Genomic DNA, 144,179 nt, shown 5'->3' on the forward strand with positions numbered 1-144,179 from the left:
CATCGCACTGACACCGATTGTGACGAAGTGTTTTGAACGGCTCGTCAAACCACACATCACAGCCAGCCTTCCTGCATCGCTTGACCCCCTTCAGTTCGCTTACCATCCCAACTGCTCCACAGAGGACGCAAAAACCACCACCTTGCCCTCAGTCATCACCCACCTGGAAAATAAAGACACCTACGCTAGAATCCTGTACACTGATTTCAGCTCAGCGTTTAATAACATCATCTCCCAGAGCATAATAGCAAAACTCCCCCTACTCAGCCTGGATACCACCTCATGTCTCTGGGTTCTGCACTTTCTAATCGAAAGACCCCAGTCTGTCCNAAAAAAAAAAAAAAAAAAAAAGAAACTTCTAAATATGTAACTCATTTAAACACAAAGATTAAGTTTTAGCAGTGGCGGCTGGTTAATACGGGGCGCAGGAGCACCGCCCCACTACAAATGACCAGATGAAAAGTAGTTCTCAAACGTAAAATTAAATTTGAATTAATTATAACAAAATAATAATAACGTTCATATCTTTTGCTATATTAACAATATTTGTATTATTAACAGATTCAATATTAGTCTTTACTGCGTGTTTCCTAATTTTACACTTCCTGGATGCGGGGCGCCGCTCACATGAGTGTGTATGTAGCTCGAAAAACTTTTCATGATCATGTGACCTCGGCCCGGGCTCTGATTGGTAGCTGCAGATTTTCTCACAGGACGCAGCTCGGTGCGTCCCGGACCCGTCCACTTTTGCTGTAAGCCAATTAATTTTGTCTTTATTTGCTTTTGTCTTCTGTGGTTGGATATCAAAACTGTCCTTCGGCGTTCTTATGACTGTGCTTTCTGACACCGTCACACGGCCTTTCCCCTCCTCTGCTACTAGATCACAGCTACTGTCGTGACGGCTTAATGCATTTGCCGTGCTGTCAATAGAGAAAAGACGTCTCGTAGAAAAGACCGTGTAGAATACATGTAACTGGGTTTAATTTCGGACAAATCTGACATGAGAACGCCCTAGTTTATTATTTTTAAAGTCATTTTTGGTCACACACCAGTCAGAGCACCACAGCCACCAACATGTACCACAACCTGCAATGTGGGGCGTTCAGGGATCATCAATAAATCGTCTATCGATAAGAAAATGTTCAGAGAGTCATATGTTTTGCCTTTGACCAGGTGGGGGGTGCAACAAAATGAGAAAGTGGGTCGTACTGGTGCTACCAGTGGAAAAGTTAGTCTGGAGCCCTGAATAGTGTTTTTGTCATTATTTATATTGTGTGTTTTGGGTTTGTACAGATCCTGTAAATATTAATGAAAACTTGATGAATGGTTTTGAAATTTAGTTCTGGTAATTGTTGATAATGTTAAAGTAGATTATGATTAGAATATCTTCCAAAGGTAGACAATTTGCACTCCTGTAAATAGTTGTACCTGATGTTACTCATATTTTAATTTCAGATTTTAATAAAAGATCTTTTGCAGACTGAGTTTTAGTGGTTAAATCAATGATTGAATTTTTGTCAAGTCCCTTTAAAAAAATAGTTCACAGAGATGGCAAAATTTGAAGNGACTCCAGCCCACCAACAAAAACGTTGACACTCTTGGATCTAAAACTGAGTTTCTCCCTTATATAACTATCACAGAACAACTATTATGCAACAAATGTCACAAATTCTTTGTATCATCTCACTTTCAGCCAACTTTATTTAAACGAGCAGGGCACTACTTTGGAACGGTCGATTCCGTTCAGACATTATGGTTTTAACAAGTAAGACGAGCTGTGATAACGCAAGTGTGGATGGACTCACATTAAGTATTTTTAGACGCACTTCATGCGAAAGTATGTTTGTCTCGCTCAGCCCGTATGTGCCTTCTGCTACACAAACTATGTGTGCATACCACACAGTGTTTGGAAACATGATTGCATGTAAAATCGTGTGCACATCATCACCACCATATGTTTAGTTCATGCACAAATGTAATTGTACGTACAGCATTTTCAGGTATGTCTGTGTAATTATATGTGTCTGTGTTTTGTACTCATGTTTTTGCATAATGTGTGTGATCGCACAACAGCGTAATATTCCATTACTTCTGCCTGACATTCTTACTTAAGAGTGTGTCTGTCTGCGCGCGTGTGTGTGTGTTTAGTGTTTAAGTATGTATAAGTACTTGGTGGGAAGCTTGTGTTGGTATATAAGTGTGCTTGTGCATGTCGGTGCATAATATCCTGTTTGAATATATGAATGTATGTATATGCCTCTGCTCTGTGTGTGTGTACATGATAAATTCCATGTTTTTCCAGCATCAAAGTCACACATGCATGTACTCTGTGTGATAATAAAACCTCGCCTTTGTAGATGCTTTATTTCAGCTGTTTTAGTGATTTTCACACCTCTCTCCCCCGTTTAGAGACACTGGAGTGTTTTTTGACCTCCATCCATCTCATCCCATCAACGCTGCCCCCATCCCAGAGATAAAAAGTCTACCCAGCAGCCAAACTTCTTAACCTGCACCACTTCACAACACTCTTCTCCTGCTATTACCAACCACTTACCACACCTCACACACTGGCTAGAAAATCAATACTTTTACTGTGTGTGTGTGTGTGTGTGAGCGAGCACGTGTGTTGTGATGGTGGTAAAGGGTCTCGCCGTTCTCTTCCTCCTCCCCCCCCCCAGTTTGCTTTCAAAGCAAAACACCCTATCATTGAACCCCCCCCCCTCCACTCCCGATTCCACACACATTCAAAGCACTCGACTACCAACACCCCCACGCTCTCTTCCGCCCATGCAACTGTTCAAACACTCGCGCACACTCACCCGCATCTTTGAAACAAAGCACGGCGAACACCTTTGTCTGCAGCCAGCTGCGCGGTGTGCAGTCTGAAAATGTGAGGAGTTTGAATGCAGGGCACGCACACATGATGACACACTCGCAGAGATAAACTTAATGAGGCCTCGGTGAATGTAAGGCGCTAACCATACTGATGTCATTGGTACAGTGAGGAGGAGGAGGAGGAGGAAGAGGAGGCCCCCCCCCTCCCTTTGGTATGCTGGCCACACACACTCCCAACACACACACACACATGTCCCGATACTGGGCCTTGTGTTCTGTTTCCTTTGGCAACGGAAGTTCAGTATTTAAGACAAAACAAATACCCTTCTCCTCTCTTCTGTCCCATCATTCCCCCCTCGCATTCCCTCCCGCCCGGCCTTCTGTATGTCTTTATCACATCATCTTCCCCTCTCCTCATTAGCTGTCTCATCTAATTTTCAATCTCCATCATTTGTCCGTCTCTCTCCCTCTCTCTCTCTCTCTCTCTTTTTTTTTATCTCCTTCTTTCTTATGCCCTCTTTCTGCCCAGTTCGCACACAAACACGGCTCAGTGCCTCTCTGGACACACACCATTCTCCATGCTTATTGTTCCCCCTGACAGCTTTTGTAGTAGTAGAGAAAAAGCGACTTCTCCCCTCCTCCTCCGCCTCCTCCTCCTCCCTCCATCTCCCCCAAAATCCCCCTCCCTCTTCACCGTCGGCCCTCACAACCACTGGTCCACACGCACGCATTCCTCAAGCGTAAAAGGTCAAAGGGTGCAGCTGCGTCGATAAAGAGATTGGGGGAGGGAGAAAGAAGGGGAGAGAGAGGGATGGAGAGGGAGGCGGGTGACTCATTCACTTTCCTCCCTATTCTGCAGAAAGAGAGTTAGAAGCATTGGGGTTTTGGGGGGGAGTGTTTTGAGGGGTGAGTTTTGAGGAAGAAAAGGGGGGAGATTGGCTCGTTCCTTGGCTCGTTGTGCAGCGTTTGGAATAGCAGTTGTTGTACCTCTTTCTCACACTCTGTTTACTCTCTTTGGCTGCAGCAGATGTAAACACAAACGGTCGGTTACAGCCATTTACTAGACAGGATCCTCCGCCGCGCCTTCTTTGTACTTATGACGACCAACATGGTAGATCCGTTGTTGGCTAATGGACAGAATCCTCCACTGCTGCCCGTGTTTTTGAGCGACATGTGGGGCTCGTACTGGCCTTTTGAGGGAATCTCAGCTGCCAGTTAAGGCCAGTTACAGCCACGATGATGAAGATTTCTACCTGATCACATGAACTGTAAAGCCACAAAAACATTCTATGCAATGACAAAACATTGGAGAGTAACTCGGATATTTACCTTTCCTCTAAAGTGCATCATTAGAGTTTCAACAGTGTCAGCACAGTTTCAGATTAGCACTAAATACATGGTTAAGGGCGCAGCAGGTTTCCTCAAAGACTTTAATAGAGGCTCTGATGACCACTGGAACATGATCTGGAGCTTCATGGAAACCCAACACACAACTTATCCTTTATGACCATACACTATATATATATAGATGGATAAATCCTCTGTGACGTCATCCACTGGTTTCCGGAAGATGTGGTTTTGAATCTCAGTGGCTCCAGCCTTTGGCGAGTCCAGGCTAATCCAAAGATGGACAAAAAGTTGGAGTGGGAGTGGGCCTGAGGCGGCCATGGACTGTCCTCTGGCATCACCCACCTGTCACTCAAAGCAGCTTTCCCCTAACAATGCATAACTTTAGGCCTCAATAAAATTTAAATGGATTAATTATGTAGACCTTTACCCCCTTTACAGTCATCCTAAATGAGACAATCAGCTATAAAGACCAAAACCATTTCTGTATGAAGATGTAAACATGTTTATTTATGCTATAAAGTTGAGCATTTTGACATAACGGTCCACGGGGATGGACTCACCTTTAGAGGTAGCCTCAAGTCGTCTTTTGAGAAATTGCAGTTTTTGGCTCTTTGCTGCTTGTTTATGACATTGTGGCATATTAAAACAGCCAAAGCATAGGTGTAACTAGTAAAATCAATCCTGAGTGAATTCCAGTTCACTTCATTTGTAGGTTCCTGGTGTTGCATGCTGGCTCACTGTAACACAATCACAGCTTCCTGGAACAGTTGAAAAGAACAGAGGCATTGCGATGCTGTTAGTTTGACAGGTCAGAATGTCCTGTGGCACTGTGTCTTTTTTTCTCTCTCTCTCTCTTTTCTTTTTGTATTTTAGGCCTTAAGTGAAAAGTTTGCTGTATAGAAACACCTGGAGTCTGGTTCTCGTGTTAAAAGGGAGTTTTTCCTCCCCACTGTTACCAAGTCCTTGCTCAACGGGGAAACTGTTGGGCTTCTCTCTAGAATATTACCAGGGTTTGACCTGACAATGTTAAATGCCCTGAGACGACATATGTTAAGACTTGGTGCTACATAAATACAATTGAACTGAATCAAAGGTTTGCTGCAGGGGTCAAATTGGGGCCTTTGTTCTTGTATGGTAAGACTGTCTGTGATCAAAATCCTCCATATTGCCATGGTGTTGGTGGCGCGAATGGACACAGCGGCCCCTTCAGGAGACAATGAAAGTGAACATTTTGAGTGTCTATCCCAGATGTTCATTCCGCAAAACTTACAGCCAAGAAACTTTGCTGAACATCAGAACAATAAGCAGCGCTAAAATTGCGGCGATTAGTTGTGATTTGGACATACTACGCCAACACAGAATCCTATAGGAGACTACGCCAGCAGTTACCCAAGAGAGAAGGAAGTGCAAACGGTGTGAACATAAACCAAAAAGAGGAAAAAGAGCTGGGATCCATGCTAGGCTAAAGGCTAACCCCTCCAGACCAGCAGGATCCATGCTAGGCTAAAGGCTAACCCCTCCAGACCAGCAGTACCATCGCCAGTGACATGCCAGAGGGTGCAAAGTCAGCACTCCAAACTGTTTTGTTGACACTGACTGGGAGGTATTTAAAACAGCAGCCTCCCAGGGTGATCACATCGAGGAGTGTGCTGAGGCGGCAACCAGCTACATCACAAAGTGTACAGAGGATGTCACTGTAATTAAGACCTTTACAGCACGTAGAAATCAAAAACCCTGGATGACTACAGAGGTGCACTCACTGCTAACGGCCTGTGATGCAGCATTCGGAGTGGAGGACAGGACTGCTCTTCGCTCAGCCAGATCTGAGCTCTCAAAAGGGAAACGCACCTATGCAGAGAAAATCCAGGAACACCTCTGTGACACAGGAAACATCAGACAGGTGTGGCAAAGTGTCCAGGCACTAACGGACAACAAGACCAGGCAGGACGTCGACAACGATAACGCTTCTCTTCCAGACAGGCTCAACAGCTTTGAAGCATCGAACCCGACAATCAGAGAGAGAGCTTGTCCTTCTCCTTCATCTGTCAGGCCAGCTTTCACCATCAACGCAGCAGACACATGGAGGACCCTAGCCAGGGTCAACCCACGAAAAGCAACAGGACCGGACAACATCCCGGGACGTGTGCTCAGAGTCTGCACTGACGAGCTGGCAGATGTGCTGACTAACATTTTCAACATCTCCGTCAGTCAGGCCATTGTCCCCAGATGCTTCAAGACATCCACCATAGTTCCAGTGGCAAAGTCAGTTGTAGCCTGTCTGAATGACTATCACCCCATCGCACTGACACCGATTGTGACGAAGTGTTTTGAACGGCTCGTCAAACCACACATCACAGCCAGCCTTCCTGCATCGCTTGACCCCTTTCAGTTCGCTTACCATCCCAACTGCTCCACAGAGGACGCAAAAACCACCACCTTGCCCTCAGTCATCACCCACCTGGAAAATAAAGACACCTACGCTAGAATCCTGTACACTGATTTCAGCTCAGCGTTTAATAACATCATCTCCCAGAGCATAATAGTAAAACTCCCCCTACTCAGCCTGGATACCACCTCATGTCTCTGGGTTCTGCACTTTCTAATCGAAAGACCCCAGTCTGTCCGAGTTGGAAAGAACATCTCCAACTCCATCACGCTGAGCAGTGGATCTCCTCAAGGCTGTGTACTCAGTCTACTGTTGTTTACACTGCTAACACACAACTATGCAGCCACACATGAGGGGATTCAGATCATCAAGTTTGCTGATGATACCACAGTAGTGGGACTCACTCACAAAAACAAAGAATCAATGTACAGAGATGAAGTGAAACACCTAGAGGGCTGGTGCAGCAAGAACAACCTGCTGCTCAACGTGGACAAAACGAAGGAGATGATCGTCGACATTCGAAGGTCACTTCCTGAGCATGCTCCCCTCAGCATCAGCGGCTGCACAGTGGAGAGAGTGGAGAACATCAGGTTCCTCGGAGTGCAGATCTCACAGGACCTGAGCTGGAATGAAAACACTGCAGCGATCATCAGACGGTCCCAGCAGAGACTGCATTTCCTGAGAAAGCTGAAACAAGCCTGGCAGCATCTGCAGGACTTTTTACAGAGTTGTGGTGGAGAGCGTTCAGACATACTGCATCTCAACATGGTACTCCAGCTGCAGTATGTCAGGCAGAAAAGCCCTGCAGAGGATCGTTAGAGAAGCTGAGAGGGTCATCAGAGTTTCCCTCGCCTCAGTCCAAGAACTTTTCCAGAGCCGCTGCAGGAGCAGGGCACTGAACATTGTCAGGGACTCCTCACATCCTCTCCATAAACTGTTTGAACCGCTACCATCAGGCAAACGTTTCTGATGCAATGAAGGAAGAACCTCCAGAATGATCAACAGCTTCATTCCACAAGCTGTCAGAATGCTGAACTGCTGATCTAGATATGCAAACACTTGTTTATTGAATCCTGAAGAAACACTCTTTCATCTTGCCTGTACTACTATGTATGTACAGCAAAATGACAATAAACTTGATTTGATTTAATTTGATTTGATACAGTGTTATTTTATATTCTGAAAAGACATATGAGGAAAATGAGCAGTGAACACCACGGCTGAGTATTTCTACCAATCCTGTCAGTTTGCAAGGTGGGACTTTGCATTTCACTATTCTTTTTAAGAATCGGGTTAAGTTCTGAACACGTCTGTCAGAATTACTCCAATATCAACCATTGTGTAGTGTAGGATAGTATTACAGTGTTTAAGCAGAGTTGTAGGTGAGGTGGTGAGCTTGAGCTGCAAGGAATAAAATTGACTTTAAATTCTTAACCTAAATACGCAGAGATGTGTTTGTAGGAACTGAGACAGCAGCCAGAGAGGGACTTTCACCATTCTTTTATCACCCATGTTGTGTCATTTGCAATGTTTTCTTTCTTTAGTAACAGTTTTTTACATAAATAAAACCCGAGTAGTAAGAAAAAGCAGTTTTAAATTCAACGTGAACTAGTTTAATGTGCCTGTAAAGAGAGCAACAAGAAGAAACCCACGACTGAAAAAAGCTCTTATTAAATCTCGACTAGAATTCACCAGAAAGCATGTGGGTAGTGTGAAATCAACTGCAATGAAGATTGTTTGGTTTGATGACCTTTCTCAGCAGTGGCTTTCTCTTCACCACACTCTTGTAAAAGTTGGCTGATTGGTGAGGAACAGGCACCAGTTGGTGTATGCAAAGTTTCTCCTTCAGAGGATTCATAGGTGTCTTGGTGGCCTCCCTCACTGGTCTCTTTCTTGTATGGTCGCTCAGTTTTTGAGGCTCTAGGCATATTTACACGTGTGCCATATTCCTTCCACTTCATAATGATGGATTTAACTGTAGCAACTCCAGCAAATAATCAGTATACTGAAAATGTTCTTGTATTCATTCCCCTGACTTATGCTTTTCACTAACCTTTTCACACAGGTGCTTGAAGTGTTTTTTTGTCTTCACGGTGGAGTTACGAGTGATGATTCTGCAGGGACTGGACGCTCCAGATAAACCTCGGTCACAACCAGCTGTACAGGCTCCTATGGCCTGTCTGCGTCCAAAATATGTGCAAAATGGTACATGCCACCCAAGTTTGTCTTGCGAAATGTCGAGGTCGCAGACAGCCCGGATGCACGTAGGGAGGATCTTTGACATGTCAAAAAGATTCTACGAATTCTCTGCAAACAGTGGCACAGCAAGTGTAACTTGTTCCCCCCGCAAGGAGTTTGCGAGTGAGATGTGCAAATTTTTAAGGCACCGTGGGAAGAAAATCCACGGTCTAAGACGCATGTCGCATGCAATGAGGGAGCAAGTGCCCCTTGTGTGTTAAGCATGGGGCACACACTCACATCTCACGAACAAAATCGAACGCACGGCGGGCGCGCATCACCCCATGCCAGGGAGAGTATAACGTTTCGCCAGTGATCGTCGATTGCATCACTGCTTCAAACAAATAGTGGATATACCATAATCTAATCAGATGTACAGGTCAGGATCCTGGACAGCACAGTGCTACCTGGCGTGGCTGCACGTCTCAGTGCAAGGGCCGATTCTTCTGTCACTGCCTCAGTATGAATGGATGAAAACACTGCATCTGATCACACTCATTATTCATCATCAATGGCACAGCGGCCAAATGTTTTCACACACACAGAATACAAGCAGCGTTTTCTTACATTAGAGACGTGAAAACTCAGTTAGCAAATCACTGATCCCAATGCGTAATAAACACTGACCTGTACTCACCCACTAAAAGTTCATCCTTGCACGCCTTCCACACAGCAAAGTCGCTGACAACATCGCTCAAGTCCAAATTGCTGTCTCTGTTGTTCTCTGTTGAGAGCATTGCCAACCCACTGAGTCTTTCCTGTCCCATACTGACCAAATATGTTTTAATGAGTTTGAGCTTAGAAAAAGAGTGCTCCGCAGTCGCAGCAGTGACGGGTATGGTAAGATACAAAGCAATGCTGTGCAAACATCGCTGAAGGAGGCTGCCTAAGAGCTGTGCTGCCAGGAGACGGGTGAGCAGGCCCACTGTACTGGCATCACATGGGTCCAAGAGAGGGCCCACTACAGCACCGGGGCCCTGGTGCATTGCACTGCCTGCACCGGCGGTAGTTACGCCATTGGGACACACGGACACACACACGTAACGCAACTCTTGGCTTTATCACTGATGCGCAGATCTCACACTATATTGGGACATTAATATTTTTAAGAGGTAATCATTAGAGAATATGTGTAAATGAATATATGAAAATCAGTGTTACAGCTCGTACATCTCTCCGTTAAAGGAGTGGGTCGGTCACTGGAGATGCTGATGGCCGGTATCAGCTGGAAGTCAGTAATGGGGCTGACAGTGACCCTGTAGGCGAGCTGTCACCGCCAAGTGGTCAGGATCTTTGTGTGTGCTACACAAAACATGAAATCACATTTATTTTCATCACCATTTGTTATAAAGTTTTAACTTTTGTCCTGAAATCAATTTGTATTGTCCCAGATCTTTTTTTTTTTAATCACCTCGAAGGGACGTCCTGAAGCTCAAACCATGTCAGTATGTAAACAAACTTTACAAGACAGCATATCACATGATCACCAAATTATCTCTGTTTAGTTTTTTGCTTTTGGTTTGTTTTGTTTTTTTGAAAATCATGCCAAATTGATGTATGCTGTCAGTACATCATCAGGAGCCCTGAGGCAAGTTTGACTGACTTTCTCCGTGCGTTTCATTCTCTTGACAAGTGGTGAGTGTGTGCCACGTACGCAGGTGGCAAGACAACCTCTGGAAGTGATTTCCATGGCAATCACACGTTTCAATTCGCGTCCCTGCTTGAACGGACATCTCATGTCGCCCCTGCAACTCGCAAGGCAGGCTTGCTCCTCTCGTCTGCATTTCTGACGGAGCCCTTGCAACCTTTCCTCTACCTCTACAACCTCCACGGTCTCCACGGGACCCAAAATTCGCAGAGGACGTACAATCCCAAAAGTCTTGCGTCCGGTTGTGACCGAGGCCATACAGGTGTCTTTATACTACAGCTACTTGAGACACATTCACTGCACTCAGACAATCTCCATTTCACTAATTATGTCACTTCTAGCACCAGTAGGAAGCACACGTGTTGAATTAGGTGAGTCACTTTAAACGGGGTTAATACTTCTTCCAGTCGCTTATTTACATTTTATATTTTTTGTTAATTGACATTATTTTGTCGAAATCTGTTCTCACTTTGACATGAAAGAAGCTTTTGGGGAGGTAAACTGAACATTCTAAAAGTGTAAAAGGGGGGTTAATTATTTTTGAAGCAAAAATGGCTAAAATTTATATTATTCATAATATTACAAAAGCATTTACAATGGCCACCAACAATCTCTAAGCTAGTGTGTTATCAAGAAGCCAAATAATCTTTCTTGTCAGTTGTGCAGAAAAAAACCTGACAAACATGAGGATTCAGTTTTTCTAGCCTGGGGACACTAAGTTTGACTCACATGTAGCCGTAGGACAACACTACAAGCCCGGGAGTGATTGTAGCTTTTTCAGGTTGTTGGCCTTTCCTGACTTTTGTCAAGTCTTTTCTTCTCTCAGCGTGAGCGGTTCGGAATTTGTTACGGGTGAGAGGGTGAATGGCACAGTCCCTCGAATGGTTCCAAATTTTTAAACAACAAATCAAACTATTCATTCCTTCGGGATTCTCTTGATGTGGGCTCAGCATCCTGACTGGTGAATCGCTCTGATGTGACATGCCTGGTCTCTCCCAGGCATGTCACATCAATGCTTTATTATGAGTCAGAGCCACAACTATGTGTGACATCACTTTAGACCCTTGGATCTCTTTATACGCATGCTGTCAACTAAGCCAAAGGACTCTGTGCGACATTCAAGTAATATTAAAGAGGAAGAAGGCAAGAAATCTCTCGGTAATGTTCAGGTTGTGTCATTTGGGAACAGTTTTTGTCCTAAAATTTGTATTCACTGTTGTATTCCTACAGGGACAGACAGTGCCTCTGGTCATTTTAAAATGACGCATTAGCCTTTTTAATACTGCCGCAAACTGTCACAAAATGATTGATATCTTTAATATCAAAAACACAGTGGGATGCTACTGAAGATTAAATATATTAAATTTAATATCTTTGAAAACACCTGTCACTGGTTTACAGTAGGTGTCCAAAGACTGTAAGTTCCAAAATCAGGGAATGAGCCAGAGAACTGTGAAGAGAGAGAGAGGCTAGCATTTTGAATCAAATTCTCACTGACTGCTGCTACCTGCAAAAGCTAATGGGAGGCTGCCACAGCACAAGTGGTGTGAAATCCTTCTTGATGGATTGAAAAGTGTCTTTAGGGATCCAAAAGCTTGCCTTCTTGAGCATCTCAAAGGGTGTGGTGCTAACCAGGATGACTTTGGCATGATCACATTTAGACTTGACTGAGTGAAAATGAAATCAGATTTCCTTTGAACAGGATTCGCTTTGAACTCTGCCCAGGCATCATTTAGAGAAAGGTCTCATGACACAATTTGATCGTGGAAATGTGTGCAGGTAGAAATCCGCCTCCCTGTGGTTAGTCCTAAACTTTGAACTTAACATGAAAAACTTCCCAGCTCTTCATGCAACCTCTCATCTTGTTATGCACACACTTCCTCGCGGGCAATGATGATGCATTAAAGACTTGAAATAGGTGTGACATGCACAAATTGGTATGATGAAAACCCGTCTGTATCTTGCGTGTTGCACACTCTTTTGCAAAAAAAAGAAAAGAACAAGTCTATCGTTGTTAATTAGCCTGCTTTTACAGTACGTACATTTCCAGCACATTTCTATCAAATTCTAGACATATTTGAACCGAAGTACAGCAGCAGCAAATAAAGCAGAGAATTCTGGTGGAAAAAAAAATTCCGTCTTTTCTTCCTCCTCTGCAGGAAGGTCAGAAGTCAGGTTCTGGTGCAGACTCACATGCAGAATCACCAACAATGCTTTGTGAGGGGGGTATCTGCATATTTTTTGCGCTTCAGTTGCTCGAAATATACGTGTGAAGGGTTGTTTTTTTTTTTTTTTTCATCTCAGTCAAATTATGCAAATCAAGTTGTGGCACAAACAAGCCCTAGAAGACGAGCACTGCTCATCCAAAAAGCCTCCTTCATCACCAATCGCGGGAGCAAATTGCGTGCTTCAGCTGTTAAGACTAATCCAGCAAGTCTGGCACCCGTACACCCTAAAGCCCCCACGTAACTAGAGCTTTTTCTGATCTGATTTAGGATTCTAAGAAGGAAAACCTTTTTTTTTTTTTTCTATTGCTTCTCTGGCTGTCACCGATGTAGGTTTTACAATGATGAGAACAATTCTGGATGGTTCAAGTTGCCTTTTTTTTGGCAATTTGGGGAAGAAACACAGAAAGATGAGGAAGTGTAACCTTGATTCTCGATTGTCCCTTGAGTTTATATTTGAATCCACCACTTTGCAGATAGAAGTATTTTTAATCCTTTGCATTACCCTGGCTGCCAATCCATCAGACTGAATATGGTTTAAATAAGTAAAACATGCAGTAAGTGTAGATTATCAGTGTAATCACAGGCAGAATTGTGTTAGCTGTAAAGACTTTTCATTTCCCAGTTTTATAGTAATATGCGGCTAGTAATACAAATGTTTATTTTTGTACATTACATCTTTAACTGTGCTCAATATGCAGTGATTGTTTCATCATTACTTGACTGGCAGCGCCTTGGGCTTTGTGTCCCTTCATATAAATTTCCTGCTTTTAAAGAGCACAACAGCGGCATTGTGTGGAGCAGTTAGACCGACTAGAACTCTTCTCACAGGTTTGTGCAATAGTCATGTAACACCGTGAAAGAAAAACCAGCCTTCGCAGTTGATACATGCTTCTATACTTTCAGATTTGGCCACTTTGTGTATTCTCCCTCCTTGTACAAAACTGTACGTCACTGCAGGCTCCGGCGTCTTGCTCAAGGACACTTCAGCAGGGTAGATGTTTGTGAACAAAGAACCCACAATCCTTCAGTGAAACCACAAGACCACCCCGATGCCAGGAACACGGCTTCTTTGTCAGAAAGCGAGAGCATTCCTTCAGCTTCACAATGAACTTGAAATCCAAGTAGGGCTTTTTTTTGTTGTTTTTAATGTATAAATGAGGTTCCTGGTGAACGGACAGATGAAACAATAGAAGGGTGTTTTGGAAATAAACTTCAATCATGACACACCAGTGTGTGCAGGGTTTGTTTTGCTGGGTTAGATTGGAATTTCTCTGAGAATGCGGTTTATGTAAAGTCTACTCGGGTTTGTTTATCTGCTCGGAGCGTCTCTATGCGAATGTGGAATGCATTTGTGTACGATATCATGTCGTGCTCGGATGGTATATTGTTGTTGTGTGTGAGCGGAGTGGAGTGTGTAAGTGACACCTACAGTACGATCACTGAGTCGTCTGTTGAATGAAAATGTAATCAGTGATATAATCGACCTTTTTTTTTTTTTAGATATTAAAATTCATGTGAAGACAACGCTGTGAAGTGCTGTCATGTGCAAACAGCAATTTTATGTAAATTTAATAAGTTTCAGTACAGTTTACAATGATGAGGGCAGATTTAAAATTCCTATTATTTTCCAAACAGCGGGTCTCTGACTTCATAAAGAAACAGACAGAAGGAAGCTTTTATTTCGTAGCCATTGGTTAAACTGTTGATTTTGTTGAAGCGACATCTGTTGCTCGCAGATTTTATCAGCTGTAGATAGCTAGCTATCTTTGGCAATAAAAAGAAAACCATTTAAAAGGGTCTTAAATGTGCAAGTGATGTACTTGACATGATGTAAAAGACTGAGGCAAAAGCATCAGCATCCATACCCGCTGATGATTCACAAAGAAGATGTGGAAATAATTAAGAGTGAGGGTTTTTTTTTTCTTGTATTATGCAATAGATTTAGGACGAACAAGTATTACAGTGCAGGGTGCCAAGGAATACAAAGATCAGATTAGTTATTTTGAGGTTTAATTTGATGTTTTCCTTTGATGAGGGAAAGGCTTTGATGGTGAGGGTAGACTGGTATGTTATTTGGCGACGAGTTTGGCAGTGGTTGCTGGAGTGTAAACTTGAGGGCAGAGCAGCGAACGTCATCAGAAACTCAGATGTAATCCCATCGACTTTCACAAGAGAGACCTCACAACAGAAATGCAACCAATCGACTACGACATTGGAACCACTGAGAGGTGAAGTGTGAAACATTGTTCATCTTGTAATGCAGACTGACTTCTCTTATTCCCCTGATAATACAAAAATGACGAAAAAAGGTGAAGCGTGAGTGGAGCTGAGGCGGGCCATGCAAACGTCTCTGGGCCATGGACTGTGCTATGATGATATTAAAGGGCACACACTTAATTATATATGACTTTAAACTTTAATATAATTTAGGCAGGGGAGTTATATAAAAATTCATCCACTGTACAGTTGTCATGAATGGGGAAATGTAGCTATTGAGACTACAACTGTTTCTATGCCAGGCTGAAAACAGTGGCATATCTGCTGTGAAGTTGGGCATTTTAAGATGGGAGTCTGTGGGGAGTGACTCACTTCAGTAGCCAGCCTCAAGTGGCCATTCAAGGAACTGCAGGTTTTGATTGCCATCTTTTCCTGACATTCATATCCCATTTACGCACAACCCCGCAATGCAAAAGACCCATAGACTGTATAAAAGATGGACGTAGCTACCGTGACGTCACCCGTAGGTTTCTGCACTGAGAACATGAAGCCAGGGTTTTGCTACTTCCTGGTTGACATCTTGGATTTTCGGAGCCAGTGACGCAAAATCGTCGGAGGGGGGCGGAGCCATAGGAGCAGCGATTGGTCAGATGGATTGAGAGGCAGGCCCTCTCTGCCCGCCCACATTTACCGCCTTCTGCTCGCTTCGTCTGCATCGTCGCTGCCGACTGTCAATCAAGCCAGCCACGCCCCTTTCCCCGCAACATGTTGACAATTTTTTAAAAATTCTGTATTGATTTATTTTCAGATTGGTCACCTGATCTCTGGATTTGACCATGAAAACTAATTAAGCTGAGCTGCAGGAATGCAGTATTTCGTGATCTCTGATCACTTCTTTTCCAATTCATTTCTATGGGAGCCAGGGCTTTTTGGAGCCAGGACTAGCAGACGTAGTGATATTGCAGAGTTGGCTTCATTTTTCAGGGCCGGTTGCTACGTCCATCTTTTATAGAGTCTATGAAAAGACCTTAAGGATTCCACCGCCAATGTCTTAATGTTGTGGCTCATCTCTGTATAGCACATTATTTATCCACAATACAACACTTTTTTAGATGCAGTGGCCTCTCCAAGAAAAGAACTACATACGTTTATGGTGCCCTTCACTTAATTTAATTTTTGATTTTTTGATATATTTTTTTTGTGAGCTGAAACAGTAGTATTACTAAAGGGTTTTTGTCGTTTGAAACACCACAATAAACATCTTGTTTGACACCGAGCAGCTCTGTTACCATGGCCCCATGCACACCAGAGGAAGCTTGACGAGGCTGCCATGCCTAGTTGCTGTAAATTATGATTGGACAATTGCTGCTCATGTGAGGGGTTTACCAAACTGTCAATTTGATGTAATTACTCTGCAGAACTGAATATTATGCTTGTCTTAATTTATTTTTTTTAACTATTTGCAAGCAAAGACAAACAACGAAAAGTAGTCGGAAAATAATGACGACGTCTTTTCTAAAGCGGCTGACGATCACATTTGGAGGCAAAGCTCTTTTAATTGAACACAACCCACTTTATTTATTTCCTGCGGCCTCGGCTGTGTGAATGCGTAATGGTGTGTGGAGGAGGAGGAGGTCGGGGGAGGTTGGGGGGGGAGGGGGGAGGCTGTTTGCGTGACAAGCAGAGGCACGACAAAACTTTAGCGACGAGTGCTGCAGTGGCTCCATCCACTCAGGAATATTAACAAGTTAATCATCTGAAATTAACACTGTTATATCCTGCAGCCAAACACATAATGTACAACATGTCCCCCCTCTCACCCCCTCCCACCCCTACCGTCACCTACTGTGCAACCAAGCTATTTTCTAACCGTTTTCCCATCCCTCCCTCCCTCGTTCCCTCCATCAGCTCTGCATTTGCAGATCGCAGCTGCACTTGTCATCACGCCTGTTATTAAGTGTAACGTTTTTCTCGCTCTCAGATGGAGAGGAAGGTACGGGAGAAGATTCGGAGAAGCAGGGAGAGAAAGAGAGCATGAGGGGGGGGGAAGAAAAAAAAAAAGACAAAAGACGAGAGAGAGTCAGGTGGTGAAAGAGGAGAGAGTCAGACAGAAGGAGGGAGAGGGGTAATGAGAGCAAATCTTGAGGCGCAGAGAAATAGCTGCCAGCATCAGGACTGTAAATTCATGGATTTTCTACTGATAATTCCTCCTCTGCTGAGGTTTAATTACTCTCTGCCGGAGCTATCTGTCCGCCTCCAGATCTGGCCACACGCACAGAAAAGGCCTTTGCATCCAATCAAACAGTTTGACCTTTTAACCCTCCATCTCTTCTCCAATCATGACGTGACATTTCAGGTCTGTCAGGTGCAAGCCATCCCTGCTCTCTGCGTCGCTCTCCTCCTCCGGGTGTTAAGGCCCCTACACTACATTAATCACAGTGACATTGTAATCACAGCAATTTCACCCTGATTCCGTATGCAGATTCCTGGGTACATTTCTTTGATTTAGAGCATCTCTCTCTCTCTCTCTCTCTCTCCCCACTTCTCCCAGACTCTCCTCTTATCCTTGACCTTCGCTCATTCCCATGGTAAATGCGTCTTACTCAAGGATTGTTTCGTTGGTAAGTCAAGTGGGCCAATCCTTGGGTTTTAAGTTGCGCATCGGCAGCGAAGCTTTTCAAAATCTAATTTAGGGGATTATCTCTCTATTGATTTCACTTAAAACTGATTCTTTTCTCTTTCCTTCCTTCTGCCGCTGTGATAAAGTATCAGGGAAAAAGGAGGCTGGTGTGCTGCTGTGTGTGCGACGTATCAAGCTTTTCCTTCCTCCACGGAGTTGAAGAGGAGGCTCAGCCGTCTCACTTGGCAACACACGGAGAGCACGCCGGAGTGTGCGCGTCTCGTCTTAGTGTACTGCGCCGTCGCAACTTTCGCTGCCTATCTGCATCTGTCGGTGTGTGTTCATGCGGCACACGCGCGCGCGGCTATCATCCTCCGTGGCATTAATATTCATCTGTGTGTGCATTGAGCAGAACAGATTAGCAGGAGTAATGATGAGCATGTAATGATAAGGGGACCACAGCAGTCCCGATAGTCTAAACAGGCCTCTTTTAAACCCGACTGGAAAGAAGCAAGCAAACTCATTACGGCTTAACAGCCATTAGATTAGCATTAGTTCCTCTTTGAGGCGAATATTGCTGCTGGTTTCCATGGATTAGCAACAGTAGTGAGACATTCAGGAGACATTATAACTACTGGTTTGGTATTGAGTTAGTGATTTGTTGGCAGCCGCTATTTGCTTTATTGTTAGCAACTATCCAGTGATGGTTGGTTGCGCTTAGATGAGCCTCTAGGTAGACTACAAGCAGAACTAATCGAATGCTGAACCACTGGCATATTTTCAGATTTTAGCGCCAACATCACAGTACAAAAACATGCCAAAACAACTACACACTCTATATATTTAAGTCATATAAGCTCTAAGTTATAGCCCTGCTGTGAAGCACCACACACAGCAGTGTTTCCCTAGAGGATGTTACCGCTACTTCTTGACTTCTCAACATGGTTCACTCACGTAGCATAAAGATGGATTTCTTTAGTGGAAAATACAAGCTTTGGTCACCTGTTGTAAAATGAAAAAAGGTATTACAAACAAAGGATTTGAAAAAATATTAGGAATTTCAGTCCTACTGTCCAGTTTTTACATCCATGTGTAAACGATTTTAAGTACGTATTGGTTCATTAGTGGAATCTCTACCTGTGTTATGTCGTGCCCAGACTACAGGGGTTTTAGGCCGATTTACCCCTGTTTCATCCCTTCCAACAATCGGAGAAGAAATCTGGTCTGGGATCTCAGTCTGAGCTGATGCTCGGAACAGATTATTTGGCGATGTGAGGGATTTACAGATCCAGTCTTAACCTCCTGAATTGCTCCCAAACTCAATGGGCACCGCACCGATAACATCAAGCATGTTTGACATTTAGGAGTGAAAATGTGTCTGGAGCAGTGGACACTGTTGCCAAGCAATGCTAGCTGTTCAAACCTTTGAGGCTAACTTTAGCTAAGGATGTTAAAGCTGATAGTTAAAATCTTCCCTCCAGTTCGTGCTGAAAAACTCTTTCTCACTGCAAAGTATTATTACAACAAATCGTTGCACAACAGTCTCGATTTCATGTACATCTGCTTTACCATGAGATCACAATAATCTTATTAATATCCTTAAGTCTGTGATGCACCATTATTTTCCAATCTTGTAGTGTGTGCATGCTTGAGATTTGAGAGAAGAATATCAGTGAATTGTATCGTTATGTGCATGCAACCCAATTTCAAAATCTGAAAGGATTTTAAAACTCCACCAGTCTGAGTCCAGCATTAAAACTCCCACACAAATGTTTTTCACTTACCCTGACTGATTAGTTAACTCTGAGCTGAGGCTACATGCACACAAATATGTTTTCATATTAAAACGGCGATTAACTGAGAACGGTTTCCATCCAGACAAGTGTTTTAGCTCAGTTTCCGAAAAAAAATAAAAATCTCTGTGCAAAATAGCCTAAAAACACATCACATGACCAATCAAACATACTGGGAGGACCAACAACAATGGCAAAGAGTAAGATCAGAGATTTGCTTGACTGCGCAACAGCTGCTAGCGGAGACAACACAAGAAAGGATGAAATTCGTTAGTCATGCTGATTAACCACCGGTAGTCAGAGCTGATGTTTTCGTTTGAAAAATGGTGACATGATTAATCAGGAAACAACACAGTGAAAATGAAAACCTGATCAGAAAGCGACATAGGTGTCCAAGTCATAGTACCCACAAAATCTGCCCATCTAGACCAAAAGTGCAATCATGTAGGTTTCAATATGTTCAGGAAAGTTTCCAAAAGTCTCGCTTTTAGGGCTCCTACAACTTGACGTGTAGACGGAGAAGGAGTGTTTAAAATGAAAACATATTGGTGTGGATGTAGCAGTTGGGTTTAGCTATGCAAGTTATTATGAGATGTCATCAAAGTCTGTGTGAACTATGTGTACAATAGGCATCTATTTGTAAGGATATCATCCAACAATCAATATATGTCACAGTAAGCAAAAGACAGATGTATGTTATAGAATTAACGCTGGCTGAATTCCATTTAGCTGCTTCAGTTTCAGCATCCCTCCCGGCACGTTGGCTCACTGCGACACCATCATGATTTACTATTAAACTGTCTGCTGTGAAAAAAGGGTCTGTGATACCAGGAGTGGTTAGTCAGATAAATAGAGACTGCTGGACTGGGCCTAATTAGAAATCTGTTTTCAATTACAATTCTTCGACCGAGTAAATAACCTTTTTTTAACAAGCAAGATATACTTAAGGTTTATAAGATGATGGCTGGATATACTACCTGCTGGATTGTAAACACGAAGGGAAGGGAAAGGGAAGGAAAATGACAAGACGGCTGCAGAAGGAAGTGGTGACAGCGACTGCAGGTGTTTGGTAGATTAGCAGCCTTAGCAGGGTGCTGCTGAATGGATGTTTACTGTTTGCCAACCTTCATTGTACTTGGCCTCAGTTACAGTGACAGGTTGTCATGGCAGAGGCAATGACAAGTGTCTCCCCGGATCAATGCCGGTGTGTGGCAGTGCGTAAGATTGCATTCGTGTGCGGACATGTGGTGGTGTTTTTGTGTGTGTGTGTGTGTGTAGGTGGGGTCAGTGAATGTGTGTGTGTGTGTGATGACTTGTAATCTACTCTCACACATCACAGATCAAAGGGCAAAGGCAGCTGCCTGGTCATCTCACCCTAGGCCACCCTGGTGGCACAGCACTCTCTGGAAGGGCCTTCAAAACACACACACAGATACACATCCACAACCGGATGAAGCAAATTTTGGAAGGGTGCAAAAGACGCTAACAGTTGCCATAGAAATTTTTCCACAAAGCTAGAGGGAGAGAGGGGTGGGGGGGTTGGGAGGGGGTGGAAATCGAGGAGGAAAAGGGGTGTAGAGAGGGAGACGGAGAATGAAATCAGCTCTGTCAATACGTTGCCAAGCAACACTCAACACTAACGAAGCTGGGGCTTGATAACTTGTTGATAACACCAGTGGGAGAGTGTGTGTGTGTGTGTGTGTGCGTGTGTGTGTGTCTGAAATGGCAGTGTTATTAGCAGAGGCAGTGAAAGAGCCCCTGCTGAGACAAGCCCAAAGCAGAGATAAGGGGAGAGACCTTCTATTAAAGGCAGGGTTAGCGGGCCTCAGGAACTCTCTCACTCACACACACACACAGGCAGAACAAAAGACCTCAGCAGACCCTTCCACAATAATGAATCACACAACAGGACCAAAAGAGTGGTGCTTAAACATTTTTGTTTGTTTTTTATTCAACCTTTTTTTTTTTCCAAACCAGGAATGTACTAGTTTTTTCCTCTCTTTAGAGGTGTGTTGGAGGGGAAGGGCCGGGGGGATAGGGAAATGAGGAAAGAAAGGTCGGGGTGGGGGGGGATCGGGGGTCGCCGTGATGAGTAGACAAGAGAGGAGGGGGGGGAGGTAAGGAGGCGAGAGGAAGAGGAGGAGAGGACACAAAAAAACCCTTCTCACACAGAGGTGTCCCAAATACAAAGTCTCAACACGTCACATATGAGAGCCACCTTCGCTCCGCGGCCTCCGCTCGCCGGCTATTGGCACAAAGAAACACACACTCACACACATTAACACACACACACACACTTTCACCAATGGAGAGGTGAGGGAGCTCGGCAGGAGCTGCTTTTCTCTCTCTCTCTCTCTCTCTCTCCCCGGTTCCATAGAAACAGCACTTTCTTCTTTCTCTTTTCAACATGACAACCAGTGGCCGTGTCCGTGGTTTTTAGAAAACGTTGAGTCGACCAGTCAAACACAAACAGTGAAGGCCAGAGACACAACTTTGAAATAACATCGACATGAAAATCAAACAATCAAAAAAAAAACAAAAAAAACTGAGTCCAAGAGATACTTGACATTCTGCTGAGAGGGAGTGGGGGGAGAGAGGGGGGAGTGGGGGGAGAGTGAGAGGGGGAAGCGGGAGCGAAATGGACTGAAAACGGGGCTTTTTAAGTCGATGCCGTAAAAGTCCGAGAAGTTTTGTTGTCCCCCTCGCGGCAGCAGCCATTTCTGAATAAAACACTGTCATTTTTGGATTTTGAGTGCTCCAAAGGGTCGCAGAAGTTGTTGAAGAGAGAGTAACAGACACTTCATTTGGCTTGGAGGATATTTTAGGTACTCTGAGCATGTTTAAATAGACATAGACTTAACAGCATACATAAAAAACACAAGTCGGTAGTTACAAAAAAGAAGAACTGGAGGCGTTTCTCCTCTTGTTTCATCAATGAAATCAATTTTGATACAGTCAAATACAATCCAAAACTCCTCCATGGTATATATATCAAAACAAAACAAAACAAAAAAAAACATCTGAACATCATCATCATGTGTTGAACAAAGTCAGACGGTTGTGACACTTTAGTATGAAAGATATCTCATTATATGATGTTAGATACAAAACACAGCTGAGAAATGTTGTAAGGTCCAGATTCAACACTGGTTTCACACAGAAAAACATGGCGACAACACTGGAGGCTTTGTGTGTGTGTGTGTGTGTATGTGTGTGTGTCTGCATCGGGAAAAAGTATAAGCTCGCCATTGCCACCCAGTTTACACATAAGCCATAAACATGTTTGAGCAACACAAAACAGCTTTATTAGTATGCACATGTGAACATATTGCACCTCTGAACACAGCGATGTGTTATTGCCCTCCGAGGTTGAGGTGCTGGGCACTAGTGTGTTTGTGCGAGAGAGAGAGAGATTGTGTATGTGTGTGTGTGTGAGGGCGTGGGGAGTATGGGAAAGAGAGGAGAAAACACATCGCACACAGTCACTCTTTTCATCCCTCCCATGTCCATCGGGTTAGTCTTAATCACAGAAATACAGAGTCATATGAAAGTAATCAGCGTGTGAGCGAATGTGTTTGTGGGAGCGCGAGTGAGAGAGAATGTATGTCATTTAATGCAATCAGTAGGCATTTGTGACAGTCATTAAAAGGTGTGAAATTTGTGTTAGGATATGTGGGAGAGGTGTGTGTCGAACAGAGAGAAAGTACTGACTGCCGAGGGGATTTCTCTCATGTGTGTCCGTAGCTAGCAGCGTACCATGTGCGCTTTCATAATAAATGAGTGTGTGTGTGTGTGATACACAGAGATGCGTTTCAACACAAATTTTGGCGGAAAAGAGGAACAAATCTGAAATGTGCCACCTCACGTCAACGTAAAGTGTGACCGAGTCACAGTAGATGCGTGTGAGAGAGTGTGTGATGAAATCTCTCCTTTCCACGGTTAGAGTTCAGCTCCTCTGAAATCCGTTTAGGCTGTCGGTCCATCACCTCCGTTCAGGAGGCTCTCCGGTCAAAGAAGAGGTTTCTCCTCTTCGCCAGCCACTCTTTCATCTGCTCTCTCTCCATCCATCCTTCCTTTCTCGGGGATCCTTCATCTCTCGCTCCTGCCGCTCCCATCCTCCCCTCCCCTCAGCTTCTTTTCTTTAGTGTGCAATTCCTTCACAGTCTTTTCTTTCCTTCGTCTCCCTCCCTCTCCCTCTCTCCTGTTTTTTTTTTTTAAAGTTCTGCATTCAGACGCTGCTTTATTCCTCCTCCCCAGACAGCACTCTCTCTCTTGCCCTTTTCCCTTTATTCTTCTTTTTCCATTTCATCCCCTCTCGCCTCCCCTACCCCACCATCACCACCTCTCCCCCACCCCTAACTTCTTTTCACTTCTGCGTTTCAAAAAAAAAAAAAAGCGTTTGAAAAAAAAAACAAAACAAAACAAAAAAACTTTCATAGATGGTTCTACCTCAACACTTCCACAAACGAGGTCTAAACTTCAAAACTACGGCATAGTACAAGGAGCTATAAAAATATACACAGAGTTCAGAGACCCTAGAGGGGGGGAGGGAGGGAGGGAAGGAGGGAGAGAGGGAGGGAAGGAGGGAGTGAATGAGAGAGAGGGAAGAGAGGAGAGAAACAACCTCTGTTCGCCGGGATTTCTTGTTTTTTTTTTTTTAAAAAAAAGGGATTAAATTAATATACAACGCAAAGGGAACCGGAAGGAAACAAGGTCATTCTAAGTTGTGAAAACCAAAAAACAGCAGATAAAAAATGTCTAGCAACAGAAGTGTAGTTTAACAGAGTGGGTAAAAATAATCAAACAATAGAAAACAGAAAAAAAAACATCTAGAAATTATTTACTGGATATTCATATATATAATCTATAAGTGTTGATAGCGATAAAAAATCTCACTTTTTTTGATATTCGCTCACTATTTTGTGTTTTGGTATTTAAGACAAGTCTAAAGAACGCACGCACAATCACTCACACACAAAGCGCACACTCAGACACACACACACACACAGACTAAACTCCACGCACGCTTATGCAAACTTGCTGTACTGAAGCACACTAACTGCACACACATCTCTAATGTGGAGCAGCAGCGCCATAATTATTATCCAAGTCGTATGCGCACTCGCACGGTCACACACGCACACACATACGCATTATTAAAATATACAAGATTCTGAGTGTCACCGATTGGTCAGACCTCCTCAGGCCTGGGCTTGGTCATGTGACCGCCGCTCAGACGTGCTGATTGGGTGAGTCCAAGGCCCCTGTTTTGCTCAGGAGAAACAAACACAAACAAACTAGAATCCTATTGTTGAGTTAGTGGCAGGGGCCGGTCTCTGGTTGGCTGATGGTGCTCTGAGGGGGGGTGGGGGTGGTAGGCTAGGCGGGTATGGCCTCTGCAAATCAGAGTTCTCCGGTGCTAAGTGGGGTCGGGAGTGTAGGTTCCGTTTTTTTTTGTTGTTGTTTTTTTGTTTTTTTTAATAAGTTGTAGTCCTTTTCTTTCATTTTTTTTTCTTTACTTTTTTAAAACAATTACAATTCCCAATGCCAGGTCCATACTCCTACGAAAAGAGCGTGTGCTGCACACACACACACACTGGCGTTTAGGGGATGACTCTTCAATTCAGCACAAGTTGGGCTCATTTAGCTCTGAGTTAACAAGAAGGGGGCACTCAGAGGCTCTTGCCCATTCGTGAGGGCCTTGTTAGGAAGGGCTATGTACGGTTACGACATTGCCCTTAACACACACTTAGTGGCCCAGTTGTGTGAGGATGGGGTGGGGTGGTTTATTCAGCTAGAAACATGACTGTGGCCGAGGGTGTGGGCTCACAGGGCGGTAAGTGGGGGTCTATGGGGACAATACTGGTAGTATTGAGGGGGTCGGGGTTGGAGCTGTGATGGCAAGCTTTGCTGTGGCTTCATTTGGAGCAGGGGATCGGTTGGCAATGGGTGGAGGGAGGTGGGTGTGTCCAGTCGGCCGGAGCAGTGGCCGTCTCATACTTTGTAGTAGATGTTGGCCGGGCTCTGAGGAGGCATCTCCTGGACAATGTAGACAGGGTGTCCGTAGTCCCCGCTCACCTTCTCGTAGTGCGGGCAGTAGGCTGAGTCTGAGGTCCGCAGAGGGATGATGATGTCGCTGGGCTCGGAGCCATTGTTGTTGGAGCTGGTGATGCCCCCGCCGCCGCCCCGCTTGGGGCTGGTGAGGGAGGACAGCGACAGCGGAGGGTGGTGGGTGTCCGAGTGCTTCGCGTGCCGCCGCCGGTAGCACACGACGCAGATCACGGCGGTGACCAGCAGGAGGAAGGCGGAACCTCCCGCGGCGCCGGCAATGAGGGCGATGTTGGAGGGTTGGAGAGGCCCGTTCTCACCTCTGCCTTCATCTCCAAAGGGTCCTCGAGGCTGGGTGGAGTTTCCAGAGCCACCTGAAACAAACCAAAGAACAGTCTTACTCCGATATCCACAGCATAACAAACTGCTTTCACTGCTTCCCTTTCACAGCATACAACAGAAGTGAGTACATCTCTTTGCAAAATCCCTTCAATGTGAAATGATTCAGACTTGTATCATGTTACTCCTCAGAATGAAGGATACCAGTGTTGCAATTTCTACAGAGATGTTCTCCCATTTAGAAACTGTTTTTTTTTTACAGCTGTTTTCCTTTTCAAATATCCCCAAGGTGTTCTATTGGATTCGAGTTAGAAGACATGCTTGTCCCGTCATAATTGTCACTTTTTTATTCTTCAGAAACTCTTGTGTGATTTTGGCAGAGTGCTTTCCATCATTATCATTCTGGAATATTCCTCTTCTTCTTAAGTTTTCAGACTGGGAGTCATGTTGTCAGCCAGTATTTTTTGTATTTCTACAGGTATTTATGGTGCCGTCTATGAATGTCACCAGCACAATACATTTTGCACTCACGCTTCCCCATATCCCACCTCTGTGCATTCACTGTGGTTGTGTTGGTAACGATTTCAGACAAACAAATTTATCGATGTCCCATCTGATCAGAGACTGTGCTTGCAGCATTCATCAGGCTTCTTTTCATGTTTTTAGCAAAGTTAAATCTTGCAATGTTGTGCCAATGAGAACGCATAGGTTTTCTCTAGGACCCTGTCCATAGATGTTACATTATGTCTTTTACGCTGTCTGAGAATTTTCACTCATAGGCAGAATGCCAAGTCTGAGGGTCACCTGTTTTTCAGAGCTACATTGTACAAGTAGAACACTGTCTGAGGCATCGTTTCAGAAGGATGACCACTGCAGCACTGATCATGCGTAATGTGGCTCGTTCTGTACCTCATGATAATGGCTGCAACTATGTTTAGATAAATATTTAGGTGGCCACCTGTCTCCCTTTATCCTTTTCTATCTTTGTAAAGTCTCACAATCTGAGTTTTAAAAAATCATCTGGCAATTTTTATCCACATAGAGCCATGATGCAGATAGATACAGTTCAGATTTTTTTTTTACGTGTGTCAGTGACCATTTTTGTTATGAGTTTCTACGTTGATGACTGTGCTTTCAACGTAGTCTTTCGAAAGTATTGTTTGATTATTCATTAGAGCAAATATTCCACTTGTCAACCTGGAAATACAGCAATTTTTGAGAGGTGGTACACTTCTGAATCATTTGAAACTTAAGTGATACTGCACAGGGGTGTCCTCAGTTCTGTTGTGAGCTGGATAATGTATGCATATTAATTATGACAAATACGCCCAAGCAATAACAAAGCTTGCTTACACAATTTGTGTTTTCATAAGCTTTTACATACCATTCCTTATGGCTCTGCACCACAATAACATGAGTAATAGTGTTGGTTTAGTTCAGCTAGAGGAGGCTGCTTAGACTTAACCCAGTGGAACGCGGCAAGTATGCAGCAAGTCTCACAGAAGCTTATATGTGGTCTCTTTATTGATGTGATGAAGTGGACAGCAGTGCATATAAAAACGGGGAGGAATGTCCGTAGTGAATATGAGTGCGCTGTACAGTATATACTCTTGTGGACAGCCTGGCTAAGCCACAGTGGGTATCAAGGTAACACACTCTATTTCCCTAACCTTAACAACTGTATTTACTTAGTATTATAGCCAGCCACATGAAGAAAGTCTCCCCACTCTGCTTCTACCGCCAGACCACACACTCCGCCTGACTGCCGGCCTTTCTGCCTTCCTGCTTGCCTGTCTGTCTTTTTATCTGTCTGTCTGTTTATCAAACTGTCTGTCACGCTATCTATCTGTTTGTCAGCCGATTGCTCCCTCTGTCTGTTGTGTGTCTGCCTGAAACCTAAGATCTTCACAGCCTCGGTTTTTCTGTGCAGGGGGTCGGGTCAGAACTCAGCAGGTGAGTGATGGTCCTGAGGTGTGTCGCTGTGCATCTGTGTGCATATTTATAGAATGAGGGCGGTGGGGATGGCTCTGACGCCGGACCGTGTGAGTGTGAGTTGCAAACTGGTTAAGGCCGGTAATGTGAGTCCCTGCTATATAGAGCCGTTGGATTGGTCCATCATTATTCTTGGCACACATCCCTTTCTTTTCTCCCTGTCTGTCTCTCTCCTGCGTCTCTGCTGTTTCCTCGCCCTCCCTTGCTCCGTGGTTCTCTCTATCTTTGGGTTATTGTAGCTGTAATGACCTACCTTGCTCGGAGCTCAGCGCCTAGCAACACAAACACATATGCAGAGACACACACACACAAAGACATGGACATACACATCCATGTAAGAAAATACACACAAATACACCTCATCTCGCCCCCCCTGCAGCTCGGCCCCCTGTTGCGCTGGACTGACTGGGAGCTAAACGCTAATGCCGGACGTCGATTACTCTCCCTACTCCTCCTCCAGCTTTCTTCCTCCCTCCATTAACCCAACATCCCTCATTCTCCATCTCCATTATGACTGCCGCCTTTCACCGGCTCTCATTATTACACCCTGGTTCTTCACCTCTCCTCCTCCACCTATCACTCCCCCGATTTTGCACTTTTCCTACCCGTCTGCGTCCCGGCTTTTCATCACACAAGTTCATACTTTGAGGCCTTATTTCCCCTTTGCTTCCATCCATTTCATGTCATTAGTGGATTTCAACTCAGAGAGAAACATGCGACGGGTCAGAAATGAAAGAACAGGTGAAGGTGATAACACAGTCTCGTCCTTGTTTCTGAGGCAGCTGTCCTCTCCTCTCCACTGTTATTTCTTGAGTATCATTCACATTTCAGAAAGACAAAATTGGCCTCACATTCATTTTTTGAAATATTTCTCGGGACTGTTTTATAATGCTAGGCACACATGCTTCCGCTAAGCTGTTGCATGTATGCAAATTTCGGAAATTTTGTCAAAATAAAGTGTGAATCAATGCGTGTTTTCATCAACAACCTTTATATGAATACATTCAAGAGGATGTGACAAAATTACATAATTACTGGAGCAGCAGTAACTCATGCATTATGGCATCTCATTGCTGCTTCCCACATAACATAGATTTTTGCGGAATTAATTTGTCTCTTCCCACCCATGTGTACGAGGTGGTGATACAAGAAGGGCTTGGTGTGCACAAAACCCCCTCGTCAGGAATCACACCAGGAACTGACACCCTCGCTGCTTCGGTTCTTTGTGGGGTTTTTTTTTTTTGCTGCCATTTCTGATGAAGTGATGGCATGACACTTCTTTTACATTAGGGGGTTCACAGGCAACATATTAGAAAAATCTGTATACATTTTTATCAATATCCCTGGATTTTTTGGTTGCACAAACTGAACTGAAAAGGAGGTAAACAAAAACTTTCTTAGATTATTAACACAAATAAAAGGAGTTCAAATTCAAATCTTGACCTTGTCTTGACCAATGAGTGCACACTGTTAGCCTGCATGGCAAATCAAATGACACAATTCAGTTCCGATGTACATAAATGATTCAAATTTGGTTGCATTAAGATTATGTTCCACAACTTTTTAAACATATCTGAATTTGAAGTTCAATGGCCTAAATCAATACGTTTTATTCCTGACCACTTCATCTGATGGAAGCCGATGTCTGACAAACTGAAGATACATAATATGTCTTTATAATAAAAAAGCTTTTCATAATTATGACTTTATTTTATAATGATTGAATACTGTGTCTTTATGTTGTGACTTCATTCAGCATTTTCATAATTATCACTAAAGTGCTCAAAATTAGTACTTACCATCTAATAATGGCGACACACTGAGTCCGGATTTGTGGAAAATATTCTAAGTAGTTACTCTAAGAACTTTAGAAACCTCATTATAGTGAAATTGTATTATCCTGTTTTTTTTCTTCCTCCCCTTTGCCCTCAACCGAACCGCTCGAGGCAGACGGCAGCCATCCTTGAACTGGTTCTGCTGCTTCCTCGATAAACTCACATTATTTTGTGAAGTGCCCTTAGATGTCTTATGATGTGAATTACCGTTGCATACATGAAGTTGAATTGAATAATTATGACATAGAACCTCATACAAAGTCCTAATTATAATATACCTTACACTACATTATTACACATATAATTACACATACATTGTTATAACATAATATGCAACAACTTTTTTTTATTTTAAGTGGCAGAAATACAGATCCATATGTCATGGCATCATCTTTAAAAAATGTATTTTCTTTTCAGGAAAATAATGTTTTGTCTGTTGATGCTATGTGTCCAGCGACACCAAATACTCAGCACCCATAACCAGCTTTCTTATGGATGTGATGTGGTACATATATTATTATACTATGTAACATCATTTTGTTTTCCAAGTGGCTGAAGCAGGCTTCTGTACATTATGGCCATCGCTTTAAAATATATCAATTGCCCTTTTGAGAAATTATGTTTTTCTGTTAAATTGGTGTGAGCAATGGCACCAAATACCCATGAGCCTACCAACCGTTGGCCCTTTCTGAAGTAAAGATTAGGGGCGTAACTCAAAGCTACTACTTGTTTCACACATTTCGATATATTCTGGAGGCAACCCTGCATTCCCCTGGTCTGCACAACAACTCTGGTGAAAAACGATGAAAAGATATTGAGAACGAATCCAGCTGAATGTCAGAGTATTGAACTTAAATCTATCTACACCTCCATGCATTAGGCCTGCAGACTGTAAGTGTACATTCTGGCTAATTTGCATCTTAAAAAATCCTGCTGATTTCGGTAATGGCAGTTCGTCTTCACACTATGGGGACAACAATCATCGGGAGCGCCTTTTTCTATGATTTGAAACAAATTTATGGATATCTATCCTCAGCGGACATCTGCAAAGAGTGAATTAGCAGCAAGTGTATGATTGTGTGTTTTGATTTGGCTGAGTTAAGTTTGTGGCAAATTGGGTGATAGAGAGGAAAAAAAAATAAAAAAATTCAGACGCTGTTCACATATTCAGAGAGCATTACTTCTTCATACCCCAATAATGTATTTCTATTTGTTTACATCCCAAGTGAGGATCAGACGAGACAAACAAACACAATGAGAAACCAGCAGTATTCCAGTTATTAGCTGAGATGATCTCACATGAGGATTAGAAATTCTGCCATAACTGTCGTGTCAGGAGTCAAAGCAATCATTTCAGATATGTTGTTAAGTGTGTGTTAATACATCCTTGTCTGACAGTCAAAAATGTGTAAAACCCCTTGTTATATATGTGATTAAATCATTTTGGTAGTGCGAGTTATCTCTCTCATTCGAGTAAAAACAATGCATACTATTGTTGCTTACTTCTCACATACAATTCTCACCTACATGAGGTATGGACAAGTGATTGGAAAATGTGCGAATGGCCCAATTCACACATTTGGCATAGTACACAAAATCATCAGAAAAAAAAAAGGAGAGGAATTAACAGAACTGAGAGTGAATCATGTTCGTTCTCCTCCGCTGCATAACTTTGAGGTGCTGCATGAATCTAGCCTCTCTCCATTTACATCTCCTTGTTCTATTCCCCTCTCCTCTTTGCTTTTCAATTATTGGTTTCTTTCTCCTTCTTATGTGCCTCCCACTTCTACCCACTCTGCTGCATCACTCCCCAATGCTTCTTCTTCTTCTTCTTCTTCTTCTCTCTACTCATCTTTCTATAATTCTCATTTCTTTCTTTCTCTCTTTTTCGACTAAACTACAGAATCCAGGCCGCCCAAAACTAATGACAATAATAACTCTCTGAAATGTCGCCGCCGCTTCTTGCCCTCTCTCTTCCTTTCTCCTCCTGCCTCTTTCTTCATCCCTCTCTTTTTCTTGTCCTTCTCCCAAGGTAGCTATTAGCCATCCATTCCCCGCCTGCAGCACTTAGCTCGAAGGGCCGGGTGCAGAGATGAGGAGGAGAGGGATCGAGAGCAGGGGGGAGCGCGAGAGAGAGAGAAATATGGAATTAAACAGAGAGATCCGCAGATGTCACCGCTGCACATTCTCCATCTGTCGCTACCTCCCTCCCTTTTCCCACTGCTTTTCTTTTTTATCTACCAGTCTTTGCTCATTCCCTCCATCCATTTTGTGGATGATCTGCCGTGGATTATCTCCATTTGGTTTCCTGCTTACCTGGGTTTCTGCTGGTGGTGCGTCCCGCTGGCGGCTCCTTCTTTGGAGGCAGTCCATATTGACCTAGGGATAAGAAATAAGAGGGGAATATGAGCGGAATTACCGAGACAGCCTCCATCTTCTGCAACAACCAAAGCTCTTGGAATTGGAACCAATAAGTGACATTAGCAAAGAGAAGAGCACGCCAGAGAGAGAAATAGAGACAGAAGAGGTTTAATAAAGCTTCCCTCCCTTCCCTTCCCATTATCGGAGAGCACATATTGATTGGGCTCCGATGTGCAGCGTATGAGCACTTTTCCATTTGTTTGAATGGGAAACTAAAGAGAGGCCGTTTGTTGTTTTGGCCTGACTGAATTTACACAAGGCCATAACGGCTTGTAATCTGTAGTCGCTAAATCAGGCCATCTGTCTAGCAAGCCCTCAGTAATGGTGATGGCATTAAAGTGCGTTTATGTGACACATGCAAACGCATACACACACACACACTCACGCAAATCCAGCAATTGTAAAAGTGCTACTCCTCAGAGCTGAAAGAGAGGGTTCAGAAAATACTAATTTGGTTTGCTTCTGAGCCATCTGGCCTACAGTAGCCTGCAAGGATAGTTATGTTGGGCTGTGACAATGCAACACTGCAGTTCATGCAACATTTTAAAAAGAAAATCTGTTGTTGGTCATTGCAGCAGCAGGGAAGAAGAAAATAGATATGACCATGGAGTGCTTCTGGATGAAACTGTACAGTAAACCCACAAATATTCGTGTGTGTGTGCGCGCGTGTGTGTTTGTGTGTTAGCGCACAGGCATCAACCTATATATACTGACATTTAGAAAAGTATAAGGCTATTGGCTGGCGGCTCCCTCTTGACAGTCAACCAAACAGAAGTTAGGGGCGGTGCAGGCTGGATCAATAGGAACTGCTGGGTGGTCAGCAGGGGCGACCAGAGGGAGGTTCGGGCTGTACGTGTGTGTGTGTGTGTGTGTGTGCATGTGACAGATCCAGAGAGCAAGCAAGATAGATAAAGAATAAAATAAGAGAGGACAGGTCAATGTGTGTGTGTGTGTGTGGGGCGAGAGGGCAAAAGCGTGTGTTGCAAAAGTGTGTGTGTGTGTGTTCCTCGAAGCGGAGCACAGAGCCATATCTCATCAGAGATCACCATGAGGCGGCACGCCGCTTATTTAGACGACAAACAACACAGACGTGACCTTTCAGCCACGTAGCAGATAAGATGGAAAGACAGAGGAAAAGAGTGAAAATAACAGAGAGGGGGGATTCGGAGGGAGCGTTGTAAGTCGAGATGGCCGGCATGCAAAGTGAAAGGGAGGTGATGAGGACAGGGAAATAGGGAATTTGTAAAGGAAGCAGGCAATGTTGTTTGAATGAAAATAAAAAAAAAAAAAAAGGCAAATGCAGGGGGGAATAGAGAGGAGGTAGAGGGGAAGGACAGAGCAGAAAAACAGACAAAACCAAGAAGAAGAACAAAGAAACGGCAAAGAAAGATGGAAAATTTGAGTGTGTGTATGTTTCCTCTTTAGATTTATGTTAAAAAAAAATATATGTGTGGAAGAGAAAGGTCGCTTCCAGTGCCCACTGGTGAAAGAGCCAGGGGAAATGAAGTGTGTGTGTGTGTAGGTGTGGTGGCATTTCTATTGGGCTAAGCTGACTATGCTGATGTTACGGGCTGATAGAGCCACAACAGCGCCACTTGACTCTTTGCTGAAGAGCACCTACAACACACAATGCCTGATAACACAGCATAGATCAAAGAAACAGAAATAGGTTGGTGTGTTTGTGTGTGTGTACGTGAGGGGGGTCATGTGAAGGACAGGTGCCTATTATGTGTAGAAATGCGCAGGTCAGTGAAAATGCTTAAATTGGCCTTTTTTTCCTGCTGCTTTTTTTTGAAAAACCTGCATGTGAGGGTCATTACCTGCGAATATTTTCCAAACAAATTAGGAGCGTGTGCAGCCACGAGTCATTAAAAATCACTGACTGTGTGCTTTAACAGTGAATGGAGTCATTTTGTTATCATGCTTTCGCTGGCAGGTCTGCTGTGTGGGGGGGTGAATGTGTGTGTTCTGGCGTGTAGGTGTGTGTTCGTACGCCTGCGTGGACACCTCAGTTGCATGTCCGCGTCCATGCTGTGCACTCTCGTAATCGTGTCGACGCGCAGACACGGGTGTGTGTTTGAGTGCGTGTCCAGCGTGAGTCAGTAGCAGTTAAAAGGCAGAGTGAGAAGGGAGTCAACAGGGCTCATTAGAGCTGACTGATCCCACACTTCTCCACTGTTCTCACCACTTAACGAGCCCTAATATGCTCAGTGAGAACACACACGCACAAAGAAAAGGTACGTGTGCGTTTCGTGGATGTTATGTGTGTGTGTAAGAAATAGGAAGATTAGAAAGATGGCTTTAAAGTGGAAGTAGCTGCACGCAAGATAAGGTGCACTAATTAATGTGTGCCGCTCTGTTCCGTACAGATGTGAGATCATACTGTGATTTGATTGTGTATGATGCATGAATAACAATGCACGTGTTAGCGAGGGAAGAAAAGTGCGCCGCACATGGGCTACATATGGGAGAGCTGAAGTGTGGTTGTTGTGTGAGAGAAAACAGAGCGAGAAAGGTGAGAAAACTTACTCTGTCCCACTTTCAAGACCACCTTCATGCCTTGCGTGGCACACACTCCGCCTCTCATGCTATCCAGGCCTTGACGCGTCCCGTCTGACGTAGCTGGAAGGATGGAAACACAAAATTGCACAATTAGACAAGTAGCAGGGAGGTGTACAGACACACAGAAACACCCCCCACTCATCCGTTCAAGCCACACAGATTCCCACTCTCTCTCTCAATCTATAGCTAACACTGGCCTCTATTCATATGGTCAGCCATTCCAGAGAGTCGGCGGATGACATTTGCAGAGGCAGCGATTTAAAACTCTACCAGAAGCTCTGAAATGTCAAACTACGAGGCGGCAGCACTTTAATAAGTCCTCATTTAGCAGTCTGCTGGAATTCATTAACACCCCCGCTGCGCCGCATGGACTCAACCGCTTGCAGTCAACTGCAATTGCTGCCTGGGCTGGAGAAAGAACAGGAGAGGGGGGCAATCTAGAGAAGCACAGACTGGCTGATGGAAAAAAGGATGGTAATCCAATCAGGAGCGTATATGAAATAAAATGGAGCCCCTGAGACATAAATCACTGTGTGATTTGAGTGAGAAACTGGACTTGATTGGTAAGAATACAGACTGTGTTGGATGAGTTAAAGCTCCAACTGGTAATACCCCATTACTATTACTGCTTGTGTTTTAATTAAGAGAATTAAAGAGATTTTTTTATTTAAAACTGATGTGTTAATATGGGCAATGGGGGATTTAATAGCTAAACAATAAAAGTGTTTCTTGCATCGGAAAACAAATGCAACAAATAAAAACAGTCAAGACACAGTGTCAAACTTCAAATCAGCACCGTACCCTGTTCAAGAATCAAACAAACATGATGCTAAGAGGAGGGCAAAGGAGTTCAAACAGTGCTGGCAAACGCCGCAGACAAGAAGAGGGTGTGTGGGTGTGTGTGGGCGGATATTACTCACACATTGTGGGGACCAACATGTGAGTTACAGTAGCAAGACTTTTGTTTCTTATTGGGACAAAAAACAAAAAAAAAGGGTCCTCTTAACATAAATAATTCAATTTTTAGTTGAAGACATGTTTGAAGGTTAGGTTGAGGTCAAGGTGAGGGAAACGTAAGTGGTATTATGTGTGTGCATTCCGTACATTGTGGGGTCCTAAATGTGTTTAGGGGGAGTTGTCTTCTTGGTGGGAACAAAATAGAAGTCCCCTTAATGTAGATCATTAAATTTGAAGCAAGACATGTAAGGTTGGGTTGAGGTCAAGGTTAGAGGAAGGCAAGTAGTACTAGTAGTGTATGTGTGTGTATGTGGTCGGTATTATTGATGTTGTTGGGACCTAAATGTGTTACTGAGTTTTGCTACAGGGACATTTTACGGTGAGGACATATTTAAAGGTTAAGGGTTAGGTTGAGGCAGATAGAAGTAAGAGTTGATGTTAGTCACTGTGTGTGAGTGTGTGTCTGAATTCCTGACACACTTCTAACACTTCTTCTTACATAAAGCATGTCAGTGAATGCATTAATGATCATTGGTCACAAATGGTGGCAGAGGAGGAGGAAGAAACATGCAGGGGGGAGAATTAGAACCAGAGGAAGAGTAAAAAAAACAGAGGGACAGAAATATGATGAGACAGTGAGAGAGAAGAGAAAGGAAAGAAGGATAGTAGAAGCGAGGGGTGAAGAGATGAGAGAGGCGCTCATAGTGAGAATCACACCTCTGCAGCCAATGTACCATCGATTGTGCAGCCGGTCTCAATCATTCGTACACAAATGTTCTCACAGTCTCTTGCTATGATTTCACTCACCACCCCGAATCACAGCAAGGCACAAACTTCTATAAGTGTCTTTAAAGTTTGAGAAGACGCAGAGACTGATGAGAGGACACAGTGGCTTGTAAAAAAAAAAATACAGTAAATATATTCCTCCTCCCTCCACCACCCCTGCACACACCACCCGTCTATCCTTATTTTCACTGTTACAGCCCTCGGGGCTAACCCTCACCTCGTCTCCTTTAAAAAAAAATATAAAAAATTATTTTCCCCCGTCATTTCCCTTCAGGCTATAGATTAGCCTGTCTGAAGCGAAGCAGAAAGGGAGGGATGGCGGATGGCTCGGGAGGGAGGGAGAGGGAGAGAGAAAAGGTGTGAAAAAGAGGCAGCTTTACTTCTAACACCTCCCTCTCTCTCTCCCTCCATCCCTGCAGGATGCAGAGTGTGAAAGCAGGAGGAGGAGAGAAGCAGGCGGAGGTCAAGGCGAACAGCAGTATGGTGGGAAAGCCAGTAGACAGCGATGGATGAAAGGATATATAAGGAAGGTTTAAATAAAGTGCTGTGAAAAAGTTTGTACATTTCTCAAGCTTTTTCACTATCCGGTGTGGTGGAAAATCATTTAAATCATAGTATTTTTTTTTTCTGCCTGAGATCTCTGAATATTTTCTTTTACACTAATGCAGGAAGACAGTTTCCTTGATTTTAATGAAGTTCATATAAATGGAAAGAAGCAGAGTGTGCTAAATTAAGTACAGCACTTTCATCAAAGCTTAAAAAAATATATCCATGTTCCTATCTTTGGCTCAGATGTCACGTTAATGTTGTCGCAACACACTTTGAACATTATCCAAGAAATGTGAGTTTAGGATATAGGGGGTACTCTGATTTATTTATTTTTTTGTAACATTTAATAAAACAAAAAAATAACTATCATGCCAAAAAGACAGAAAATGAGTTTCGTCATCTATGAATCAAAAACAGAGTAACCAGTGAAGTGGGGCAAAGTGAGAAAAATGTGGAAAGAATGTATATTTTTTTCTTTACCGATGACACACTTTTATGTGTGGACTTCTCCCTTTTATATATAAAAAGTGCTTTTAACATTCATCCTCTGTGTAAAACATAAATTGCACTGAATAATGTATACAATTATAATAATTTCATAAACTAATTCAAAGCAGCTGCACAACACAACATTTATTTTTTAACATAATTAATTACATATTCATGTCCTGGGGCATGTTGTACTTGAAAACATAATTATGAAAACGAAAGATGTGAACCATAATTATCTTAAAACTAGAAAGCATAAAGATGAGAAATTATATGTTGAGAATAAAAATCGACTTTTTTTTAATATTTTCTGATCAACACGGCTCTACATGCAGCCGATGAACTAACTGGAAGACAGCTTGCGTTAAAACTTAAGGTGGTGACATAGGAGAGATTACATGAAGCGGGACGCAGTGGGAGGTATAACAGGACTGTGATAACGAAGGACTGTCGGACTAAAAAAAGACAGAAGGGTGGAGGACAATGATTTCTGAGAGTAATAACTACTGACACATGATCGAGGACAAGAAGGTGACGAGAGAGAAGGGAGGTGAGGAAGATGAGGGAAATGAAAGAAGGAGGAGGAGGAGGAGGTCGCTCAGCGAAGTGAGGCGGGAGACTGATTGCCTGTGACAAGCTGTTGGTGATATGATGGGGACAGGAGACTATATGAGACAACAGAGATGACCCCCGAGCCTGGTGGACAGAGTGAGAAGGGAGGGAGGACAAGATTTCTAGAAAGAGGGTGGGCTGGTAAAAGTTAAAAACAGAAAGTAAGGAAAGAGTTTAAATGACATGATAGATAGCGGAGAGGTAAAAAACTCTAATGTCTCCATTATAGAAAAGTGGAGCAGTAATGGATACAAAGAAGAGGGAGAGACAAAGAGAGACAGAGACTGAGAGCAGGAGAGCGAAATTGAACCAGGAGAGCTTCCACAAATGTGATTTTTGCAAATGCAAGCTATTTTTTTAACATCACAATCAACAGGTCACAAATATCACAAAGGCAATTTTTGTTAAAACAGTGAACTGTATTATGACAAATCCTCTTAAATCCATTAGACATGTTACAGGTGCCACTATTTCTGTGAATCTCAATTTCACAGGAACAAAGCGAACAAAGAGATCATAGCTGCTTTGCCCTTGGATTGAAAAATATTACCCTCCCAATTTTTGGTTGCTAAACACAGAAAATGCTTCAAATTCCCCTGCACTTGAGGGGGGAGAAGATATCACCGCATCAAGGTAGAAATAATCACAGAACATCCTGATGAGAGACGGAGATGAGAGCGGGGGAAAAGATGGGGAGATGTTGGAATTGGCGTGCTTCAAATCTTTCCCACCTCACTTTGGGAGGACGGAAAGATTAAAAAAAAAAAAAGAGAGTGGGGAGGAGTGTATCGAGCAATTTAGGATTAGATAAGAAGAGAAAGGAGGAAGAACAGTGAGAGAAAAATAGGGAGACGGGGAGGGAGAGGAGGGATGAGTAATTGAGACAATGATCAGCAGTGATGGGGGGGATGTGAAGCGCCAGAGGACAGAGGAGAGGAAGGGCGTCGCTCCGCCACCCTCGTTCGACAGGAAGACAGGAGGGAGAGGCGGAGGAAGTGGAAAAACTTAATTAATGAAATAATACTGCAGTCAACCTCAATCAGACTGCACAGCATCATGGCCTTGCACACAAGGAGGCAGCAGGCAGGCAGGAGGGAGGAGGAGGAGGAGTGTGTATCTAGTCCATAGTAAAGATCAGACAGTGCATGAGAGTCCTTCTCTGTGTTTTTATTACAAGGGCAGAGCTGGGCTGGGGCTCTTCCCTGCCTCTGCTCAGGTTTGCCCACAGTGTTGAAAAAGTGAACGATGATTCCACTGGAAGCACATTGTTCATTCATTTAGGGACTTAAACCCCAGGTCTGACTTGACACTTGCAGCGATGGACTATGCAAACTTATGCCATTTGCATTAAGGCACACTGCAGACCTCAGTGTTTGCCCTCCCACTCTATTCTGTCTCAGCTCTCCCTGGTTATATATTCCACACATGCTGAGTGACAGCCGGCCTTCCGCAGCAAAACACTCGCTTCTGTGTGAGTGATGTGAATTTGTGTACATGCTGATGTTATAATTTCCATCACGTCCTTTGGTCTAGTTTGGGACACGACTCACATTTCACTCTGCTCAAAAGTCATGAGAAGTGCTATTTTATTGCCTGATTTCCCATATTTCTGGTTAAAATGGGATTTTGCTCTGAGACAGAGTGTATACATTCTAGCTCTTGGTGCAATATGCTATTGTAGGAAATGGATGCATATTCTGAGCCGGCATTTAAACCCAAAATATATGCCTGTATCCAGTGTTGGATTTTTAACCCTCTGAACCCCAAAACCTTCTGACAGGTTTGAATACCAAGCTGTCTTATTTTAAAATAAAAAAAATCACTGAAATTAACTACTTTATCGGAGCCAGTGTTGGTAAAAACACAAAACACTGTCAGATTTTCAACAATCCTTGAACACTGAACTGTCATTGAAATCTAAGCTTAAAATTATGTTTGTCACTTTATTTTACATGTCTCCATTTTTTGAAATTGCCAGAAATAAACTCTTTGCTCCATCCAGATGCTGTGAAAACAAAAAATCTACATTTGTCAGCACAACCATGAAGTACTTTACAAATGTAAATAGTTAGATATCTATAATATGTAGATTCCGCACCCCCCCCAGTATTAGTAACATTTGTGACATTGGTAAAATAAATAATCAAAGAAATGTACCTTTTGTTTCTTCTTGCTGTAGAAATGATGGCATTAAAACTGTGTCATGAAGACATTTATGAGTTCTCTTTATATCTAGCCGTCATTGTGTTGTTTCCATAAAGGTGCAGGACTTTATATTGCAGTGAAAAACGAGCCCACAGTGAGTAAAAATTAGAGCGCAATGAAACACACAAAGGAACTATGTGAGGTTCAGAGGGTTAACCAGATGAAGTGAACAGCTATCTTTGAACAGAAAAGAACAACATTTGCATCTTCATTCTTGCATCCAACTGATCATCAAATTCAGTTTATTTTCTTCTTCTTCTTGTTTTTTTTTTTTTTAGAATACTGAAAAAAAAACTTTTTTTTGTTTGCACATATTCTATAGTTTTTCAGCCACAAGCGGTGCTGAAATGATTTCTTTCAGGCTGCAATTACATACAAATCAGAGGGGAGGACAGAAAAAACTTGTACAGAGCCTGAAAGGCAAAACCCAGGGCAAAGGAACAACTCCAAAGCTCTTACTGCTGCTTGAGAAGCTTAGATTTGTGATCAGACAGCAATAACATAAAGTGACAGGGATGACCACAGCTGCTCTCTTTTTTTTCCTATAAACTGAAAGATAGTGGCTTTATGGTATGAGGATTATTTATAGACATTTACATAAAAGAAATGAAAAAATTATGTGAAACAATAAAAGTGAGGGTGACATGCCGCCCACTACATCTCCACACCCTACTTTTTGCCAAATCTGCTTTAAGATTGTGGATATTGCTCAAAAAAAAATTGGATTTTACTTGAAGATTACAGAATATAAAAGGCGCATGAAGGAAAAGTGGGGTCAACAAGGGCCCAGAGTCATATTTTCCCCGAGGGACCCCAGGCAGATTAATGTCATTTGAGAAGTTATGAAAGTGCTGCTGTTTTTCAGTTGTTTTCTTTGTTTGTTTTTGAGGGATTGCGGCGCAGCTTTCTACTCCCTGCTGCCGTGCACCAATCCTGCATGTGTGGTCGAGCTATTGCAACAGTCCAAGCTAGCTACTGTTACCACGCTCTCAAATTACAAACGCGCTTTGTGAAGTGGCGACATCTTTTTCCGATGACGGCGAGATTAAAGGGAGCAAAAAAATGGGAACGTGGCGCGCAGCAAAAGACCAGATTAAACAACAAACGGAATAAATAAACAAGCCAACGAGAGCCAGGAAGGAACAAAGCTCGCTCGTGCTGTGCCGTCTCACGAGCACGCCGGCGCCCCCGCTCGCCTCTGGTGGGTGCGTTCGCCACGTCACAAGTGTGTCAGGCTAATGAATACAATGATCGAAAATCCAAACGCGACGCGAACAACACAAATGAAAGTGGGTGTTTTTGTTTTGCCCCGGGCAAAGCGGTGCATGTTAAGGCTCGACTGTGCATGTCTGTGGGTCTGTGTCACTCTGTGTTAATTGTTCCCATCTGTGTAAATCAAGCATTGCTTTACAGCAGCTTTAAAATCCTCCTTTTAGTTCAACCTGTTGGGCTTTTTGGACCACACTCTCCGGAAACTGCCACAAAACTAAGTTTGTAACTCGGCTGGACTGTGAGGTGTAGGTGTGTGTGTGAATGCAGCAGGGTCTTGGGGGTGAGATTTACTGAATCCTTCCTGTTTAAATTTGTAGTCCCTCACCCTCTAAAGGTTCTATGAGGTCCATGTGTGTCACCACGATGATGAAGAGCATATAACCTGATCCCCTCTCCCTTGAGGCACGGCTCAAGGATTCATTCTCGCTCCCTCCTTCTCTGCGTACCCTCCTCGCCTCAAAAATCCTGGATCTCGCCACTGAAATTTCCTGTAACTAAAAACGTCTTCATAAATCTCCTATGGCGCTTTTATAACCTGGCTATGACGCATTAACGAAGCTATCACAAGCCATTACCTCGCCGCGGTGGCAAAGGCATTAAGTTGTGTACTGAGACAGAACAGGCATTATTTTAGCTCCCCCCCTTCAAAAAAAGAAAAAAGAAAAAAAAAGCACCAGCCCAGTATTATTTTCACTCGCATTCCAACTCCAAATACACAACACACCATTACTTCCAGTATAGCATGAGGTTTTCCAAACTTGTTTTTCTGCAAAGGGTGCAAGTTTTCTGTTCTATTGTTGTAGACAAAGGCCCACTGTTGACTGTGTTGTGGTGGCACTTGATCCACAAACGGATCGAAACAAGGACGGCACAAAGACGTCTGCGTGTTTGGCGCCTCTGTTGCGCAGTGACACGATGGTATGTGAGCAGTCTGAGACAGGACAAGTATGATATGCACATGTCACATGAGGTATTAGAAGAATGGCCAGAGATCTGGGCTGATAAAAGACTTGTGTTGGCTCATGTTTTGTGTCACAGCCAAAGTTCCTCTCTAATATAGATGCATGCTGCTGGTTTGAGTGGAAAGAGCATTAAAATGCAGCATTTAAGGACATTTCGGTTGCTATGGTGACTTATAACTGTTTAAAAGTCTACTCTCCCCATTAGAGAACATTTAATCGGCGCATGCAGTTCTGCGTCTGAGTAAGATAAATCAAATTACTCTACTAGTGCATGAACAAATTAAAGCTATATTTCAAATTTACGCTGGTAACCAAATTGGCTAATTTCTGATGGGAATTCTTCATAATTTTGTATTCTGTAATAATGTGATTTTAATTGCAGACAAGTTGGACTTTTATAAAGCAAATTTTACTAATTCAATCTGCATCTTTTCAATGTGCTTCTCGCGCATGGATTCGTGAAGAGAAGCGGAGGTGATGGAACCTGGACTTTGGAGAGCGGAGTTATGGTCACAGGTTGAACTCACATGATGCGTCACATGCTGAAAGAGACATTCACAGAAGAGTCTCACATAAAGCCCCCCCCCCAATTTCACACATGCCTCCACAGAGGGAACGCCATAGCCTTAAAACTCAGCTCATGCATGCACCTCGCACACATGGCCACATACAACCCACACAGGGGAAATGATCTCAGTGTCTCGCAGTGTCTCTCCTCTGTGCTCGATGACATTTTAATTCTCAGCAGTTATTCTCCTTCCATCCATCCTGTTTCATTACAATCACCACCACCCTCCGCCCACCTCTTTATTCGCCCTATCTCTCTCCTCTACCCCTCCCTCCCTCTGAGTCTCTGTCTTTCGATGTCCCCCGTGCGCCTGGTGGGTGGGCGACTCAGAATCACATCGTATTAACCTCCAGCACCAAAACACACACAACAAACTGGGCCATGGCACGGCAGCCTCCCCGACACACACGCCTCCTTCCCACTGCCCGTCAGAGCTCAAAAAGAAGAGGAACTTTAGTGATGATACGTACCTGATCGCTACATCTGACACACATGCACACACAAGGCGCTGGCAGCAAAAATCTGATTGCATGTGACAGATCTGTTGCCATTTCTGAGGCACGGAGTGACGAACAGAGTCGGAGGCCTGAGAATTGCTGCTGTTTGCTGTCACACTGTAGTATCCCTTCGCCTAAATCCACATCATAATTCATTAGACAGCGCTGCTTGTGCCACACTGATTATCCAGTTGGGTGTTTTCATGTCAGATGTGTTTGTTTCACGTATGCAAGGGGTCAGGAATGTTTACAGATGTCACCGTGCGCGTATGAATGACAAATCGTCCATAATCTGGCTTGATGCACCACAGGTTAATGACAGCTGAAGATTGCAGCATTAAAGCAGCATGTGCATCAATAAACAATGCATGCACAACCTCTTAAAGCAGCTTATAGCCTCTATAAGAGCTATACTGTATACAGGATTGGAGCCAATGTCAGAGGGGAGGGGAGTGGAAGGAGGGCATAAACACAGAAGCCGATTTTTTTTTCTCCCTCCCCTCGTTCATTCTCACGTTAATTAAATGACGAAAAAAACATCATTTAAGTGTGACTGCCCAGTTTGGAAAATAATCCACGCCAAATAAATGTGACCGCCGGAGCATAGACATGCATAATGGACCAAAAGAAAGACGGGCAGGGACAAAGGCGGGGAAAGAAAAAAAAAAAGCAAAAGAAAAGAGGGAGCAGGGCCATTAAAGAGAGGCCTAGTGACTGGGTGGATGAGCCTTGTGTAACGTCAGTAAGTGCTAGCCATGTAGGACAGTCACGACCAATGTTCCTTACAACTGGGTCAATGTTCCCATCCTAGGGCAGCGAGGGCATTCTCTGTGGTTTTTCTGTGTGTGTGTGTGGGCAACGAGTATCTATCTGTTAACTTCCACTAACCTGCTAGAAACTGCCATCCCTGCAATCCCTGTCAAGTGCACCTCCGAGTGGACCTCCATGCATATTGAATGAATACTTCAATGACTACTTATCAATACTTAATGAATACTTATCAGTATCCCTGAGTGACTTCTACAGCAGTGATTTTTTTTTTTTTTTTTTAAAGCCCTTTAAAAGGCATGCGAAGCCTTTTTAGATGCGGCTCAGTACGTAACGCACTCCAACGCTGGCGGGGCAGAAGAGAGGAGGCTGAGCTGGCACAGCGGGCCAGCGAGTTCATGGTCGCGTTTGAATGTCTGAATGTGATATTTTCCAGTGCTGGCTGAGGTGATGCCGGATTTGCCGCAGTTGCGCAGAATGAGGAGTAACACTGGAAGCTATCGTGGGGGAATCTAGCCGTCTGCAGACCCCCGTGTGTGTCTGTGTGTGTGTGTGTGTCTGCTTCTGTGTGTCCTTGTCTGGTGGTGTCTGGCGGCGTGTGTCCGTCTTAAGGTTTGTGTGTGCGTGTGGGTAGCCGTTCTCTATTATATCAGCCACAAGATTGGAGGCCTGGAGAAATGGGTCAGCAGCAGCCTTGTCGTTCCTTCTCACTGTCTCTCCTGCTCTTTGCTCGTGTTTCTTTTTTCCCAGCCTCTCTTATTCCCAAGTTGCTCCCAGAATAAAAACGAAACACCTCCGGTTGTCCACTCCTCCTGCGGCTGCCTGGATCTGGGTTAAACTAGCGAAGTCCATCACTTCTTTTCCCCTCCTTTTTCAGTCTCGTTCAGTTAAATCTCTAAGAAGTCTTCATTTGTGTGTTTTAGTAATCTTGTATGTCTGAGGATGAAGACTGCAACGATGCGGGGGAAATGAGACGTCCAATTTGTGGGGTAAACAAGCTTCCATGTGTGGAGAGACACTTGCTGTGATTTGACATTTACACTGCAGAGGTCATGAACACAAGCAGTTTCAATATCAGCAAATCCTTCCAAATCTTACGATCAACAACGATCATAACAAACCTCGATTTGTCAAGTTGCTGAGCAGTCCTCAGTGTCACGGTTAATTCTTAGCATGGCTCTTTGGTCCGTTCATTCAGGGCCTGGCTCATGGGGACGGGCGGTAAATGTTTCAAGGTGGTCACACTCGCACACACACCTGTTGCAAAGTAAGTCGAGCAGGCTGAGACACACCAGTGGAAACAGAGTCGTGACTAATAGGACTGGAGCGACGTCTCCCTTTTTCATATTAACACCGCCATCATTCATCCTCTTGTCTTTTTTGGGCCACTAAGTTGCCCTTTCCACCCTCAGAATCCCCCCCCTCCCCCAAACACCCACACACACACACACACACACACACACCTACACACACACAGGACTGCACATCTACACACCCGCATAAGCACGCAGTCACTACATAAAAGCCCCCAGTCTCGCATTAGCCTGATTTACTGGCTCAATTAAATCACGAATTCTGCGCAGTGAAGGGGAAAACAAGAGACAACTACACCTAACTCGCACCTAACGTCTCCTGTCACTTTGTCATACTTTCATCACAGGGGAGGAGGGGAAAAAAAAGGAAAAGCTGTCTGTTGCAGCAATCACTTCTCTTCAATAGTGGCTTTTCCGACATTTCGCTCTCCCTCTCCTTTCAATTATTGCCTTTATGTTTCCAGCCTTTCTGCTGCCCCCCCCTCCTCTTTGTAGGGGCTTCCTCTCAAGCAGAACCTTGCTGTGACATTGTTTGTCATTGCAGGATTACAGCGTTGGCGCCTCGCCACGAACATGCCGAAGACGACCCTCACCGCATGGCTTCTGCTCTGCCACAGGGTGCAAACCCTTCGACGATAAAAAACAAACTCATGAAACACTGTATGTATCTGCAGCCAAAACTTCCCCCACTGGGACACTGAGCAGTCAGATTTGCTCACTGTAAGTGACTTTGAGTCAACTTTGTAGCTGGTGGCGACTTTTAGACAACAGATATTGTCGAAAAATTGGCATGATGCAGTTATTAAGGTGCAGTACAACTATATTTGGGTTCAGTTTCTGGCTGATATTTTGATACTATTTTGTATCTTTTCTATTTCTTTTAAAGCCAAAACAAATCACAGTGTTCTGTGTTCCCTTGAAATTTTATGGCAGACTACAAAATGACTTCAAAATATGTGAGACAGCACTTTTAGCTGCTTCATGTCCATCCAATGCTGGCTCAAATCCATTCTAAATCACATCAACCACATAAAAATAGAAGGAAAACCAAAAAAGGAACCAGCGTCATGTTGAAACATCACATGCAAAGTAATTTGGAAATCATTTAAAAACCTCCTGAAGGACAGACCGTCTAATAACTTCGGGCCGGTTTTTCGCTTTTGGGTTTGATATGTAGGTTACTTTTGGTAAAATAGAAATTGGGAGAAGAGGGGAGCAGGAAGAGGAGAGAAGTTGCTCGAGTGAAGGGCAAATGTCTGGTAAAACAGGAAGCTAGGAATGATGCAGAAAAGAGGGAAGTGGGTCAATGGTCTGAAGGGAGGAATGTGACAGCGATCTGTGACATGTTGCAGGAGAGAAAGAAAGTGAGAGCAAGTGGGAAGATGGCGGCAGAGAGAGGGGAGGGGTTTCTAAATTAAGAAGAAGGGAAGCAGAAGGGTGTGAAGGAGGAGGAAGAGTGAGGGTGAAAATGTGAGAAAAAGACAGGATCCGAGGGAGGCGGCAGGGGTTGTTGGAGAAAAGGGCCTCATAAATGTCACACCTTCCTGGGCGATATTAATGGCAAATCAGAAACTCAAAACTTACAGGAGGTTAGGGCTCCGAAACACACACAATCACTTGTATGAACGCTCCAAAACACACAGAGTTTTTCCCTTCAAACAATGACTTTTGAAAGGAGGCAGTGACGGAGTGGGCCTGCAGAAGAGCTGTACATCTTAAAGACTGTAATTACACATAACTGTCAGTCTAATTAAGGCTTTTAATGAACTCCACGAGAGCTCAGAAAGGACAAAAGCCGCCAGCCGCTGGAACACGAGCGTGTTTGTTTGCGTGTGTGTGTGATAAATGATGCGCTCGACGAATAAGGCGCACATAAACACCAACACAATCAAACATTTTAATGAGCCTGAATGCAGCTATGAGGTTCAGCGTCTAATAAACATGCAAACTTATATGGGTCGTTCACCTCCCATTGCAACACATTCGCACAATAACACACACAGAACTAATTACTCCCGTCGCTTTCCGCGGTGATTGAGTGTTAGAGTCCGGCCCACTGACTGGACCTATAGGAAAGACCTTTGAAACAATTGGATTTGCCATTAAGGAAAACTTTAAGATTTAGCTTCACAACAGAGCTTTAATCTACATTATACATCATTAAGCGCTGCTGCTAAAACTCTTGGCTGCCCTCTCTAGTTGGCTGGCCTGGCATTGGAAAATAGATTGCAGTCAAAGTCTGGAAAAATGTTAGGTCTTGATCTGGTGGCAGATACAGAGCAATAACCAAAATCAAACAAGGCCTGCTTGTGGGTGGGCAGCCTCGATTATGTAGAACGATGGCATAGATAACACTAAGTTGTTTTGCTTTGTCTTTGAAGTTTCTAAAGGATCCGTTCAAATTCTGCACACATACTGTGGAAGAAAAAACAAACTTCTCACGGGTTTGTCGTCGATGCAAGTAGCGAGGACTTTGTTGTGCTCATAGGTACGTTTTTTTTTCTTTTAAATCAGCAGAAAATACAAAACATGTAGTCAGCAATGTTCCCATGACAAAATAACGTTTGATTTTATGTCTTGTGTTTGAAACTATCAAATCTTAACACTTTTTAGAACTGGTTTGTTTGACATTACTTTATTAACTTACAAGTAGAGCCACTAATCCCCAACATTAGTATATTAGTACTACTACTGACAGTATTGTATCGTTTGCTACAGTGACTAAAACTGCTGCTGCAACTACTGTATAATAATGATGAGAAATGACTTTATCTGCACAACGCACTTGCATTAATATATTTTCTGGTAGCTTTGCGGTATTGTAGCCATTTCCAAACCCCATTTTCCAGTAGTGAGCTATTTATTTAACTGAATAACTGGGAAATGCAGCATCACTACATTTCATTTTCTTGTGCAGAAAAAAAAAATTTCAGACATCATAGGCATTACTGGGGCATTTTAAGCCTTTATTGGATAGTAACAGTAGAGAAATAAGGGGAAACAAGGTTAGAGCGAGACGGGGAATGACAACAGGTCCTCGGCGGAACAATAATCAGGGTTGCGCGGTTCGTGATTGGCGCGTTAACCCTTAGGCCACCGGGGCAACCCCAGCATCAACGACTTTTCCCGAGTATCTTTTTGTGCAGCTTTTCGACTTTCAATAAAAGCACAGTGTCGCTTTACTATTTCTACTGTAGCTTCAGCAGCCACATTAGCTTCTCCAACACTGACTAATGGACTTCACTTCTCAGTTACAACTCCCTTTTCTCGATATAAACGTCACATTTTTGACACCCACTACATTATCCCACTTCCATTACTCTTACTTTTGCCATTACAATAACAATTTCTTGCTCTTTCAGGAAGTAAAACTATCACCGCTATCCATTTTAGGGCTTCAAGTCTGAGGTAAAGAAACACTGGTGACAGAGAAAACAGTCTCTTTTCTTTCTCCCTTCTCTCACTGCATGCCATTCTTTCAACCAGCGGCTATGTCATACGCTGTCGACACTGTGTATACACGCACACACACACAGAAGCACTTTAAACCTGGCTCTGTTTTAGTGTTTAAATGCACCAGCCAAGACTCAGCTCTAACACAATCCTGACGATCATGGAGGTCCTTCTAATGGATCAACACGGATTCAATACAATGCACCAGTGTGTGTGTGTGTGACTTAAATGTCCTTGAACCATGACTGTAATGCCTGAATACAGAGTTGTGCATTTGCGTTCTTTGTAATGTAAGCGCATACTGGCATATACGTTGGAATTCTGAAATGTTTCACTAATCTGTACCAGTACAATCCCGCTTCCTTTTTTTTTTCTTTCTTCGACTCCCCCCACCACCACCACCATTATTCTTGTTTCCAAAAGAGGAAAGCGGGAGAAATACGCGCACACACACAAACACACAGACATGCACACAAAACATGGGAGTCAGCCAGCCGAAATAATACATCTTGACATCTGTGCCTGCGTACTGCTCGAGGGAGAGATTCGAGAGAGAGAGAAAGTGGAAAGAAGAAGGGTGAGATATGAAGGGGAAGATGATGGACAACAGAAAGCATAGGGCAATTATATACTTCATATGTGTGTGCGCATGTATACCGATCGTGTGTGTGTGTGTGTGAGAGAGATGCATATTTCGATAAATGTGCAACAGCCAGTGAAAGAGATTGATGACAGTTGTGTTTGCTTTGCTCCTCTGCGATTAAAGCTGCCTGCTAAAAAACTGTGTGCTTAGCTATATGGCAGTCTGTCTTGTTTTTTACTGGTTGTGTGTGTGTGTGTGTGTGTGTGTGTTTCTGTGTGTTTGTGTACACGTTCACGCATGTGCTTGTCTCTGCTTTTCAGAAAATGCGGGTGTATTTGCACTCTGCATGTGTCAGTCTGTCTTCAGTTTTGAGTGTGTTTACGTTTGTGTCTTTAATCTTATTTGCCCGTCATGAGTATGACTCGGGGTGGATGCATGGGAGTGTGTGTGTGTGTGTGTGTGTGTGTGTGCTGCAGTCTGTCTCCTCCCCAAATGTGTGTTTTAGTGCCTAATCTTCTGCTCGCGCTAGCTTAAGTAAAATCATCCACGGATGTCTTGTGCATGCAGGACTGGAAAAACCTGTGTGTGTGTGTGTGTGTGTGTGTGTGTTTTTATTAGTACATGGCTTCTCGTGGTTTATTTGCATTCCTGTCTGTTTGATGGAGAGTTTATTTCGCTTGACAGCTGAAAGATATCTGCCTGTCTCTTTCCGTCACCCTAGTTTTCAAGTTCAACAAGCTTTATTAGCCTGATAAGATCGTTCTCACGCTGCGAAAATAAACTACACAACACCCAGTCTGTTGAGACGGATGAAAACAAGTGTGTAAAACAAATCTGTGCAACAACTGTATCCAGAAAAAAATGCTCAGCCAAGCATTCCTATGAGTCTGAAGTATTTACGGATTCGTGCTAGTTTAAAATAAGTATATTTGAAGGATTACGGAACTTTGACTTAACTTGACAGCGAGCGATCCATGTGACTGACCCTTAAAATAAAAGGCCAAAGGGCCGATCATCGGTGCAGGCAAAAGGCCCATGAGGGAGATTCTGTACTCTTCACTCAGCATGGAAATCCTTGAAACGATAACACATTATTTAATTTATTATTGTGCTTTTATTTTGCTAGTAATAACTCAATGATGTCTTGCTCAAGTACACTTCAGAACCTTTTTTTTTCTCACAAATCAAGCTGCTGAATGCACTTCACATGCATTTGCTTGTCATAATAAAAAGAAACATGCTGGTTATTTAGGTCAGGAAGATTTCATGTAGTTTTTTTGTGAAAACTTTATCATCATGTCCTGGAAACCTATAGAAATTTCGATTTTTCTAATTTCATCTTCTCACTAATGCATGTGAATTTTGCGAAAACGACAGGTTTTTTATTTTTTTATGGCGAAAAGAATGCATGTATCTCTGGTGCCTTCGACTTGCAGCAGAAAGTTAGATGAAGGAAGGGAGAGCAGCATCTAAAAGAGTAATAAGAGCGCTGTGCAGAGAGAGGGAGAGAGCTGGAGACAGTGACAGACACAGAGAATAAGACAGAGAGGCAGAAGAGAGAACGAGAGTTTCCCACCTGAGTGAAACTTTTAACAGGGTCAAGCGTGAGGTTCTGGTGTAAAAAAAAAAAAAACAGCTACGGCTAATTCATATTTTAAATGTGCCATTCACACACAGCGCTGACAGCAAACACGCCAAGCTCCCGCCGGATCACAAGCCCACTAGTCTTACCTCCAAGGACTGCTGGCAGCTCTTTTAAAGGCTTGCTTTGCCACAGCACACCAAAACACGGCAGATGGGAGAAATTTCCACTCACAAACTCGCTGACAAAACCTCACATAACAAGAAGTGATTACTTGGTGGAAGGATTGATATAAGTGTGATGTACTCTCTACACTCTGGGAGCAGAAAAGAGTGCACTTGAACGTCTTCAATGAGGGGCACTTACCTAAAAATATCAGTTCCACAGGAGTACTCAGTGATATAAAAAAGGTAGCACAAATCCCAGCAAATAGGCAGAATCGCGTTAGCATTTCATATAACACGCGAACCCTAAATAAACTGTGACTAATTTGTCACTTGATGTCATATTTGTGGGTTGAGCGACCTTTTTCTTTCCCGAGCCCTGCCGCCCAAACTTCTTCGATTACTTTATCAGTAATCCGTTTAAAACGGCGTGCTCCAAGTGCTGTAAATCTGTCCCGCTCCTCTAATCTTCAATTCATCACACATTTTCTAATCACACTCCAAAAATAACAAACCTGGTATTACTTAGCCTCTTCTTTCTGTACAGCAAGATCTGAGCCAAACGCAAGCAATCAAAGGTTTATGGCGTGCATATGAATCACCAAAGACTAACAAACTGCCCTGTTTGCCTTGTTATATAGTAAAATACAAGACAAAAAAAAAAGGTTTTTACTCTTAATTGAAACCCCAGATAATTTGAAAAGGACCTCCAATAATGTAATAGTGCTTTTTTGGCAAGGTCAGACTTGTAAAAACAGTTCTTAAATCTTCAAAAGGGACAAACCTGGATAAATAAAGGTTAAACCAATAAAACAGTGCATTCTCCATTAAACTTTGTCTTTCCTCCCAGGCGGCTGGCTTCCAGTAGCAATGACAGCACAACTGTTTCTATAGATGAGGTAAGACGCTTTTTGCCACAACAGGGCCCTCTTCTCTTGCAGCGCCACCAAGAGAGCAACCGAGCAAGGCTGGAGGTGCCAATGAATTAGTTCACTGTTTTCACTCATTATACCGAACTGACTGCCTCACTTTTTCTCTGTCTTTATTTACACCCTTTTCTTCATCTCCGACTTCTCTGGCACCACACACACGGGCCAACAAAGACCCCGCTCATAATGAGGGCATAGCAGTGTCTGAGTGTGTGTTATTCTTTGTGTGGTTAGTTGGTGTGTGTGTGTGTGTGTGTAGAGGGAGGAGGATTATGGCAATTCCAAAGCTGTGAATAGGGGCCAGGCTGGGCCTTGGCCCTGGCTGAATTAATTACTCTAATTAGCTTCTTAATTGCATATATTAAACCAGTGGTTAGCAGGGCTGGAGCCGTGGTTAGGGCCGGGATCTAAAGCTGGAGTCGGGGGTTGGGTGGAGGCGGACAAAAGGGTATTACACACACACATAAATATATATATATGCACACACACATAAGTGGAAAAGTAGCTCCACCTCCCCCCACCCACTTGAGATAGTCTGAAGTGGAGAAACGAGACCAAGCGCTCCCCTCCATGATGAGGGTATTCAATTATCCCAACCCCCCCCCCCCCTCATCAATATATAATCAGCGCATACTGCAGCAGCAGATGTGTGGTGCTAATATGGATGATAAGCCCCCCCAGAGGGAACAGAGAGGATTAATATTGGAACTACAGGGACTACTTGAAGTCGTCTTCATCTGAAAGTCTCCACTGTATCACTTACTCAGTGCTCCTCTCCCTGTGACATTCAAGACGCCAAACCCTGCTGCTGATTTGTGACCATCGAGCCTCACCCTGTCTGGCCCTGCAACACATCACACACACTCGCATGGGCCATGAGGACATCAGGACCATTAAGTTCCACCGCCCGTCCCAAATCCCCAGCTTTTTTGGCTCGCAAGTTTTGTGCATTCTAAACTATTATCAAACCCTTGGCTCTCCGGAGCGGACAACATGCATCAAATTAAGCTTTTTTGGCTTCAGTTGACCCTAGAGTACAAAATAAGCCAGGCTGAAAGAGAGCGAGAGAGGGAGAGATCCTCTAACCAATAAAGGTGGAGTGTGTGCAAGTGGGTAGGGGGAAGGATTTGGGCTCTGATGGTAGGAGGCGGGGGGAAAAAATTGCTGAAAATGCCTTGTTGTATTTGTGAAATGCACCAAAGTATCTCACAACAATGACGATTAGTCGAGAACAAGTAAACAGCCAGTCCGCTAATGAATCTCCCTTCAATAAACAAGTGGAGTACACGTGCACGCACGCACACAACGAGCACGTGCACGAGGAAAGAGTGATAATGATGTTCTTTGTGGGGTTTTTTGGGGTAATTAGGGCTGCTTAAATGGTGGTTAAAAAGGATTTGCAGCTGATTGTTTGTCCTTGTGTCTTTGAGCCATGGGCCCTCCTGCTCCGCTGAGTGTCAACACTGTCTTCTTCCACTGTCTCCTCACAGCACACAAAAATCCTTCTTTCGTCATCCCGTCCGCAGCCGACCCTTCCTCTGCTTCCCTCAATTCCTCCCCAGCTTCTTCTGCATGCTCAAATTATTCCAGCTTGTCTTTCCCCTATAATTTAGTCTATCTCTCTCTCACTTTTTTTTTTCTCCTCCCGCTCCTCCTCTTCCTCTCCATCTACTGAACAGCTGCTGGGTCCAATCATTCTCTAAGAACACCATAATCTCCCTCACACATGCCAAAGATCACGCATGTTACTTACAGACACACTCTTCCAATAAATGACATCCACAGTGACTCTGTGGACTTTTGTTCTCTTCAGGGAATACTCCATATTTTTGGAAGTTTTCTTTCCAAAAGTTAGATGAGAAGATTAAAAATCCATTCCCGTCTGTGAATTAGATACAGAGCTGCAGTCAGGACATGGTCAGCCTGGCTTTGCATAAACACTGAAAGCAAGTGCTCGCCTGTCTTTGCCCAAAGCTTAAACGTACCCTTTCTAACACCTTTAACTTCTGTTTTTCCATTCAAGACCAAAACCAAACTGTCTAGCAACTCATACTAGAGATACTGCTACAGCCAGTGCACCTAAAAGTAGACCATTAACATCGCAAAAAGGGCAAACAACACAGTTTGCTTTTAGTTGATAATGGCACGCACACAAATTGTTAACAGGAGCTAAAGTTTAGTTTGCTGCTTCCAGCTGTTTATAGGTGTCTTTCATCTGAGTTGATTAAATACCTGCCACAACAACAGCAGGATCCATATGAAAGAGAGACAGAATATAACACAACACATCCATAACCTCTTCAGTTGCTTAGAATTATAAATGATCTCTGACACGATCAATCAGGATCTGATGGTAAACAACACTTTTGTGTACAATGTGACTTCTTTAATCAATAAAGTCACATCTGAAATAAGGCAAAAGGTAGTCTAGAAACAATAAAAACTGTTTTTTTAAGATGAATTAATTCTCATCACACATGGACACAATTTTCAGCGTTGAAATGATAACCTGTGGAGGATTTTCCTGTGGATGAGCGTATCTCTTGAAATCAATGTTCAAATGCTAACTGTACCTTCATTTGTTTATGCACATCAGAAAATTAGAAACATTAAGTGCAGAAACCAAAAGTTTTATATTGATGTAGTCTTTAACTACTGCAACAGCATCATAGAATCCCTGAAATTCAGTTAATGTTGGCAAGCACTTTTTTTTGTTTGTTTGGACACTAAACAGCCTAATTCTTGCAAAGAAAGCAAATATTTCCTCATAAATATATAGCAGTACTTGGACAGCATCAGGCAAACAGCTCCCACCTGTTTCCTGTCTTTATGCTAAGCTGAACCAACCATACGTGACCCAGAGGCAAATTTTATCCCACTCTCAAAAAGAGAATATGTGTATTATCCCAAATGGTGAACCATTTCATTAAATGAAAACGGGGGGACAGATGGGTTATTGAGGAAAATTTCAACACAAAACAAACACACTCGCATGATGTCTGCGTGTCTGTGTGGAGGGTCACACATCTGTCTGTGTGAACACGTTCATTATGTTGATCAGGGTCATGTTTGTGTGAACCTGGGCACTAAATCAAGGCTATATTAGCAGGGTAATACGTTCTGCTGATGGCAGAGGTCACCCGAGAGGTGCGCTTGTTTTAAACCCCCCCCTCCTCTCAATGCCTGATTGCCGGGTAACACATCCTTCTGCGAAAGGTTCTTCAGCAGAAGGCGGCGGCACAATGACGCCTTTGTTTGTCAAGCTGCGACGGGAGAACGAGAAAAGTTTGTGTATACGTGCGCAAGCGCGTTTGTGTATGTGTGAGACATACACGCAGTGTAGGAAGGTTAAATGAATCATACAATGTTAACCAGGCCCAATCCAATTAGGGAGGGATTCTTCTTGTCTGACCTTTAGCAGGAGACGTATTCACATTCACTCACGCAATCAACCCCCAGCCCACCGCCATAGCTGCACACACAAACTACACCGCCAGACAGACAGACAGACACGCAATCACACGCAAACACCCACAAATGCACCGGCCGCCCACACACACATAAGCTCTGAACCAACAGCACACACATACCAAAACACACACACACACACACACAGCCAATCTCGCAGACAGTAGCGCAGCTCTGATTGCTGACCTAAATCGGCCAGGCGATCTGTCACTTTCTCTTACTCACACTCAGCACACATCTTTTTTTTTTTTCATCTTTTTCCTCCCCTTTCTCTTCTCTTCTCTCTCTCTCTCTTTTTTCCTTGCCCAAATATCCCTCGCTCCCTCACAGTGTCACTTCACATCAGCTCATTCCCATCCCTCGCCATTATTATCTTTACCAGAAATTCCCTTGCCTTATTCCCATCACCCATATAGGTATCTGTGTATGGTGTGTGTTTACAGCGGTTTTGCAGTCATCTGCGTGCTGTATTTAAGGATGTGTACATATCCTTATGCACATAATGAAGACGCATATAAAGAAGCTCAGGGGAATATCAGACGTAATAATTTAAAACACTTGAGTCGACTACTGTTATTCTATTCGAGCCGTGTTTCTACCATTCACTTCCTCTTATCCACGGGGAGATGCAGATAAACTTTATCTCTAGAGGGGAAATTAGTTGGATCCGTTGCACCATATCCCCTGCTGGCCTATTCTATTCCATTTTCCACTTTTGCACTTTATTTGAGGCTATTTTCACACATGAGACTTTAACCGAGGCTGTTCGCCCCAAGAATTCGATGTGTTTAGTGGAGTGTGAAAAATGTGTTGCGGGTTAGAAGAGCAGTCTCAGGTCCACCTCAAAATAGTTGTCAGGGGCTGGCTTGGAGCGAACTCCAGGCATGTCCCCCGAGGGCCACAACAGATGTGAAAGCATAAACACACTTCAATTTGAAAAATGTACAACACACGTCTATTCAAGGTGGTCAGGATAAGAAAGCGCTTGTCTGCAGGTGTATATTTTTAAGTTATGTAATAAAGAAATTGAATGTGCAAACTGTATTTTTTGAAGACGTTTTGCACATAGGGTGTACAGGATGCAACAGAAGTGAGTACAACTGTGCAATAATCACAAAAAACGTCAAATGATTTAACTTGTAGTAACTGCATCACTACTGAGTGGAACAGTAGTGTATTTGCTTTTCCCTTTTTCACCCTAGTAGAAACTCTGGAGTGATTTTGGCAGTTTGTTTTGGCTCATTATCATGCTGAATATTCTTCTTTTGCCAAGCATCTTCAGACTGAAAGTCATCTTGTCAGTCATCATTTTGAGATTTCCCACAGGCTCTCATGGTGCCAACTATAAATGTCATCTCCTGTGCACGTTTCGCACATATGCAACACATATTATCACACTTCTACCTCACTGTCAGGATTATGCATTCACTAGAGTGTAGACAAAATCACAATCAGACTGAAGCCATGATGCAGAAATGCAGACAGACGCAGCTAATCGGTCCCAAACTGAGAGAGTTCTGATGTTCGCAGGTTATTTTATAACTATGTTCAAGCAAATCACAGGTGTTCTCCATTTTGTGTTTTTGAGATCACATGTTTTCTAACACAGGTGCTTTCACTTGTCTTTTTTTGTGTTGAATTTCTACATCGGGGCTGTATTTTTAATCTAATTTCTCCAAAGTATTTGTTTTCATATGATTAAATACTCAACTGTTCAACTTTGAAATAACACAGTTATTGAGAAGTGATACAAATTTCAATTATTTAAAGTTTAGGCGAAATTGAACTGAATAAAGTTTCGTACAAATGCCTGACATTGTGTGGGATTTCTGGTTCTTATTCGCTGATAAAATATACCAAAACGCCCTTGAAAAGCAATACAGAAATGGACGAAGAGGTTGTCGCCTTATTTAGATGATATGTGATTGAATCCTGATTCAACTTTTCAGTTCTTGGTTAAACTATTTCAGCTTTTTTCCCCGCTATGTCATCCAATGCAATTATTTCCATTTCAGTGGGATTTCAGTGCAAAGAACAACCTCTACCCTCGCCCTAAGCTCCTCACTGTGGTCATCTTGTTTCTCCTCCTCCTCCTTTCTCCGGCTCTTCCTCTTTCCCTCCCCTGTGTCTGAGCTTGCTTTACAGCCCGGCAGGAGGCTCAAATCAGAGGGCTTAAACTTGATCAAATATTCAGCAGATATAGATTTCTCAGAGTCCCTGGATTCCCCACCTCTTCCACCCAGCTGCTTTCCATCCCTCTATCCGTTCCCTCAATCTTTCACTTTTGCTCTACTCGCTGCAGTCACAAACAAAGTTGTGCGGCGGCGTGCACACAGACACACAGCCACGCACGCATGCACACGGGGAATCATAAAGTAACGCAGAGTGGCAGAGAGGTGCAGCTCATTTAGGCTGCAGTGCAGTGTTTCTCTTCGCTTGCTCTCCTCCTTTGTCTGTCCTCCTCCCCTCTCCTCACCGTTTCACTCACTGTTTCGCTGTCGTTCTCCATCTTTCTCTCTCTTCATCTGCCTTTTCCTCTCTGTCGCCCCCCCCTCACCCTCGTCTTTCTGTCCTCCCTCCCTCTCCCCCATCTGGATTCTGTGTCATTTATTTCAGCTTAACCCTGATAAATAAACCAGTGAGTACCTCTGCATTATTGAACACTTCGACATCGCTGTCTGCACGCGTTATGCCTGCCCTGCGCTGTCCAACAATTAGACCACACACACGTAGCCCCACCCTGTCCCGAGCTGAAACGCCGACCAAAACTTTCCATTGAATGCTGCGAGGGGTTCACGAGTATAAATGCACAAACACAAAATGAGCCAGGAAGAGAAAATAAAGACATTCGAATAGACAGGAAAGATACACAAAGTGACACAGAACAGGAATGCAATATCAAAAGAAAAAAGTTAAAGGGAGAGGACATAAAGTTTGCAGAAATAAGGGTGAAAAGTCATGGCTTGTTCAAAACACACACATTCGCCAACAACCTTCCCAACAAAAATCACAAACTTATCCATATGCACACACATGCAAACATGCACAAACACATTTTTTTTTTTCTGGGTTTGCTGGCTCCAGTCAGCTCTTCTATTATTCATATTAGTGGGGTGGGGTTGTTTATCTCCGCCATTGTGCGACTGCAAGCGCCGGGCTCTCTGCAAAGCCCCAGAGGCCCTGCACCGTAAACACACCACTGGGAGTCATTCATGCACACACGCAAGCAGAAAAGCGCCTTCATGTCCATGCTACATATCTATACATGCACCTGCTGGCCACATAGTCACACAAACAAGACAATTTTATACCTGTTTCTGGCCTAAATGTGCGCGCGCGCTCACGCCATCTGTCTCAGTACGCAACAACAACAACACTGCAGTCCCACGGCGACTGACCCATTCAGCACGACAGATCTGACCAAACTTTGTGTGTAAGCGTACATATGTTTCGGTGTCTTTTCGGGCGTGCATGTGTTGGAGCTATTTTGAGATTACTTTGTGTGCGTTGACAACCACAGGCCTGCCCGTATGCCAGTGTGTGTGTGTCAGTGCATACATTTATGAGAAAGCCTCCGTGTATGGTGATGTGAGCATGCATACGTTATGGTGAGCACCAAGGAAAATTACTGACATGTGTATGTGTGTGTGTGTGTGTGTGCAAGAGCGACGGAAAGAGATCAGTCGCATATGAGGTCATATGTATGTTGACTGTGAGCCTGCAATCATTCACTGCAAGTTGGTGTGTGTGTGTGTGAGTGTGTCCTAGTCCCTTGACAGCGGCAGCAGTGATTGAAAGTGGCCGCGGTGTTTCAGTGTCACCCTGCAGATGAGATGCGGTGGTTGTGTATCAACAGACACTCGCATCCCGTTCACGTAACAACAAACCAGTATCTGTCTATTGTCATCTTCTACCCTTTTTACTTCTGCTTTTCTTCCCCTCCTAGTTTGATCCTTTCATCCCTGAATATGTGTGGTGTGTTCAAACTTTTTTGCATTCTATCCCCGCAACCTCCCTCTCTGCCACTCTACATCTTTCCGGGCTTCACTTTCATCATCTCCAAAGAATAAAATTAAGAGGAAAACTATGTTTAACTCTCTGAACCCCCCAAATGCACCAATAAAAGGTGCGAAAGATGTAAAATCACTAAAACTACCCCATTTGTCGGAGCCTAAAACTGTAAAAACCGGGAAAAAAAGTTGGATTTTCAACTTTCCGACTCTCCTTGAACTAATCAGGTGTTGCATACAGCTCCATCAGGAAAATTAACCAACCTTAAAATCGAAAAGTTCATCAAAATCACTTTATCACACATGTCTCCTTTGCAATTTTGCTAAAAACGTAACTGTTTACATAAAACTGATTCTGTAAACAACAAGAGATTCGGTGCTCCTCAGGTGCAGAAACCAAAAGTGACTCACTCGTGACGTAACATTAAATCCTGACTAATCAGCTGAACTGCAGGTTGTGCTTACACAGAGCAGTTCGGACATTGTATTGGGAGCACCTGCAGGCGCTTGGAAAAATGTTGTACATGTTGATTTCACTTCTTTTTTAAATTTGTACAACAAAAAAATCTGAGCAATTAATCTTTTGTTTTTGTCTTGTGATTTATTATAATGTGGTGTTTTTATGATGTATGGCATTACAACCTTTTCCTTTATAGAGCACAAAGGACTTTTTTCAGTTGTTGCTACATCTAGTCACAATCGTGTGGTCTCCATCGAGGACTTTACACTGCATTGAAAGCTGAGAACACACTAAATGACCAGAAACTGCTTTGACTTTAGGGAGTATATACAAGCAGCATCTAGTCACACACATGACTTTTACATTGGAAGTGTACAGATTTCTGATCATTTTCTTTCCTAATCCTGGTCTGTAAATATATTTTAATATCACACTCATTCTTACTTGGAGACAAATATTTAAAAATAACACAGGCTGCACCATGTCATTTAAAATTCAGTGCTGGTAAGCCCAATGCTTAAGGACATGTTCACCAAAATTACTGAAAGCTCTGGATAATCCACAATACACATTGCCAATCAGGTTTTACAGCAACTGTTGCATGAAAACAGTTCAAACTGAGGTCAGGGGTTTATTCAAATTTACAGGGGGAACTGGTCCTGGAGGTGTTGTTGACTGTCTCTGATAAATATCAGCACACACATGAAAAAAAGTTTCCACACCTGTGCAAACAAAACGATAATGTACCTCGATTCCACTGAATTACAATTTGAATGAACTGTCCCTTTAAAAATCAACTGAACCTGGACCAGTCTTTCAAGCTGCTAACCCAATAAGCTGCAAGAAGATGGCTTTCTCCTGACATTCTCATTAAGAAGACATGCCAAGGCTGCACTCTGACTGTGCATGTGTTTGTGTGCGTGTTACACAAGGCCCCGACGCCCAATTTCAAATGATTCATTAAAAGCAGTGAAAAGCTTGATCTGCAGATTGGGTTGATGTACTGAGCATGTCTCTGTGCGTGTGGCAGGATTGGAATGGAGAAAGAAACAAGGGGAACGAAGGGTGGAAAAGAGCGACGTAGACAAAACAGAAGGCCAGAGAGGGGGAGAGAGAGAGAGTGACAGAGAAATGGGTTTATATAAACTCTGACCTCATGTTATGAATGAAAACATCAATCAATAAGTAGAACTAATCAATTTTGCCGCTCTTTCTCTCCTCTCCCCAGGACGTGGAAGTAAAGAATAACATTTAATGGGATTCAAGTAATGTGATTACAAAACAGTGGCATGTGTGCTGCATTAGAGGACTGCGGCAACTTTACATTTTGTCAGATTTTCTGATGTTAAGTTCTCATAAAAAAAATAAAAAAAAGATCAATCACGCTACTGGTTGATTATCATAATGAGAAAATCAAATTAAACTGACTTTTAGTATGTGTTTACCAGCGGCAAACTGCAAAGGGAACTGATCGCCCAGTGGGCTTTAAGCAAGTAACAGGTAATCTGTAATGGGTTTAACTTTGAAATTAACCTCCACCGCCTTGTTTCCGCCTGCTGTTCCACCAGCCTGCCACTCTGCTCTACCATACATACACTTTTCCTGTGTGCCCAGTCTGCAGTGTGCAAATTAAATCACACTATGCTATAGGTTAATTAAAACAAGATTTCCCTCAGGCTTCTGCATACATTGCTGCCTTTACACACACATGCACAAACATGCATTTATTCAAACTGAATTCAGGGACAAACCGCAGTCCACAGTGTGTTCAGTATGCACAAGATCCTCCCAGTAGGGCCAGTTAGCACACACAAGCTACAGCAGATATGTGGCTCTAAATTAGCAGTAGGATTAACAGTTATTAATTATCCCGCAGCCTCATTAAGTACACAGAAGCTGCGGTGAGAGACTCGATGCAATTCTTCATTAAGGACACGCGATCAAAGGCCGGTTGCTCGCTGCACACAAAGCGATCTGCGGATGCTATCAATAAGTTATCAGCACCGAACGCTCTCCGCGATCAGCTACTCCCCTGTCTCCTCACCTCTCCTCCCCCTTTCAAACGTGTGAGTAAACCTGTGTGATTGGAGAGCGCCTGTGTGACCTTGCGTTGCAGCCGTCATTGATTAGGCTGGAGCTGTCAATCGATCAGTCTGGTCTGTGTGCGGAGATAAAAGTGTCTCTGTCTCTGGACACCTGGTTGTCAGGTGGGAGGAAAGAAGAGAGGTGAGTAACATAAAGCGTGTGGGAAACGACGGGCTTTACACTTATGGGATTGTGGTTAGGGCCGAACAATAAATCCAAATATTATTGAAATTGCGCTATGGCCAAGTGCAATATCCAAATCGTGGGAGCAGAATTTTTTTGATAAAGATAAAATGTGTCAAAATACCGTCTTGTAAATGAAACATTGTGGCGCTTCAGCCTACAAACCATATCCTCCAGACGTACGAGAACATGCTTGTTTGGTTCGGACCGCAGCAAAAATCATATTATCATTTTAATATATATTGTTTTTAGGTGTACAGAAATGTAAAACCACCATTCCCACTAAGACCAGGACTCACACTGCGATTGCAAAACACCGGAATGTGATTTTTTATTTTTTTTTTGCAAATCTTTCAGCCCTAATTTTGTTTCATGACTTGAAAATTTAGGTTTAACACAAACTTCAAAAGAAAACTTGTTTGTTGATATTTTGTGCACGATAGACGGTAGACTAGGTGTGTTCGAGACGTTATTGCTATCTTTTGAATCAGGCTGATATTTGAACACTGGGCACTTTGAACATCCTGCGGTTTGCTCAAGAAAGAAAGAAAACAAAGTCGAACTCGCCCTTAAAACAACAGCTCACTTGTGATGGTGCGGAACTGGTATGTTGTCAAGTAGCTGCCGACAGTCAAAACATTTCTGTGTCGGACTCGTTGTGATTATAAGACTAATGTGATCTCTAAGTGATACATCAAGATACAAACCTGTTGTGTTGTGTTGTATTTCTGGACGTCTAAGCAGAAACTAAGGTTAAATCATGCTTTCCAGAGTGAAATCTGAATATGGACAAAATCGCTAAAACATCTGGAGAGAAAACAGCTGTAAGATGTGGACTGTGTAAAAGGGGCTGCACCCACATTAAGTGAAATGTTTTGTGAGCTTTTGTACAGTAGTGGGTGCCTGCAGGGCTCTAAAAGATACAGTATATAACGGCGCACCGAAGGATTTTAAATCAAGACAGTAGTTAAATTTAACCATCTGAGACTCTGTTTAATGTATCCTGTAAGTGCAGGTTTCTTGCAGCCATATTTGATGGCTGCTCAGGCTGTGCTGCTAAACATCTATCAGTCATTGAATCAGGTATCAGCCGGTATCACATTGCATTAATTTTCCTTCCTTCTTATCGGGCCCAAATTCCTGGATCATTGGATCCCCGGGTGCACACACACACACACACACACACACACACACACACACACACACATCCATACAGGACACGGTGGCTTGCTGCACCACCGCATGCTATCTCACCTCCTCGTATCTAATCTGCGCGAAAATACTTGTATGCTGATACTGATGCAGGGTGCAGGAGAAACATGCCCAGGGCCTCACCTCTCCTCAAAAACACGACGGGCATAAGGACTGATAGCGAAAACCGAGCGCACCTGAAACCGACAAACAAATATAGAGCACAAAGAGGCACGAGGGACTTCACAGACTTCGAGAGATCTTATATTCTCTTTGTCTCTTTCCGACTCTCCCTCTGTCTCTCCATCTCTGTCCCAGCTTCCTCCTCCTCCTCCTCCTGGCTCTACTCGCTCTATCGTTTTTAGGTTGTTGGGGTTTTTTTTTTTTCCACCAGCAGACGAGAAGAAATGAAAAGAGCATTTGCACACCTGAGTGAATAGAGCTCGCAGGTGCGTGGGAGGAGAGCTATGGGAATCAAACAGGGTCTCTCTCTCTCTCTTTTTGTCTCTGCTGCTCACTCTCTCACTCCTGAGGTGTTTTTTTTACAGTGATTGTGTTTGTATTGGAAACTTGTGGGCGTGTGGAAGTGTGTACATACATGCACGTGAGCGTGTTCTCTGTGTGTAGCGTGCGTTGCTCCAATTGTGTTTGCCGAATGCTCTTGGCTCTTGCACTGTATTTAAAAACAACCCATAGGTTTCGGTTGTCGCGACCTTTGCTTGCAGATTGTTCCGTCCGATACAAACGCTTGGCCCGGCTCGCCTCGATGACCTCATCGGGTCTTCGCACAGCCTAGCTCCAAACAAACCTTCTAAATAAACCAAAACAAAGTGTGCTTCCCCATTTTTGCGGTCTCGGCAAGGCTGGCAGTAACAATAAACAGGCTTGAGGCCAGCACAGCAGCCGAGCAGGACAAAGACACGGCAATGACAGACGCACTCTTAGAAACGACACTGAGGCACAATTGTAACCATACTTCAGTAAACACGAAATCCCACACAAGTGGCAAATCCAGGGACGCTGCAAGAAATGAAAAGAACAGAGATGTCACCTGAAGTGCGTTGAATTCCACAGAGGTGAAATGAATGAAACTTTGTCAGATAAATCTGCAGCTGCTGCAAGATTTTGTTTTGGTAAAAATACCCCTAAGATGTCGTGAAACCTACATCTGGTCACTTTCGCAGTGTACGTCCTGTAGTGTATCCGCCTGTGGCCCCGGATCACACACAATTCTCCAACCTAATTACTCTAAACACACCCGCCCAATCAGCACCATCATCACTGAAATAAACAAACACACTCAAGCACAATCAGAAATCAGCCATGCAATCATAACAACCCCCCCATCACTACCCACACACTGCAATAAGGCTCAACACACACACACACACACACACAAAATCTCTTCATTCCCTAATCTGCAGTTTGGTCCGGTTCCCCAACTCACCGATGATGTAGTAGTCGTGCATGCTCTTGAACTCGTGGCCCCAGAGGTTGGGCGAGAACTCCTGGAACTTGATGGTGAAGCGGCGCTCGCGGGTGGGCTCGTCACAGGTGAGCACGATGTTGGGGGGCCCCATCACCTCGCAGCGGTCCGCCTGCTCCCGCGACGACACGAGGTAGAGCTTGTAGAACTCGTACTCTGGCGTGGACCTGGCGGTGTCCAGCGGAGGGCAGATGAGGTCCAGCCGGTCCCCGATCTGAGGGTACAGGACGTAGCCCTTGTCGTCCCTGAACCTTGAGGTAGGAAAGACGGAGCAAGAAAACAGAAAGAAGGAAAGAAAGGAGTCAGGGGAGAGAAAAAGGCAGAGAATCATTAATTAAAGTCTCTATAAACCAGTTCAGAGCCACCTGTCCACACTGCTGAATGAGCAACAGATGGATCCTTTAGCTCTCTCTCATTTCTCCTACTTCTTTCTCCTTCACAGGGAACAGGTGCATTTACAGAGGAACTGCTGTGCAGTCAACTGCACAAATAAATTTTTACCACACCAGCTCACGCAATCCCCTGTTGACCCTATGAGGTGGTGGAGAAAAACGTAGGAAAATATAAACCGCCAGTTGATGATCCACGTAGGGAAAATAACTACCAGCAAAGTCAAAAAAAAAAAAAAAGGATTTAGTTGTTGGAAAAGAATTAATTTGTGTACTTTTCGCTCATAAACTCCCCCACAGAAATGACCTGGCGTTTAGAGACCTTTCTGCGTTATAAAACAGGAGGAGCAGAAGTGAAATAGTTTTTTTTCTATTTTAAAGATGACTCATTGTGACCTAGATCACTTCATTTATTCATGTTTTCTTTTGACAGGGACAGTGTTCATTTATCAGCAGAAAACAGAAGTGAAAATGAATCATGAGTTAGCCCAAGAGCTTAATTTCCATCTGTTGTCTCTGGTCAAATGCAAAGTTAATCTTCTCATACCTTTATCAAATAGGAAAAGTATTGTTTTGAGCAATTCTGACAAACGGCGAATCCTGTTGATGTGTCATAACACTTAAGAACGGGCCAAAGGTTAACTTTATACATATATTTAAATGTTAAACTCTGTATTTCATAAAGACAGTCTGATCCTACTGACTAATATTGTGTTCCAGCCACACAGAATTAATTCACTGCAAACAGAAGAACACAAACAGGACTCTCACATCTGCGAATGTATGCATGAGAGACGAAACAACAGAAAAGCATTTACTTTTTTTCTTTGCGATGCACATTTTCCCTCTGAGCTCATTTTCTTTTTTTTTTTCTAGCTCTTATATTTGGAAGTGAGAACTGAGGCATGTCCGTGGAGGAAGAAGCAGGCAGACAACTATCGCGGCAGATCAGCAGAACAAAGCTGCCAGTGCCAAATCTCAGGTATGTACAGTTAATTAGTTTGCTAATTAGCTGCCTTGATGTCGGCCTGTCGTTGGTATGAAGGATGTGCTGTTTGTTTGTTTATAGCCTAACTGACAATTTGACACCTGTCATCTATGGAAAACCTGCAGCCCGCAGTGACTCTAATCCAATAGGCGGACTAAATTCCACACAAGTACGCTTATTATCATTATTATGATATTCGTATAGCTTCTGGTGAACGGCTTTGATGTCGCGGGGCCTTAATGCTGTTAAATGGTTTTCCTGAGCAAGTTTTGAGGAAACATTTTTTACGTGAAAATTGAAATCAATTCTGCCTACATGAAAAGTGATGCTGCAGTGTGAGAGCTGGTGGGCTCACAGCTTCCAAAGGCCGTTCCAGAGCTCCGAACATGAAACACAGCAGTCAGAGAGACATAAACTCAACAAATGACTCAGACTCTGCCATCCCCCTCACAGCACCAGGGCCATCTCTCGCTGATAAGGCCAAATAATGTGAGTTATCAACTTAGCTCCTGAGGCCTACGATGACTTTAACGCACCATGCTAGCCTGCTTGGCTAACAGCGGGGAAAAGTCGTGTACGCGCGCCCGCTGCGACTATATCTCAGGTTAAAATAAATGTCACAACTGACAGGAAGAGGGGAAAGTGTTTATAGCAAGTTCGAATGGAAAAAGGAGATTTGCTGGATTTTTTTTTTCTCTGTTAGCATTCTCACAGAATCTTAAGTGACACTTTGATGTGGATGTGGGAGGAAGCAAATGCCTGTAATGTTAAGGAGCCCATTTTCTGTTACCTCTGACTCAGAAGCTGTTTCTGTTTCCAACAAATCCTCATGAACACATGGGAGTCACCGCACTAAAACCTGCTTAATTATTCTCTCTGTTCTGCTGTCAGACAACCGTTTGAGTATTAAAAGTAAACAATACAGGATCACAAAGCACACAAAGACAATGAGCGACGTTACATAACCGCACTGTCAAAAAAAGACTAAATAAATCCTGCTGCTGTCACATAAGCAACAAGTGACAGTTTCATTTGTTAAATTAGGGAAAAAATGTTGTTTATCTCTCAGCGACGCATCGTCCAAATCAGCGGTTCTCAAGGTTTTTTTTCTTTCTTTGTGACAATTAATTCTGAAGCACTTGAAGACAGATTTAACCCTCTTAACCTGAAAATCCACCAACATGTTTTGAAGGCATCTTAACTTTAAAAATAAATAAAATAATAAATGACTAATTTCACCTTGAATCAGAGCTAGAAACTGAGATTTTCAACTTTCTGACAATCACTGAACTAACCTTGTGTGGTGTGCAGTTCTGTTTTGGGAAATCTACACTCAAAATTGAGTTTTTTAAAAAAAAAATATTTTCTTCTATAAAGAAATGATGCAGCTCCTCAGCAACACTATAAAGTTCTTAATGACTCAGCTGCAAGCAAACAGTCACATGGCAAACATTCAGGAAACATTCGGCTGAACCACAGCATGAATTTATACAGATTATAGATGAAAAGCATGGAAACAAATCAAAAATGTAGTAAGTAAAATATCTCAAGTATGTAGACCCACTGTTTCATTCCAGTATTAGTAACACCCGTGGACACATGGAAAAATATTGCACACTCGGATTCCAGGTTTTTTTCAGCATTTGATAGGAATTCAACACTTTTTTTTTTTTTCTTTAATGATTTTTGGCTTTACAATGACATTTTTGGGTTCTCTCGATTTCTCGCCATGGTTGTGCTGCTTCAATAGATGTGCAAAATGAGCCCACGGTGAGGAGAAATGTGCCAAAAAACACCCAGAAACTGCTTGGGTTTTCAGAAGGTTAAAGGAAAGGAGTTACAAGCTGTCACTTTCAATGCCTAGTGTGGGTTAAACTCAAAAAAAATACGATCCTATACTTACTCATAATGCAACTTAATAGTGTCTTTGTTAGAACCTCCATCTCTGCATGCTTAGACAACCTTGGTAACTTGTTATTTTCTCAGACTACGCCTGCTTTTAAAAGCTAAGTAGTGCTAACAAGTAAAATGTAGAATCAATTAAGAGCAAATTAACTCTGCAAGAGCTTTTTAGACAAAAAACAAGTCTTTCTTGCTGTCCTTATAGAAGGCATGTAGGCAAGTCGTAGAAGTAAGCAACCTGAATAAATCTTGCGAGTATCATATCATCTGGTCGCCATGTAAAAGAGATACGTTGGGCTCTACAGACCATTTACCAAACAAAACTTGGCAAAACTACAAGTTAGCAGCTAATGCTAACAGCCCTCTGAGGCTTCCTCAGTGGTGCTTCGACTTAAATGTTAAAATTGGTGTGCTAACAATGCCAATATCAAATTGTTTTAGCATACTAACATGTTTCTATTTAACTACGAAGTTAATTTATATGGAACTTTTGTAAATGTAACAAAACAAAACTCTAAAAGAAAATGCTAATGAGTCTTGTTTTCAGTAACTAGCGGTATAGGTTGTGTTTTCAACAAACAGTAGAAGTAGCTAGGCGGGAAAAAAAAACGTTAGTGAACTGCTAAAAATATTATAAAAAGGAAATAGAACGAGCATAGTTTCACCACCTATGTGGAACATTGTTTTAAATCAGGAAAGTTATAAATATTCTTCCATGCCATCTGGTTTTAGCCATGTTTTATGTTGTCTAGAAAACAACTCCCATTATGTGAAGGTTTTTGGGGTTTTTTTTCTTTAAGAGTCCAAAACCACCAAAAGTAAGTAAAAAAAAAACTTTTGCGAGTTTCAGTTTCAGTGCTGTATTCTCAAAGTAACCACTGTGTAACCAGACAACAATACAGTAAATTATTATAACAGCTTTAGTTGGAGAAGACGGTTCTTTTTTGTGTCTCCTTTGTTGACACCATCCTCATCCACCATGCAGGCTAGCAGGCTACATCTACCTCTTAGCACTGTGAGCAAACAGCCTTACACCTGCTATAAATTGAGATGTGAGCTTTTATCTGTTGGCGTGTTTGGCTGCCGGCGCACACTGGAGGGGAACTTGAGAATGCAAACTGAACGGCAGAGGAGCTTTAGCTGAGGCGGGCCCAGAGGCCTGCTGGGAAGCCACTGTTCCACTTCTCATTACCCAGGTCACTCAGGGTTATCAGGCAATACTTATACTGGAGAGGCAGGCACTCAGCTTCACTCAACACACACACACACACACACACACACACACATATTTCACCCTCCTGTCTGCTTCAGACTGGCGAGCACATGCACTCGCACCATTTATAGAGCACCAACTGTAAACATGGTGGTAGTTCCTGAGGCTTCTTCAGCAAAGCCTAAACTAAAAAAAAAATCTATTACACACACACACATACAGGCCCATACAAATGCCCTTCTGCTAAACACAAAAGATTTGCCCGAGCACATCCACCCACATCCAAATACACAGGTTTAGTTTTCCCTAAACATGAAGACTGAAACCCGCTCACACACACACACACACACACACACACACACACTTTTTAAAAAAAACAAGCACCTTTTGCTTCCTGCATGACGCATTCTGTGAGTGGTATCTGATGGTACCCTGAGTCAGAGCTGAGCTGCAATGCAGAATGGCAGCACACACACACACACACACACACACACACACACACAGACACAGCTTGGATGGTGTAAGAGGTAAAATGCCACTGGGCAGGTGCAGTGCTTGGAAAAAAGAAAAAAAAAAGAATGGCAGAAAGAAAGAAAGAGGGAGAAATCAGTGAAGTGAGGGAGAGAGGAAGGGGTGTGGAGAAAAAATGTAACATGTTGGGCAAGGTGTGTAGCAACAACAAAGAAAGGTGGTGAACAAGCAGAAGGGAAGCACATAGACAAAAGGAAAAACACCCCACAGAGAGTGAAAAAGATCTTGAAATACAACAATGGAAGAATGGGGGGAAATAGAAGTGAAAAAGAAAAGAGAGAATGAACACATTCCTGAGACAGAACTCAATTTTCTGATCGGCTCCATGTTCAGAGTGTCAGATTTGCTGAGTTAACCCAGGTTAACCTCGTGTGTGTCCGTGAATGATAGTGTCTGTGTGCACTGTAAACATGACGCCGTTGCCGAGACCTTGTCGCAATCTAATCATGCGGTAGAAAAAAAGAAAAAATAGTGCGGATTTATCTCAGAATTCCCCACTTTCCCTCTCCTTTGTGTGAGGCCTTAACTGTCAACAAACCTGGGTTGCATTCAAACATCCAGCGCAGTCATATACAATCACTTACACTGTGTTTTATTTGGAACTGGACGTATTAAATTTCCCCTTAAAGTCCGGTCAGAAGGTGCGGGCTAGTTTGCGAGCCTTGTGAATCTCACAGCTGCCATAATGTTGTAAAACTTCCAGCGGAGAAGCCCAGACGAGAGGGGGAAAAAAAGTGAAGTGAGGTGAACTTATAAACAACTTTATAGAGTTCATCTGTGACCACATCTAAATAAATCATCCCATTCAGTCAAAGCCCCTAAGCAACGTAGCATTTTCCCTTTTTCTTTTTGGCCACATTGCGCTCCGAGAGACGCTCTTCTCCATCTCTGAGTGTCTGTAGGTCTTTTTTTTTTTCTTTTCTAATCCTCTCTCATCTCTTTTCGCTGTCCACTCTCCCTCTCTCCCTCTCTCTCCTTCCCTTTTTCTCAGCCGTTAACAATAGCGCCATTCATGTGGCCACACTTTGAAACATGGCGTGGGAGGTTGGAGGGGGCCAGAGGTGACACCGAGGGGGGGACGAGGAGAGACGGAGGGGGGGGAAGCGAGGGGCGAGCTTTCCAATCTTTTCTTCTCTGAAGCTCTTTTATGAGGGCAGAAACATCATTTTCTCAACCCAAGCGTCGCCCCGCCGCGACCCCCGAGCTGAGCCGAGAAGACTCAAGTGTCAGTCTCCCTGACCTCCCCCCCCGACCTCTTACACCTCCTGCTTCCCGTCCTCCCCACCCCACCCTCCACCATCCTCCACTCTTCCAACGCCAGAGCTAACTTCGAAACTTTTGCAATAGAATTCTGCATCTCTGACATTTGAGATCACATAGCTAGCCGTGCAGCAGTATGTTCAGCCCATTGCTTTCATGTGTGAGCTTTTCTCCCCGCTCTTGTCCATCTGCATGTTGTCTGCCGCTGTACCTGCTCTGGGCGGCACATCGGACAGCTTGAACATTTCCCAGATTCCACAGCGGCAACCCGAGCCATGTCCAGACCAAAGCCGGGCACACAGGTGCAGCCGGCGGTGGTGGTGGAGGAGGAGGAGGGAGGACAAGGGTTCGGGTGTGTGCAAAAACGTACGTCTACGTGAACATGAGAATACGAATGCGGGGTGTGGGGAAGGGCAGACGAGTCCATGAGAGGAAAATCCCAAAAAAGAGAGAGACAGAGAGAGAGAGAGGTGGGATTCAAAGTGATAAAGCATGAAAACAAACACATAAGGACAAAGAGAAAGCAAGAACGTGGACAGATTGCAACTGTTAAAAAAAAAATATATCAAGGCTAGTGCAAAAAAACTGAAGACGAGAAAAAAAAACGACATTGAAGTTGCCAGAGAGCACAAAAGAAAATGAAATCAGCGCGGTGGATTTTACTCGAACCTCTGCTAAACTTTGACCTTCTCCATCCTCAGAGGGGGGTTTGTCCTTGAGTTAACCGCAACCCGGAGCGACTGGAGAGACAGCAAAGGACCGATCTATTAGAGAATAATAAACGACGGCGGTGTTCGGTTCTGTGGCGGTGGGGGGAGATTTATGGCGGGCCCTGCGCATAAAGCTGTCTGCACTAATCTCATGGTATACACAGCGTAATCACACACACAGGGAGCCCCGAGTGCACAACCCCTCCCTTCCTCCTTTAATGTACACACACTGTCAGACGCACGGCAGGGGAGCACGCACACTAAAGAGCAGCAAAACCGATCGGCTACGGGGACGAATGCACGCTCCGTAGGACAAGCGTGCACGCACACAACACCCACTGAGCCGCAACACCTGCAGGCCATCTAGTAGCTGTCTAAAGTAAATCCGCTGGGTCTCATTTACTGGAGAGGTGCTTTCCAAAGAATGCCACAATGAGCAAACACACACACACAGAGCGGAAAACGTCCATTTTGAACATGTCATTCGAGCTCACGTCTTTAAACCTCGCTTCTGATCAAACAAGGGAAACTTTTAGCAATTAATTTTTCCTCCATTGCAATTTCCTATTAAATAAGTGTTAAAGAAAAAAAACACTTCTCAGGTATGAATAAAATGATTCAAAAGATCTGGAAATGTAAAATTATCTCACTCCAGTGACAGACTGTTTTACCTACTCGAAGGAAAATATTATTTCAAGCCTCGGTGCTGGATTAAATCACTTGCTACGATGGTGATTTTTTTTGCACCCACACAGAGAGAGGACTGCGGCGGCTATCACTTTCCACTCTTCTGCTGTAGCAATCAGCCCAGAAACACCAACAACATATAATGTAAAACATATGGCCGGGAGTATATAAAACATGAATTCACCTAATGTGCTTTTGACACAGTGTTTGTAGGAACGGCGGTTCAATCAAACTGACCTGTTGCGCTCGCACGTCTTACCTACATCTTTTGCCTGCTGCTCCATCAGATAGGTTTACAATAAAAGATTCAGGAGCTTTTAGATTTTTTTACTCGTGTTGTGCTCTTTCATCTTGACCTCATGTTTGATCAGCTCTGTAACTGAAAGGGGCTCTTTCACTGCATGTACAAGCTGCTCAAAACCCATTTTGCGGGTTGAACTTGAGGCCTTGGATCAAAAAAAAAAAACGCTATTATCATCTGCACCCGCATCAATGTGTGAGGTCATCTTCTTACATCTTACTCAATTAACACAATGTTCGTGCCTTTTTACGTCAACCTAAGAGTAATAAAATGAAGTAAAAAACTCCTTTGTTTCCCACTTTAGCTTCACAAGTAAAGAAATTATCTAATCCCTGCACCTTTGACACATTATTCGTCATCTTAATCTGTTTTAGGAAGTAATAACCACTGCTTATGATTAAGTTATTTGAAATTCTGCATCATCTGACAGGGCTTTTCGCATGCAGACACAGCAGCTTCTGCTTCCATCAGTGCACAGGGCAGACAGACGGTTTTTAAATATCCATAATCATTATTACTGTCTTCATTAAAGAACCATATACCCTGGAGAAGAGCTGCAGAAAGTGGTCTTTGACTGTGTGTATAGAGCTGGAGAGAGATAGAGATACATTTGTACGAGATAGAGGGAGACAGAGAGGGGTTAGGATAGGACAGGGAGGGGGAAGAGAGAGCTATAATGTAAATTGATGAGAGTTTGAGTCTCTCTCTAAAAGGCATGGCCCAGATACCTCTGAACATTTCTATTATGGATGAAATGGTGGAATGGATGTGAGTTCAGCGAAGAGTGGAAAAGGCAGACTGAAAGTTACAAGCTGGGTTTTCCATCCGAGAACTTTTGTTTTATCATATTATCATCTGTTTGGTAAGAAAGAGAGAGAGAAAAAAAGAAGGTGGACGCAAACACAAAGTTTCTTCTGTATCGCAAAACAAGCTTCTTCAACTCCGCTGTCCCACTGGTGAGTCAGTCAGTCACTCAGTGCAAATGCTGGGTAGCTAAAGTTTGCTCAAACCCACAGAATCCTATTTTAAAATTCTAGTGGAGATCCTGAAGATTCCAAAGATACCAAATATGTCAAACTATATTTGGGAAAATGTGACAAAACAAAAAACACAAGGAAGGTGCAGCCATGAAAAAAACACATCAACTTTGCACCATTTGAAGATATTCTATGTATGCTGTCATTTTCAGCCACGAGAAAAAGCTGCTCTTAAAAGACAAAAAGAAGAAGAAATGCATCTTAATGAAACAAACTTAAAGGTTCTCTCACACTGGTAGGTTGTTGTATTTCCAACTACGTCGATAACCTGCGAAGTGTCTGCAAATTTGCGTTGTTTTTGTGCACGACTTTACAACAAACTGCTCGATTCGGGTCCAGTAGGTGGCAGAAGACTACATAACTACGACAAGGCAACAGGTGAGCACGCAAGGGATTGAAATCATGCTGCTGCTGATCGTGATTTACTTTTTTGAGCCAATGTAGGAAAATGGAGGATCAAAGCAAATTAAAAACAATCGAATGCAATTCCTAAAGTAAGCAAAAAATGATAGCAATTGCAGGGACTGACAGTGAAATGCTGCATGTACTTGACCAGTCAGAAGCATTAAGTGCTGCAAACCCTGTCCCAAAGTCCCTAAACTGTCAGAACTACTCCAACTTTTTGAGGGGAAAAATAATATCTCACTAACTTAATTTAGACACTGGTCATTGCGGTAAAAACACACTGGGTTCCTCCAAAGGTTACTGGATAAAGCTCATGTGGTGGAAATGCAGTTACAATGGAGCATCTTGGAGGTAAAGCGCCATGTATTTCCCTGAGGAGTAGGTGGACACCAAAACAGAGCAAAAAGGAGACTATCTGTTGACTTTGTAATGATCAGGTGGACACAAACATGAATGTTTAAATTGGCAGCTGTTCATTAAAATGTTGAAGACTACATCTAATAAGTTTATTATGTTGCATCCTAGTGGCCAAAAGTGTGCGGATATAAAAGACATAAAAGTGTGGGGGGGAACTGGACACTAAAGGGTTAAACTGAGAAAAAGAATGAGAGATAAGCCAGCTATGAAGAGCAGTGTGAACAAGAAAAGGAGCACAAGGTTGATGTAAAGTCAGTGAGCGCTGGAAAGCCCTCAGGAATGTTGGTGGTGAGAAACGACAACGGCTGTAATAGTTTCCATATGGCGAGAGGCGGGGGGGGAGGGAGGGTGAGGGATGAGAGGAAAAGAGGTGGCGAAGAGAAAGGTAAAGCAAAACTGATGAGGCTTAGAAGGAAGCGAGAGAGCGATGGGAGGTGGTCGTCGGCAGGTAGGGATGCAGGGCCTTGTTTGAATAGTTAGCTGGCATCATGGGACTTTGAAGGTAACTGCGTCCTTGTCATCACACACACACACACACACACACACCCTCTTGTCCAGAGGCGGTCCAGAATGCTGCAGCGTCGGTGTCACATCCAGTACATATCACACCCTGGATAACCACTGAGACGCTGGATGGAGGCACGCTGGATGCCTTGGCATTTGCAAAGAGCACGTAGACACACACACACACACACACACACACTGAGAGACGCACACTGTGTTTGTCTCTGCCGTAAACACACATTCAATCACACACCCTTCATCTCCCTTGCTACGCTCCTGCTGCGTTCAATGCATTCCATACAATACAATGCATCAGATGAGCGTATCGCATTAAGCTGAAACTTGTAGCTCGCAACCATGAAGGGAAACTAGAACTAACTAACCAACTACGGAGGAAGACTTCTTTGAACAAAGCTGAACAACGCAGCCATATTCAGGTCAACAGAAACTTTTCTCAAGCAAACATCACCCTCTCTCTTCTTCCTTATCTTTTTCTCATTTGCATCCTTGTTCCTGTTTTCTTTTTTCTGAGCATCTCCAGCTCAGAACTTTTGTTCCGCGGCTTCTTTTGACTCCACCGAACATTCGCTAGAAGTGAGTTCTAGCTCTACATTCACTCTCTTGTGCCTCCCCCTTGCTCTATTTCTCATTTCTCCACCTCTATATACCTTTCTTCATTACCAGCTTTCTCATCTCTCCAGCCAACCATATGTCACCTGGCGTATGTACAGCTTTTTTTTCAGATTTTTGTTCTATCAAAGGTGCACTAGTAGTACAAAAATGGAAGAAACAACCAAGGAAATTTGACTGAAAACAATGTTAACTTGTGCTGAGGCATTCAATTCCATTGATATTTACTATATTATAATGTAAATGATTCTTTTTGTTTTTTTTTAGTACCTCATGATATTTTTTTACATATATGCACATCTGCGTAATCTCAATGGAACCTGTTGAAGCTGGAGGAAAAGCATGCTTTCCATCCTTGAATACTATTTTTTAACAGTGTTGGTTAACAGTATTTTATGTTTCCCTCAGCCTCACAACCATAAAGCCACAGAGACAATATTTTTAATCCAAAGCCTTTTTTCGAATTGTTCCACAAAGAAACTTAATCATCCCTCTGGGCGATCACACGAAGCTGAAATCATACTTTTGACTTCCTCCCTTACAGATACACTACCACCACCACCCCACCTTCTTTTTTTCCCCTTCTGTTTCTGTCTCCACTCTTTAAACCACCTCAAACCACCATTTCTTCCTGCTCCTATATCTCTTTTCCTCTCACCTGCCCTCCCCCAACCCTCCTTCCTCCATCTCTCCCTGTTTTCAGCATGTACTCTAGATGATTTGCAGCAGTCTGGATTGGTCCCATTAAGGTGGTCTACTGGAGGTGTGTGCTGATGGAGTACTGCAGGCCCTGACAGCTCGATGTGTGTGTGTGTGCGACATAGAGGAAGAGATTGAGAGAGCCCCCACAGTCCACAAATGGATACACCCACGCATGTCGTACCCCTCAACAGAGGCTAAAGGAGACCCTGGAGACGCAAACGCACAAACACACACATGCTACAAACCCCCTATAACTCCCAGCGAGGTCTTTAGCGCGTTTAAGTATATAGCTTATGATGACATATACACGCACACATACACGGACAGTGGCAGCTGGTGTTTACTCCTGGTGTGAGAGGAGTCTTTGAGCCTAAACTCATTCACTCCAACCACCTCACTAATTTAATTAGGTCACCCAGGGCTCTGGAGGAATGAAGGTTATAACGCATGCAGTGGCTCTCATTCTCTTTGCTTCACACAGAGAAAGAGAATCATCCACTATTCATCCTGCTGGGAGTGAAGGAGTGAGGTGAGACGCTGACCTGCCCCAGTGTGGGTCACCTACATTCTCCCCATATATGTGTGTGTGCGTGTTTGAGTGCATCCACATGCGATCATGCATGTAGGCGTCCTCCCGAGGGTCCCCTCTCCCCCATCTGTGACCCGTGAGGGCCGGTTGTGTGTGTGCAGAGGTTCAACTTTGCTCCAGAGAGGCCACAGGGTGCAGGGAGTCTGAAACTTTAGCTAAAGGCGACTCGACTTAAGCTCAGTCAGGCCATAGTGTCAGGAGTGAAGTGTAATCCATAGGGGGCCCCTGGGGGCCACCAAGTATGCAGGGCTCCTGGGACGTATCTTTTTCTTTTTTTAACTAAGCAAGCAAAAGTAATTATTCCATGTTTATTTGCATGTGGACATCTATCCACTTTAGACTTTAAGAGGATAAGGTTGGTGTTATTTTATAGCTTTTATCATCGTTAGAATAGCCAAAGAAAACACCAAAACCAACAATGCATATATTTACTTTGTTAAACGTAACTTTTTAAATACTGGTTTTACTTGAAAATGTTGTCCTCTAAAACATCACTTTGGTTTTTAACAAACAGGATTACATTTGCTTGGGACTATTTTCAGCCGTGGATTAATACGTATGGTGAACTAGTGAGTGTTTATGGCAGCAGGATCGTGGATGTGAGTCAAAGTACGTCCATTATCAGATTTATTGTGATGATGGAACACGTCTCCCACGGCAGGCAGCAGCGTGACTCACTGATGGGTTTTTGGACAACAGTGGCACAGAGGACTCACACACAGAAGGATCTGAATTCACTCAAAACACTTTGGTCGGATCAGGTGCTTTGAACTGATTTAATTTAGTTTGAGGATTTCGAGCGAGGACTTCTTGGACTCTCTGTCCAACAAATAGTCGAGTCACTCCTTGTAAAATCTCAACTTGTCATTTTTCCATCTCAGTTTTAAAGTTTAGGAGGAAAATAATATATGTTTAGGTAAGGGGAATTATAATATCCTGAAGGGGTAGTCTGAGGATATGTGTGTGTTTACTGTGTGTATCCCAACAGGGGCCTTGTGTATCTGCAGCAGTGCTTAATCCACCATTGGAAATGGGAACCTGGCTTCCATTCGGTTTCCCTACAGGCTCCGAGCAGCGCTACCCGACTCCCAGATTCTCAGCTACTCCGACTCCAGTGGAACGCATCTTGAAGCGATTTGGGGCTCAAACCCTTCTGCTGCTCCCTCTCTCTCTCTCTCTCTCTTTTATTTTTTTATTTTTTTTTTGCCCTCCTCCTTGGCTCTCCTACCCTCCTCACCCACCCAAACGCCTCCTCCCGTTCTCGGCTGAGGGAAGATTTAAGGGCTTAGGGGAAAGCGCTGCAGCGGCAGTCCTGGCTCGACCCAGGGGTTGTGGAGCCCCGCGGTAAAATCAACAGTTAGCCCACTGCAAGAGCGGAGACTCGGCTCGGGGGAGGGAGCCATGCGTCCACAAAAGTAGGACAGACGGGGTCTAGGGCTCGCTGATGGTAGCCTCAATTGCACATAAGTGCAATAACATACACACACACATGTGCCCGCACACAAACACGCTGAAAGAGAAAGCCTCCGGGTCATCAAAAATCCTATTCACTCCCGTCAGGATATTGAAGAGTGTCATGCCAATATTTCAGCGCTGATAGCTTCGGCAGAATGTGTGTGTGTGTCGGTATGAGTGTGCGCGGCTGTGTGTGGGCGTGTGCTTGAGCACGTCCGTGTGCGTACCTCGCCACTTCTCTCGCTCTTTATTTTCTAAAGAGTGGCTTTTTCAAAAGTCGCACCGGGTATTTTCAAGGGGCCTGTCTAATTCATGCAGGTGAAGTGTTTTAAAGTTCCATTCCCCGTTTACCTGCGGGGCCTGACCAAAAAAAAAAAAAAAAAAAACAACAGAGGGGTGGAAATATCACCTCCTCTCCTCCCTCCTCCCTCCATCTTCCCTTACTTTTATCACAACTTCTATCCTTTTGTCCTTCACTTCTCTGCTGTCCCTCCACACCTGCCTCCTCCTCCTCTTTCTTCCTATCTTCTCCTTATCCCTCCTTCTCTTCTTTGCTCCTTCGCTCCCCCACCTCCCTCGTGCTCTCTTTCTACCTCATCCATCCCTCATCCTCCCTCTCTCTCTCTCTCTCTCTCTCTCTCTCTCTCTGCCTCTCATAGTGTTTGAAGCAGAGTGTTTGTCTCTAGGGCTGGATGATTGACAGCTGAGAGAGAGCCAGGCAGCTCTCTGGTGACAGATAAGGACTTTGGCTCTATTACTCACTGGGTCCCACAGACACACACACAAACACACATATAAACTCTCACCCATCCTCCCACGTGCACACGGATTCACTTACTCGCACGCACACACACACACTGGGAAGAAACACACACTCCGGGTCCCATGCTGCTCCCACAGTTCGGCAGGGAGCAGACAAACCTATTTGCATTAGGAAGCAGCGTGTAAAATAAATAAAGAATCGGATGAATCGAGGAATAAATAGACAGGAGGCACGGCTGGGGATGAGTATGACTGATTTGCAGGGTGTGTGCATGCATGTGTGCGTGCTCTCTTTTTCAACCTCTGGGCTCCCGAGTGGGGAGAGCGGCAGTGCAGCAAAAGAAACACCCTGTTGAACACACAAACACACACACTCTCGCAGAGTCAAATATAAATGAAACGATTCTACAAAGCCCAAATCATTATGGTAATGAAAAATGAAAGGGGCTAAAAATACTGTTTTATTCCTCCCTTTGTTTCGGGGGAACTCCAGAGAGACCGCTGGCTGACAATGAAAAAGGGAAAGAGTGAGGTGGAGGAGAGAAGTAGTTTTTCCTCCTATCTGCTTTTCCACGAACATCTCCCTCTACAGCCACCCAAATCTCTGGATTGCAACACTCTGCTTGCTTCAAAGAGAGAAATTGGATTGCGTGCGACTGGTTCAAATTGGGTACATGTTTATGTTCTTGGCAACAAAAAAAAAAAAAAAGAGAAGCCTTAGTGACTTGTTGATTGACAGCTAAAAGTGAGAGGAAGATGGTGAGAAAGAGAGGCAGCCGGCGCATAAACAGGTGCAACATCAGCTACAGAGAGGGAGAAAAAAAAAAACAGAACAAGAACAGGAAAAGAGAGCAAACACGGAATTAGAGAAAAAACACAGAGGGTTCTATACTTACGTAAGTTTGTGCAAGAGTGGAAAAATAGGCTGAAAAATTTGGAGATGCGGAGAAGCAGAGAGCGAGATGCATGCAGAGTTACAGGTGTGAGTGTCGGGGGGGTGAGGAGGGAGGTAAGATGAGTGAGGAATAATTAGGCCGACCCCCAGCTGAGGAGTGTGGCAGGTGAAAGGACGAGGGAAATGGAGGGTGGGGGGGGATGGATGGATGGTGGGGAGATGAAGGAGGAAAAAGGGGTTGAAGGCAAGGACGCTGTGACATAGCGGGAGGAGAAAAGAAAGAAAAGGCTAAGGCATGACTAAAGAGATGGCAAGCTCAGCGTGAGAGAAAGAGGAAAAGAAAGGAGAGGAGGGCAGCCTGGAGAAAGAAGAGAAGGAGAAGGAGAAGAAGGAGGTAACAGAGATAGACGCTGAGCATGAAAATGGCCTTTGTCATCCCTTCTCAAACACAGAGCCGGAAGACAAAGGGAGCGCGAGCGCGAGCTGCTTTTTCCAGCATCTCTTAGATGACAATAGCTATTTGTCTCCTCATCAGAGAAAGGAGAGAGAAGAAAGTACAGAACACACTGTTCTTCTTCATGTCTGTTCCTCCTCACTCGCTTCTTATCTCCATCCTCCTTAGTCTTGCTATTTTCCGACACCCCCCCCCCCTCCATCTCCATCTCCATCCCACAGATACACAAACACCCTTAAACACCGTCTGCATGCCATGGATTTAAATAGCTGCGGCTCTCTGTTAATAGCAGTCTGGATGGGTGCGAGTGGGTGCGGGGCAACTTCCCCTCCCTTATTTGAGGTTGGAGGTTAAGGGTCACGCTTGAGTGCTGATGGTGCATCCAGGCAGACAAAGCAGATTAACACACACACACATACAGGCCAGAGCAGTGGTATGTCACCCTCCTCCCAGCTTGTTCCCAAGCCGCCCCCGTCTCATTGGGCGAGAGAGTATCATATGTTGCAGGTTGCTCCAATGGGAGGTCAACGCCCCGATTGTGCGCCCGGTCAGCGGTCAAACCACCTCTTGCCACGGGCGGTGATGTCACTGCCGATGTCGTTATTCATAGCAAGCAAATTGCAGATCAACGCCGGGCATCGTTCTGCTTGTTCATCCTCTCGCTTTGCCACGAAGGGAATACTTTCTGTCCTATCTTATTATCCAAACTCAATGTCCCAATGAACCCTGTGCTTGTGCCTCCTTGCTGATCCTTAAGATCTAAACTCAACAGGAATCTGAAGAATGTTGTCTGAGCAGTGTTCAACTCTAAATTCATTTAATTTAGCCATCTGGTCTTGCAAAAATAAAGCAAAGATTAAGATTGCTTAGTTGTATTTTCCCAGAAAATCTGAGGTCTCCACTACATAAGGATAGTTTCTCAAGGCATGATTTTCTGATATATTAGTAGGTATGCAACTAATTGTGTTTTTTTATTGTTGACAGATCTGTGAATGATTTTTTCTTATCAGCCATCAACTAGTTTATTGAGTATTTGACCAGTTTTGAGTACGTTCTAGAAAAAAGCCCCTTGCAATCTTATGTCTAGATTGGAGCCGAAAAACCCCCCGTGGCAGTAAAACTTCCATAAGAATTTTTTGAGCTTGTGTATATCTTAATCAAGTAGGACAGCTGCTCTAGAATCAAGCTTATTTTCATTGGAGACAGAAATATTCTTACTGCACTTTAAGGAACTTTGAGAGAAAATTTGAGAGAGATTTTTTTTTTTTTTTTGCCGTGCACTAGTTTAAAAAAAAAAGAAAAAACCTTCAGCCCAAGAATGTGAAAACAACAGCAGATCAATTTAGATGTCCCTCATTCCACTGCTGATCTGTGTGTGAGGTCCTCCTTCTGATCTGGCATCAGTGGGCAGCTCTGTCAGTGTGTTTAGAAGTGTTAAATGCCCCCCTGACCTGCTGCAGTCTGTTATTAGGCCTACCGACTGCCAGGCCTAACTCACACTGGCATCAATGCCCACGCCTGGCAACACACACAAATCGGTCAGATACACAAACTCACATGTGCAAACACTTAGAGGCAACATGTTGCACACACACACAGACACACACACACACACACACAGACAGACACCCGACGGGCTCTCAGCAGAGGGTGAATAGCCAGTGATCCTCCTCCTCCTTCCGCCTTATCAGTGAGTCGCGTTCTGCCTTAGCCATGCATACTGTACAGTCATTAATCATGATTCTCATTAATTATCTATGCACCCGGCTGGCTAATTAACACATCAGCTCAAGCAGAACTAATGCTGCATGCTAGTTTCACCTCCCACTCACACCCAACACTCCCCAACCCACACACACACACACACACACCCGACGAACGAACTACAACCTATCCAACTTTAGTTTCTGTCAGCTGAACGGAGGAAACGGACTTGTGAGAAAAAAAAAAGAAAACAAAACCACTTTAATCTTACAGTATGGTTCAGGGCGAAGAGGAGGATATCAAGACAAACCGGTAGCTGCTGATTGAGGGAACATTCGGCTGTGTGTTCTCCATCTGTCATGTGTGATGTCTTCTGCTGTAATTTACACCTTCGCTGAACCCACATTTGCGCTTCTTGTCATGTACTTTTCGGTAGTTTGCTCCAGTCCATTTCCCAAGAATGTATTTCGACAGACCGAATGAATGGACATAAACTGGATTTGTCACTACACACGCGAAGAGATCACAGCGAACAAAAGCATGTAGGTTGAATTAAAAAGATGACTTCAAATAGACCCAAAATATCTACAATTTACAGCCTTCACTTCTTGAGTGTGAACTGTGTTGCTGAGCAATGTTCTGTCGAGCATCTATTTAGCATTCCAGCACTAATTTACATACCTCCACTGTGTGTCTGGATTTCTGCAGCAGGGTTCAAAATCTGCACTGATTATTAATAATCTAGAAGTTTGATAACCAATACGTGAAGCAGATAGGCATTTGCAAAAATTAAACACTTCATGTCGATATCTAGATGATTCTTTAAAATGATTATACATGTTGTACAAGTGATGAATTAAAGAGAACTTTTTAACATTTATCTTTTAGTGTTCATAGGCTATTACTTGTGAGATGTAAGCGATGAGATGGTGCTGGGCTTTTGCTTGAAATAGAGCAAATTTATTGTATCAGGAATCATTCAAAAAGAAGAATAAGAATTCGATAAAATTCTTCCTCTACACTGCATGCAGGTAGGGATCACAGCTCACCAAGGTTATAGAACAGGTTGAGTAAAACACTCAAGATCTTACATTTTAGATGCTTCGGTGATTTAAAAGTTTGGCATGTTGCTCGATAAATGACAACTGTGGTGTGCAATGTGTGGCCCAGTCTTGTTGCGACAGGTTTATTCAGTGTAAAAAATGTTTCTGTGTTGATTTTATAGAAAAATTATTGACAAGATTCCAAAAAACACCGACTGGGATCCCCTATACAGCCCAAATAAGGTGGATGTACGTTGGATCTAATGTCCAGTTTCAAGCACCTCACGGCCATTTTTAATTTGATCGTTCTCTTATTCTAGATTAGAGCATAAAGGACACATGGGAGCAGAAGGTGATAAGACACAATGAGACTGATTCCATTGAGAGCCCAGGAGAAGAGCCACATCCTGCTGGGATATCTGGCCACTCCATGTGGTTTATATGCTGGTCCAGCTTCCACAGTATTTACTCCCTTTAATCTCCCATGAGGCCTCGGGCTAGAGTGAGATATGCGCCTGGGGGTAAAACGGAGGGTAATTCACACTCAGACATGGAATTATAATGTTTCCATGCATGAAGCCTCTGAATAATTTACAGCATTCAATGGCTTAACATTACTCAAGCCGCACACACACACACAGGTCTGGAACCGCCCAGGCTGTGGTGCAGATTTAGTCGTCGCCCTCGCCTCACCAATCTCTCACTGGTGCATCACTAAATACAGCCCCCTCATCTCATTCTTTCTGACAGGCTGTGCAGCATATAATTATGTCCCTCCTGAAACCAGGGCGGTAATCTCGCACACTTGTCTGGCCATTATTACATCGGGCTCTGGCTTCTCTCTGCCCACACCCTGCCTCCCCTCAACCTCTCTCAACTCCTTCTTCCAGCTGATTCCTCTTTCTCTACTTCTTCATGTTCCCTCTTTCTTTCGCTCTCTCTCTCTCTCTATGGGCCGAAAAGCCTGAATGAGAAAGAAAAAAAAAAAAATGAGAAAGAGGCGCTCTGACATTAACGAGATTGCTCGTTAAGAAAGGAGAGAGAGAAAGAGGAAGGGAGGTGGAAAATGGAGTGGCTGTAATTGGGAGGTTTTTTGAAAAGAAGAGAAAGAAAAGACAGAATTAGGTTTCCATCCAGGGTTTGTCTGAAAGAGAGCGTGTGAAGCAGATACAGAGGGGACTAAATATAAGGTGAGAGAATGACTTGTTGATTTCTCAAGAGGTGCTAAAGGTCATACACACCTATCAATCAGGTTCGTACCCCCCTCCCGCTTCCATTCTCGCTCCCTGCAGCTCCCCTCAATCTCTCTTCGGAGACAAAGAAACACTTTACAGTAACAGGCTTCTGGAGACTATTTCCTCCCAGCGCTCGTAGCGGCTGCACTGTCAGCAGGCCCATTACAGAAATGCATTCCATTGGCATTTCACTTCTTGTTGGGCAGGAGAGGCTGGAGAAAGCAGCTTCACAACTACCAGACGCATCCTGCAGAGACAGCTTGGTTTATCGGAACATAAAGAAGAAATCCTCTCTCAGCGTTGGATAAAAATATTTACTCTTTCTCCGCCGCATTAAGCCTCAAGGAGCGATGCACCATGCAGTGCGTTTTCTATTCGAGGCTTCTTCTTGAAACTTTTACAGCTCATAATAGGTGCTGATAAATTTACAGAAACTGATATCCTGGTGTCTGCAAAACCACCCTTGAATAAAGTCCGTGTGTGGCTGCAAGCGTGGGGTTTTGCATTTCTTAATGTGCAAATATGTGCCAATAAATGTGTGTGTAAGTCAGTGTAATCCCTCGCTATGGGACACCCTCCCTTCTTCCTGTGCCAGATGAGGAGATATTCTGCCAAATTCGACGGGCAAGTGGGCTGCCAACTGCGAACATACACTCTCAACCGCACAGCGAAAATCATACACTGGCATGTGATGCATGTATATAGGACACAAAGAGCTTCTGTATGTGTGAGTGTGTGCGCGCACGCAGAAAACACACCACTTGGCTGGGTGTGGGCAGGTTTATTCTCGTCTATAGGTCTGGAAGAAATGTTGGGGAGGATTAGGGAGAGAGCCCACAAAGAGGTAGATGGAGGAGCTATGAGAGGGATCGAAGGATGAGGGAGGAGAAAAAAAAAAGATGAAGTAAAGGAAAAAGATGTGAGGAAATTAGATCCAGAGGCGTGATGATGGAGGAATAAAAGCAAGAGAAAGCTGCCACTGCTATGAAATAGTTAACTCTATAGTTTATACAGCAGGATGGATTATCTCTACCTCTGTTTCTCCCCCCCCCCCTCCTGCTCCAATCTCCCCATTGTGCACCACTATAAAGCTCTATGGAAGCAGCGGTGTAGGGGGGGTGGGGGGGGATTGAAAGAAATTCCCTCTCTTTCTCTTTCTCCAGCTAAATTAATAATATGAAGCTCTCTATCCCTCTCAGTCTGCTTTATCCTTCTATTCGCCCCCCTCCTCCGCTTTATCCTTGATTCTATTATTCCCTTAGCTGCATGCTGGAGTTATAGGAGTATATGCTGGTGTGCATGTGTGTGTGTGTGTGTGTGTGTGTGTGTGTGTGTGTGTGTGTGTGTGTGTACTCAAAAGCAAGCTTGACAGGCTGCACACCAAAACCGAACATGAGAAGTTTTTTGCTGGTGAGAGACTGCAGGGTATGAAAGAGTGAGAAATGGCGAGAGATAGATACAAGTGCGACGAAGTGTTGGGGTGGGGGGGAGTCGAGTGTGAGGCAAGTGGAGAGGATGGGGGAGGAAAGAGAGAGAGGGGAAAAGTGACATGCTAAGGCGGAGGTGTGAGATGAGACCAAATAGATCAGAGTCGCGGTTTCTAATAAGACACATGACACATCTTTTTAGCTTTCTTCTTCTTCTCCCTTCTCTCCATTCTTAACCTTCTTTCCTCCTTTTTGTTTCTCCTCTGCCTTCACCATAAAAAATATGCCACTACTCGAAAATTGGCAGCCTGCATAGTGTTCACAGAATTATTCATTTAGGCGTACAAATGTATCAATTAATAAAACAAAATTTAAAATGCTCCATGTGCACAAATTACCTACTGGCCTCTGTGCAGACCGTTTATTGATTTTGGAAGCATTAGCAGAAATCTTTCTTTTTTTAATGACCTCACACCGCCTCTCACCTTTAGCCTCTTGTAGTTTGTTTAAGCAGGAAGCATTGTGGCACTTTTAATTGTACTAAAGCACACCAAGCTGTGAACACTGTGTTCCCCGCTATGGCCTTCTACAGCAGGGGAGAGCCACGCTGAGCCGTGCTGTTGTGATCAACCTGCCACAATCCCCCCACCTCCAACAATCTGTTTCTTCCGCTTTTGTGTCCGTGCCCATGTTTTAGTTGCCATTTTTGTTCTCGTGGTCGTGTGGATTTTTCTCCTTTCAGGTATCAGCCTGTTTACTAGGTGCTTTTGGTCATTAGCTTTAAGTTACTGCAATAGACTGTCTATAAAAGACAGATTTAACATTGGTGATGTAGCACGCTTTTTTGGGCGGCTCCTGTCTTAAAGCTGTGAGTTTGGAATTTGGTCGTCACCATCTTTGTCCTTTTAAATCAGAAGCAGCAACCGAGTGGTGGATTCGACTCCAGAACCCGAGCGCACTTGATTTAGCATCTATATTCCTCTAAATTGTGTCTCAATTTATAAAAAGCTATTAAAAACTTTAAAAGTTGCAATTGAGACCATGAAGTCTTTTGAAATCAGAAGCAACAACTGAGCAGTGGAACTGACTCGAGAACCCGAGCACACTCGCTTTATTTTCTTCTAAATTGGACCATAATTTACATAATGAAAATAATGACCAATCCGAAAAGCTTTAAAGATAGCAATTAAGACCATAAACTCACGAGAAAAATGTGTACCGACGTAGCAAAACAAGTAAGAAGTAGGATGATTTTCTCATTGACTTCTATTCAATCTGACTTATTTTTGCTCCCAGAGGAGTCGCCCCCTGCTGGACATTACAAAGAACGCACTTCTAAGGTTGCATCCATCTTTATAAACAGTCTATGGTTGGAGTTTTTCTCCAGCAAACCATCACGTTTTTACTATAAAGCACCCACAAGAGATTTTGTGCCGTATTGAAGTCTAGTGTTTTACAGAGTTTTGTTAGGATCTGTTCAGCCTGAAATTAGCACCGCAACCCGAAGAGCTGCTTTGGTGGAGAGTGTGTTGATTCAGGTACTGGCAATACATGAAATACATTCCAGGGGAGTCAAGTCTGAGCAACGGATGTGTGAATTCGAAAGGCTTATTAGGCACCAAAATGTTGCACAGGTTAAGGTGCTCTGAAGCGTTGCCCACACAACATGGTTGATTTTTTTTAATGTTAATTTTGCTGCATATTTCGGCCTTTCTTCCACACACAAACGCAGTTTAAGTCACTGAGAATTGACCTTGTGGAAAACTCCTTCCAGAGTGAAGAATTTCAGAAATTTTATATGCAGTGTTGCTATGCAGACAACTCGAAATGACGACTTTGTGGAAATGATGAAGCAGAAAAACATGTTTGCTTCCTGATTGGGTCCTATCAGTCCTTCCCAGATTGTCAGATTGTAGCATATAGCACTACCACTAAATGTATATGAGAATGTTCATGTGATTTCAGGCGTGTGAGAATAGACGGAGATTATTTCTGAAATGCTTGTCAGGATAAGGATCATATACATGTTAAAACAAAGCGAAAACCAATGAAAGTGGATATAGCCTGAGACAGGATCTGCGAGTTAGCAACGAATATTTTATCTTTCATCAAGACAACCATGAGGTAATCTGTTGAAATTCACATACATCAGTTAAGTTCATTTAAGTTATTGGCGAGAGCAGCACATTAATGAATCGCGGTGCTGATTTATGGCAAAGTTATTAGTTTTTTGCAGGTACATTTAAATGAATGGGGAGGCTATGTTTTTTCATGGAGGACTGAATTTGGTTTAAAGGTGGCCTTAACATTAGCTCTATTCTTAGATTAATACTGATCCACGCAACAAGGTGTGGGCATATTCTGTACTATTTGGTCAAGAGTTAAGTTTGTGATATTGTAGTGAGCAATCGTGACAATCTGTGCAAACCGTCCACCATATTTTGTCGCCTTGCCGTGCTGAGAAGTGGTTAAATACTACATTCATCCACTAAAAATTAGTACTAATGACTGATAAGTAATGATGCTTAAGCCGGAGCGCCGTATCAGCGGGTGCAGACCCGGTGCAAGCTCGGCTCCTCGCCGCCTTTCCCCCCCACTTCCTCACCCCTTTGTTTCAGCATCTCCGCCAGTGGAAGTCTTTAATCAGGGCGTCAATCAGAGAGCGACACGTGTAAGAGAATGAAGTTAAATCCAATATGAGATACACAAGATAATACAGCTGTTAAAACTGTCAGCTGCCTGCTAGATAACAACCCTGTCACCCACATTAAGTCACTCTCTCTCTCTCTTCCCCACTTTCACTCTTTGTCGCTGTCTAATCTCGCTCTCTTAATGGCGAAATGAACGGTTGTTAAATCTCAGCATCTCTCCATCTCTTCATTTTTTTAGTTTTCTTTTAATTGAAGTCTCTTTGCATCATAGTCTCCTTCAGGCTTATTATTGTTAACAAGAAGTCTAAGTCGAGCCATGAAAAACACTTTTGGATAAACTGAAATTAGATTTATAATTGCGGTACAAATAAATCAACTAACGGAGAGTCACGGCTTCATTTCTCCCTGAATGTTGATTGTTGGATTAAAGCGGTGAGATTATTCGTAGGATTGAGGCAGATTAACCACTTAAAGTCCCGCAACTATCCGCGACCTGCTGGCCAAACTCCACAGATTATCGGGCGAGCCGGGGAAAGACATACAGAGCATGCAAAGTAGAGAGTCAATCGAAAAACAAAGGCAGACAGCGGGAGATAAAACAGGACCACAGGTGGGAGAACCGGTTAAAGGAGGTGAGGAGTGAGAGCTCGTCTGTGCACTGACGGACGCTTAAACTAAACGGACATTTAACAGACAGATAGATTTAGAGATAGCGGACGAGTAGGGGGAAAAAAAAACGGCGCAGGAGGAGGGGCTTCTGTCACCACTTGCAGGAGCTTGGTGTTAAAACAGCATGGTTAAGGATAGAGATAAGATAGGACTGCCGGCAATTTATCACATTTATTGGAAAGGTGACATTTAGCCTGACGACAGCTTGGTGTGTCTATATTATGAGGCTGCAAAGGCCATGAAAAGATGACTTGGGCGCAAAAAAGGTTATTTTCTGGAACTTGTATTGTCTGCAATTTGTTTTTTTTTTACTTGAGAGTGCAATTAGTTTGTAGCACCCACACCAGCAGTTTGTTCCTTTGTGTGCAGGTGCAAGGCCAATTTTCTCAGTCCGAGTACAGGACACCTGTCAACTCCTGAAGACACACACAGAAACACACAAACACCTGTCCCCCCCCTCCCTTGTCTAGGTGAGCAATAACGCACGGGTGGGACGAAGAGATAGAGAAAGAGCGCGAAGGGCTTTAGCGGGGAGAGAAACGGGGCTTATGGAGGACAGAGGGGGGACGGATGGAAAGCTGAAGATAAACTAAGCTTCAGACAGCGAAGCGAAATATGTGTTGGGAGAAAGACGCACTTTGTTGTGGGAGGATGGCGGCGGACAAGGGGACGGGTTTGAAGGTGGGAGGATGCAAGAGATGGCAGTGGGAGAAAGGAGGTGGGGTAAAAAAAAAATGGAGAGAAGAAGAGAGGGGAAAAGGCAAAAGAAGGAGGGAGAAAAGAAGGGGTGAGGGAGAGGAGGGGAGGGTCCGCGGGTTCATAATCTCCTTACAGACAGCTTTGTTGAGTGATTGACAGCCCAGCGCGCCACGTTAGAGCCCGAGCATGGGGGGGGGGAGGAGGTGCCATGACTGGAGGGGATTATCTCTCCCCTGGCTTTACAACCCAACCCACCCTCCCACACCACCTCATCACCACCTCATCACCCCCCACACCCCTTACGATAGGGTCAAGTGGTACAGGCCAGTTTCTGTTGTTTTCACACTCTCTTTTTTTTTCTTCATGAAACCATGGCTTTGTGCTCGCATGATTGTGTTGTTTTGCAAATAATGCCTAATGCGGAGATTGGGGGGGGTAGCAGAGGGGGAGAGTGGGGAGGGTGTACACAAACCCACGCAGGGCATGTACACAAGCGCATGCACCCACGCATGACGCATGCCTGACATCCACACAATCACACACAAGCAGCCACACATATATAAAACTCAATCTATTCAGCATGCAAGGGCATCATGAGGGTGCAGAAGCACTTAAACAAGACCTTGAGTAAATTCTTTTGTTCTAGCTAAGTACCACCATAATGGAGTTAGCTCGCCCGTCACAAGAGTGATTAAATTTAAGAGGAAACATAAGGAGAAAGCCGAGGTTTTGATTAAAAAGAGATAACATTAAAAATACAGCTGAATTACAGCACTTATGCATGATAGTGGGATTGTTTGGCCGCAATACAGCAGCTACATTAATTCTTGGAGAAATCAGATAATGTGCATGATTTACTCAGTGCCAGAGTACACCTCGGAGGCTGGACGTGTTGCAACGCTCAGCTGTGTACACACACACACACACACACATATATATAACGGCCACCCAGGACTGAGGCTCCAGATGGGCTCGGGCCTAACTGGGACCAGTGGCTTTACTGAAACACACAAAACAGGGAACCAAACACAAACACCAGAGCAGCTGCGTGTGCGAGCCAGCGAAGGACGGATCTTCAAAAAGACCACATAGTTGGGAACGTTATCAGCGCCATGCGACGGAAAGTATGTGTCCCCGTACATATACAGGTACGAGAGCGCACATGTTGGGCACAGTGACCCACAGCGGTGCCACTCATCCATCAACTGAACAAGAGCGATTCTGTCCAAAAGGAAAAGGCTTTTGTCCCGTCTCACCCTCCCTTCTTCTCCCTCCCCTGAGCATTCTTCTGGCTTTCTTTGTGGGGAAGGAGGGAAGAAAGAATGGAAGGATGAAAGAAAAGAAGAAAGGAAGGCTGCTCCATCTGTGTTCTTCCCCCTCCTGTGGTCGGGGGGACCTGCAATACTACTGCCGTCCAATGGAGACTGATAAAGAATAAGAAAAGAGCGCTTCTTTTTTTTTTTTTTTTTGGAAAGGAGGTGACAGGACGGGGTAGCTAATGAGGGAAGGGCTTCTTGAATTGAGTTTTGAGGGAGTGGTGTGTGTCACTTCCAAATGACTCTGACACCACACTGATGGGCAATCATGCTTATTCACTACAGAACCTATTTACTGCTGGACAGTGATGATCGAATACTTGAAAACAACCCACCCACAAAGAAGAAACGAAGCAACAAAAAAAAAAGAAAGGAGGAAAACAGAAATAGAGAAGGAAGTGATGAGAGCAATTTTTATTTAAAAAAAAGAGGGCATAAATTTTACTGTCTGCCAACCAGCTGTAACACGATAACTGCTTGGATATGTAGCAAAGGAAACTTACGCTGGTGGTGAGCCAGGCAATGAGAGAGAGAGAGAGAAAGTAAAGGAAAAGACAAAAGAAATGAAAGGGGGGGGATTAGCGCTGGTGAAGTGGACTGGTTTTCGCAGACGACGAGAGGGCTAAAAGTGCGTGTGGGAGCGAGTGTGAAGCCGAGTGTGTGTGAGGGCTTTCAGTGGAAGCTCAGGGAGGGGGAGCTCTTTTGTTCACGGCGAGCCGAGAGGGGAGGAGGAAGGAGGGAAGGAGAGTGGAAGACGGGAGCGAGGGATACTGACGAGAAGAGTGGAGGGGAGGGCGGCTGGTCGTGGTGGTGGTGGTGGTGGTGGTGGTGGTGGAGCGTACCTCAGAAGAAACTCAAACCCTCCACTTGGACTTTTTCCAGCACTGGGAGCAATAACATTTTTCATCTGTGCATGCATGACTATGTGTGTGTGTGTGTGTGTGTGTGTGTGTGTGTATACAAGCTCTCCACTGTGTGCATGCATGCCTGGATGTGTGTTCGTCAGTGTATATATGAATGCTGGTGTGTGTTAACGCTGAGACGTGAGGACAAAGGCAAAAGAAAGAGACAGAGTAGAGGAGGGTAAAAACCGCTAGAAAGGAGCTCCGCCGCTTCACACACACACACAGAGTCGTGTATTATAGCCAGAGCTGGGGTATCAGATGATGGGATGTGGACGGGGCAACAACAATCCACTTCACCGCTCTTTCTATACAAGATGGATCTTGTTAGAGTTACTTGTCCTAGACAACAAAGCACCGCATTGGACTCCATATGCTGCACGAAAAAAAACTAAAAATGGCCATTCGGAGGCAGTCAGCTCGTTTACTTTAGTGTGCGGCCTTAAGTCATTGCTTCAGGTTGAAATACTTCTATCTGCTGTTCAGGAAGTGGGAGAAGCAGCTTTGTTTTACTTTTGACGACCATGCATTTTTGAGTTTATCCATTGCAGGACTGAAAGGAGTTCAAACACCCAGAAGTTCCTTAAGTCCAGGAGAACAAGGAAGCTCTTCAAGTGCAGCTTTAAGAAAACACTAAGTCACACGTTCTTCCTCTTACAAGTCAAAAGTTGAAGTAATCAGATGAACACTTCCTCAAGTAAATAGACTCGGGGATTATGCTGCTACAGCCTAACTAGATCTGGTATAACCCATGGCTTATGGTGGCTAAAGTTAGCAAACATTAGCTAACTTTAGCCACCAGCAACTTAAGGGCTCTTCTCTGATTCTGTGGCACTAATATCTTTAGTTGCCACTTGTGGAGGCAGTGGCCAACTTGGCAAAAGTCACATGCAATGTAAAATGTAATGACTTTTGCTTTTCATAGGAAAGCGAATACAGCTAAGCTAGCTTACAGGCCAAATCTACTGTCATTTGGCAATAGGCCTGACTTAGCATACAAGCGTTACTGCAACAAAATGCTCCAGTATTTTAGAATTAAGCAAATAAGGCTAACTGTTTCTCCCTGTTTTCATTCTTTATTATATGTTCTTTTACTGTTTTCTCTCTGTTATCCTTTTCTCTCACCCCAACCAGTTGAGTTAGACGTCTGACTTCACTGAGCCTGGTTCTGTCGCAGGTTTTCTTCCTGTTAAAAGGGATTTTTTTTCTTCCCATGTTGCCAATAAAACTGTACTGAATTGAGCTAAGCTACAAAGATGAGTACAAAGAGTGGTATCAAAGGTATTAAAGATTAGTTTATCCACTTGGCAGACATCTTGGCGTCCTTGGGTTATATTGGGTAACCAAGACCAGACTTCTATCTAAATGAATAAGGAAATACGTGAAATGTTTGATGACTTTGCCCCCAAAATAAGGATTAAAAGCATTTTTCCAGTCGGTTATACGTCTACGGTTAGCAACATCGCTCTTGCGGCGAGGCAACAACACTATTTCAGTAAGTGATTGACGTTTTGGCAGAAAGGGCAGGACATGTGTCATACAACTGTTTCCTTTGGCGTTATGGGATTCTCTCATAGATGTGTATTTGGGATTTTTTGAGATGTCCGTCTCTCCCCTACATAGTGTCTCTGGTGGTATCTTTTCATCTAGCTGCAGGCAAGAAGTGTATCTCCCAAAATGTCAAACTATTCCTTTAAAATAATAATATTCCGAAGCCAAAAGTGAAATTAATATGAGTGGTACACACAGTATTTTCCACTGTTTTCCTTCTCTTCTCAACATCTTGAGACAAAACCTTTCAGTCACAAGTGAGAAGTTTTTAAATCACATCAACTTAAACAGAAACATATGGCATTTGCTAAATTCCATCTCAGCGTGTGATTTAAACTGAAATAAACTGACGTGAAGCTTTCACGTGGAGCCCAAACATGTATCCGAAAACAGAATACTTAATCTTAATCTTACATTTCCATCATAATCTTGCTTTTTTAACATCAATTCCACTTAAATTATACTTTATGCAGAAGCCAGGAAATGGAGCATGATTTTTTCCCCCCTCGCAGCTAGCCAAGGTCAGTTTCCCCACAGACTATAACAACGATGGGCTAATGCCAAAGCCAGATGGACTACGCTGACTGTACGGTCTTTTAACTCCTAATTAGAACTATGCATATGTGCGCACACACAGTGAGACACGCAAGCATCTGAGGAGAAGAAAGCGTGAAGCCTGGAAAAATAATCAATGTGGCGAGAGTCAGGCACGGAGAATATTGCAAAAGATCTGAGGTAGAGAAGTCGGGCCAGTGCGTATATGGGGGCAATAAATGTGTTCGTTTATTAGTGAGCCAGGTTTCAAGATGACTGGTTGTTATTGCAGCGGGGCAGACCAGGACGGGGTTCCCCAACCAAAGCTTCTTAGCATGAGGATCATCTCTGACCTATTGTAACTCAACGGGGAAAGATTATCTTCCAGCTAAGATGCTTTGGAGTAACAGGTCTCCACATCTCCCACACTAGACACCAAACATCTACTGCAGCAGCCAGAGGACCCACAACACCTTCCAATGAAGCCATGCATGGTTTTGCAGCGAATAGTCACTCTGCTTTGTTACCAGGCTCCTTGCAGGCAGGGTGATTCATGTATGCTTACTTTTGCGACTCGGTGTGTTTCTGCAAATCTCTGGATAACAGCTTCCACATGCCAAAAATACAAATGTAAAATAAGATATTTAAAGAGAACACCACCTGTAGCCACTTCATCACTCACAAAAAAGCAGCCACCAGCTCTACGCCTTTGCATTTTTAGGTCCATTTTAATGTTTGATGGTGTGTTTTTGTTATCCTCGACATGACTTAGTGAGATTGTGTTCCACCTAAGCTACAATGGAGTACAATAAAAAGGAAAGCACTCCAGCAAACGTCGGGTTTTGGAGTGTGTTTCGCGGAATCAAAGACTACGCTCGCAAACAATCGCACAGGATGAAATTCATCAAGCGGAGACGCTATTAGACTGCAGCCTCAATGGACTAGAATGTCAGTTGACTTTTGAATAAGAAGCTTATACGGTCTCAGAAACACTTGCATTTGCTTTATTATTATTATTGCTGTTTTGGCCTACACGCTGTGCCGGCATTGGATGTAGCACACGTAGGAAATGCAGAAAGCTTAAGAAGAAGTAGGCGATGCAAGTTGAGATAAAGTGGGTTCACCGATATATGTAAATTACAACACTTCATCCTGGAGTGAACTGAACTTCTAATATTGATTATCCAGCGGAACAGTTGCTTTCTTTTTAAAGGAATTGATTCACCTTTTGGCAAATTAACTCTATCAACGCATTGTTCTGCTGTGAGGCGTTTGGCATCATTTCCGCCTCCGTGAGTCCTGCGTAGTGAAGTTTGGGCGTAGTGTGCAGCTTCTCATCTCATCATATGAACTGTAGTAAATGCAGAGAGGGGAAACAGCTGCCAGTGTCTTAATCGCTCCATGCTACGTTGATCAAAGAGCTCATTCTGCCCAAAAAGTCAATGAATTCCTTTAAAGCTTACCGGGTTTCATGCTGGACTTCACAGGGATAAATATTATGGGACGTGTCAGTAATGAGGAATGAGGGGCCGGCTCGGTTGTAGTCGGGCAGGAAGCAGCTAGTCATGGTGGTGACCTACAGATCATCCGTCACTCTCGCTGTCTGAGCCGTGTCACATCAGCCGGTACCACTGTCAAACCTGGCCGGGCTTCCAAACCATCCATCTCTCTCTTCCCTCACTGTCTTTCATGCTTTTTGTTTCCTTCACCGAGCCTGTCAGCTCCCGGCTCTCCTCCCATCTCCTCTATCTTTGCCTCATCTTACCCTGACAACACCCACTTCTTCTATTTTTTGCCCTCCTGCTCATATCGGTCGAAGATGTTTGCGAAAAACTTCAGCTGTGACAAGGCACAGCTGTCCGCCGGCAAGCCCGCTCATTTGTCTCTCTTGTGTAGACGCGCACATGCTCTCTCTTTAACATTCAGTTACAAAACCATTTCGGGCCTGCGTCCAATCAAAGCGCTGCGTTGACGTTCGCTGGCAGACAGCAGGAGGAGAGTGATGGAGTTTCGGTGCTGATGAAAGTGATGGGGTATAAGGGCTGGAACTGGAATGAATGCTGGCAGTTTGGGACAACATTTATCTTTTTTTGTTTTGCATTTTACAACTTCTGCGTAACGCATTTTACAACTTCTGCGTAACCGCGTGTGGGGAGATGCAAACGAGGACTCCACCTTGATGTTGCTTGAGGGGAAAACAGGTGTAAACACACCCAACACACAAAAATATTCTTTTCGGTTCTGCACTATTATTTTTCAAAATGTGAATGAAGTCAGCAAGAATGCAAAGAAAACCCCAACAAAACTAATTTCTCGAAGAATTTGTTGCATATGTTTAGACAAACCTTGATAAAAATGAGATTTGTACATGACATACACAGAACAACTAAGAAATCTCAGCGCTTAGTTTAGTATTCAAGGCACAAACACTCGCATGCCAGCCCATCCTCTGTCACAAACCAGAATCTAGACACACAAAATAACAATAGTGTCAACTCCCTCCCGCTGCTATCTTGTTTATCTGGAATGATGCCGGAGCCACAGAAGCTGCAGCCCAACTCGATGTTGCGGAGATGTTAGGAGCAGGAGAGCTGGGAGTCTCTAAAGTGAAGAGCAAAGCCGGAGGTTGGAGGGGAAAAAAAAGGGGCCGCAGGAAGAGCTAAGAGGCTGGAGGGCAAGTAGAAGAAAGGATAGAGGAGGTGGTGAACTTACACCAAACACCCCTCTGGCCAATAAAGGCTACACGTACTTTCATACAAGCTTCCCGATCTAGCAGTCTGCCTCTGTGTGTCACCCAGGAGGGAGGGAGAGGAGGGGGGGAGGATTGACCTGGCCCAGTCCAAATGCTGCCAGGAGGATTGGATGATCCTGCTTAGGCAGGGTGTGCTGTGAAGCAAGCTAATGAGAGGCCTGTGTGTGTGTTGGCTGGCCTTGCTGAGGGGCTCTGGGTTCAGCCACCCGGGGGCAATCTGCCCAGTGATGCTGGGACACATATGACCCCTCCAGCCCTCCGTCCTGGATTACTGTTACCACCGCCGCCACCACGAGCACGCAAGCGTGTACGTTTTTGTGCATGCACAACATTTTGAACTCGTTTTTTAATCTCCTTCATCCTAATCATCAGCACTTTTAACAATTACCAAAATCCCAAAGTCACTCCTAAAGCCCGGGGGACTGGGGGAAGTAAATTAGTTCTTTAGCTAACCCCAGCATATTTACAACAGCGCTTTATAGCTGTTATGATGTTGATGAATGTGCGCTGCCCCCTGCCAAATAAACTCATAATCGAGTGATAAAATAATGAATGAATTCCGAGTGGAACAACAGCCCGTGACGCCTGCCAATTTCCTCACCTCTCCTGTGTATGTGAATGTAAGTGTGCGTGCATGTGTTTACTGTCTGGAAGTAGCGGTGTGTGTTTAATGCTCACTTGCACATGCAACAAAGAGGATACATTAGGACCACACACTCTTTACACATGTGTCGGACAGGGATGGGGAAGGGGGGAGGTCAGGCCCCCTGAGGCTCATTTACGTGTGCAGGCATCAGTGGAGCGGCTGCGATAGATCTGTCTCCTCGCATGTCTGTATTTTCAAGCTGCATACCTGCGTGTCCGTGCGCCTTGCTCTTCCTGCAAGACCCAAAGAAAGGAAGAAAAAGGGGAAAAGATTGCAGCCTCTGGCCCGATTGGCTGCCTTCTTTTTTCTCCTTCCCCTGGCCTTTCCATTCTGCCACATCAGCTGAAACCTCTTTTCACAGCTCCTGTTGCTCTCAGCTCGTAAACTTACACACACTCCTCTTTTTCACCAAAAGGGAAGAGAGGGGAGGTAGGAGCCGGCATGCTTTAACAGGCAGCTTGAGCAATATGGTACATATTCTTTCCTTTCTTCTCACCACTGCATTCCTTTTTCTTGTTTACACTCCCCTCCTAAAACAAAAAGAAAAAAACTACCCAGTGGATATTGTCTAATCATTTCGCCTAAGGATGCATGTAGGCTTACCAGACTCCTGCTTACTTATCCACACAGCCCAGAAAACCCTCGGTGCGTGCATTATTCATGAAGGGAAAACCCAACAGCACGGGTGAATTTCAACGCGGGTTGAAAAACGGGTGTGGATTCCGAAAGGCGCAAACAATCAGCGTTGGAATGCCGCTGCTTTGATACGACGCCCCGTTTGACCCACTGACACTTATTCCACTCAGTGTGTCCCTCGCCAAGAAGATTTCCAGTGATTCCAGTCTTTTTTTTTTTTTTTGTAGTTGAAACACTTAGCCTAGTTAGCTAGTCTTTTATCCGGCACCAATTAGCCAGCGATTAATGAATTATTGAGAAACGGGAAAAGGGGGGGGATTAAATTTTAATAGGGGATCTTAAGGGGAATAGTTGTATTACAAGTCACTGCGAGCTGCGAACGAGGAGACGCCCACCTTCAGCAGGCGTTTACAATAATCTACAGACGTTTACTGAAGTATGGAAAGAGAGAGAGAGGGGGGAAAAAAAAAAAAAAGAGGGGTGAATGAGAGGTTTTGGCTTTAACAACAGACGCTGAAATCAAACTTGCAAAACTGCCAAAAACTACAAAACTCCATATGCTGTGATCAGAGGAGTGACCACGGCCAACATTTTGCTCGACTTGAATTCGTTTTCTGTGCGCGAATGTGTGCGTTTGATCCCACGTGGGGGTCATCTGCCACCCCAACACCCACCTCAGCATCAGGCTGCCCCCCACCCCCCCAAAAAAAATCTCCTGAGCAGTAATGCAAGATTCGATCTTTCATTAGGGCAGCAGTGTAAGGCCGATAATAGGAGATGCTGAGATAAGGATAATGTAAGTCTGCTTGGGGGGGGGGGGGTTCCTCCCAAGGTGATCGTTCTGGTTCAGTTCCCTCTTCCTCAAGCAGAACCTGTATTGGCACTTGAGACTTAACTGGTATTGATTTACTTAGGGTTAGGACTGTCTCTACCCCCACTCTGCTCTCTCTGCCGCTCCCTCTGTTTCTTTTTCACCTCCCGGCACCTGCCTCTGTTTATATTCCTCCCCTGAACACTTCTTCTGTCTCCTTTCTTTCCGTCAGGCTGCGGGAATCTCCACTGATGGAGCAGTCAATAAAAGCGTGGACGTACCGGCTTATGACTCCGAGCATTCCGATGTTGTATTTTATTCTATTTAACACATATTCCAGGAATATGGCAGCGGAGTTGGAGGCGAGTGCACCCGTAGATGCCTCTTCACCTCTGTCGTTCCTAACACTTTTTTTTTTTTTTTGGGTGCGTCGGCGGCTGCTGTAGCGCCATAATTAGTGGCTGGATGTGACACATGTTTCCAATTTGCTACGTCTGGTCACCGAAGGGGGTTGGGTGGGAGAGGGAATGACAGAGCAAGGTGAAGATACAGAGAGACGGAAAGTGACAGGAGGAAAGAAAAAACGAAGAGGAGAAAGAGGGAAATAGAGGATGCATGAGAAAAATATGTAAGAAGAGGAAGAGAAGGAGATTGCTCGCAGGCGGAAAGAAAGGTGGGAGGCGAGGCGGAGGGAAGCTGCAGGTGGACGGTCTAAACTTCAAAGCAGCACATCCAGCAAAGGTCTAGAGGTTAACAACGTGACAGTCCATTTGCTACACAGACAAGATGTGAGCCATACATGTGCTGCTGCACCTGATTGATACACGCCGCTGCTTGTGCTTACTTTTCGCCTCGTTTCAGGAGTACAAACCAGATGTGTGGTGCTTCCAGAAGCTTGTCCTTGGAAGATGCACACTTTTTTTTATTTTTTTTTTTTATTTGGACAAGCACGGGCTTTTAACATATTTCAGCCCAGGGCCAAATACTGTTTTGCCCCGAGGAAGCCGATGCTAAAGTACCGCTCTTGTCATGTCGAGAGCAAGGAGAAACAAGTACATGAAAGTATGTAAAGAGGCCAAGGAAATAAACTGGATGAATGACTAAGCTGATTAACGATGAATAGTAAGCTTCAAGAATAAGCTTCATAGTATACAATAGGCTTTGTATTTTGAATATATGAGTGAGCAAATCTGTGGAAACGACTATGAAGTCTGGCGTCAAAGCCACCACCCCTCTAATTGCCAGCCAGGCCCGATCACTAAGCCCTGACGCCCACCTAACACCGAACTCCATTAGGAGACAATGGCGTGGAATCACCTGTAAGGCCTCCAAAGCTCCCGGCTGTTAGCTTCTCAGTGGAAATTACCCTCCCGTGTCCAACTCTACTCCCTGTTGGGTGAATCCACCCACTGCTGACAAAAAGCCCTCATTAAGGGCTTCATGCCTGGCTCCACAGCGGGGGCCCACGCACAAGTCACATCTGTGGAGAGGTGGAGAAACCGGGCAGGCCATTGCCTACAGCACATGGACGCATTAAAAACCTGTTAGGCTCGGAAAAAGCCTCTGGCATGGGTGTGAGCGGAGGATAGTTTGGGACATAAGAGGAGCTTAAATTTGCCTTTGTGTTTCTACAAAGTGCACTTGCAAGAATCGGCACTGATAGTTTATATCATTCTACCAATTTGTCCCCCCGTAAGGCAGCTAGGATTTGAAGACATGGATCACGAAAAGCCCTCCCTTCCTTCACCTCCATACAAGCCACCTTGTTATTCTCCAGCCCCCCCCCCGCTCACACACAGATCCATTCAGACACAGGGAAATTGGCAGAGGTGTGAGAAAACTGGTGTCGGTAGTTAAGGCCGGACGACGGAGAGGTGTTTAAAATGGCATTTCCTCAGCTAATGCCTGACACCTTCTCCAGAGGAAAGAGAAAAAAAAAAAATGCAAATGAGCGTGGCCGAGTGGGCAGACTGGCTGTTGGAGGGGGGCCCGAGGGCCGAGGCCTGGACTTTAATCAAGGTCATCCAGCAACTGCAATTAGGAGCATCACACAAGTCTTTATTATCCCACACACAGCTTCAATCTCTTCGCCCTGCAGCTTGACACAGACTTTGGCAATGAGAAGAAACTGCAGCTGGATTATCCACAATAATCAATGTGACAAATTCAGAGCAGCTGTTAAACAGAGCAGCTCAAGGTACATTTATCAGATTACACTGTTTAGATTGAACTTCTGCTCAACTGCAAACAGTAATGATGGACTGGGGAGGAAAGTGCAACGAACTGGCCAAATGGAAACCTTGATAAAAAATAAAATAAAATCACCAACACCCCTCAGAGGAAGTCTGCGGTAGGCCTGCACTTTGCACTGAATTTTCTGCCCCTGATGGAACTTTATGGTGTTCTGTGTGCCATGTTGCATTTGCAAGAGAGTCGCTTGTAAGTTGCATTTTGAGCATGCGATTAAACATAAATTTAGATTTTGTTTTTTAAACTCTCTCAAGCTCAGGCTGGGAAACTTCAGCAATTAGTCAAGCAGGAAAAAATAAATAAATAAATCTTACCTTTCGTTCAGGGAATTCCAGTAGATGGGCTCCATATTGCTGGCCGTCGTCCCCAGTAAATCCAGTAAGAATACCAGCAGGATCCCCAATCCATTCCCACTTCCTCGACACGCCATTTCAACCCTGACGCCCAGCATGTGCAGCCCCATTTAATCAGAAAACGGGCAATATTTGCTGTGTTTTTTTCAATGCTGTTGCAAGGAGACACTCAAAACAATGGATGTGCCGACCGCAGCCGATTTTTTTTTTTTAAGGTAGAGACAGTCAAAGTGTGAAGTGAAAGCCTGCTGCTGCTGTACACAACCTCATGGATCCGAAATTTAACGAATTGCACTGAATCACACCGGTGGAAAAAAGAAAACAGTGAAAACGTGCAGGAGAAACTTGCTCAATCCGTGCGTCTGGATCTCCAAAAACGACGCGTTTTTTCTCTGCGCGTCCAACGCTCGTACTATTTCAATTCCATGACTTTCCCATTAATTTGTCATTAGTCGTCCCTTTTTTTCTCCGAAGCAGCGCTCCTCAGCTGGAATAGAACTCCAACAGAATGAGAATTTCAGAGAATTCTCACCACCCAGGAGCTATTTCTGTTGCCTTTCGGTGCGCCCTAATTGTCTTTTTCCGAACAATGTTCCCTTGTTCTCTGTGCCGACTCTGTGTGATTTCTCTCCCATTACCTTGTTCCCTCGCAAGAATATCTACCTTCCAACATATCAGGGTGGACTGAGGAGGGAATATTGTCAGTATGTTAGAAGGACGCGGTGGAAATGAGGCCAAAAAAAAAAAACGTTTTAAAATGGAAAAGATGTCACTCGTGTCCACAGCTCCATCCTCATAAAGACATGTTGATGCTCGGCGGGCTCAGTCAATGCGCATTACAATCCTTCTTGTTCAAAAAGAAAAGAAAAAAAACAGGTTGAATACGGCTTGTAAATCCTTCCCAAAAGAGTGGAATTAAAAAAAAACAAAATCAAGATCCAAAAACCGAGGATAAATCCAAGAATCAATTCAAAACTGAGAGAAACAAACCAAAGAGCTAGAAAAGCATCCCCACTCTTAATAAACAGGCCGACGTGAAACTTGCAAAGTGGTTAAAAAAAATAAATAAAAAGGGAAATAAAATGTGACTTGTGAGCATCAGTCCCCTGTTGAATACAAAAAAAAGGAAGAAAAAAAATCTAGCCAAAGCAGCGCATCATTTGGAGAAGCTGGACGCGGCGCTTCGTTCGTTATCTCATCCGTCTCTCTGCTTCAAAATCCCACTGGTTTGACTTGCCCTAATGCTCGCAGCACATTGACAGACCGACTGGCTTGTTTGAGAGGAGGAGGAGGAGGGAAAAAGGGGACGTGGATGAATGGAAAAAAAAAAAATCCCCATCCTCCGACTGGCAGGCAGGGCGCACTGACGGAGCGCAATTCTTCCAGGTTTTTTTTTTTTTTTTTTTTTTGGTGGGGGCGGTATCGAGTCCCTTTCAGCACCTCCTCTCTCCTCCTCCTCTAAGAGTTTCAGGGAGCCCCCCCACCACCCCCAGACTCGGACCTTTGGACTCCCTGGCGTTCTATTCTGCCTTCTTTCAAACGCAGAAGAAGAAGAAGAAACTACCCCCCCCTCTCCAACGCCACCTTTCTAAACGCTCTCCACCGTGCGCCTTCACGGAAGAGCAAGAGCGCCCTCAATGCATTTCCAGGGCATCACATGTGGCTCGGGATGCAATTTCAGAAGGATATTATGCAAATGTCACAGCAAAGCTACATCCTATAGGAGCGTTTAGGGTTTATGATAGAAGAAATGTGCCTCAAGGAACACTGTGAGCTCCAACTGCGGCTCCTTGTGGATGTATTAGAGGAAAGTTATGGCACTGTTTTAGAGAATTTCACAACCACTGTGCGCATATTTTAGGGAAACTAGCTCAAAGTAAAAGCACGTCCTCCGCTGGACTGGAATCGCCTCATACATCTGCAGCCCAGTCTAAACAAAAAAGAATCTCCCAGTGTGGGAAGATGCGGTTCCATCTTGATCCCTGTGTGCGTAAAAATCAGTCCCAGCATCAAAGTGGCCCGGTTCAAGCCTGATGAGTTGCAGGACGAGCAGGTTGACAGGAACCCAGCTGAGGGGCCACACACGTACACCGGTGTTTATTCTGAGGCCCTGGTCCTGCCACTGATTCACTTATAGGATTTTACGCACACACACACAGGAACATGTTGGAGGTGGAGATGGTCAAAGCTGTGGCTGTACTGCCCCCATGTGGTAGAAAGATGGCACGCGCCAGAGAGTGGTGGTGGTGTTGCCTTCAAGAAGCCCAAAATGTGGTTTTATATGCTTTCAACACTCCTCTTTAGCAGAATATGGAGTTGGATTTTGGTGTACTACAAAATGAAAGTCATGCCATCTCAGCCTCTCATCCTCCAGAATTTACAGTTCTTAAAAAAAATCAGTTTCTTCTGAACTTTCTGCACTTTTTCTTAAAAAAATTTTTAAAAAAGTCTGAAGGACAAAATGACAAAATATGCACAAAAAGGTGAGGGCTGTCTTCCAAAAATGGACACAAATCCTGAAAATAAATGATATTTGGTAGTTATGATCAGGACTGATGCTGGTTCTAAAATCTAACTCAGTAAAAGTAGAAAATAATATAATATATAAGATTTTATGACCGTTTTAATGTTGACATTTTACTCTTTAAGGTCCTCAGTGAGTTTTTCAAAAATTTGACACTGCACACAAAATAGTGACACAAAATCATGGATCAGAACCAATGTTGTTACTAATCATTGATCTATATATATATTAAAAAAATCAACATATCACTTATCATATAGAAAATAAAGTATTTCTGTGTGACACCATGTAAACAAACTGGGAATTAAGACGTCAAAATCCTGTAAATTATTGAATAAATGTTTGCTCAGTACAATCAGGCTTGAGGTTGGTTATACAATTTTTTAAAAGTGGAAAATAATATAAATATATAATCATTTTATAGTAGTTTTTTAATGTGGATAGTTTTTGTCTTAAAGGTCCTGAGTGTGATTTATTTATTTATTTATTTATTTTTTAATCTGACAATGCAGAAAAATAATAATGCATCAGGATGTTGATAATTACTGACACATCCCAGACTGTGACAAGAAAAAAGCAAGAAAAAAAAATTCATAAAAAGTAAATAATTCAATTTTGTTGTTGCAAAAAGCTGTGGCATCATGTTTAAAACAAAACAATTAACAGTTAACAATTAAAACCTAAAATGGAATATTTGATAGTTATAATCAGGCCTGATGTTGGTTAAAAACAGAACTCAGTGAAAATGAAAAATAATATTTTTATGGCAGTTTTCATGTGGCTGTTGTTGTCCTTAAGGTCCTGAACGCTGACACAGCACAAAAATAATCAAATCAGTGTCAGTGACTTATCTCAGACTGTGAATTAACACACAAAAAAATCAATCTATCACTTAGCATGTGGAAAATTGTCAATTTTTTGAGTGTGTTCTCAAAAAAGTTTTTTTTGTCATTGACATTTTTGTCCTTCAGGTCCTCTGTGTAACTTCTCTACATGAGTTAATATTCTGCACATTTGTCAGATTTTGACTGTCATTTCCCATACAGAGACTCCATACATACCTTTCACTCCAACCAGCAATGTTTTTTATTAGTGATCCATCTGTTCCCCAAACTGCATCTCGGTACAACACAGTTACACATGCCGACTGAGAGAGAGAGAAACAAATAAAAACGAAAAAAAGGCTTTTAATATTTTTCATTGAAAATATTTCACTTTACAACAGCAGAGAGGGGAAAACTTGACGCACCATGCAACACCTCCTGCTGTTCCTGCACAGCCAGGGAAAGAAAGGAAATGAAAGCGAGACGGAGAAGGAGGAGAGTGCAGAGACGGAGGATAAAGAATTATAGAAAAGTCAAATCCACAAGAACAGCAGACCTGAAGTTGGAAGTGACTCACTGTCATGCTCAAGGGCACTGCAGCAGAGCAGATGAGTGATCTTACAGGGAATCAAACCAAGGTCTGCAGGCTGAAGGGAGGAAGACAAAAGTGCAAACGTTTTCTCTGGAATGCAAAATTACAGCGTGCTTTCAACTAGAATTGTAATTGCAGGATACGAAACAAGATACAAATACAGTGGGGAGATTTTATAGAGCTGGTCAGAGACCCAAAAAAAAAAAAGAAAGAGCAGAGATGGAGCTGTTTCTGTTGCACTGACCTCCAGAAACCTTGGCAGGGCAGATGACAGAGCTAAATGTAGTGGAGGAAGATAGACTGGTTTAGAGACAACAGCAGTTCAGAGGTGGAGCTGGCATGAAAAACAAACCTTCTGCTCTGTCTGGGAATCTGTGTGGGAAAACTGGCTGCCTTGTGGCTCTCGTTCTGTTTGTGCGAGGAAGATGACTCGTTTTTAAAAACTGCAGAGCTATATGATACCACCTACATCAGATCTGAATAGCTGAATGTTCTCTCAGGAGTGACGCGAGTGGAATGATGGAGTTTGGGGATGCTTCATATACACTCATGGCGGGTATGGTGGTGTTTATTAGTGTTCATTTATTCAGGCTGACCTCATTTACTGCACCGACCTTCAACTCTTCTTCATAACCGCATCCTCTCCCTCGTGACTCTGCTACAGTCTGAAACAGCTGCCAGACTCAAACACACACACACACACAATAAATATACATGCATTTACACAAAAACAAGCATTACTTTCACACAGCATGTATAGCAAAAAGAAAAAAAAAAAACATAAGCAATTACAGTAAGTGCATGGTTGGCATTATGCACGCGGTGCACAGGTTAAGGTTAAGGACAGACACGTGTGCACGTACACACAAACCAGCGCAGACAACCCACGGCGGCGACAACACAAAGACCTCAGACGGGAAAACATGCACCCTGATGGGAATGAAATTCACACCGAGGGTGGTGCAGATATGTGAGGATGTGGGTCGTTGTCAGAGCGCGGCACCCCTCGCCCGCCTTGCAGTTGATAGATCTCAGCTGTATGTCTTTATCCTTCAGCATCTGTCTGTCCCTGTGAGCTTCCTCCTCCTCCTCCTCACACACACACACACTCTGCAGCAGCAAACACTCCTCTGCTGGCAACACTCACACACCTCCTCATATCTTCCTGTGACAGAGTCAGTTTCTAAGGGGGGGGGATTATAATAAGTTGCAGGGGAGGGGTTGTGCAACATGTGATGTGCAGATCACACATATGGATCGTACAGAGCGACTCGCTGATTCTGCATCAGTAAACAATTTGTACCTGACAGCTGACCTCTCTCACACTTGCATTTGCATGCTTAAGCAGCCTCAGCGCGTTTGTGCTCCTTTAGCGATGCTTAAGAGGATTTTCCATTGACTATTTCCATTCTCCAACTTCTAATAATAGCCCCAATTTACTCAAATCTAGCTTGAATTTAAATAGCTTTCGCATTCAAGTCGTGCATTTGGCAGTTGCATACTAAATTTGTTAGATTTCCGAGTGTTGTTTGACACCATTAGCATAAAGCACTGCACAGAGATGAAAGTAAAAGAACTAAGAAACAAACAGAGGAATGTGTTGAAAAAGACGTTCCTCTGTGCCTTGCTTTTATGTCCTTAAGGTCCTGACTGTCAATTTTACAAATCTGACACTGAACCAAAAACAGTCTGTCAAAACCAATTTTGTTGCCAATCATCTGCACATCCAAGACAGTGGTAATGAAGGAAATCAACTTCCCACTTATCATATGGAAAATAATGTATTTTTTGTGAGTGTGTGTTTTAAAGAAAAAGAAAAATAGTGTAAACGAATTAGCGTTTAAATGGTTAAATCCTGAAAATGAATGAAAATTTGATAGTTATGATCAGAATTGATGTTTGTTGTAGACTCAGTGAAAGTGAAAAACAATACAATATGTAATATTTTCATGGCAGTTTTTATGTGGACATTTGTTTTGTGTGTTTTAAATCTGATACTGCACAAAAATAATAATGCATCAGAATCAACATTTTTGCTCGTAACTGATATGTCTTAGGGCTGCAAGGTGGCGCAGTTGGTTGCACTGTGGCCTCGCAGTGGTTGCCGGTTCGCGTCCCGGTTCGCATCTTTCTACGTGGAGTTTGTCTCTTCGTGCAGCGTGGGTTCTCTCCGGGTTCTCCGGCTTCCTCCCACAAAGTCCAAAAACATGTTGAGGTTAATTGGTGATTCTAAATTGTCCATAGGTGTGAACATGAGTGTGCTTGGTTGTCTGTCTCTAAGTGTAGCCCTGTGATAGACTGGTGACCTGTCCAGGGTGTCCCCTGCCTTCATCCTAAATCAGCTGGGATAGACTCCAGCCCCCCCGCGACCCCAGTGAGGATTAAGCGGTGTATAGATAATGGATGGATGGATGATATATCCTAGACTGTGATTTAACAAAACAAAAAAAATCAGCTTGTCATGTGGCAAATGGAAAATAGTATTTTTGGATGTTTTTCTCATAATAAAAAAAACCCAACATCCATCATGTAAACAAACTTTCATTTAAAATGCATGAATATTTGTGAATTTACAATAATTATGATCAGGACTGGTGATAGGTGGAAAATCTAACTCAGTGAAAGTGGAAAATAATATAATATTTAGTTTTTTTGGATGTGGACTTTTCTAAATGGACACCTTAAAGTCTTGCATTTTGTAGCAACATAATAAATGATTGATTTCTGAGTGTCATTTGACAGCATCGTCTCATAAAGCAACGAACAGAAATGGAAGCAAAAGAGCTAAAAAGTGAAAAACAAAGAAATGCATTTAAAAAAAAAAACACTGTTCCTTGCCTTCGTGGAGATTTATTGGAAACGGCATTCCTCAACCTCACTTCGACGTCCCTCAGTGCCACTCTTAACTTGCAAGTCTACTACTTTCTTTCTTGTACCGTTCTCGGCTGGGAAGGGATCAAAGCCATCGAGCAGGAGTTCCTGGATGGCTGGACAAAAATAAAACAGGCCATTCACATCGGACACCTGAGACCATCCTTGAACAGAGACATGCATGACCGCCCGCTATCACAGGACCTAAAAATCTATGCTTGGGTCATGTGATAACAAACTAAACGTCTCTTTGACAGCTGAGCAGCTCCATCCGCAGGGGGACGGCTGAAACGTGGAGCTAAAAGCCTGTTTTGAGGTTGTTTTATTCCCAGAATGTCAGAATAAAAATGAAAAGTGTTTTCTTATATGGTAACAGGATACTGAAAAGAAAAACAATAAATGCTTTAAACTATAGACGGTTAAACCCCAAATGTGCGAGACAAATTTATAGTACATTCTCATTTAATCAGTAAGTTTTTTTTGGCGGGAAATGACACGAGTTAGAGATGTTATGATACATTTGAGCTATTTTTATGTATCTTGGGGGATTTTTAAAAACAGTTTTTTGAAAAATGCCATGTCTAAAATGATTTCTACCTCTTAAAAAGGTCAGAAATTCTTGAGAAAGTCCAAGTTTCCATACATTTCCTTATGCTCCTGATAATTTCTATCATCTTCTAAGTGTTCTATACATTATAAACTAAAGAAATCCACACTGTGACAAAAGTCAAAGATCACAATAGAAATAAAAAGTGGCCCATGTGCTGGTAATGCAAGAAGTCAAGAATCACCACCAAGAACATCCGGATGAATCTGAGCGTTTCTGGTACCAACATGTGAAAACAGACACTCAAGCAGCGAACAGCAAATCAGCATGAAGGAAGACCAAAGAGGACTTTATCCTCACCAAATCTCTCTAAAAGCTCACCTGGACAAAGAAGAAAGCTTTCGGTTGTCAGTTCTGTGGTCCGATCAGATGAAAATAAAGTTGTTTGGACACAGAAATGTGGCTTTCATTTGGAAAAAAGACAGGAGAAGCATCCACATGGTTGACAGTCTGCAGAAAAACTTGGCCTTGGGCAGCATTGGACCTTCCAACAAGACAATGATACGAAACATCGAGCCAAAGGGATCAAAAATGGATACCAGAAAACAATATTTTGGAGTTCAGAGCTGAATCCCATTGAGAATCTGAGGAGGAAACTGAAGATAAAAAGAATCCTTCCAACCTCAACCCATCCTAGTGAAGGCTTGTTAGCAATTATAAGGTCAGATAAGAATTCACTGCAAATCAAAACATGCTGTAGGTATAAATAATTTTGGACTTAATTGTGACTTTAAAGTTTTCTGGCTGATCACCCCGTTTCCTACCCCATACGGATTGCCTCTTGCAGGACCCATGAGCTATTCATCCAAGAGTAAAACTATGTGGTAACATCAGAGGGTAAAAAGGCAAAGACTAGAGAAGAAGGGCAGCAGATCATAAGATTTTCTTTTGTAATTTGCCATCTGAATGATTATCTTCAGATTTAACTTCTGACCTCTGCAACCTTCATATTGGTTATCCTCCCTGTATAGCATTAGAACGTGACACGAAACGGAGTCGTTTTACTCATTTTAGCTGTAAATCAGAATGAAAGTAGGTAAAGCCTTAGAGTCTGAGGAGCGAAACCAAAGCATTCACCTTGTCATTTAAAAACATTAGCGACCCCACACAGTATCCTGCTGCCCTAAATGCTCACCAACAGAACAAATACAACTGCAATATGTGAGAAAAACTGTAGTTCCAAGTTGTTTTAGAGAAGTATTTGAGTTACACTTATCGAATTAGCACAACTTCAGGAACACGTCTTTTAATAAGAACAGAATATTATCCTTCCATTTATAAGTCTCCATGGGAGATGCAGGCCACCCTCAGCGTCCCTCTCAGCATCTTTATAAGGAACTTTGCTGCAAGAACACGCGCTCTCACCCACAAACATCTCTCGTTACTTGGACTTCATCTCTCATATCCTCTGCGTGTCTCCATCTCCTCCTCCTCTGCGCACCTTCTCATTTTACCAGCAGGATGCCTCCTTTACTCCTCCTAATCTCCTCCTCCATCTGTCTCCTCAGCACCCCTCACCGAGCTCCTCTGGCCTGCCCCACCTGCTCCCCCTCCTTCCAGTCACTGTGAAGGTGGCGAGGACGGGCAGATGCCGGGGCGAGGGCTGTCCGTGCGGCAGCCTGAGGGCAGGTAGGAAGGATGAATTTAGGCCCACGCCGCTCTACCTTTTCCCCAGAGTGCAATTACACAAGCAATTACTCTCCCCGGGCATCGCGCACCCGCTAAACCGCCAAGATCACATCCAATCTAGCGGGGCCGGCTGGGATACTGGATGCTTAATGTACTTCAATAGGCTCGCTCTCATGATAACTAGCTACGGAGATTGCCAGAGGGAATGTGTGTAGAGCAGGAAGAGGAGATTGGGAGAGGATGAGAAGAGGATGAGGTGAAGGTAGACGCACACACACTCTATTCTATATGTATGAGGGCTTCTACATCGGCGCGAAATATCAATGCGGAGCCACTCGTCTGCACTTGTCAGCAACAGTAGAAAACGATACGACACATCTTTACTCTGGATTAATCTTCGCAGCTATTTGAGATAGATATCCGAGTGTTTCGCCTCCACATCTGGAGTGAATGGAAGGAGATCAGACTCGGGAGTGAAATGAAACCTCTGGTGCTTTTTTTTTTTTTTTCTCCCCCTGGCTTCAGAGCATGTGCAGGAGTGCAGGTGCCAATTATTTTCACATCTAATGTAAACCAGAGAACAAGGACACGTCAATCACAGCTGCAGCCTTTTGGAATGGAAATGGGATGTATTCATAGGAACGCGGCTATTTTGGCGGCTGATGAAAATGGGTTGGCTGGGACTTGTAAAAAAAAAAATATCCCCGCAGATTGGGGCTTTTTGGAAGGGAGAAAACCTCAAGTCATCTGAACTTCAGACTGGTCCGTTTATAATGAGCAGGAATCGTGACGACGTGAAAATGACATTCGACTACCCTCTGTGAACAATGAGGGGGTTTCGATTTTGAGTCGTGCTCATGAAGACACTTATCATTTCGGGGGGGTTGAGCTCCGATCCTAACGAGTGTTAACAGGGGAAGACATTGATCGTGTGCAGGTACGACTCTAAAGACACGCAACTCAGCCACGTGAACTGCTCTGCGAGGCTGTGCTTTGTCACTGCAGTGCTTTGAGGCTAACGTGGTGAGGTTGAGCAAGTATATTTACCATGTTCTCATCTTATTTTGACATATATTAGCCAAACAATCCACTGTTAGAGACTAAAGACCAGAATGCTGCTTCCATTTCTCACTTGGTCTCTATCTAGTCCGTCATTCATTCAACTGGAAGTGCAATACGACATTGTTTGGGTCTTCTTTAAAGATGCCATTTGTATCCTCAGCCTAATACCCTGAAATACAGCCTAGCAATCTTTAGAAATATCAGAAACTCCACAACTGTAAATCCAATTATTTTTACTCTAATATACAAACTCGCCACTGTGTTGTGTAGTTGTACAATGTTGGAACAGTTTCGCAGGTGAGCTGGTGTGCATGGGCTGCAGCGAGTAGATCTGCATATTCTAGAAAAAGCATTTAAAGTCCCTCTCCAGTCGTTGATTAAAGCCCTAACATTTCATCTCTGTGTATCAAAGCTACATAATTAGATTTCTTTCCAATAAAATAACTCCATCTTGCCTTAAAGTGGCTTGCACATCTATAGTGTCCCTATATCTATTTCCACTCACCACCGGCTGCACTCCACTCCAATCAAACACTGCAAAAGTTCTCCCGGCTACACAATGGCAAGACGTAATATTGGAATAATTCAGCCATACATTTTCAAACCAGAAGAAGAATGACATAGAATGTTCCGGCCTATAAGTCGACAGGATTTGATTTGTCATTGCGTTTTAATACACCCTTGATGCTCTGCAAGTGAGTTTCTGATTTCTCTAAAGGTAGTTCAGGTCATCAGGAAATAAAATAAGTTTTTCACATTTTTTCTCGTAATGTTAAAAAAAAAAAAAAGAAGACACCAGCGTTGCCCACTTATTTATCAGACCCCAACATCTTCATCCCTACATCACCTTGTTTTGTTATATTAGGTTTATATACCAATGGGATTGAATGGGGGAGTATGTGTGTGCTGTATGTTGTGTATGTGCCGTGAGGATAGGAATGGATGGCTATACTGTACATATGTTGCATCATATCATCTTATTTGTATTCACTATTGTGTCTACCTGCCCTGGGACTGCAGATGGATACGAGCTTCTCGGCGTCTTCTCTCCTACGAGATCCATGTCTTCTCGCATGTTCTCTGACAAATAAATGAAAAGTATAAAGCACGAATGAAATGTCAAGAGAAAACTTCAATCCTTCATCCTCTTTTTGGTGTTAGAAATAGGCTGAGGACCAACAATTTGACTACTTTAGTAACATACAGTTAGAACATTAAAACTAGGGATGCACGATATATTGGCGACATCGATATCAGCCGATATTAGTGGTTTTTCCGATATATCGTATCAGTCCGATGAACAAATTTAACCCATATAACAAAAAAAAAACGATGATTGTCTAACATTAGCGCCTTCGCCTCTACATTTGATATTGCTGCTATTTCATGGAGGTCTTTACCTAAATGGTCCTGACTTGAACATTAAATATGTTTCAATATGTTTTACTTTTGTTATGTAATGAAGAAGACAATGGGGTCTAATTTGGTATGGGCTCCTTTAAAATAGTTTTCACGTTCTCACAGTACTTATCTATACTCGTTTTTCGGTGTGAACAAAAATTGAATATCGACATTGGTAATATCAGTTATCGGCAATATCAGAAATCTTAACATTGTACATCTGTATTGGCTAGAAATTTTAATATCGTGCATCACTAATTAAAACCACAGGTGAAGTGAATGACATTGATCACAAAGCAATGTTCTGCTGGGAAACCTTGGGCCTTGGCATTTATGTGGATGTTTTTTTGGACAACCCAGGTAAAAACTGGTGCACATCAAGCACACTTCCAACAATATTCCCCGACAACAGCAAGAATGAGCCCAAGCAGGAACATGACAAAGATCTCAATCTGATCGAGCATCCATGAGATCCATCTGCAAACCACAGGATCTCATGGATGTGCAGCCAAAATTCAGGCGCCAGACACCACACCACACCCGCCCATGCTCCAAAAGGTCAGAGCCGCTATGACGATACAAGAGGGACCAACACAATCTCAGGCAGCTGGTTTTAATGTTGTGGCTGATCTTTAGAGGCGATACACTACGGCTGCGAATCTTGTTCCACTGCCCAAATTTAACTAGGTTGACACATTTAAGTGATACATTTCCTAAAAGTGTGAGCCGCAGACTGACAAGTGTACCAAATAACGTGGCGGCTGTGTAGACGCTGTACATAATCTATTAACTCTGAAGAAAACTGGATGTAACAACTCTGCTCGGCTGGCGTGTCAGAGCCGGGTCAGGATGAAGCCCCGTGCTAAGCGCCTGTGCTAAGCGGCTGCCAAACACATTCAAAGTCTCGCAGAGATAAAGGAGCCGTCCCTTTGACATTTTGAGAAATGCCATGTATGACAACCTCTAAAAGCTACAGGAAATCTGTTCCCTCCGCTTCATGTTCTAAAAAGCCTTTTCCTTTCAAAGGCAGCATGAGAGTGACAAACCAGAGAGCAGTCTAGACATTTTAGCATCTCAGGCTTCAGAGCCGTGCGCTCCTCTTTTCCTCCATGCTAATTCAGCCGGGGTCACATCGCTGAGTGTTTGCTTGAGTGCTTCACTGTGGGATTAGGAGATTCAACAGGCAGACAGCCATTTGAATAATTGTTTTCAAATGTCTTTCTTAATATCAAGATCCCATTACTTACTATTCTGCACACTCCCTGGTGATGAGCGCTGGAACTGTTAAGTTTGTGTGTGCGTGGCTGTCTAATGGAAGGCACTTATGCAAGGCCATGGAGACTCACTCAGGATGCGACGTAAATGGAAGCGCAGAACACAGAAACACAGAACACTTGATGTGGATTGGCTCATTAACTGCACAAGTGGAAAGAGTACCCTGCAGCCACCTTGGGATGAAGATAACGCCTTCACTGTCATCTGTGTGACAGCAGCAAGGTCTGGCCTACGAGGCTTCAAGAAGCACAGCAGCACGGAAAAGCATCTTCGATACTTATGGCATGTCTTCGGAATTTAATTAAGCGTGACTTTTGTGGGGTGTTTCCTCAAGAATTTCATTCTGGGTAGGGAGCAGAAGTCGCTGATGATTCATAAGATAGCGACACTTCACCGAAAACCATCAAAGTTCTTATTTAAAATCTACCACATGCAGTTAATGGTGTTAGCCCAGTGGGGATATGTTTTAACCATGAAAATCATTCAGTATTCAGGAATCGTTACACATTGCAAGTCTGTTTGTCATTAGATTAAACCAACCACATGGCTAAAAACCTGAATACTAGACAGTAAAATGGTGCACTAAAAATCACAACTAAAAGCTCTGGGCGCCCCTATAGCTCACCTAGTTGAGCAGGCGACTCATAAACAGGGGCTATAGTCCCCAACGCAGTGGTCGTGGGTTTGACTCCCGCACATGACCCTTTGCTCTCCCTATTCTTCTCCCCCCCTTTCCAGTCTATCTCCACTGCTCTAAAATAAAGGCAAAAAAGCCCCAAAAATATATTTCAATAAAAAAATAAAAGCTCTGAATGTGAAATGCAGAATCAAGGAAATTAATCTGAATTGCAGCTCACAATAAGTACTGCAGCAATGACTGCCCAGATTTTTACACCATTCAGACAAAAACAGGTTCAACCTTTTACATTGTACTGTGACAACTTCACTGTTTTAATGTGAAACTAATGCGTGAGTGAGGAAACAGTGTTTGGAGAACAGATAAGGTGAGGATTAAATAAAGTTTGTGATTAAAATGTTGTAACAATTTTTTCTCCACATTATTACATGAAACATTTGACGCTATAACAAAGATCTTGTTATAACATGAAAAGTACATTGACCGCTTAATGCTAAAATAATAAGTCACTGGGTTATGATGTTAAAGCTATACGTGTTAACTGATGCCAATTTATTTTTACGTTATAACGTGTTAATCACTGCTACAGCGTCAAACCTGTTGACGCTATAGAAGGAAGTTTAAACATTATGATCTCAAACGTTTGATGCAACAACAAGTTAACACGTTATAATGTGAAATGCTTCACAGAACAAATATTTCATTGTAACGTGAAAGGTTTTATTTTATAACAAGATGAAGAAAAACTTTTTGCTAAAATGCAAAAAGGCTGTATATTATGATAACATGAAAAACGTTTACGCTAAATTGTGATTTTGATTTGTTCTTCTTTGTCTGGTGAGGTTGACATTTTTTTCAGCTTTTTTCCCACTCACAGCTGAAATGTATTTAGTATACACTCCATGTTACCACATTATGAGCAAAAATGCTGCATCTGACGAGGAAGTCCTGAGAACAGTGTGTCCGTTTTAAACTTAGCAATGACACAACATTATTAAATTTTCACGGGGAATGTGTGAGCTGCTAAATATACCACAATGTTCACCAGCTATTTGCTAATTTTGTCTGCCATTCAGTGCAGGGCAGGTACAAGGTTGATGAGGGCAAACAAACCAAACGGGAACCAAAGCAATGAGCTGAAAGATGCTAAAACACTCAGACTTGTCTTTTCATATTGTGCACGGTTATTTAAGTCAATATTAACATAAGACATTTGATTAGAGCAGCTTTAAAATTTGAATACTGTGATTCTTTGTTTCGTCTGTATTTGCTGCTCTGACACCTTCAGCTGAGCATCCTGTTTTCTTGGATTATTGCTAAATCAAGTGACAGGACATGATTCCACTAAGTTCCATCGACTGAATATGATATAAAAAAGCTCACATCTGAGAACAGAACATGAATCCCAGGGTATCGGCCGCAGATTGAGTTGATTCAACCCCAAGCATCCTTCTGTCATAACCACTTTCTGCCTCTAACAGCCAACAGCAGACACCCAGAGGTGACAAGGAGCTATATATCACTCATCACCACACACACACACACTTCACTCTGCTCGGGCTGAGATTAAGATGAGTCCACACCATCACACAAACAAGTAGCAATCACTACACCACTGGATTATTTATTACACTTGTTTGGCTTTTTTTTTTTTTCTCTTTCTTTCTGTGCCCCCAATTTTCCATCTTGTCGTCTTTCTACCTACTTTCCTCTCCCAAGGCGGAGAAGGTTGCTCAGCAACCGGCACAACACAACAGCGCGCCTCTCCAGCTTGGCTCTCTGCTCGGTGTGCCCCTGTGGTTTCAGACAATCAAATACACGAGTGTGTGTGCATTCATACAGAATGTGTGCGGGAAAGGTGAAAGCTATGAATACTTTCCATCTCATAAGTGAAAGCCAATAGTCCCTTTAGCTTTTAAGAGCTGCCTCTTGGCTCAAGTGTAACATCATCTTGCATTCATTGATGATTTATTACAGGGAATTCCACTCTGAACTGCCTGTAACAGAAAAAACATTGAAAAAAAAAAAAAGAAAAAAAGAGTTAGACCGTGAATCTGTTGAGATATGCTTTTAATTCACTCCAGCTTGAATAAAATCACCAGAAAACCACCTGTTATAGACAGAGCCGTCTATCTAGAGACTTATTTGACATCTTCAAGGCCTGCATGGTTCCTAATGCTTCCTGGTAGAGCGTAAATTTGTGTAGTTTTGTGCAACATTAGCTACAAAATTAGAGCTGCGATTGAATTGGCAACAAATTTGAGTTCCAAGAAGTGAAACCAGCAGAGGCTTTAAAAATTGATAGATTTTTCAGTGTCTAAAGATACAAAGCTTTGGCTGGAGCGTGCTGAGTTTCTGACCCAACCTGCAAAGAGACCCGACAGCAAAGCACACCCAACTAACGGCAACATAAGCACTGAGCAAATCACTGCAGTATTAGCGCAACTATTCGACGTGTTTTGTGCTGCTGCATCACCAATCACACAGGTACAAGTGTAATCTGAGCACAATCTGTAGAAAAAATAAGACACTCGTTTTCCAGGTGCACCCACTAATTAAAGACGGTCACAGATTGGTATGAAGTTACAGTAATCGAGCGAGCTGCTTGGAGAGTATACATTCGAAAATTAGAATCATCGTCACGGCTTTACAAAAATATACATTTGTGGGCATGCACAGAGCGACAACTTGGTGCATCCGATACTTTAAAAAACAAGGTAAAAACAGGAGATCCCCCTCAGTTTACAAAAGCAAAGCTTAAGAACAAATGGCACTTACTGTAACTAGAGCAGTGAGGAATCTCAGGGGCAGCATTACAGCCACGTACACAAACACTCCCACAGACGCAACTCAGACTGGAGGCGCAATCAGTGGATAGATACTGAGCTGCTTCACAACAAGGCTTTCACGTCAACTAAATTCATCCATTTCAGGACGGAGACTCCCTATTAAAATAAGAAAGGTAAACAAAGGAAATTTGGCTCTATATCCACGCTTTACATAACCCACCTCTCATCACCTTTTAAAAACAAAAACCTTCTTGCTTTTAACCATAACCTTGGCAATTTCATTTCACCAAATTGGCATTAAAACCACGTCTAGTCTTCAGACACAGACTGCTGAAGGTCTATTTTGCACTGTCGAGATGTAAAATGTTTCGTAATCCTTTAATTTAACTCAGGAAGTCGGAGTACGGTGTGCATATTGTAAACTTGCGGGTGATATGTTAAGACTTAATTTAATCTGGTCTAAATATACTTTGACTGTGAAAGTGTAGAATGTAAACTGATCCAGTGATGCTTTTTCACCTCAGTACTTCATGTTTCTGCTGGCAAAAAGAATGTGACTGACCCATAATTAGCTGTGTGCACACCAAACATTCCAGAAAGAAATATCACATGGCAAGTGTAACTCAATTTGTGTCGGCTGGCTGAACTAACAGAGCTTCAGGTCTCTGCCGCCACTGTGTTCTGGTCTTGGCTCCCCTCAGCGGCAGGACAGAGCGGTCCGGCCCACCACAGCGTCAGGGCGTTGTCCTGCCGGGCCTCCTGCTGCGACATCACTGCTCCGCTTCCCTCGGTGTCCGAGGCCGAGTCGCCCTCGCTGTCACCGGGCCACGGGAACTGCCGCTGACCGCTGGATGTCGCCAGCAGTGGCATGAAGGGGTGAATACTGTGGAGGGGAAGAAAACGGCAAAAGGGGAAAAGAAAACGATTGAATGTCAAGAGTTCAATGCAAACATTAAATGTGTTTTTGTAGGAATGGCATGACAAGACTGAAATTTCTGGTATTAAGCACTGCAGCAAAGAAAACAAGCGATTCATTTCACCATCCAACTGAGGCTAAAATGTTATTTTTGACATTTTTTACAACACATTTATTACCCTGATATACAAAGAAATCTGACTTTAATTAAAAATCCGTTTCATTTTCAGTGTATCGCCACTTTCTTCTCTTCTACAGAGAATGCACAAACATTAAGTAAATTGCTACTTCAACAAACACTGGATTATACATTCAGAAGATGTAGTTATTTCGCTCTGTTCTCACAAAGCAGCAATATGCTCCACTAAATTGTAACTCTGAAATTAGAAGCTGTTCTCTCACTGAAATGTTTTGGATCATTTGTTTGTCTCTGCGCTGCTTTTGTGAGAAATGATTAGAGGACCCGACTAGCATAACACAGCAGGGCGATCAGGCAGCAAAACAGACTGAACATAACTGAATTATCTCAATTTGACAATTGCGTACTTTCTTCTTTTCACAGTTGTTGTTTTGCTATCTGTTTGTACTAAAGCTCAGTACAATCACTCACCATCAATATGCCTAATAGTTGTAACCAGTGCTCAAAGTGGGCATCACTGATTCACAGTTCCTATGTTTCATTCTGTATTTATTGTAACTTCTTCTCACAAGATGCAGGGACTCCTTTCTGTCCTCTCCATATCAGGTCCTCTGGGCAATTCATAATGTCCCTCAATAAACTGCATTACCCAGGGCGACAGTACGTGATGCTCTGTTCCTGTTCTCACCTGTTCTGTTGGCGGCAACGAAAGGGGAAATTATTGAGGGATTTCGCTGGCGGAGCTGGGTGTCTCTGTATGCAAGCTGCATGGGGCAAATAACTACAACGATAAACTGGATGTTCTTGCTTGCATTGCGTCTCTCTGTAATCCGTCTGTTTGCTAACCTTGTACCTGGGCAGAGCATCTCTGTGTCTTGCCTGCCAGTCACTGCATTCTGTGACTGTGTGCCAGACAAAAGTCAAGAGTTTGATAAACGCCACCGGGCATCGTTATTCATAAACTGCAGGAAACGGGTATACATGTGTGTGACATGCATGAAACAAAACTCAGGCTTACCTTTCTCCCAAGGTCTAGTTACAACAATTGAAAAAAAATAACAACTTGTGAGGACTGGATGATTTACCAGGAATTTAAGCCAAAGCTCACAGTTTTAATTTTTTAAATTTTCTTATTGAGGTTAATCCACTAACTTAAGATCCTATAGAAAACATTACAACAAATAAATAGTGCTAGTTTAGACCCGATTCTGCTCTGTATAGGTGCATGTATTCTTAGACTCACAGATGGAGTTTTGAAGGAGGGAGGATTGTCGTGGGAGCACTGGGGTGTGATGTGTGACTGTGTGGCAAATGGTGTACATGGCCGACTGGTCAAGAAGGAGGGAACTTGAGCAGAATTTTGCTGAGGGCCTTTGGAGGTCATGCCAGGAGGAATACCAGGAATTAAGGGCATCTGGACGTGATAACTTCATTGCACCACATACTAAAGATAGTGTTTCATTAGGGCTGCACGATTAATGACATGTTTTGGCTTCACCTTTGTGGAGCCGTCATACCGCTGCGAATGCACCCCTGAAGCAGCATCTAGTACTTTAGATTTAGGGCAAGTGATGTTTAGTGAGGACAAAGAGTCAGAAAGCAACACAATTAACTTGTTTAACCACCTGAAACAACACAAACTGCAGCATGACGGTCGAAAAGAATAGCATCGCTTATGTTTCCTCACTGAGTCCTCGTCCTTGTCCAGCATCGACTCAGATATCCGGAACAGCGACAGTGTACAGTGTGAATTATGCAGCGTGAAAGTGACAGCAGCAGCTAAGTTGACTTTCTTACAACTTTTGCTTCTAGGAGATGCACCATAAACATGGACCGCTCTTATTCTGATGCACATATTTTTACATTAACAGGAATATAGCACAACATGGAGCTAAAGGTAGTGCTGCTTATTTAAAATGAAAGTGTCATACAAATAATTGTGCCCTAAAATCAATTAATAACAATTAGAATCTCAGTGTTGATCAAAATAAGCATGATTATCATTTTAGTCATAACAGTGCAGTCTCAGTGGACCTAGTCAATTATTTTGTACTCTAACAACCGTAACTGTTGTCTCACTGATTGAATACATTTATGCTGTGAACATTAATAATATGTCCAACTTTTATTCACTGTGGATGTTCATGGTGTATTTTACCGTATTCATAACAAACATGAACTTAATGGGAGTCAGGAAGAGTTCTGTGAATGAAACAACTTTAGTCTGTTACTTTGTCTAACCTAACACTACTGAAACTGAAATCCTAATTTGAGTCAGAGGTCAGTGATGTTTGCAGCCACTGGGATGGATTAGGGTTTTTAGCACTTATACCTGATACCGTTGGTGCAATCCCAGTACGCCTGGAACCTGAGCTGAGGCTGCAGCAGTTCTTCGTTCCCATCTGGAGGAGCTGTATGGGTGTCCCACACTGACACCACTCCCTCTGTGTCTCCACTCAGCAGGTATCTGCCGGACCTACACAAGCACAAAGCATCACAAGTGGACATAAAATACAATGCAGCTGCCAATAGGTCACAGGTAAATGACTGCTAAACCTGTTGGAGAGAAATTTCAATAAAATTCAAGTAGCTCAAGAGACGTGGTGCACAAAATCTGGATGAATGACTCCAAACTGGTCTGTCCTTTAAGACTGTGTCACCACTGTCTTGTCAACTTACTGGTCAAGGTCAAAGTAGATGCGCTGATTAGTGGCCACGTTCCTCTTAAGAGAAAACACAACCTTTCCAGGCTCTCGTAGGTCCCAGCACAGGATTTCTGGATCCTACATGCACACACATACAGACAGGCATGTTTCCATCACTTCAGAGGACATTACATCGAGCATATGTTTCCTGAAGGCCTAACTATTGTGACCTACCTGCACATTCTACTCTGACTGGGGCTGCCACTTACAACTGTTTTAGTTGATTCATCTAAACAATTAATTTTCCTCCAAAAATGAAATAACACTAAATTTAAGCTTGAAATTATATTTTCACAAACTGTATGTATAATGCAGCACAGTATGAACAGAAACAAAGGTTTACAAAGTGCAAAACTGTAGAGCAAACTGGAAACTCCAACAAGATAAAATCAATGAAAAAGGAGAGATTATTTTATAAGTCAGTAGTGAAACTCCAAAAGAAATCCAAGCTTCTGTCAAACAAAGTGAAAACGTTCCGTCTTTATATAAACGTGCAACGTGAACATAGTGGATATTTGATCAGTTTTTCCTTAATGTGTACTTGTCCTCTGACTTTCATAGCAGCTTCAAATTCTATGAAAATACAGTGGAAGCCACAGCACAGCCGTCATCGTGTTTAACTCGTGTGTACGATGAGACTGTCAGAAAATGTTACAGTTGTAAAACTGGGATTTTAGCCGCAGCTTGGACGTGGCTGCTGGTTAACATGTATTCTCAGCGGGACTTGTTTCAGTCTGTATTTCATGCTCGTTCCGTTGTCTGACAGCAGTAACAGAAAAATATGTAAATGAGAGCAGATTTATTAGGATTTCGGCTGTATTAAAATACAGTACATGTGAGCTTAGACAGCAGGAAAGAAGCACATGCACAAAGTACAAACCACTGTTAAAATTAAATGCTCTCTAAAAATTTGAACTTGTCCCATTCTTCCAAAGCCTTAAGTCTTTGGAAACTTTTACACTTAACCGAACATGACTTTGCTGTCTCCAGCATTGTCTGAAACTGTAGCACAAACTGCAGCTGACTAATGACAGGAGCCAAAAACAACGGATGTCATACTGCAGCAATTGCATACTTTAAGAAAAAGAAGTACAGCCTTTTTACTGAGAAAGATTACTTCAGTATGACTTCATATTTACCGTCAGATATACCATTTACTTACTGGTATTAACCTGATCGTTTGTTTTCTCAAAGACCTGCAATGTGCCCTATCGCGAGTTGGTAGCGTGACTTTCACAATGAGAGTAACTTTTTAGATATTGGAACAGTGAGCTTGTCAATATTTAATCTTCACAGAGTGTAACAAAAATGAATGGAGGGCAGTTATAAGTACAGAGGCTGATGTAGGTTGGTTTCAATGTAATTCATACTGAATGTATTGCGGGCCTTAAATTATTGGCCAATAATTATATTTGCAAAAATAATTACTTGTTCATTGACTCTGAAAAAAACTATTCAGAAATAGCAAAAAAAAAGAAAAGAAAGAAAGAAAAAAATGCAATGCAGGTGCATGTTTAAGCTATTGTGACATGGAAGCTCTGCAACACCTTTATGAAAACATAGTGGATCCTGTAGCTTTGCCATCTTAAAAAGCTGTTGTGCAAAACCCTGATAATGCTTACCACACAAAACCCACAAATACTGTGTGCGCAATCATTCAAACAAAGCAGTCTTATTACCTTCAGGTCTCCTCTCGGCATGCTGCTGCTTGTAACTGTGTATGTGTGTGTGTTCACACCTTGCGCCCGCCGGTGTACAGGTAGTTGCCATCAGGGGAGAAGAGCAGATGGGTGAGGCCTCCGTGGTGGCGGGTCGGCAGCAGAGCCAGCAGGGTGCCGTCTTGGCAGGAGTAGAGGCCAGCGCAGCGGGAGTAAGAGCCACAGGCGTAAACAGACTGGCAGGGGCTGAAGCCAAAGCAGGAGATGATGCCACTCTGGCCTTGCTTTTTCACTGCAGTGAGGACAAGAGAGTGGCATTTGGCGGTGCTTTCAGCCTTTTATAGTTCACAAGACACAATTTCCATTCATTTGTACTCAAAGTTGACTTTCTGGCAGCTCCGAAATTCATGATTACATCTCTAAGAGGAACATCTTTCGTAACAGTGCACATATGAACTCAAATTTGGATAATCTGTTTCTATGTTTTGATAACTACTTTCCAAATCATCCTCCTTTTCGCTTTTTAAAAAAAGTCTTACGGCATGTTTTTGGCACCAAAAAGCAGGCATGAGGGTTTGGCATAGTCATCACACGTATCACATAACCCGTTGTTGAGACTGAATACAGTTCTCACAATTTGAAGTTCTTCGTTATCATGCAGAGTTAATGGATGCAAACACAGGTAACTATAGATACCAATGAACTATTGGAACAAGATGTGAATTGCCAACAATGCCTGGCTGAAAAAACACCCCAGAACGAATTAAAATAAATACTTATTTCAAGCATTTGTTGCCAGGTTTGTTGCTGTCTGTATAAAATCAGGAAATATATGAAAACGCAACCTTTCACTTGAAAAATAAAGCTATTTGTTGATTATATCTTGACGGTTTAGAATATTCAGTCCATTAACTACAAAAAAAAAAATACTGATTCAGTTCATTTCAAAACACTAAAAACAAAACCTTTCAGTGAACTGAAGATGTTTGAAATGTATGACAACGATAAGGGATTCATCACAGTAAACACTGAGTTCTCTTTAGTTTTCATCAGAAGTACACAATAAAAACTCTCCTTGCCAGTTTGTTCAAGGAGACTTCAGCCTGCGAGATGTGACAGCCAGCTGTCAAACAGCAGCTAATTGAAAAAAGACGCAACTGCCTTCACATTATGCTTTTCACAATGTCTCTGTTTACTTATTGTTTGTCAGGGGCTTTGATTTTCGGAGAATATCGTTTGTGAATGCAACTCATTTTGTAAACTGTTCATTAACTGTTTGGAGTGTCCTTCAACAACTGTTTTCCAAACAGTTCCTGCTCTCAAACAGCAAAACATACTTTACATAAGTCATAATTTATTATTTGTTAGAATTAATTTTGCATATAACTAGTATCATTAGTCATCATCGAAGAGGCATTAGTACTCAGCAACGTGGGAGCAGCTTAAACGGCTATTAAGATCTGAAGTAAAGGAACCGCAACCCATATGTCTTTAAGATGACATACTTGTTTTTAAAAGAACACATGATTTGTAGTCAATCAGCTAAAACACTCAAAATCGCAGTTCATTTGCACATTGTGTCAAACGCAAAAACATCCTTTTCTTGAATACAAATTGCAGCTTTTATCCCAACTATAGTCTGCATGAGTCCTTAAAAGCTCATTTCCCATCCGTTGTTTCTGGCATTATGTAGTTTTCAGTAATTTCAAGTCAGGATTATTTATCTATATTTCTGTATTTCAATGCCAAATCCGAACAGTCTTCGTCTACTTCATATTGTTGTCTAAAAAAACAAATCGATGTCATCCGAAACTGTATTACAGAGACACACAGTGTTTTAAATTTATTACAGTCATTACAGCAGCTCTAAAAAACAGACAAAACCTCCTCAGATCTTTGTCCTTCCCTACCTCCCCTTCTGCAGCCTCAAAAATGGTTAGATTTGTGCTTTTCCATGTGATGATCATGCTCTGACTGCATGTCAGTCATTTTTATCTAGTATAGAACATAAATATTAAATCTCATAGTACCAAACACTTGAGCATGAAGTCATCTATTGTATTTCTGACTTTAAACATTATCTTTTTTTTTAGGAAGAGTTGCATTTACGGTTGCAGACCACACAAGTAACCTCAATACACTGGCATTTTAAAAAGCACTAATTGAAACAGAAACAGAAAACCCTTTGTGAAGTAATGAGGAAGAACTTAACGGATAAGATCATGAAAAACCTTAATGATAAAAGAAAGAATGTGTGAGATGTGGCAAACAGTACGCCAGTTGGTAGGATAAGGTTGACCGTGACAGGATGCGACACGATGTGATAACTGACCTACAGTGGGCCGCTCTTCACAGTCTCTTCCAGGACGCTCAGTGTAGAAAACCCTGACTGTTTTGTCAAAGCCGCAGTAGAGCTGTGCTCCATCTGGCGAGAAGCAGAGGGAATGAGCTGCTGTCAGCTCATCCAGGTGATTGTAGGGTCGGAAACTGGCTCGCACCTCGCCATAAAACGCATCCCACACATGCACTGGGTTGTCACGGCTACTGCTGGCGAGACTGTGGAAGAGGGGTGAGAGGCCAGATGAAAATATTGGCTAACAGGAAAAGAGAGAGAATTATTAAAACATATGTGAGAAAGAACTGAGACAGCAAGAAGTATAAACCAAATGATGCAAATGACTAAAAAAAGGGTTAATCAATATTTTAAGTGCTGAACTGTCCCTTGGGACTTTTGTTTTTCCAAAACTAGCAATTAACAAGAGTTACTTTGGCGTTACACCACATATGAACATATTCAGTGTGCTTTGAAGGAACATGGTATGACAGTCAAAAGAAAAACTAGTGTGATAAAATAGTTTTCCTGAAATAAATCAAACAGGCTGCTTACATCTTTCTGAGATATATTTGTTGTGTATGATCAAAAAACTTTTGGATTCATTTTCTAGCTTCTAACATCTACTGCAGCACATCCACGTGAATACATCAAAACAGATACACAGCGCTGTGCTATGCCTCATTATGAAGACAAGACGGCAGCACGTTCTTATTGATTCAAATCAGGGCCAAAGATTGAGCCATGCCTTTTTAACTCTAATTATTGGGAGCTGAACAAATGCTGAAACATCACTGCAGCTCAATTAGACAAAGGAAATTAGCCCCTACCGCTGCTGCCGTGTTCTGTTATGGCCCCTCTGAGCCACGGCTTTATTCCAGAGCAGGGAAATGCCCAATTATAATGCTAGACTGCTGCTAGCTTGGAGCAATGCCTAGAACTCAGTGCAACTTAACCGAGCCATAACAGGGGCCCTTATTCCCTCTCTACAGGAGGGGCATCAACAACACACAGCTTTTGGCAGACAGAGAGTTCAAGGAGCGCAGGGGGAGGACTGTGAAACAAAATGACGATGTGAAAAGAGGGAGAGAAGGCGGCAGGCGGGAGACAGAACAGGTTTGCTATAGATGTTGGTAATAATCAACCACAGTCTTTCATCTGGCTGCCACAGCACTTAACGGTGTACTCTGTCTGACCACCTTGCTGTGCACTGCAGGAGCTCCCCTCTGAAAGGTGGCACTGATCTGAAGAAGATCAAGGGTGTTTGCTGTCAGCTCCTATTGACACCCTCGATCTCATGACAGGCAGGTCTTTGCATGGCTTTGGCATTTACACGCAGCGCTCTGAAGCGGTTCATTATCCACGAGACATTTGTTGATCATTTCGCTGTTTACACAACTCTCCTGTCCTGATGTCCAGCTCCTGACCCCCACCCTCCTCCTCCTCCACACAGTCAAGGCTGTTTGCTGTTAGGATGGAGCAGTGCCAACGCTGGGCCTTGATCAGAGGGAACTGCCGGAGGGTGGAGGTTGTAACTGGAGGATGATGGGAGCTGGGGGAGGAGGAGTGCAAGCAGTGAAAACTGTTGGCAACATGACCTTAGCTCGTTAGCATGGCCCTACCTCTCTTACCACAGACGATCAGCATTCACCACACCGACGGCTGGGTGTTGCTGATGCTGGCTTCACTTCACAGCGTACCCACCATAACACAGTGATGTCATAATTACCACAATGTAAAAACCTGTGAGGGTGCGCGCCTGCACACACAAGCCGAGAAAGGAGATGAAAAGGAAAGCCTCAAGTCAGGGAATCATAACGCCCTTTAGGTGTTGTCTGGACTCTGGAGTGTTGTTAGTGGGCTGAATAATGCTGAAACACATCGTGGGCCTTAAACAGCCGAGCGGATTGCGACAGAAGCAGACGAGACGAAGGCCAACTCTTCACTCATAATGAGAGACATCAGAAAGCTTTTAAAGCTTCTCGCCACTCCGTCAGCCAGCTCCCATGATGAGCGCAAACCATTGGGATCAAAGAATGAGTCAGAGGCATAAAACAATATCTTCTACATTCGGACACTCTATTAGACATGCTTAAGCGCACACACAAAAAAAAATCACACATTCAACACTAATCCCAATCTAAGCATCTGAGATGTAAATTAAAAACCAACTGACACAAGCTTCAATATACAACATGGTGCCTTTTCTGTGTATACCTTATTCACCATCGGCCATGTTAACTGTAAACATTTCATCTATCAGGTTGCTATGGGCTGAGGTTTAGGTAATTGCTTGGCAAAGATCAGGTTTAACTCACAAGCATGTGTCTGGCTCCAATGAGTTCATCTTGGGGTACCAGCAGTAGTCGTAGATGGTGTCTCCTTCAGCCATCCTCAGCACTGGACTCTGCCACCAGATAACAGAAAGGAAACATTTATTCAGGTATACAAGAGAGTGAAACCCACAGTATTAAAAAACGTAGGTAAAATGGCTTATAGGATCCATCAGTGCTGAAGCGGATACTAAATAGGTGGCTAGAAGGCAATAAAACAGGCTTTTCTTTGCAGTAAAATTAAATTTCAAAAGCCAGTGGCGACTTGTGAGAAACAGAGCAATCAACGCTCAATTTTCTACCCTTATCACAAAGGCTGTGAGATCTCTGTAATGGAAGAAAATGGATTATATTTCAATTATTTTTGCTCAGTGATCCCAATCTACCAGCTTGTAATACAATTACGGGATTGGCTCGCCACTTGATACGTCCCAAAACCCAAAAGACAGACTGTCTATTTTATTCTAACTGATAAATGCTAAGTAATACATTTTCTCAAGCAGTTGCCACAAAAACATTCTCGTTTGCTTTTCGAAGTTTATTTTAACCCAACACACATGCAGGAATTGCGTTCGACAGCATGTTGTATAAAAAGTTAAACCACATACACGACAGGTTGAAGCTGAAAACGTCACATTTCTCAATAGCTGGTTAACAAGGCAGGAATAGATTTGATTGGAACTCACCTCTATAATTAATAGCTCCTGTATAACTGTGTTTCTCTTTAGAACTGAATTAAAATCCAACTTTAAAAAAACAATATTTCAACTGATATACTGTCAAAACATTTATTTTGTTTGTCATTTCAGAAATATATGCTGCTTTTTCTGTCCAGGAGAACCCCGGAGCTATCTGTGTGCTCACCATCTCAGGAAGCACATCCCAGTTGTAGCTGTAAATCTCTGGAGGGAGGTTGTACACACGGAGAACATTGTCTGCACTGTTGGTCAGGATACAAGAACCATCAGGGGCCCTGGGTTTAGGAGAAGAAGGGGAAGGATGAGAAAGAGATGACGGTGCATTGACCGCTTTGAAGTGAAAACATAATGTACTCTGATTTGTTTCATGATGGAGCTGCAGTACAGGAACATGGAACAGAACAGGAATATGAAAATTTCACACTCAAATGACATCTATGGGGCTCTGACCTACACCAGGGACTAAATTAAATATATGCAGCTGCACTTTAGTGACCAGACAGCTTGTGCGGTAACATTTAAAGCATTTAACATTGTTTACCCAAATGAGATAGATTTTATCTTGACCACAAAATCAAGATATCTCTATACCTGAGAAGAGTAAGATATCAAAAATCAGCCTCTGTCTTCAGTTGAAAATCTAGCAGAAGTATTTTCTCACGAATCTGGCACTAAATGTAAAATGCACCACAGGTTTCCTTGTAGTGGACCTATTTGTTTATTCATTTATGTTGGAAAAATCTGTACAATGGTTCACAATATATGTGACAACTTCACACCTTCAAAAAAATGTTCATTGTGTTTTTTTGTATCACATCATTATCATTACTATAAAATAAAGAGATTACCATTTGCAGCCTTTAAGGTAATTCTCTGGAAAGTTGGAGTACTCAGTCCAGGAACCAGTCAGCATCTGGGGGTTCTGGGTAAAATCCAATCCAAGCCTGGAGACAGAATGGAGAAAAAAACAGAAGTCCTCAGTCAAAGACTTTAAAAGAGATGAACAAATTATCTGCACCGCAAGCTCATTCATTCTGTTTAAAATGAAATCTTCCATTTCATTAGCGTTGAGAACACAAAGGTGTCTAATTAAAAACAAACAAAAACTTACCTTGGTTTAATTAAGGTAAATTTCCTATCCTGGGACAAATATGTCACAGTACATAAACCACTGTGTGAACTTGCTCAAAGCTCAAGAGGAAAATTAATGGTGAGTTATACCACTTCACTTGCAAGTACTGAGTTGCTCCATTTAAACACACTGTCACTACACAGTGGAGTGGTTTGTTAATTACATTTCACACTTCTGCAGGTGAATTTAAAGCCCCTTTCAGACATGCACTACTTTCCATTAATCTGACAACATCCAACGGTGCCAGCTTTGTGAACAAGCACCTGGTCACTTCTCCGTAAAAGCTGGCATGAGAATGTTACCATCTTCTTTATCTTGGACCAAGTAACAATAAGGCAACACTTTCAACACATTAGCAGACTGTTAAAAGTTAAACTGTCCCTGTTGTAGGTATGTCTGAATGATAGAATGCCGTCATATTACCAGATTTATAAAGGCTGAAATGTGACATATCCCAAGTCTAAAAAGGTTTTACCGTTTTTTGGGGGGTTTTTTTCCCCATTGTAAATATTAACAGTGTTAAATATTTCAACTCGTTAACATTGTGGTGATTTTCACTGTCCCACTTTAAGATGAGTGCTATTACACAATGTGCCAAGGAAGCACAGTAGCATCATTACACATTGAAAATCTTATCAGAACATTTAAATTACAACTGTAACGTTAACTATATGAGCCCCTGGCTGTTTTCAGGATAATCTCGCTTCACTTTAAAGCTTTTATCTTGGTCACTATATGGGTAAGCCACATATGCTGCATCTTTTCTTTTTTTAACAGTCTTAGCTGTCCAGCTCTTTCATCTTTTGATACAATAAGAATTACATATTTGCCTTTGTATCAATGATTGCATTGCACAGATATTAACATATCAAGGCAATAACGTATCGATGCAATGCCGAGTTCATGAATAATTCAAACAAGACTAATGTTGTGGAAATGGACACACGGCTCACGTGTTGCGATTATGAATAAATCAAGCTAAGTCATGCAGTTATGTTCGATATGTGCAACACCTTTTTGCAATAAATACTTATAGTGGTATGAAAACGTTTGGGCACTCCTGACAATTTCCATTATTTCCATTTATAAGTCACTGGGCGTTTGGATCAGCAACTTCATTTTGAGCTATCAAACAACTGATAGACACGGTAATATTTCAGTAGCAAAACAACGTTTATTGGACAAACAGAAGATGTGCAATATGCCTCAAAACAAAATTAGACAGGTGCAAAAATGTGGGCACCCCAACAGAAAAAAAATCACAATATTTAGTAGAGCCTCCTTTTGCAAAAATAACAGCTTCTAGACGCTTCCTATAGCCTGTAATGAGTGTCTGGATTCTGGATGGAGGTATTTTGGACCATTCCTCCTGACAAAACATCTCCAGTTCAGTTAAGTTTGATGGTTGCAGAGTCGGACAGCCCGCTTCAAATCATCCCACAGATTTTCAGTGATATTCAGGTCTGGGAACTGGGATGGCCATCCTAGAACATGTACTTGCTCCCTTGCATGAATGCCAGAGTAGATTTTAAGCAGTGTTTTGGGTCATTGTCTTGTTGAAATATCCAGCCCCAGCATAACTTCAACTTTGTGACTAGATTGTTGAACATTATTCTCAAGAATCTGCTGATATTGAGTGGAATCCATGCGACCCTCAACTTGAACAAGATTCCCAGTACCAGGACTTATTCTTTATTTTTATTCACCCTCTTAATATTGTTTCGGTGTGGAACAGGTACACAAAGCATTTCACTGCGCATGATATCGTGTATGACTGTGTTTGTGACCAATAAAGGCCTTGAATCTTGAATCACAGCCTGATGGATCCTTCACCAAATTTGACTGTGGGTAGCAACTGTTTTTCTTGGAATGCTGTGTTCTTTCACCTCCATGCATAATGCCCCTTGTTATGACCAAATAACTCAATCTTTGTTTCATCAGTCCACAGCACCTTATACCAAAATGAAGCTGGCTTGTTCAAATGTGCTTTTGCATACCTCAAGTGATTCTGTTTGTGGTGTGTGTGCAGAAAAGGCTTCTTCTGCATCACTCTCCCATACAGCATCTCCTTGTGCAAAGTGTGCTGAACTGTTGAACGATACACAGTGACACCATCTGCAGCAAGATGATGTTGTAGTTCTTTGGTAGTGGTCTGTGGGTTGTCTTTAACCTTTCTCACCATCCTTCACCTTTGCCTCTCTGATATTTTTCGTGGCCTGCCACTTCTGGCCTTAGCAAGAATTGTGTTTGTGGTCTTCCATTTCTTCACTATGTTCCTCACAGTTGAAACTGACAGCTGAAATCTCTGAGACAGCTTTTTGTAGCCTTCCCCTAAACCATGATGTTGAACAATCTTTTCTTTCAGGTCATTCGAGAGTTGTTTTGAGGCCCCCATGTTGCCACTCTTCACAGGGGCTTCAAAAAGAAACAACATGCAACTGGCTACCTTAATTACCTTTTCTCATGATTGGCTGCACATGTCTATGAAGCTGAAGGCTTGATGAGCTCACCAAGCCAATTTTGTGTGTCCAATTAACCAGTGCTAAGTAGTTACAGGTATTCAAATAAAGAAAATTGCAATGGTTTTGAAAATGTTGCACCTGTCTAATTTTGTTTTGATGCATATTGCACATCTTCTGTTTGTCCAATAAACCTAGTTTCACTACTGAAATATTACTGTGTCCATCAGTTTTTTGATAGATCAAAATGAAGTTGCTGATCCAAACAAACAATGATTTATAAATGGAAATAATAGAAACTGTCAGGGGTGCCCAAACCGAGAGCAATTCAAACAAGACAAGGGAATGTGAAAATTTGGACACAAGGAGAATCTGAGGGATATGTTGCTTGTACACATTTTAAAAATTTAGACCAAGCATGTGTACTTTTTTTTTTAAACATGTTTTGTTTGTTTGAAGGTAGACAGTCTTGCTCATTGCTGTTAGGCACAGTTGACTGTATCAGATTGAACAGTCATCACTTTACTTCTTATAGCATCAGTTGTCACTTGTGGACAGCCTGCAAAGTTTACTTGTTTGCTCACACTTGATGTGATGCCAGATTGTAGACATTTTAATTCACTGGATTAAGGTGAATGGGTTGTCGTACTTTTTGCTTTCAGCACATCTAAAACATAGACTGTATAAAAGATGGACGTAGCTACCATGACGTCACCCATTGATTTGTGCACTGAGAACATGAAGCCAGGGTTTTGCTACTTCCTGGTTGACATCTTGGATTTTTGGAGCCAGTGACGCAAAAATCGTCGGAGGGGGGCGGAGCCATAGGAGGAGATTGATCAGACGGATTGAGAGGCAGGCCCCTCTCTGCCCGCCCTTCTGCTTGCTTCGTCTGTATGGTCACTGCCGACTGTCAATCAAGCCAGCCACGCCCCTTGCCCCGCAAAATTTTGACGATTTTTTAAAAATTCAGTATTGATTTATTTTCAGATTGGCCACCTGATCTCTGGACTTGATTATGAAAACTAATAAGAAAAAATCCTGAGCTGTAGGAATGCGGTATTTTGTGATCTGTGATCACTTCTTTTCCAATTCAAGTCAATGGGAGCCAGGGCTTTTTGGAGCCAGCAGCTGGCGGACGGAGGTTTTTGACACTGCAGGATTGGCTTCATTTTTCAGGGCCGGTTGCTACGTCCATCTTTTATACAGTCTATGATATAAAACTGCAGTTATCAAGCCTGCTATGATAACATAGTTTGCTTTGTGCTCTTGAGTGTGCACTGAGAAGCAGTGATCCTGTTGAAAAGATCAAACAGTGAGTGTCACAATTCTGAGTATGTTATTTCAGTGTTCCAAATTTCAAAGATTTGAATTTAAACTCCATTTCTGACTAAATCTTTGAAGAGTAGGGATTCTGTTAGTGCTCTATTTTGTACAGTGTGTTCAGTAAGGACAAATTTTGCTGACATATACGAAGAGAAATTCTTTTGTATGTGAAAGAGATCATGTCAAGTCAAAAAATAACTAACTTTGACCTGATGGGGGCACTCTCTCTTGGCAAAACTAACAATGGCTGAAAATAACAGGATTTTTAAGTTGATTTTAAAGACGATTTAACAGAAGTACAAGTTCCATTTACACAGTAAGGTGCAAAAGATAAACTTCAACAAGTTTGTGAAAGAGTTCACGTTTTAATTATTTCTTGACCAAGCTTTCACTTACTCGACTCTCTTGCTCTACAGTACATGCATCAAAGCCTCTTTCTCTATTTTGCAAACATGTGTTTAAAATTAACCCTGCTTGAAACAGCTCACTTAATGTGTCTATCATGTCTTTACTTAACCTGAGTTATGCCGGCCCTCGGTTTAAAAATAAACCTGCTTCCCCCACTTACTGTTGTCCGTCACTGGGGCTGTCTGCAGATCCGTTACCGTTGTGCTCCTCCTCTGGTTTCGTCTCTCCTTCTAAGGAGCCATCATGCCCTTGATCTCCGTTCTGATGACATTCTTCGTCACCTTCCCCACTGACTGTTACCTCTTCCCCTTTTCGACTTTCCTCCTTACATTGCAGTAGTTCCCCTGTTCCTAGCAACACAAAGCAAAATTCATGAAATATTACTGCAATCTTATTCTGTCAGACACTCAAACTCTTGAATGAACATTTTTCCCCTTTCAGGAATTTTATTTGATACATGCAACCTCATGGAAACAATACACTACTTTGCTCTGGTGGGGTTGGGTTTTCCTGCAGCAAGTCCGCCTGTGCTGGCATTTCTTCATGCAGTTTAATGGGCTTCATAGCCTGTTCCAGCCCCTGTTGCCCTTCGCTCATCCTGGGCCGCTTGGCAGATGGTGGGTTCCCATCCTCAGAGGTCTCCCGTACTTCTAGGTTCTCACCTTTAGGTAGTAAAGGTGGGGCCTGTTGAGGAGGCTCATTATCAGCTTCCGAGTCTTGCCCTGCACCTGCAACACCTCCGCTTTCACCACCTCCAGCTGAGTCAGACATCTCTCTTTGTTTATCAATCTCTCCTGTCAAGCTCTCCTCCAGTCAGCGTTTAAGTGCCTTGTGTCCAGCGAGTGGCTGTCAGACGTGGGTGAGGTAAGTGCTACTAGGATAGTGCTTCCTCCTGCAGTGTGGATGTTTGAGTCTGTTGGGGTACGAGGACATCACAGCACCCACCAGCCTAGGAAAAACAAATAAGCAGGTAAAGATGAAGACAGGGGGGGCAGAGAGGTGCAATATGTGGCAAGGTTTAGAATAGAACAGAATACTTCTTGTTGATTCCCCACTGGGGAAAATTTACACGCCACAGCAGCATCCAAAAATATAGAAAGTACAGGAAAACAACATTAATGAAGTAATATGCATCCTGGTGTCTGCACACAGCGTTGGCAAGGTATGTTGAGTCAAATTTCTCTCATTTAACCAGATCAGATTACCACTGTAAATTATGCTGTACAGCTAACCTTCTGTGAAAGAGGTTCTGTTCAGAGTTAGTGAACTGTAAGAAACGGCAACCTTTCAATAAATCTTTTTCCTAACAATTCTGAATGAACAATAAAGATTCTCAGTTGAGGGAATGAGTTATATCTTCAAACCTGTTGAGATCTACGTTAGTAACACTGCTGAACAAATCTGGGCAGGTCCAGTAGCACAAACTGTATGTGTCCCTATTTGCTGCCAAGTCAATTTTGTACTGGAGTATTGCAGCTAATAGAACATAGATAAAAAAAAATTGATGAGTAAATTGGTATTTATCACAGAGAACATGCAGTCAACATTAATTTCACTTTTGGTCAAAAGTAAACTGGCTTCCGCTTATTCTTCGTTATGGGACAGTATCAGACCTAAATGCACATATTGAGTATGTTTAAATGAATGGAGGTGAAAGCTGAAGAGCTACAACATGCTGCTGTCAGAATACACTGAAAGGTTAAATACATAAATTACCGAGCACTGACTGAAAGTTTTCAACCAGCATTCCTCTCTTGCGTTATTTATAGTTACAGAGCATTACAACAATCTCCTCTACTGACTGAGCTGGACAGACAGTTTTGTGCAGAAGAAAATTCAAATGAAACGCTAAATGAACCCTCGGAGCTTTAAAAATAATATCAAGGATGTCTGTGTTCATAAAACAGGCGACGAAAAAGGTTTTAGAGTTACGTTGAGCTAGCTTACACAAAAGAAGCCTGGCTATGTCAAACTTGCTTCGTAGTACACCCCTCTGAGCAGGATGTGACACCAATAATAAACACACGTACTTGTTGAACAATGTAGCAGCATTAGAGCACTTCTACTAAACCTTCACACGTTTGTCAATTAAGACTAAAATAAATAAACGTGGGAGAAACACATTACTGTCGACAAACTGCTCTAGCAGACACCTGTGGCTAGTCGTGACGTTCCAGCCACTCAAAACTAGCATTCACGTCAACTCCACTAAGTTAAAGCTCCAAAAACACAATTTACCTGACAAAACCGTACACAGTTCACTCCATGTATGTCGTGCTGCCGCTAAAGAGTTCGAGTAATGATGGCAAAGCAGGTAAACTGTCTCCGTTTCGTTAAACTGCTTGTTTACAACGGAGACAACAAGCAGCTCACTCGAGCTCATGTTAGCATTAGCTTATGCTAGCAGTCTGATGCTACGTACCTGCAGTGTGGCTTGCCCGGCCTTTGGTTCTGTTTGCGGTTTGGTTACAAACACTTCTCTCCTCGGCGGTGTCAAAGTTTCCCCCAAGGCCGGAGAAACCGACTGACGCGCAAAACGAATCCTTCTGCTTTGGGACTGTGTGTTTCTACTCACCAGCTCATTACGAGAAGTTGTAAACACAGTAGGCGGCCATGTGTTTCAAACTATCGCGAGAGTTCCGTTGATAACGTTCACATGTGCTCATGGAGGGTTGATTCTGAAAGCAGTAGCAGACACACACCCACTTCCCACATAATAAAAATGAATAGAACACTTAGGCAGCCACAGCTAAATGCTATTTATTTAGTATTTATTTTGTTCTTCAAACAAACAAAAGCCAAACTATTTACACATCTTTCAGTTGTTCTTTTCCAAAACAGTTTCATTACACGTATGCTGTTAGTTTAACAACATTTAAAGACTTAAGCGAAGGAGCTGAGCTGACTGGGGTGTATCATATCATTAAGGTTGGAACAACAGCAACAGGCAACAAAGAACCAGACAATCAACTTTATATCCTTGAGTAGACAGGCTGGGACGTGACAGGATCTTTTCACAAGCTGAAACCAACCATCCAGGGCTTCTTGACAACACAATACTGTAATGTATCTGATCATAAAAGCCTGTGGAGTACAGTAAAACAGATGACTGACCAGCGATTCGTACTACACAATATCAGCTTTTAAAAATGTCAAACCTAGGCAATTTTAAAGTTATTCACTAATAAAGGAGTTGACAGCATACTAATCTGTTTCAAGTCAATTTCTCTGTTTTGGCAACTGATGGTGACAATTTGAAAGTTTAGTTGTCATTTTATTCACTGTGTGAACATGACTATCAAGTCAGTGGTTATGGCATACGGGAGCCTACTGTGGCTACTTCAAGTGATACCAACCAACCAAAACCCTCACCAAATCAAAATGTACAAGTTTATCACAAGTCTAATCTGATGTTATCAAATATATCAGATGCCACGAGGATTAAAAACTGCATACTGTTCCGTTATTAAGGGTACAAAACAAAAAACTATTGTTTTACTAAAAACATTAATCTCTTGAATCCAATTCAATATGCATACACAGAACAAGACACTGTCCAAGACTTCCTTCCAGATTCAGACACATCTGCTTGGTCAATTATTATCTATTCAGCGCCATCAGAGATGGTCAGCAGCACTACAAGGTGCACAGACGGAGGAGAGGCACTCTCGGCCAGGTTGTGACTCACCTCAAGGTTTAGTGTCAAAACCCACAAATATTACAAATCTTGCAAGCTTTAACTTAGAATTACTCGTATCATACAAGCCTGAGTCATCATCTCAAAACTGTAAAAAAAAAAAAAAGTACCTTGTATCTTCTAAACCATTTCAGTCCCTGGAGTGTATATAATGAACCAAATGCACTAACTTGTATCTCATTTGACCTGCCACTCTGGTTCAGTTTTGCCCAAAGCTGTGTGTCCAACAGTTATCACACTGCAACAAGTTTGTGCTTGAAGACAATTCTTTGCATCCTACCCAATCAGCTAAGCTCCAGACAGTACAGACTTGAGCCCTTTATTAAGCCTGCACCTTCAGCAAAAATCTAAATAGGAAATCCGAACAAAACCCACTCTTCGTTTTAATGAAAACAAAAAGGGCAACAAAAGCCAACCACCGGCAAAATTAGCTCAATCAAAAAACACTTACTGCTCTATTCTGTAGTTAACTAGTAACTTTAAAGGTGATCAGATGTACATGTAGCAGGTTTATACAGGGCAATTCTGTTAGCCAACAGAAAACAGTCTTGCTGAAACCTTTCTTTCTTTAACTTTAGAGTACAGTTAACAAGGTGGTTTCCAACTCAAATTTGTCATTTAGAGAACATTTTTTTTCAGTTAGCCATTCAAGACTGAACTATACAATTTAAGGCATGTTGAACCAAGAAATAAAGCAAAACCCACTATGAGAGAAAAATCAAAACACAAACTTTTACATTATTTACAAAGCTCAGCGTTTATATTGATGAGCGTTGATGCTTGTGTGTCTTTGTATCTGTGTGACTTGATATTGATGCATCCCTGTCATGTGTGCAGACATGGTTCCAGAGGAGAGCCAATGTAACTTTTGCTGTAAGTGTGCATGTAGTGTGTCTGCCGCTCCTTTGGACTCTAGAATCTATGTGATGTGTAGTTTGTGTTTTGTCATGTTTCAAAGTCTTTTTTTTTCTTCTTCTTCTTCTTCTTATTTTTTTTGTACAATTCTTTCAGTTCATCCAGTTCCACAGTTGCAGGGATTTCCGGGGGCTGAGATGTAATCCAGCCACGTCCACCATGACTCAACCCGGCTCTCCATCTCTGACGTCAGGGCAGGAGGGCAGGTCTTCTTGTCCCACTGGTTAGAAGACCTCTACGCAACCTCCCAAGAGTTTCAGGTCGAGGTGGATGATGACATCTGGGCAATACGTGCCGTTTTATCCTCTTCCTCGTTGGAGAGCGTGTCATCAAATCCCAAATCTGATTACTTCCAACACAGATGGGATTGATGGTTGATACACCTGTAACTTCACCTGGTAACTGTCCAACTGATAATGCCAATGGCCTGCCCAATCTGAGGTCATGAAAAGTTTCTTAGGGTTAAAGTTCAACGGGACAGGTTTAGGGTTAACTGGTTCATTGGTTGGCTGTAGATTAGATCCTCCTTGCAGAGGGCAGCAAATAAAGCACAGCCAGACTCCTATGACAAACCAAAAAACAAAAAAAAGAGCATGAGACCTCACCACAACACTGTCCAAACAACCCTGTGAGATTAACAGTCAATGAATCAAATGAAGCCATTAGAAATGCGTGTCAAGTTGAAAACAAAAATATCTTACCAATGCCGAACCCTTTTTTCTCCTGCATTCACTTTACAGCTCTCAAGGCAGCCGTCGGGTTGGAAGCATCCTTGCCAAAAGCTCTTTAAACCCGAGTCTGCCTCTTCACTGTGTGTGTGTTGATCAAACACTCTTGGTGGACTCTTTGTAGCCACTGCAACGTCCATTTTGATAAGTAACTATCAGTCAGTCTTGGAGCTGCAGCATGTCCAACACCTCAGTCCATGTGGATTTCCGTTCCATCCCCGATTATTTCAGGGTTACTGGCAAACTAATGGAAACTCACAGCGAGTCCATCTCAAACTATATTCAAAAAGATTGGTTTTCATGAAGAACATTCACTCCATATATTCAACGTCTCATGAATTTTCCTTCATCCATTTGCAAATTTTCTTTCTACTTTGAAAGGTAATACAAAAATATGGTTATATACAGGAGGTGGGAGAAGACGTGCTTCTCAAGTCTCTTATTTCAGTTTGGGAATATCTTTTCAGTGACTTTGTCAAAGTCGTAGCAATCCTCCTGTTGTAATTGTGCTCCCATCCCCAAAATTGTACCTCACAGCTTGAATGAACAAAAGTGCATAGGTGAGTTGGTGAGGGCAGGGTGTGGGTGCGTATGAGGGTTGAGGTGAAGACAAGTGCACTAACCAGGAGTACTCATATTGCCTTCTCAGTTCCCTCTAGGGTTCTGCAGCCCTGCACTCCGTTCTCCACAAAACAGAGCCCATCCTTGATTTCTTTCGCCTCTGCTCCACGGTTGATGATCAAGTCTCAAGACCCACGACCACAAACAAAAGTCCACTTAGAGGATCTTGTCCATGTTGTTGTGATACCTGCCACTCTTCCTCAAAAAACCCCAACACCACTCAATGTCCATATGGCAGAAGCGCACTTGCAAACCCCACCCGTCTTATGTGGGAACAAAAAAGCCAAAAAAAAAAAAAAAAGAAAAGAAAAGAAAAACAAAACTGCACCCACAGATATCCATGTGGTTTGTAAACAACCAAAGCTCCAGTATGGAATAGAAAGAGTCCTTTCTTTAAATTCTTAGTCACTATTTGTACGACCAGGATTGTAGAGGCAGTGTGTTCAACTGTATCCATCCCGAGTTTTTTTTTTCCTTCTCCGCTGTGTAAATGAAAAAAAAAAAAAAAAAAGACCTCGCTAAACTCTTTGAAGCTTTTTTGTATTTTGTTTCCATTTTTTGAAATCTTCTGAGGAAAAAAAAATCTGGTATCAGCACGGGTTTCTTGTCATTTTTTTTGGAATACATTCAATATTTTCTTAAGAAAGAAATAATACACACTTCACATGGCAATAATGAAACAAAAATGAAAAACAAATTAAGGAAAAAAAAATTAAAACACACAACAAAAATAGCAGCCCCAAGTGCTCATTATCTTAGTCCAAATACTTTTTAAACTTTGTATATAATGTATATATTCATATATATTTTTCATTTAAAAAAAGAAAACTCGTCATTATCAAATTGCAACAACGAATAAGTAACACAATATGCTAACATTTCATGCACCGTTCTGTGCACTTGCACATTAAGATGCTGTATTTTTTTTTTTCATAGTCAGAAACTCGACACCTTTCATTCACAAGTTCGAGAGCTGACAAAAGGCAACGTGATCACACCCCAGGAAAACAGACTGGACTAACCTTCCGATGGATCACCCCTAGACTGAACTAGAAATATTTACGATATAAACTTACATACTTTACATACACTGTGCTGAGCACTGACACACATCACACTCGCTCTCAAAAAAGAGTTAATGTCTCAATGGCCATGCACCCTATCCAAGTTCTTAGGCACAAATGTGCATTCATACACATACAAAACAGCACATGTATTCAAAATGAGTACCTGTAGTCTTAACTCATTTCTATGAACAGTAAATGAACATGTACTCTGAAGACACACACACATACAAAATCTCATTCAGATGCACACACAGCAATGTCCCTCATGATTCGCCATGTCTGCTAGACCTTAAAGGTCTAGAGACAGCTCCCCATGGGGAGAAGCTAAGGGAAATAAACTAGTGGTGGTCATCATGTGATGAGAGCAAAGCTAACATTTACACATGTATGCATTTCTATTTTTTTCTATGTGGGGATGAAGAGCTGGTGAGAGAAAGGATGTGTTGTGCAATTGCCCTCTCTCTCTCTCTCTCTCTTTCTCTCTCTTTCTCTCTCTCTCTTATTCAGTCACACTCTCAAAACATACAGATCAAGTCCCTGTTTGGAAAGGGACACAAACACACACACATGCTCTCTAAACATGAGAATACAAAATTACCATCTGAACAAAAAAGACAAAAATGGCCTCTTATGTTTCATACATCTTGGTAAGCAACAAAAGAAAAAAAAAAACATTGTGCAGACTGTATATTACTGACACAAACCAATCATCACACATCTGCCACTCGCTCAGTCACTCATACACATTCACAAAAATATTCACTTCTATAACTAACCCCATTTGTTTGATTTTTTTTGTTGTTTTTGTTATTTCTTTTTTAGGCAAGTGCAAATCTTCAAGTTTTTTTATAATCCATTTTTCAATAGCTTTACTTTTTATATAAACGTAAAAAAATGCTAAACAAGAGAAATATCAACAGTGTTTGTCTTTTGAGAAAGGATTTGCTCTCTGATAAGGTTTCAACTAAAGGTCCCCCTGACTTTGAAAACCTAACAGCCTGACCATTCACCCCACCATCTGGTTCACCACCCCCTTCCAGTTCCGACGCACATGCACACACATAATGTGTATGTACACATACCGTGTGCGCACTGATTCCGAACACACACGCACACATACACACATATGAAAAAAAAAAAACTATTCAAATCCCATCTCAATAAAGTGCATTAGTTCAGTATAAGGTGCTTAATCTTTTGAGTGCCAGAGGATACCCATCTTCCTTTTAACCTCGCCCTGCCTCACCTCCCTCTCCCCTGCTCTAGTGATCAACTGGTGCAGCAGGGAGCCCTTTTTTTATTTTAATCCATGCAGAGGGAAAGAAAGAGTGGGAGGCGCAGATCTAGGCACCTCCACCCTGCACCTCCCCCTCGCGCTTGCTCCCCTCCTACCCCCACCCCCTGGTTTCCCCCAGCAGTGCACATTCGTCATCAGGTTTGTCTGATTAAAAGACAGAAGGCCTCAGGTAGCTATTGCTGCTGCGCTGCGTCACATCAGTAATCCTCCACCATCTCCATCTCACTCATTAACTCGGTCGTGTTGTGGAATGAGTACCCTGCAGCGAGGAGGGGGAAGGCAAGGAGGGCAGAGGGAAGGGATGGAGAGAGGAAAGTAAAATCAGAGGAGGATGTGATGACGGGGAGTCAAGGCCAAGTCATACTTTCTGCACCCGCCTGCGCAAATCGACGTGGACTCTGAAAGCAAACTGCAGACGCAAATGCAGTTCTACATATACAGGAATAGGTATGTGTTGAGCTGTGTTACAGATGCTCGAATTGGCCCTCCTATCAAACACAGAAAAACATATAAGGTTTCTGAAGGATAGGCGCTGACCTTTCACCATTTAGAGTATACAGCAGGTGGTTGCACATTGGGCTGTAGCACAGTGTGGATCTGTTTATTCCTGAGGTGTCTCGATTACAGTGGGCAGACATAACAGGATTTCTGGAGGATTTAGAATTTCTTACTGTGCTTTAGCAACTTAGATGGAAACCATATCCAAATCAAAGCACCTCCAAATAGTGTGGATGATGGAGGACCACCTCGTAGTCTCTCCAGTTGTGTCCTGGCGCATGTGCAGTCAACATGTTTGCATTGCACAGTCCACGCTGTAACAAATTTCAGGTTGCATGCTGAGATCCACAGAGGGGTCTCTCACGCGGATTTGTGTGGATGATGAAAATAATGTCACGCAGACTCTTGCATACACAAAAAGCATGAATTGGCCTTAAGGGGGCTACGTTACTGTTAGCAGGTAATAAAGATACAAGCAAAGAATTATTTGACGAGAAAGGTTCTTGCAGAAAGGTTGTAATGTAAGAAAAAATTAACTCATACTTGTTCACGTTTTAAATATTACATTAACATTTGTTTATGAAGTGTTGTTTAATCGCTGAACTAGAAAGTGGTGACATCAAAGGTAAGTAACATGGGTCATTCAATGAGGGCCATGGCAAACTAGTACCTACAGAAAGATTAGATATGACCTAACTTTCCCAGTTCATCAATTAACACCTACACAGGTGCAAAAAGTTCTAAAAAAAAAAAAAGTAAGAATTTCTGCAGCTGTTTTTTGCATCTTTGCTTTTGATGTACTCCATATTGTGTATATTGTCTAACTCTGACCCAGAAGCGTGCACCTGTAGACATTCTGTGTGTTGTATAACCATAATGCTAAACTGGGTTCAATCCATTTAACGCTGGCCATTTACAGATTCTCACCACTAGGTCACATACCTA

General features: G+C 43.0%; 3 protein-coding genes and 1 long non-coding RNA gene across 7 annotated transcripts in view; all 4 read right to left on the bottom strand.

Moving 5' to 3' along the window:
* Nucleotides 1-23,974: 23,974 nt before the first annotated feature.
* efnb3b (ephrin-B3b) lies at nucleotides 23,975-103,349 on the bottom strand. The gene is made up of 5 exons (XM_008286209.1): nucleotides 102,056-103,349; nucleotides 65,046-65,335; nucleotides 34,480-34,572; nucleotides 31,846-31,908; nucleotides 23,975-25,737 (listed from the first exon to the last, which is right to left on the bottom strand). Exons 1-5 carry the CDS (start codon nucleotides 102,202-102,204, stop codon nucleotides 25,310-25,312), a joined length of 1,023 nt encoding a protein of 340 aa, XP_008284431.1. The 5' UTR covers nucleotides 102,205-103,349; the 3' UTR covers nucleotides 23,975-25,309.
* Nucleotides 103,350-117,569: 14,220 nt separating this feature from the next.
* Nucleotides 117,570-137,038, bottom strand: wrap53 (WD repeat containing, antisense to TP53). 3 transcript variants are annotated; one of them, XM_008286212.1, is made up of 11 exons: nucleotides 136,834-137,038; nucleotides 134,897-135,360; nucleotides 134,572-134,755; nucleotides 129,935-130,030; nucleotides 129,253-129,361; nucleotides 128,374-128,462; nucleotides 126,056-126,279; nucleotides 123,804-124,015; nucleotides 122,040-122,143; nucleotides 121,693-121,836; nucleotides 117,570-119,188 (listed from the first exon to the last, which is right to left on the bottom strand). In XM_008286212.1, the coding sequence occupies exons 2-11, from the start codon at nucleotides 135,180-135,182 to the stop codon at nucleotides 118,963-118,965; spliced, it is 1,674 nt and encodes a 557-aa protein (XP_008284434.1). In that variant the 5' UTR covers nucleotides 135,183-135,360; nucleotides 136,834-137,038; the 3' UTR covers nucleotides 117,570-118,962. The 3 variants fall into 3 exon arrangements, with proteins under 3 accessions (XP_008284434.1, XP_008284432.1, XP_008284433.1); XM_008286210.1 differs by having other exon boundaries at nucleotides 134,572-134,761; XM_008286211.1 differs by lacking the exon at nucleotides 136,834-137,038 and adding an exon at nucleotides 136,650-136,703 and having other exon boundaries at nucleotides 134,572-134,761.
* A 117-nt stretch (nucleotides 137,039-137,155) lies between these two features.
* On the bottom strand, nucleotides 137,156-140,881 carry LOC103360457 (uncharacterized). The gene is made up of 2 exons (XR_520355.1): nucleotides 139,725-140,881; nucleotides 137,156-139,585 (listed from the first exon to the last, which is right to left on the bottom strand). It is a non-coding gene; the product is annotated as an uncharacterized LOC103360457 (long non-coding RNA).
* Nucleotides 140,882-140,972: 91 nt separating this feature from the next.
* Nucleotides 140,973-144,179, bottom strand: part of gigyf1a (GRB10 interacting GYF protein 1a) — a 16,656-nt gene continuing 13,449 nt past the window's right edge. For both annotated transcript variants that reach the window (XM_008286214.1, XM_008286213.1), the window contains exons 23-24: nucleotides 144,177-144,179; nucleotides 140,973-142,995 (exon numbers count right to left, since the gene is read on the bottom strand). The exon at nucleotides 144,177-144,179 is cut by the window's right edge and continues 142 nt beyond it. In XM_008286214.1, the coding sequence (XP_008284436.1) occupies nucleotides 142,934-142,995; nucleotides 144,177-144,179 (65 nt within the window). In that variant the 3' untranslated portion in view covers nucleotides 140,973-142,933. The remainder of the gene's footprint in view (nucleotides 142,996-144,176) is intronic.

Source organism: Stegastes partitus, unplaced genomic scaffold (assembly GCF_000690725.1).
Source record: "Stegastes partitus isolate 25-593 unplaced genomic scaffold, Stegastes_partitus-1.0.2 Scaffold442, whole genome shotgun sequence".
Classification (NCBI taxonomy): Eukaryota; Metazoa; Chordata; class Actinopteri; family Pomacentridae; genus Stegastes; species Stegastes partitus.

What these genes read in the sequence shown, in the direction of transcription:
- efnb3b (XM_008286209.1), bottom strand. Translation starts at nt 102,204, where the DNA reads ATGGGGCTGCACATGCTGGGCGTCAGGGTTGAAATGGCGTGTCGAGGA. An exon ending in TGGAATTCCCTGAACGAAAG is followed by an intron (nt 65,336 to 102,055) that starts GTAAGATTTATT and finishes TCCTACCTCAAG; the next exon opens with GTTCAGGGACGACAAGGGCT. An exon ending in GCACGACTACTACATCATCG is followed by an intron (nt 34,573 to 65,045) that starts GTGAGTTGGGGA and finishes CCATCCTTCCAG; the next exon opens with CTACGTCAGACGGGACGCGT.
- wrap53 (XM_008286210.1), bottom strand. Translation starts at nt 135,182, where the DNA reads ATGTCTGACTCAGCTGGAGGTGGTGAAAGCGGAGGTGTTGCAGGTGCA. An exon ending in TACCTTAAAGGCTGCAAATG is followed by an intron (nt 129,362 to 129,934) that starts GTAATCTCTTTA and finishes TCCTAAACCCAG; the next exon opens with GGCCCCTGATGGTTCTTGTA. An exon ending in TTGGAGCCAGACACATGCTT is followed by an intron (nt 126,280 to 128,373) that starts GTGAGTTAAACC and finishes CCTCTTCCACAG; the next exon opens with TCTCGCCAGCAGTAGCCGTG.